We start from the raw sequence: 126,000 nt of genomic DNA on the forward strand, positions 1-126,000 counted from the left end.
GGGTGGGGAGACCCGGTGCCCATAAGGCGGGGATTGCGGCGCCAGCCTAACGGACTTGGGCCGCAGAGCAGGGGCTCCGCTCGGGGTGGGGGCATCGGTGCGGGGGTGCCCTTGCCCCTTGGGGCGCCGCTGTGCCAGGCCGGGAGCGACTGCCTCAAGGTGGCTCCGAGAACCCTGGGTGGGCGCGCTCGCGGGATGCGGGCAGGGTCCCTGGAGGCGCCCGGCGACCGCAGACCCTGGTCGGACCGCGCCTTCTCGGGGGTCAGAGGGAGCAGCGCGGGACCCTTTGCAGGAGTCCCAGCCCGGGGCCGGCGGGGCCCGGGCCCTCCCTGCGCCAGCGGAGGGGCCGGGGGACGGGAGGGGGCGCTGCGAGAAGACGGGAAACGGAAACCTGAGCCGAGCCGCGCCCGCACCTCGCGTCGCCGCCCCCTCCCCTCGCCGCGGCGGGCTCGGGACCACCCTCTGTGACACGGTGCCACCCGCCCCGATCGAAAAAGCCACCGCCCTTTACGCTGCGGGTTTGGATGGGGGATGGGCTGCCGCCGTTTCCGAGCCTTTCTAGGATGGGGGCGTCTGCCCCTCCCTCCCCCGCCGCTCCACCTCCCCAGCTGCAGACCCACCGCCCTCAAGGGCAACGACCCTCTCCTCCCGGGCCTGCAGCAGGCGCGGAGCTGCCGCGGAGGGGCGGGCACCGGGCGAGGCGGGAAACGCGGGACAGATACTGGACGCGGGAGGGCTGCCAGGCGACCCCCGGGGCAAGGACGCGGGGGTCGCTCTCCCCAGAAACGCTCTGCCCAGTCTGGCTTTCCCAGGACCGGCTTCACCTTTGCACTCGGTGCCCGAGATGGCTAGGCGGGCGGGCGGCCCCCGCCTCCACCCCGTCACCTCGCCCACCCTTCCTTCCGCCCTGGGGGCGGCTCTTTGCAATCCCCTCTCCCCAGCTAGTTCGACTCTCTGCGCAGCGCCCGCTTTGGCCTGAGGCGCCAGAGCTCCGCCCACCCACGTGTGCAACGCCCTGACCCCGCCCCTCAGGGCCGGCGGTTCTGGCCCCCAGTGACTTCCGCAGGAGCTCGGCAGGGGACCACGTGCGTCACTGACCACACACACCCCCAAATCCATCTGGGGGTCTTACCCATCTGGACTTCATACGCCCCCTGCCCTCTCTCTGACATCCCCAGAGATACTGGGACCAGCAGGTGAGGGTGGCCAGTGCTGCCCCAGTCCCACACTGGGGCAGGTCTGTGCGTCCTCATTCACCATCTGTGCCTGAGCTGGGGGACAGTGGGCAGCCACTCCCGGGAGCATTTATCAGCTTTTCACCCCGTTAGTAAAAACCCTGCACAACAGGCCTCCTTCTCATCCTTCTGACATGAGCAGACTGAGGTTAGGTGCTGGAGGGACGCAGACGAAGCCACACCATCGATGGCCATCAGGACTTGGGCCCAGACCCTCCAACCTTAGAGCTTCCTGGCACCAGACCCTCTTCTTGGCCAGACTTTGGGGCACTGCTGACCCATGCTTTTTCCCAGGATTGTTCTGGGTGTCCAAGTAGTTACCACTGGTGTCAAGAAGGAGACAATGGGACTTCCCTGGTGGCACAGCGGTTAAGAATCCACCTGCCAATGCAGGAGACACGGGTTCGATCCCTGGTCCGGGAAGATCCCACATGCCGCGGAGCAACTAAGCCCGTGCACCACAACTACTGAGCCCACGTGCCACAACTACTGAAGCCCACGTGCCTAGAGCCCGTGCTCTGCAACAAGACAAGCCACCGCGATGATGAGAAGCCTGCGCACCGCAACGAAGAGTAGCCCTCGCTCGCCGCAACTAGAGAAAAGCCCGCACACAGCAACAAGACCCAACGCAGCCAAAACAAAAAAAAAATTTTTTTAAAGAAAAAAGAAAGGAAGAGACCATGAGTGCAATTGGTCAGTTTTGTCCAGCATGGCCAGCAAAGACATACTGCAGTGCCAGCTGGAGAACTGCTCCTAGCTGACATCACATGGGGCTGGGCCTTTCATCTTCTGTCATCAGCACTGCCCTCTATAGAGTGCAGCCCATGTGTACACACACCTGTGCTCACCTGCAGCTTCTCCCGGCCATAACAGTTTGATAGGAGAGAGGTCTGGCCCAGAAGTGGCTACGTGACAGCGCTGGTAACTGTGGCCAAAATTGGTGTAAGTGAACCAGCTATGGCTTCTCTCTGAAAACACATCTTTGATTGGAGCAGACTTGCGTGCCTCAGTGGCCTTGAAGCGTCACCTCTGCTCTGGTCTGTGGCCGCGGCAGGATTGCTCTTGGCCTCGTCTTTGTGCACGGATTGCAAAGCTTTGCCCCTGCCTCTCCCTCGAGTGCCTCCTGATGGGCCGCGTTCTGAGGACACTGCGTCTCGGTGTCCTTCCCAGGTGCTCAGTTCTTCAGGTGCTTTTGTAGACTTGCTCACGTTCATCCCCTTATGCGCCTCTGGCGAGCTGCAAGGGCTTGCACCTGCTACCTAGCCTCTCAGGGGCTCAATCTCCCCATCTGGGTGGCATGATAGTGACAGCACCTCCCCTAGGCTTGTTCTGAGGGTTGAGTGAGCTATTTCAGGAAACAGTGCTTGGCCTGGGGCCTGGCAAGAGGCGAGTGCCCAGTCCATGCCAGGCAGCATGACTGTTGCAGCCACATTTCCCAGAGAAAGGTGAATTCTGCTGGCAACGCCTGCCATGTTGGGCTCCCGACACGGATGGAGGAGACTCTGACAAGTGAGAGAGGGGCAGCCTGGGTGGCAACAAGCTCCCTCTGTTAGGAGGCAGTTAGCAGCAGCCTCCAGGGCCCTTCTAGGGGTGAGCGGGAATCTGTGGGCCCCCTTCCCTCCTAGTTCTGGAAGACCTCCCCACCCACCATGAGGCTCCCAACAGGAAAGTGCAGAGGCCTGGGCTCGTGACAGGGCTGCCATCCTGGCATGCTGTGTGACTTTGGGGGTGCCACTTGCCCTCTCTGAACCTCCTTCTCTGTAGAAATGAGGCTGATGAGGGTGTCTGCCTGGGCTGGCTGGTCTTGAGAGTCAGTCTGGAGGAAGGGTGTGACGTGCCCACCCCATCCCCCTTGGGCACGATTATTGTTGTTACCAGGTGCTCTAGGCTGATCTGGTGCCTTCTAACTCTTGCTCTTCTGAGATGTAATCATCCAAAAGGCCAATATGCATTTTTGCATGTTTAACATTTACTATGAAGGGGGGATAAAAGCAATCCAGTTCATGGTAGGGATTTGTTTTTAATGACTTTCTGAAGTCAGTGATGGGGAAGGAAGAGAAGGTCCTGGTGAGGAGAGAAAAGGGAGGGCATGCCTCGAGGCCCCGCTTCCTGGCTGGAGCTATGTCTGTGGAGAGGTCCGGGCCTCCACCTCTTCCCTCTGCAATGAGAGGAACTTTAAGCCCCTCCGGCTCTGAAAATACAGGCATACCCTCCCATCTTGCATGTGGCTGGGCCCAGCTCTGGTCTCCAGCGCCCGTGCAGGCTGCCCCCTGCTCACTCTCTCCAAATCTGCCGGTTCCCCACCCGCCATGCAGTCCCCTCTAACCTGCAGCCAGACCACAGAGCAGGCCTCACTCCCAAGCCCCCTCCTGGGGAGTTGCCCCTTCCCACTGGGCTTCTTGAGGAAGGGTCTTCTGAGAAGGAAGGTCCTCATGGGCCACCAACCCAGGGGATCTCCACGACCACCAGACGCCAAGCTGCATCCCTGTTTGCAGCCGCAGGACATAGTCCCTCACTTCCCAGTTGGACACTTGTCCCCTGGGCACAGCCATGACCTCAGAGACTCTGACCTCAGTCTCCAGCCCCCAGCCCTCTCCCCTCTCTCCTGCCTACACTCACACCTGCCCAAGCTCCCCCTCCTGCCCCTGAATTGCCACCAGCACCCCTCCAGGCTGAGGTGACAGTTGCCTGGAAGGGACCCCCTGTCATTTGTCTGTAAAATTCCTCTGTTATTAATTTGCAACCCTTTTCCTGGAAAAATCTCAGGCTTGAGGCAGAGAGGGCCTTGAGCAGCTGTGAGGCCCCAGGTTCCTGGCCTGTAAGGTAAACTCTTTCGGAGGTTTTAACACAGGATGAGAAAGGACTCTCTGAAAGGTCAGGGTAGGGGGCTGGTGTCTGTTGCCAGAGTGGTGGGTGCTGGCAGGGTTAGACCGAGGCCCCTCCTCCCTGGCCTCTCCCAGGACCCAGGTAGGCCCTTGACCAGACTCCCTCTCACTCCCTGCCCCACCTTCCCTTCTGAGCACAGGTCTGGCTACCTCCCCAGCCTCTCCGAATGTCCAAGTATCTCCTGGTCTGCTGGTCCTGGAGAGCTGCTCTGCCTGGTCCTACCTCCTCCAACTCCCAAGCACACGTCCTGGGAGGTACCCCCAACCTCCTTTCTAAAGTTAACTTTTAATGACATAAGTAATACACGAGTAGATTCTGCTTGTGAAAAAGCAAAATCGACAAGTCAGGCCAAAATCCCCTTTGAGGCCCACCCCTACCTGGCCCTCCCTCCCACGCTCCTGAGCCAATGACCAAGTCATGTGTCTTTGCCCTGCTTCCCCTCCAAGACCCCAAAGGCTCTCCCTGCTGCTTGCTCAGGATTCCTCTGTGCTCCCTTCACAACTTTTTGGGCTCTCTCCGGAAGAGCCTGGGTCTTCAGGACATTTAGATCAAATATCATCATTCTCTGCACTGGTTGTTGGAGGACGCTGCTCACAGCAAGCTGTTCCCTCAGACAGGGCCGAGTCACTTCTGTCCTGTGTCCTGTTTCTACACCAGCACTTTCCCCAATTTTACGTTAAATCAATTTAAAAACATTATCTTGTGTGAAATTTCATCAGAAAGTTTCTTGTCCAGCCTGTCTGCCCCTTGGAAGAATGCTGTGGGTAACCGTGCATGCTCTTTCATGGAAGCCAGAGTCGCTCTCCGTGGAGTGTCCCTCTAGAGACCTATACTAGCTTCTCCAGCCAGGGAGGCAGGTGCATGGGTCTGAGCCCCCTAGTCTTTGGGACCTACTGCAGTGGTGGAAAGAACACAGAGGAACTGGGGTTGCCCTGGAGGAGCTTTGAACAAGTCACCCAGCTACCTGGGCCCAGTGCCCTCTTGGCTGAGTGGGGGTGACAGTATTGGGCATACAGGATTGTTGCGAGCCAGTGAGACATCAGACCCATGTGTCTACTTTGGGGCCTGGCTCGCTATGAACAAACCACAAAGAGCTCAATTATTTGCATTCTGAGAGCGAGCATCTCCCCTTCCCTGACAAGGCTCAGGGCCTCAGCAGGCTTACCTCCTTTTCTGGTTGGGTAGTGTGGACACTGGCTGTGGGCGCTCACCCTGCAAGGCCAGAGGGCGGGCTGTGGTGCTGAACGGACAGCTCCCGTCCCTTTGGCTTTTGATGAGCAGCCAGTGCGTGTCTGGTGAGAACCTGATTTCATCCCACGGTGGGCACACTACAGGGTAAACGGGGGGTGGGCTGGGGGCAGACAGGAGGGTCTGAGGGCTTCACTTAAGTGCACAGCCCAAGAAAGTGCTGCCTGCAGAAGCTCTACATTTGTGCTGGCCCAGTAACCTCTCGACTGACCGGGCAAGTGTCCATGAGAGGGAAAGGGGAGGACGGAGAAGTACGTGGAGGGGCAGAGGGAGGGGAGAGTCGGGAAGATACACAGTGACAAAGAATCACGGAGATGTAAAGATACAAAGAGTGGTAGTGACAGATGGAGAGCCAGAAAGACAGAAGGATGAACGGAGACACAGACAGAAATGCCAAGAGAGAGAAAAGGAGGGAGAGAGAGACAGAGGCAGACAGAGAGGGGGGCCAGGGACTCAGAGACAGGAACAGAAAGACCAATGCAGGACACCCACAGGGAGGCGTGCCCAGGGAAAGACAGCCAACATCTGGGAGGGAGGGAGGGACATGGAGAGTCAGAGATGTGGGACACAAAAGATCAAGGTAAACAGGCTCCCAGAGAGGCGCATCGGGGGCAGAGGCAGGGAGGCCTGGGCATCCGCGGAGGTGGGGCTGGAGGTGCGAGGGGACGGCGCCTGCTCAGGCTGGCCTCCCGCCCACAGCCTACAAGGAGAAGATGAAGGAGCTGTCGGTGCTGTCACTCATCTGCTCCTGCTTCTACTCACAGCCGCACCCCAACACCGTCTACCAGTACGGGGGTGAGTGTGCCCGGCCGCTGCCCTGCCAGGGCCTGCTGCCTCCTGACTTCGCTACCCCCTCCCGTGGCGTCGGTGAACCCCCGCTTGGCTGCCTCCTGGAGAGGGGTCCCTGCGGGGAGGGGCCGGTCCTGGGGGTCCCACGTGAACAGCCTCACCCCTCCACTCAACCCTGACTTGGGTGTGTGCTCGGCCCGCCCCCTCCTTGAGCAGCCCTCCTGAAGCCCCCATCTGCTTCTGCCCCGCAGACATGGAGGTGAAGCAGCTGGACAAGAGGGCCTCCGGCCAGAGCTTTGAGGTCATCCTCAAGTCCCCTTCCGACCTGTCCCCGGAGAGTCCCATGCTCTCCTCCCCCCCCAAGAGGAAGGACACCTCCCTGGAGGAGCTGCAGAAGCGGCTGGAGGCAGCTGAGGGGCGGAGGAAGGTAAGGGGCCACCCCTCTGGGTCCCGATGAAGACGGTCGGGGGCCTTGCTGGCCACAGACTGTGTCCCCAAGGTGCGGGGTGCTCCAAGCACTCGCTTGGCTGTGGGCCTGTAGCAGAGGGTCTCACGGTCCCGGGGCCACCTCCTGAGCCATCAGAATGACACAGGGGGGAGGAAGGATTCCTCAGTGGCAGCCAGCTAGAGGGAGACAGGAACCGGATACTACCGCGAGGGGCACCCTTGGCCATGCTGGCAGGGTGGGGGGGTCAGGTGGTAGCCCCAGGAGGGGCCCTGGGAGAGGAGGCTGGGCGACAGCCTCCTGAGCAGGGGAGCGTGAAGGAAGGGCTTTCCATGAGCTGGGAGCTCAGGGGGCCCCTGGGAGAAGCAGGCCCCTCCCCACCCTTTCTCACACCAGCCCCTCTGAAACTGAGACACGCGCAGAGAAGCACGTGCTCTCAGGAGTGCTGTCCTGGTGCCCAAGCCCACCGGGCAGGGGCAGCAGCTCTATCCCCCTTACCGCAGGACCGGTGAGCCCTGGGGACCCAGGCTTCTCAGGGTTAACTAGCAGTGACTGGCACGTAGCCCAGCAGCCTTCGGAAGGAGGCTGAGGGAGGCTGATTACCTCCGGGCGCCTCGGCTCAACTCCCGCGGCCACCAGCAGCCCCACCCTCCTCTTTCCAACTCGTCCCTTCCCTAGCGGCCCTGGGACCCCTCCACCGCCCCCGGCACCTTAAGGAGCTCAGAAGCCGGTGTGTATTAAGCACCTGCTTTGTGCTCAGCGGGCAGCCGTTTGAGCAAAGGACGGGGGAGGCTCCGCGACAGCCCACAGGAGCTTCCTCCGCACCTCCCACCTTCCCCGAGGGCAGCTCGGACTCGGGAGGGAGCGGGAGGGAACGGGGGCGCCGGGAGCCCAGCGGGGAGGGGGCAGCTCTGCGGCCGAGGGTGGACAGGGAGGGCTTGCCTGGGGATGAGGCGGTCACCACAGCTGACGCAGGACAGTGTAGGCCCGCATTCCCCGAGGACGAGCCCGGTGGGCGGGAGGCGGTGGGCTCGGGCTGGGCGGCGGGGCGGAGCGGGGCGCGGGGCACTGGGCGGGGCGCGGACAGCGGCGCAGGGGGGCGGGGCGCGGGACACTGGGCGGGGCGCGGACAGCGGCGCAGGGGGGCGGGGCGGCCGCCCCTCACGCTCGCCCGCCCCTCACGCTCGCCCGCCCGGCCGCCCGCGCAGACGCAGGAGGCGCAGGTGCTGAAGCAGCTGGCCGAGCGGCGCGAGCACGAGCGCGAGGTGCTGCACAAGGCGCTGGAGGAGAACAACAACTTCAGCCGCCTGGCGGAGGAGAAGCTCAACTATAAGATGGAACTCAGCAAGGAGATCCGCGAGGCGCACCTGGCCGCGCTGCGTGAGCGGCTGCGCGAGAAGGTGCGCGCCGGGGCGGGGCCGAGGCCGGGGCGGGGCCCGAAGCAGGGAGCCCCCAGGAGCCCCTTCTTTTGGCCTTTGGCCGGTCCCTGCTAATTACACCAGCAGCGCTCCCGCAGTCCGGCCTCCCCGTGACGCCCCGTCCTACTGGGGCCAGCCAGGGTGAGGCGAGCCCCTGCCCAGGCCGGAGCAGCCTCCCTGCGAGCGGGACCAGGTTGGTTCCGGGGAGCCCCGAGCCTGCACTCCCCGGGAAATTCCCTGAGTCACAATGCTCCGGTCTGGACAGCACCCCAGGCTCACCGAGGGCCAGCCCCCACCCTCGAGCCGCACTTTCAGTCCGTGACGCGGGCCTGCCCCTGCACTCTGTTGGTCCTGGTCACCTCATTGGTCGCATCTGCCGCACCTGGGACCGAGCCAGTCTAGGGAGGAAAAGACCCCAGGGTCCCCAAAGCCCGGGAGCCGGAGGGCAGGGCCCCCAGAGCCCAGGAGGGGTGGGGGAGGCAGGACCCCGCCATTCCCGGCTGCAGGGCCCCGCCCACCCCGCCTGTCCCGGCAGGAGCTGCACGCTGCCGAAGTGCGCAGGAACAAGGAGCAGCGTGAGGAGATGTCCGGCTAAGGGGCCTTTTGGACACCGCGGCGCCTGGATCCCGAGATGAGACAAGAACACGTCTGGGTTTTGGTTTTGTTTTGTTCGACTTTGTCTAGATGCAGCTTTTGCTCCCGCTCCTCCCTCCCCTCCTGTGCTCCCAGCTTCAGCTTCTCTTTCTGCGTTCCGAGCTGTCCAGTCCTCGTGGCAAGGCCTTGACCACAGGCTGTCCCTGTGGAGCCCCCAGGGCGTGGCACACAGTCCCTCAGTTCAGGCCCCAGGCTGGCGGTGGCTGGCTCCCCTCTTGGCAGCACTCTTAGTGGACGTGGTGGCGACCTCAGTAAATCCAGCGATGGTGGCAGGAACACGCAGGTCCTTGTGCTGGGTTGTGCTGTGAGCACCTTGTCACTTAGGGCATGTCTTCTGAGGCAGCTCCTGCCGGCGGGCAGAGCCACCTCCACCTGGATGTCCTCCCCTGGGAGAGGGGCTGGGCACGCAGGAGGGGGCGGAGGAAGACAGACTTGGACAGAGAAGGACCTCTGGGCAGTGGGGGCCAGGTACCCTGTCACCGGCCAGCCCTGGGAACCCCGTGTGCAGTGGTGCTTTTTGGAACTGGTGGGTAGGAGCTGCAGCACGCTTTAACGTGGTGGCACAGGGGCCCTCTGAGACCCGCTGGCCTGAGGTTGGCACCCTCGGCTGGCCTGGGAAGCTTCGGTCATTGTCCTTGTTTGGAGCGGTGGTGGGGTGTGGCTTGGCCTGAGTTTTCAGGGCAGTGGGCGTGTTCCACCAGGGACCTGTGAGCGAGCTGCCGTGCTCTAGACGGTTGTGGGCAGCGTGGACACGTGCTGGCCCCTCCTCCCAGAAGGGCCCTCTTCCTTCTGGCCCAGCACCTGTGCGGGGAAAGCCAGCCTCCCGCTGTCCCTCCTCTCCTTCTCCAGGCTTTGCAGATGCCCTCGGAGGACCCCTCCTTATATCCTTTTGGAGTCTCAGTCCCCTCCCGTGTGCCCTCTGCTCTGGTCAAAAGATGCTCCCACACTGCTCCTGGCCACAGGGCGTTCAGGCTCACCTCTGGACAGGTGGTGCAGTGTGCGTGGGTGGCAGCCACAAGTGCCCCTCTGGGAGCCCTGAGTAGATACTGGGGGGCGGGGGACCAGGGCCTGAAGATTCAGATGTCGGGGGGCAGGGGACAGGGTTCCCAAGCCACCTCCTCACCTGCTCCATCCTTCCATTCCTGGCTGGTGGCCCACTCTGGCCAGCCTGCAGGTTGGAGGCCTGGCTCTATCTCCTGCCAAGACCCTCCTTGGCTGGGCTCCTCCCCCCCCCCCTCAGCCTGGGGGGACCTCCAGACCCCCCAGCGCCAGCCTTTGAGGACGGCTACCCGCTTGGACACAGCAGCAGCTTCTTCTCCACGGCAGACCCGCCCCACGACTGGGTGCTTGGGGCCGAGTCCTCGCTGGCCAGCCTCTTGGTGGAAAGCATGAGGCGTTTCTTGCAGGCAGGACCCAGAGCCAGTGCCTCAGAAACCAGATGATTGCAGCCCTCAGTGCCCCTGGCTTTCGACCTACAGAAACCTACGGGGACACTGCTGGTGACCTCCCAGAGCCAAGCCAGGGAGCACGGGTGGGTACTGATCCATTGCAGTGGGCTTCGGGGGAAGTTGGGACCTGTGCCCCCCTCCCGTTCCCCACCGAGACAGCCCCCAAGGGAGTGACAAGCCAGGACTGGAACCCAGCAGTGCCCACCGGTGGCTTTTGTGGGACTCGGAAAGGGGACTGAGGGTTGGATTTCTCGGAGCGGTGGCAGCTCTCTCATAGCAGAAGCCCTAGTGTAATACACACCCATCTCATCCACGTAGTAAAAGTGAACTTAACAATTAAATGAACGATTAAAAAAAATGTGTGTGTTTAAGAAACGGTTGAACTGTCCCAGCGTGTGTCCTGCATCTGTGGGGTCAGATGAGCTGCGAGGCCACTGCCTGTGCAAGCGTCCCCCTGGAAAGCCCACCCCTGCGTGTCATCACAACTGCGAACAGTTCTCACAACAGTGGCGATTTTAAGAAAAGAGCATATAAACAGCACGCAAGCCCACTTTACCCTCCGGAGCCCCAGGAGACAGTGGGGGTGGGAGGGAGGAGGCTGGGACCTCTGCTGCAGGTGGGGCCACCCCAGCTCCCCCAGGGCTGCGCCCTCCTGTGGGCCGGGCTCTCAGCTTGCCGCTGCAGAGGAAGGTCAGGGTCTGAGGTCTGGGGCCTGCCCTTCTCACCATGGCTGTGGGTCTTGCTCGGATGGGGGGTGGTCCTAGAATCCCAGGGTGTGTCCCATGGCTCTGTGGACCCCGTTGGGCAGCTGACTGTTCACAGACACAGATCTGGCCCCAACATGGGGACCTGCAGTGGCAAAGAGACAAGAAGACATCGTGACTCACATTGGTGGACACGTCTGTCCTAGGGGACCCAAACTTGCCCTTGGGGTGCCCGGCAGGGAGGGACCCCTCTGCTGGGGAGGAGGCATGTTTGGTAATGTCCACGCTGAGCCATGCTCAGGTCCACACATGGACCTCAGGTACAGGCCCCAGAGAGATGCCTGCTCCCCAGGACCCAGAGACCCACTCACCTCTCCCCAAACCCACAGCCCTCTCCTGGGGCAGTCCTAGCTACTTCCCCAGGCTCCAGGGAACTCTCAACATCTCCCCACCTTCCCCTGTCCAGGGAGAGGTGGGAAAGTCAGACCCAGGACACACAGCCTCCAGTAAGGTGGAGACATCAGAAAGCTGCAGGAGTGGAAGGAAATACATGGAAAATATTTTTATGAGGCGTGAGTTCTGCATGCCTGTCATCTGGGTTCACAGACACATGCTCACCACATAGAGGCGCACAGCCCTGGAATTCCCAGAAGAGCAGCTGATCAAGGTCAGGGCCTCTTACCTCTTAGGCGGCCCTGGTAAGGCATTGAGGGGCAGTCACCATATGGAGCCTCTGAGGTTGGGAGATGATGGGGAATCCTTTGCAGAAAAGCAATCATGCTTCTCCTTAACAAAGAGCAGCAAACAAACGGGGGACTCCTGGGAAGCCAGTTGGAGCTGTATTCGTAACCTACTGCTGTGTAACAAGTGAGTCCAAGCAGTGGCTGAAAACAACAAACATCGTTTCTGTCGAGTCAGGACTTCGGGAGCTGGGTGGTTCTGGCACAGAGCCTCTCAGGAGGCTGCAGTCAGGACATCAGTGGAGGTTGTCTGGAGGCTGTGTGGGGTTGGAGTACCCACTTCCAAGTCGGCTGGCTCACATGGGCGTGAACTAGTCACGGAAGCACAAGTTGAGTCATTAAGAACAGCCTACCCTCAAGGTGGGGGGGTGGGTGAGGCTCCACCTTTGGAAAGGAGGAATGTCACAGACTCTGGGGACAGGTATTAAAACCACCTCAGACACTCTGCGTTGATGACCCTGTGAGTTCTGCACACAGTGGGTGCTGGCTCGGTGCCTGGGGGTGGCAGTGGGCCCACACCGTGAAACAGGGTGTCCGGCAAGGCAGGCAAGATGGAAGCACAGACAGACGCCTGTCCCAGCGGGGCCTCCCTCCAGCCCCTCACGCATCCTCGCCGGGCAAGCTCGGGTGTGGCTGTGTAGAAGGGAAGGTGGCAAGAGTCGGTACACACTGCAGCTGTTTCTCTTTCTGCTGAGGAAAAATAATTGTGCTATTTGTCAGTTGTATTAGTTTTCTCGACTGCTTGTAATGTGTGCAACAAACTAGGGGCCTTGAAACCACAGAGGTGTCTCCTTTCAGTTGCAAGTCAGGTGTTGCCAGGCCACCTCCCTCAGGACTGGAGGGGAGGGGAGGGCCAGGATCGGCCCTCCCAGCTTCAGCTGTCGGGAAAGGCAGTCTCTCCGTCCCCGAAGGGCCACTCAACGAACGAACGGCACCGTTTCTTTTCAACAGATGGGGGCCCACAGAGCCTGTGTGGGGGGCTCCCTCTGGCTGTGAGATGGAGGCACCCCCCAGCGCTCAGCATGTCGGACTCCTCAGGAGGGGTCAGGTCCTTCCCGCAGCACCAGATGGGTGCGTGCAGGCCAGCAGGGTGGGGAGGACCCGGCGTGGGGACGATGCCCACGTGGAAGCCTACCTGGTCTCGTCTCTCCTGAGTAAAGCTTGTCCTGTCCGCTCGGCTGCCTCGCGCTCTCCTTGGCGACCTGGATGTCAGGATGCCAGGAACGAAGTGTTTGGACTTCTATCCCCCGCAGGTGGCTGGCGCTGTGACGAGCAGTGCCAGCCTCCACGCAGTGGGGACCTCCCCAGGGACTGGGAACTTGAGCCTGGGCTCTGCTGGACACCGGCTATCCTTGGTTTGTGGACGCAGCACATGTGTCTCTGCCTCTCCCTCTGTGTGTCTGTCCCTATGGGACACCAGTCCCTGGATTAGGGATCCCCAATCCAACACGACCTCATTATTTAACTAATTATATCTGCAACAACCCTAGTTCCAAATAAGGACACATTCTGAGGTCCTGGGACTTGTGATGTCACCACATCTCTGGAGGACACAAGTCAATCCCAGGCAGCAGCTGTAGGTATATAATTCGTAATTTTAAAACATCCATGCAGTAATTTGTGTATTCAACATGAGTTTCGTGAGTGCTTATTACATCTGTGTGTCTCACTCCAGAGAACAGTGATGGATTTGACACCCAGGCCCTGCCCTGTGAGAAACTGCATGTTAGTCAATAAAACCTTATGTTACATATGGTAGTTTATGATTTTTTAAAGCACATTAAAATGTTTTTAACCTTCACAAAGTCCACTATGAGGAAAATAGTAGGCATTATCTTATGACATTAACATTTTTTCTGGTTACAAACATAATACATGTTCACTGCATACTACAAAATATAAACACAAAAATCTTGATCCACCAAACTCCTTCCCCTGGAGAGGACTTACCCCTCAAGAGGTGCTGAAGTGAGCCCGAGTTCAGACCTCTGAGACGCGCACAGTGATGTGTTCGCACTTCTCCTACGTCCTCACAAACGTCGCTTCAAACGTCGGACAATCATCTATTTCATGGATGTACTAGGATTTCTGAGAAAACTTCCCCAACTTTTTGGTTTCAGGGACCTCTTATAATCTTAAACTTTATGGAGGACCCCCAAAGAGCTCTGTTTATGTGGGCTATTCGGGTTGACAGGGACCACATTGGGAATTAAAACACAGAAATTAAAAAAACAGTAATTCAGGGAATTCCCTGGTGGCCCAGTGGTTAGGACTCTGCACTTTCACTGCTGAGGGCGCAGGTTTGATCCCTGGTCAGGGAACTAAGATCTCGCAAGCCGTGTGGTGCGGCCAAAAATTAAACAAAAAACCCACCAGTAATTCAGGGACTTCCCTGGTGGTCCAGGGGTTAAGACTCTGCACCCCCAATGCAGGGGGCCCGGGTCCGACCCCTGGTCAGGGAACTAGATCCTGCATGCTGCAACTAAAGATCCCGCACGGTGCAACTAAGACCCAGCACGGCCAAATACATATTTTAAAAAATCAGTAATTCAGGGGCTTCCCTGGCAGCACAGTGGTTAAGAATCCGCCTGCCAATGCAGGGGACACGGGTTTGAGCCCTGGTCCGGGAAGATCTCACATGCCGCGGAGCAACTAAGCCTGTGCGCCACAACTACTGAGCCTGCGCGCCTAGAGCCCGTGATCCACAACAAGAGAAGCCACGACAATGAGAAGCCCCCGCTCTCCGCAACTAGAGAAAAGCCTGTGCGTAGCAATGAAGACCCAACGCAGACAAAAATAAAATAAATAATTTTAAAAAACCAGTAATTCACTAAAAAATGATACACCCATTACATGTTAACATTTTAAAATGAAAAAGTGACGTTTTCCTAAAAAAAATAATTAATGAGAATGGTTGAAGCATATGAGAAAAAAATCTAGCCTCACACAGATATATGGTTGGAAAAAGAAACTGTTTCAATAGCTTGGTCTTTAATACTAAACCAAAGCTAGATGAGGGGTGGTTTCTTAAAGATTGGCTGCACTGTGAATCTGAAACCGTATCAATAAACCTTTCATACTCTTACACGGGTTGAATGGTCTGTCCTGAGCTTAAATACACCTTTTACCCGTGCACGGTTCCGTAATTCCCAGTGCGTGTGCCACCCTCCCCCAGGCAGGAGGTCCTGACCTTGGGGCCTGCAGAGTGGAGGAAGGGAGGGACAGGTTATTGCTGGGTAAGCCAGGCCTGCCTCGGTCCTGCTTCCAGTCTGGTCAGGGGCTGTGTGTGGTGGAGCCGAAGTAGAGGGTGGGGCATGACAACCCTACAGCATCCTTGGGCCCGTGATGCCACTCAGTCTCTCCTGGTTTACTCTCCTCTGTAGTAAACCAAGAGTGGAAGCTCCCCTCCCCTTGGGAGCACAGGGGAGAAATCACCACCCCAGACCCCAGGAGGAACTAATCCATCCTGTCAGCCAAGCAGAGCCCAATGCTTCGGAGACAGAAAGGGTGAGCGCGGGTTCAAACGCCAGGCCTGAGGTCCTGTGGCAGAAATACGTGGAGGCCACACAGCAGTGGAAACTCAGGCTGGGGAGTCTGGGGCGCCCACAGCCTCCAGGGCCAGCGGCCACAGCTCACCCCAACTGTGCAGCAGCAGGACCTGGCCGGGTCTGCCTCCTGCATCCTTCTGAGCTTTCTCCCTTTAACATTCTATTTTAATTAATTAATTTTTAAAATTTATTTTATTTTTGGCTGTGTTGGGTCTTCGTTGTTGCACGCGGGCTTTCTCTAGTTGCGGCGAGCGGGGCTACTCTTCCTGTGGTGCGTGGGCCTCTCATTGCAGTGGCTTCTCTTGTTGCGGAGCACGGGCTCTAGGCGCGCGGGCTTCAGTAGTTGTGGCTCGCAGGCTCTAGAGCGCAGGCTCCGAAGTTGTGGCGCACGGGCTTAGTTGTTCTGTGGCACGTGGGATCTTCCCGGACCAGGGCTCGAACCCACGTCCCCTGCATTGGCAGGTGGATTCTTAACCACTGCGCCACCAGGGAAGCCCTCTCCCTTTGACTTTATGGGCATTTACTTCCGGAACGTAAGGACAGGGAAACTCAAATAAATGACATGCACAGACCAGACACACCTGCTCTTCTATTTACCAGATGATAAAATAACTGCACTGACATAGGCTCAATAGTTTAATCTTTAAAAACAGTGACTTTTTCATCACTTGCTTGAGTACACTCTATATTATTGAAAACAGAATGAAAGCGTAACTCTCCCAATTATAACAGCACTGAAATGAAGTTTGCTTGAAACTTCCCAGTCTGGGAAATGGCCTTCCGTGGTCTTCCTACCTAAGCATGAACACAGGTCCACGGCTTGGTCCTAAAAGAAGGCATTTGTTTTCTGCCTTCTCTGTCTCCTGAGAGGGAGCACCCGCAGACCCCGCAGCCTTTCACTGGGCACCCGAGTCTCCCGCAGCTGACAGCAGCCAGAGCAGCGACACCACACACGAGGAGACTTCGCACGCGCCTTCCCTGGTCTGAGCACAGCCAGCCTCAGCCACCCTCTGGGTGCCCCTGACTGCCCGGTGCAGGTGTGGAGACAGAGCACAGGGAGATGTGGGGATGTGGCCGACCCCACCACGGCTGCAGCGCTTCCTCCAGGAGTCCTGGGGCAGGAACAGGATGCCTCACAAGTGCCCCGGCCTGGGCAGGGCAGGTGACCCCACTCACCACCCCCTGGGCCCCCACTGCACCTTTCAATCAAACAGCAAGGCCTTTTTGTACTCGCTCCCAAGTCAAAGGAAAGCTGAGTGATGCTAACCTTCTCACGTTCTGGAAAACCCAGGGACTTTGCACTCTAGCCACTAAAAAGGAGCGTTTTCAGGGCGTTCCTAACCCTGCATCAGGGTGTCTTTTAATGCCTCTGTGATAGCGCAGGAACTGAACTTTAACTTCATCGAACGTAAACTGAAATGAGCACACGTGGCCAGTGACTACAGCACAGGAGAGAGCGGCTGGGGGTCGACCCAGGAACACTGGGGGGAGCCGCGCGGATCGAGAAGTGAGAATGTTCAAAGCCGTTTTTAACACTTGCTACAAAAATAAACCATGATAATCGCAGGTTTCGGACTGTACGACTCCCGCGGCAGCCCTCCCGCCTGCCTCTGGGGAGACCCTTTGCACACGCGGGCAGGTCACTCACCTTTCTCGCCAACCCTAAGCGCGTCTCCCTAGGCACCCTTTCCCCGGGAAGTCCGCGCTGAGCGTGTGTGTCCGCCAGTTCCGGCAGGTGAGCCAGCGGGCGGGGCGGGGCCGCGGAGCAGCCGCCCAACTAAGGGGCCGAAGCACCCACCTCCGGACCCGCCCCCGCCCGCGCGCATGCGCGTCGGGCCCAGCCGGGCCTTATTTCTCGGCACCTCCCGCTTCCCGGCCGAGCGCCAAATAAATATCAGGGCTCGCCCTTGCCCGTGCGTGCGCGGCCCCGCCGCCTGCGTCACTAGGAAGCGCGCGCCCGGGCCGCCGCCGCCGCCGCCGCCGCCGAATCCCCAACAAGGAGCGGAGCCCGCGGCCGCCGCCGCCGCAGCCGCCGCCGCCGTCGCCGCCCGCCCGCTGGCGCCCGCGCAGGCCCGGCCGCGGCCCAGGTAAGCGCCCGCCGCCCCCCCCGCGGCGAGGCCTCTCGCTCCGCCGCGCGCCGCCGTCCAGTCAGGGGTCCCTGCGGAGCGTCAGGACGTTACGGCGGGGGGAGGGGAGCGGGGGAGGGGCGGCGGCGCGCGGCGGGCGTCACGGGCGTCAAGGGCCCGCGTCAGGCGCGTCGGCGGCGGCGCGGCCTCCATGTTGCCGGAAGGCGGCGGGCCGCGGGCGGCGGGCGCCGGGGAGGGCCCTGGGCGGGGCTGCGTGGAGAGGGCCGCGTGGGTACCCCCCCTTCCCGTGGGACCGCGTGAATTCTCTCCTCCCCTGGGGGCCGCGTGGCTAATCTCCCCTTTCCCGTGGGCGCCGCGCGGATGCCCCTCTCCCTTGGGGGCCTTGTGGATACACCCCCTCTCGTGGGGGCCTGGTGGATGGCCCCCCCTTTTCCGTGGGGGCCGCGTGCGTGCAACCCTTTGGTGAGACCCGTATTTGCTTGAACCCCGTTGTAGGAACCAATCAATATGGGTCCATTGCCTGTTACATATTTGGTTAACTTTATAATTCATGTAGTCGAGCGACTCTTCCAGTGAATCAACGTTTTCTTTCTTTGCTAACACTGCAAATACAGTTTCAGTTACATGAGTCTTTTTTAACTTACAAAAATCTGTGCATAACTGAAGTATATAACTTGATGAGTTAAGTATGCACCCATAAAACTACAGTCTATGCCATTAACCTGTCAATCACCTCCAGAAGTTTATTCCCGCTCTCATTAGTTTGTGATAAGAACGCTTAACTAGCAAAATTTTAAGTATACAGTACAATATTGTTAACCATAGGCTCTATGCTGTACCTTAGACCTCTAGGACTTAGTCATTTCGCATAACTGAAGCTTTGTACTTTTTGATGTGTCCCATTCCTCCTCCACCAGCTCCTGGCAACCACCATTCCACTGTCTGCTTCTCTGCGTTTGATTATTATAGATTCCTCATGTAAGTGGTAGCATGTAGTATTTTGTCCTGTGTCTGGCTTATTTCCCTTAGAATGATGTTCTCTACATTCATCCACGTTGTCACAAATGGCAGAATTTCCTTTTTTTTTTTTTTTTTTAAGGCTAAGTTATATTTCATTGTATGTGTATACCAAATTTTTATTCATTCATCTGACCGTGGACATTTAGGTTGCTTCCACATCTTGGCTATTGTAAATAACGCTGCAGTGAACATGGGGTGCAGGTGTCTCTTGGGTATCCTGATTTGTTTTCCTTCGGATATACACCCAGAAGTGGGGTTGCTGAACATATGGTAGTTCTATTTTTAGTCTTTTGAGGAGCCTGGGTACTGTTTTCATAGTGGCTGCACCAGTTTACATTCCCACCAACAGTGTACAACAGTGTGGGTCAGTCCGTTTAGGGTAAAACCAAATGGATTAAATAAATTCCAAATGTAACAAGATAAATTAAGCAGACTGTTCAAAAATTATTTCTTTGTAGGAAGTATAAAACTTTGGGAAGACATACTGGACGGGGGGGCGGGGATTTGTACATATACATCATACACTTAAGAGCCCAGTGCGTCCTGGCTAGGTGTGACGCAGGGTGTGGTAGAGACTGGGCAGCTAGTGCATTGCGCCCCCCTCGCCCCCCAGGAGGGCAGGGCCAGGAAGCCCAGATTCACAAGGAAATGCAGGACTAGAGGGACCACCTCCAGGGATGAATTCTTGTGACATTTTTCAAGAGAAGCCAGAAATCTGGATTTTTAGAATGTGAACCCTGTAAAATTTGAAAAAGCTGGCAACTAATTAAAAATTTTGAAACACAGTGAGAATCAAAGAAATTGTGCTGGGACTTCTCTGGTGGTCCAGTGGGTAAGACTCTGCGCTCCCAATGCAGGGGGCCTGGGTTCGATCCCTGGTCAGGGAACTAGATCCTGCATGAATGCTGCAACTAAGAGTTTGCATGCCGCAACTAAAGATCCCGCATGCCGCAATGAAGATCCGGCATGCTGCAACTAAGACCCTGCGCAGCCAAGGTAAATAAATAAATATTAAAAAAAAAAAGTTGTGTCTGTGGGCCACTGCTTTGTGACCTCTGCTATGTTTCTAGTGGTATTTTTATCAAAGGAAAATATTTGTGTTTATTTGGAAGACATGGAAAGTCAGATCTGAATCCAGTGTACTGACTGCACACTCACATTTTTGTCCTGTTTTTGTATATTTATGCCCAAGAATGCTACTTTAGAAATACTTCCTCCTATCTTCTTTACCTCAAGGTTAATTGGGAAAGAAGAATTTTGAAAACTTGATGTTGGAGAGGCAGGAATTCGGTTTGTGTGTTCCCACTGCTTAGCGGTTTTGAGATGTGGGGGTGAGCACAGCCGCCCATAGGGTGGGTCCCTGCCTTTCTGCAGCTTTGAGCTCAAGCGTGGCTTTCTGGCCCCCTTGGAGTCCACCCGGTGAAAGCAGCGGTACCTCGGTGAGAGCCAAGCACCACGGAGCAACGTTACTTTAAGGGCGATTTTAAAGTGGTCTTTTTTTTTGGCCGATGTGCGGCTTGCGGGATCTTAGTTCCCCAACCAGGGATTGAACCCGTGCCCCCTGCAGTGGAACCGCGGAGTCTTAACTGCTGGACCGCCAGGGAAGCCCCCCTACGTGTAGCTTTTTGAGGAACTGCCACACTGCTTTCCAGAGTGGCCTCACCGTTTTGCTTGTCTGCTAATGGTGCAGGGTGGTTCCAGTTTCTCCACATCCTGACCGCATGTACTTTCTGTTTGTTTGTTTACAATGACCATCCTGATGGGTGTGAAGTGGTGTCTCCTTGTGGTGGTTGTGTGCATTTCCCTAGTGATTAGGGATGCTGGACACCTTTTCAATGGCTTACAGGTTATTTGCATATTTCCTTTGGAGAAATGTCTACTCTGAGTCCTTTGCCCATGGTTTAAGTTGTTTTGTTCTTGTTGAGCTGTATCCTGGATGTGAATCCCTTGGCAGACACATGCTTTGCAGGCACTTTCTTCCAGTGTGTAGGTTGCCTTTTCAGTCTCCTGAGAGTGTCCTTTGATGCACAATAGTTTTTAATTTTAACGGAGTCTAATTTACCTGTTTTTTCTTTTGTTGCCTGTGCTTTTGGTGTCATATTCAAGAAATCATTGCCAGGGAACTCCCTGATGGCCCAGTGGTTAGGACTCTGCACTCTCCCTGCCGAGGGCCTGGGTTCCATCCCTGGGCAGGAAACTAAAATCCCACAAGCTGTGCCTGTGAGGCCAAAAAAAAAACAAAAGAAAGAAAAAGAAAAAGAAATCTTTGCCAAATCCAGTGTCAGGAAGATTTTCCCCTGTGTTTTCTTCTAAGCGTTTTACAGTATTTGCTCTTATGTTTGGGTCTTTGATCCGTTTTATGTAAATTTTTGTCTGTGGTCTGCAGATGTCCAGTTGTCCCATCTCCACATACGGATGAGACCGCCCCCATTCCCCATTGAATGGTCTTGGAACCCTTGTCAAAAATCAGTTCGCCATATATGCCAGGATACAGTAGCATTTTTTTTGGCCCATTTAATTTTTTTAAAAGATTCGCAAATGGTAAACTTTTATGGTTGTTTGGTGTACAGTTCTATGCGTTTAACACCTGTATAGATTCATCGTGTAGCTGCCCCCGTGACTGGAATACAGAGCAACCCCGTCACCCCCAGAATCCCCCTTGTGCTGTCCTTTCATGCCGCATCCCCCTCCCCCAGCCCCTGGCACCAGTGATTTGTTCTCTGTCACTAGAGCTTCGTCTTTCCCAAAATGTCACGTAAGTGGACTCATACAGTCTACAGGCCCACCTTGTTTTATTGGGCTTCACTTTTTGTGCTTCGCAGATACTGTATTTTTTACAAATTGAAGGCTCGTGACAACCTTGAATCGTGCAAGTCTATCAGCGCCATTTTTCCAACAGCATTTGTTCACTTTGGGTCTCTGTGTCACATTTTGGTAGTTCTCGGGATTTTCGAAACTCTTGCGTTATTAATATGTTTGTTACAGTGATTTGTGATCCGTGATCTTTGATGTTACTACTAAGACTGAGGGCTCAGATGGTGGTTAGTATTTTTTAGCAATAAATTATTTTTTCATTAAGATATGTATGTCATTTTTAGGCAAAATGCTATTGTACACATAATAGACTATAATATAGTGTAAATATAACTTTTATATGCACTGAGAAACGAAAAATGTCACGTGCCTCACTTTATTGTGACATTGACTCTATTGTGGTGGCTGATACCTCCAGGGTCTGCGTGTGTAACCCACTCAGCATGATTCTCTGGAGATCATCCAGGTTGTTGCACGTATCCAGTAGCTTATTTATTTATTTTTATTGCTGAGTAGTATTCTTTTGTATGGTTTGTTTCTCTTTTCATCTACTGAAGGTCATTTGAGTTGTTTCCAGTTTCTGACAGTTATAAATAAAGCTGTCATAAAATTGTGTGTACGGGTTTTTAAAGAAACCCCAGTCTTCGTTTCTGTGGGGCAGATACTTAGGAGTGGGGTTGCTGGGTCATGTGATAAGAGTACATGTAACCTTTGAGAAACGTCCAGACGCTTTTCAGAGTGGCTGCACCAAGCAGCTGGGTGTGAGCATTCCACTTCTCCACATCCTCACCGTCTTTGTATCGTCAGCTTTGTGTTGGTGCTTTTTAAGTTGTTCTAATAGGTGTGGTCGTATTGTTATGGTTTTAGTTTGCATTTTCCTGTGGGTTACTGATGTCAAGCATCTTTCTATGTGTTTACTGTTTTTTCTTTTAATATTTATTTATTTATTTATTTGGCTGCACTGGGTCTTAGTTGTGGCATGTGGGCTCCTTTAGTTGCGGCATGCGGGATCTAGTTCCCTGACCAGGGATCAAACCCAGGCCCCCTGCACTGGGAGTGCAGAGTCTTAACCACTGGACCACCAAGGAAGTCCCTCTGTGTGCTTATTTGGACTTCTGTTTTGGTGAAGTGTCTGTTCAAACCTTCCGCCTACTTTTATTTATTTATTTAAAAAAAAAATTTGTTTATTTGGCTGCATCGGGTCTTTGTTGCGTTGTGCAGGCTTAGTTGCTCTGCGGCATGTGGGATCCTAAGTTCCCTGACCAGGGCTCAAACCCGCGTCCCCTGAATTGGAAGGCGGATTCTTAACCACTGGACCAGCAGGGAAGGCTCCACTTCTGCCTGCTTTTAAATTGTGTTGCTGTTGCTGAGTTCTTTGTATGTTCTGCATGCAAGTTCTTTGCCAGACATGCGATTTGCAAGCATTTTCTTCCACCTGTAGCTTGTCTTTGCATTTTCCACTATATTCTCTATTCGTTGTATTGCAATGTACATACTTCATTTTGGGGCAGGTTTATGTTCACAGCACAGTTGAGCAGGAGCCCCCAGAGTTCCCATGTACCCCCCTTCCCAGCCTCCCTCAGCACTAACATGCTCACCAGAGTAGTATGTTTGTTACAGTCACAAACCCCAGTTGACCCGTCATCAACCAGAGTCTATAGTTTACATTGGGGTTCACTTTTGGTGTTGTACAATGTATGTTTTATTTTTATATTTTTTAATTAAGACTTAAGTTTTCAGAGCACTTTTAGGTTTCCAACAAAATTGAGAAAGAGTTCTAGAGACTTCCCATGTACTCCCTGCCCCCACACGTGCATGGCTTCCCCCATTAATGAAATCACTCAACAGAAGGGTACTTTTTTTACGAAGGATGAACCTGCATTGACACATCAGAACCATCCGAAGTCCATAGTTTACCTTGGGGTGCCCTCTTGGTGTTGTACATCCCGTGGGTTTTGACAAATGCGTGATGGTGCAGACCCACCATGACGGTATCACACAGAGTAGTTTCACTGCCCTAAACATCCTCTGTGCTTCACCTATTCATCCTCCTGCCCACCCCCCAACCCTCTGGCAACCACTGGTCTCTTCAGGCTGGCTTCTGTCACTTCACAGTGTGCATTTAAGGGTCTGCCATGTCTTTTTTTTTGTAATAAATAAATTTATTTATTTATGGCTGCGTTGGGTCTTTGTTGCTACGCGTGGGCTTTTCTCTAGTTATGGGGAGCAGGGGCTACTCTTCGTTGTGGTGCACGGGCTTCTCATTGCGGTGGCTTCTCTTGTTGCGGAGCACGGGCTCTAGGCATGCGGGCTTCAGTAGTTGTGGCACGTGGGCTCAGTAGTTGTGGCTCATGGGCTCTAGAGCGCAGGCTCCGTAGTTGTGGCGCATGGGCTTAGCTGCTCCATGGCATGTGGGATCTTCCCAGACCAGGGCCGAACCCGTGTCCCCTGCATTGGCAGGCGGATTCTTAACCACTGTGCCACCAGGGAAGTCCCCGCCGTGTCTTTTTGTGGCTTTGTACCTCACTTCTTTTGTCTCTGGATGACCTTCCAGAGGTCATTACATGGAATACCCAGCTTGCTCACGCATTCTCATTTTGAAAGACTTGATTTTTCTGTCTGCTTAGAACAGTGTTCTCCCCCTTCAGAGGGATATAGAAGCGGGACCACCATGTAGGCCCTGGCACCGTCCCCTTTGAAGCTGTAGGTGGTCTATGTTTGCGCACATTGAGTCCCACCAGCAGTGTTGAATGTTTGCTTTCAGCTGTCAGACATGCCTAAAGAACTGAAGGGAACAGTCATTTATTGTGTTTATCCAGATATTTACCATTTTGGTTGCCTTCCTTCATTCCTGAAGTTCCAGGCTTCCCTCTGCTGTAATTTCCTTCTGTCTGAAGTACTGCATTAGGTCTGATTGTGGCCAGTTCTCTTAATTTTCCTTTATCTGAAAATGTCTTTATTGTGCCTTCATTTCTAAAGGATCTTCTCACTGTTGTAGAATCCTGGGCTGAGGCTCTTTTCTTTCAGCATGTTAAGAATGTCCCTGCCTCGGGCTCTGTGGTTCTGAGGAGAGAGTCCCACAGGCCTTCAAATTGTTGTTCTCATGTGGAAATACATACCTTTTTATCTGCTGCTTTTGGAATGTTCTTACGTTGTCCTTAGTTAATTTTCGGCAGTTTGATTATGTTCTGGGCGTAGATTTCTTTGAGTTTATCCTGTTTGAGGTTTGTTGAGCTTCTTGAATATGTAAGTTTGTATTTTTCACTACATTTGGGAAGTGTTCAGCTATTATTTTTTCAGAGTTTTTTTAGCATCACACTTTTTTCTTCTTTCCTTCTGGGACTCTGGTGATACAGATGGCCAGCTTTTTATATTGTTCTGCATTCCCTGAAGCTCGGTTCATTTTGTTTTTCCATCTTCTTTCTGTTGTTCAGATTAGATCGTTTGTACTGACCTATCTTTATTTTCATTGCTGTATCTCTTTCCACTCTCGTCTCCATTCTGATATTGAGCCCACCTGGTGGATTTTTTTATTTGTTATTATATTCTTTAATTTTCAAATTTCCGCTTGGCTGTGACTTCACTTCCTGCGGCAGCCCTTTCAAGGACTCCACTTGTGAAGTGCTCCACTTGTGAAGCAGGAGCGCCCGCAGCTCTGAGGTCACTGTGGATTCCAGTGGTCGCCTTGGACTGGGCTTCTCTTGGGTAATTTTTCCCTTGAGAATTGGTCAGACTTTCCTGGTTCTTTGTGTGTTAGATAATTCTGGATCATATTCTGGATACTTTGAATATTGTGTTGTGAGATTCTGGCTCTTGTTTAAACCCCGTGGAGGATGGAGCGTTTTGTTGTAGCAGGAAATGGACCTGGGTTGCGGGTTCTGAGCCCCCTCTGTGGGCAGGCGTGGTCCTGAATCAGTTCAGCCTTCCAGCCTGTGCAGTGTTCTCTGGATCTGTCCCATAGGTGCCACCCAAGGCCACTCTGAGACCTGGGTGGGGGTCGACCCTGGAGGTCGGTCCTCGAAAGCTTTGGTTTGCCATTTAGGATCAGGTCCAAACACGGACAGGTGAGGAGTGACCCAGGCCTTTGCACACAGCTGGGGGCAAGCCCTTTCCGCCTCCCTCCTCTCCGCAGTCTCCTGCATACTCTCTGACCCCCAGAACCCCCTTCCTTGTGCTTTGGCTAAAAGCCAGGTCTCTTACGTGTCCTCCGTGCTGCGATGCATCAGTACCTGGTCTGCCCTGAGCCAAGCGCCAGAGGATGGAGAGCAGGAGAGCAGTGGGGTGCCTCTGGGTCCCCGGAGTTTTCGATGCCTGCCTGGCCGTGACCGTCATGGAGTTTAGAGGGCCTGGGCCTTGCTGGAGGGCAGAGCCAGCAAAGACAAAATAATGCCTGGGAGGGTCTCCAGACCAAAGACAGGATTCATCTCCGAGGGCTTTCTTTTGTTTATTTTTGGGTCGTGCTGCAGCATGCGGGATCTTAGTTCCCCCGACCAGGGATCGAACCCATGCCTTCTGCAGTAGAAGCGCAGCGTCTTAACCACTGGACCGCCAGGGAAGTCCCTCCGCGGGCTTTCTGTGCACAGCCCTGAGTTCAGGGCGTGGGACCCACCTCCAGAGGCGTCTGCCCACATTCTGGTTCCTTCCCCGTCCCCCGCAGGTGACCACTGGGCTTTCAGGCCTGTCATGGCTCCGAGGTTCTTCCAGGGCTTCCTCTCTCAGTGCTCACTCCATCCCTGCCAGAGCCCCAGGCCCTGGAAGAGCCCTTCTCTTGCATGGCTTCTGTCAGAAGGTAGCGAGGTCCCCGTGCAGACCCTGTGCCCCCCTGTTGCCCTGCAGGCCCGGTGCCCTGGCGCCTCCTGTCCGCTGAGCCATGGCCACCCCCGATGTGAGCGTCCACATGGAGGAGGTGGTGGTGGTGACGACGCCCGACACGGCGGCGGATGGCAGTGGCGTGGAGGAGGTGAAGACCGTGCTGGTCACCACCAACCTGACCCCGCACGGGTGAGGATGGGCACCCGGCCTGGGGGCAGGGGGCGCCAGGGGACGCAGAGCCGCCACCCGGCCAGGAGCGAGTAACGCTTCCCTGACTCTTCTCCCGCCACCAAGGTCACAGCTTCGTGTCCCTAAGCGCACGGTAACTTCTCCTCTGACAAGAGCACAGTAGGGCCAATTAGGAACTGGGTTTTCCAAGGGAAGCCGAGGAGCAACGCCTGTGGGGTCAGCAGCGCGGTGACGGACAGCGCATGGCCCTGAGCCCGCCGCGCCGTGACCTCGGGCTGGACTGGAAAGTCGGGCAGGGATGGCAGCAGAGCGCGAGGCTGGCTGTCGTTGGGGGTGTTAATGTCTCCTCTCTCCTCTCCTCTCTGTTCCCAGGAGTGACCTGACGGAGGGTAACATGGAGACGGAAAACGCCGCGGCAGCTGCTGCAGCCGCGTTCACAGCGTCCTCGCAGCTCAAGGAGGCCGTGTTAGGTAGGGAGCCTGCCTTCTCGCGGCAGCGCCCGCAGGCAGCTCTGGAGGTGGCTTTTCCGAGGGGACGGTCCTCCCATCAGTAGGGGGCCAGTCAGAGGTTGCCGAGGCTCTCCTGTGGGCTCTTCTTCAGAGGTGGCGCCACAGAGGCCCTGGCTCCAGGGTCTCCAGGTGTGGCCTTGGCCTGTGGCTGGCGGGGAGAGCTTGGTTTTGCGGTTCTACTTAGTGTAGCTGTCAGTGAGTGGCAGTGAAGATGATTTATCACCTTTGGTCTTTTCCTGTTGCCTAACACTGAAGGCCTCAGAGCCCTTCCGAATGTTAGGAATAGGTTTTCTCTGGAATTGTGCCGGGTAAAGTTTGTTTCCTTCAGTGGCCCTTTACTTCGGGCTGATGAGAAATGTCCCCGCCCACCTTGGTCCTGCCTCAGTCCCTCCTGGATTTCAGTTTCTGGTTTCTAGGTTGGTAGTTAATGTTGTGCTTTTGCAGGAAGTGCTTTGGAGAAGTTATAACTGATTTTCTATGTTGCCCCTTTCCCTGTCGACACACCTGGTGAGAAGTGAAGATGGCTGAAGAGGAGGAGAGCCTGGAGGCCGAGATCGTGTACCCCATCACCTGCGGGGACAGCAGAGCCAACCTGATCTGGAGGAAGTTTGTGTGCCCCGGCATCAATGTGAAGTGTGTTCAGGTGAGGGTTCTGATGCAACCAGAGCACAGGCCTGCGTGCCGGGCTGCAGGGAGGGGCCCCCAGTACCGCAGCTGTGAAGCAAACAAAAGAAGACCCCTACGGCAGGGGGTGTGACCTGTGGGGGGCAGTTCAGAAGGCAGAAATCCCGTGCTTGGGAGAGCAGAGGAGAAGGAAGGAGCCTTCAGGGACAGACAGGATTGTTGCTGGGGCACACGGAGAGCCTCAGGACAGAGATTCTCTGTTCCTGGAGCAAAGCTGTGGAGAGAGGCTGGGAAGGCAGCTCTGCTGACGTTGGGATTGGCAGTGACCCTGCTGGGCAGGTTGAACGAGAGGGATGCTTTGCAAAGACTCCTTAGCAGCCACGAGTAAGATGGAGGGGAGAGGTCTGCTCTTTCTGCAACACGGTAGTTTAGGTACCCAGACTCACCTTGTGCTGAAAACAGCCAAAAATGCCACTTAAGATATTTTCGTAACGCATCTTCTAGATGCCTCCTTAAGCTGGCAAAAGAGGAGGAAATAGTCATGCCCAGGGCCTGAATAAAGGTGGATTATAGAGGGAGGCCAAGCACCAACCCTGGTTTTTGTCTGAGAGCCTTTCCCTGACACTGGTTTTCTCAGCCTCATGGGGCTGGTGATGAGAAGGTGAAGCCCAGGGCTCCCAACTTGGGTGTGTTGTTGCGGGCAGAGATTGTCCCTGTGATGCTGCTACTTCCAGAGGTCTCTACCCTCAGTGTTGGGGGTTAGAGAGTATGCTAATCACATACTCCCCGTCCCCTCTATCCCCCAGGACATGGAAAACTCCTGTCTCATGTCTTAGCACCGGGTGGAAGAGAGAACCCTCTTGAGGATTCACATGTGGCCTGTATAGTGTGAACACCTTTAGCTAAGAGTTTAGTCGTAGGTTGTTCCTGGCTGGCAGCTCCCCCAGGAATCTGACAAAAGCAAATGAACAATCCTTTTTGGTAGAACTCATCTTTATCTCAGGTTTCAAGTAATTTTGGCAGACAAAGTTCCAAGAAAAGGAGCAGCTCACAGTAAAACAAAACAAAACAAAACACTGAGCACACAGGAAATAAAGCACCTGAATGAGTGCACACAGAAACCACAGACAGCAGAATCAGACCCACAAATGCTGCAGGTTGGAATTTTGAGACACAGAATATAAAATAATTATGTTTAATTTACTTCAAGAAATAAAAGAGGGCTTCCCTGGTGGCGCAGTGGTTAAGAATCTGCCTGCCAATGCAGGGGACATGGGTTCAAGCCCTGGTCCGGGAAGATCCCACATGCCGTGGAGCAACTAAGCCCATGTGCTACAACTACTGAGCCTGTGCTTTAGAGCCCGTGAGCCACAACTACTGAGCCTGCGTGTCACAACTACTGAAGCCCGTGTGCCTAGAGCCCATGCTCCGCAACAAGAGAAGCCACCACAATGAGAAGCCCATGCACCGCAACGAAGAGTGACCCCTGCTCGCCACAACTAGAGAAAGCCCATGCACAACAATGAAGACCCAACACAGCCAAAAAAAAAAAAATAATTAATTAATTAATTAAAAACAACAACAGCAAGAAGCTACAGGGACTTCCCTGGTGGCACAGTGGGTAAGACTCCCAATGCAGGGGGCCCTGGTTTGATCCCTGGTCAGGGAACTAGATCCCACATGCATGCTGCAACTAAGAGTTCACATGCCACAACTAAGGAGCCCGTGAGCTGCAACTAAGGAGCCCACCTCCCACAACTAAGACCCGGTGCAATCAAGTAAATAAATAAATAAATATTTTTTTTAAAAAAACAAACTAGAAGTGAAAAACAATTAAAATTGAACACTTAAGTGGATGGATTTTACAGCAGATTAGACACAGTTGAAGAGATAATTAGTGAAATGGAAGATAGAAGTGAAGAAGTTATCCAGACAATCATCCCCCAAAATGTCATGAGGGAAAATGGAAGCACAAGAAAGTCTAATGCATCTATCTGAATTCTGAGAGGAGAGAGCATCTGAGAACTTCCATAACCAAGGAAAGATAGCAGCCCACAGTTCAAGAGACTTAACAGATCCTAAACTGAATGAATAAGAGGAAACCAACCACATTTCAAAATCTACATAGGTGCCAGCACAAAGGACCTTCCACTGGCTCCTGGGACACTTTAGCATCAGAATAATGAATGATAGTCATGGATTATGATTCAAGTAAAAACAAGAATCTATGGGCCCATATTTATTGCAGTGTATTTCATGTTATTTATTTACATTGACACAAGGGAGAGGTTAAACTCTTACACCAACTAACAAATGTAGAAGGGGTGCTGGAGCCAGAGTGCCACAAGGGGGTGCTGAAACTAGTCAGGGGAAGCTGGATGAGGGACAGTTGGGTCTCCAGGTACCCCCATCATTGAGGTACCGCTTACAGAGGCAAAGCAGGAACGGCAGGGGGAAGCCTGCAGATCACTCCCTAAATGTGATGACATTTGGCCATCAGTATCGGGACCAGCCTTCATCCCGGCCTCCTGATCAAATGGGCAGGGATTCTGTGGCATTTCCGACAAAAACCCACAACCCAACTCTACTCGGGAAAACGTCAGACAAAAACTGAGGGACACAATTTTTGTCTACAAAAACACTGACCTGCATGCTTCACAGATGTTGAGGTCAGGAAGACACCATCGGGCTGAGGAGCTGCTCAGGGGCAAGGAGGCAAGACGCAGTGGTCAGTGCAGCGCGAAGTCAGGCCATGTCCTGCATCAGAGAAAAGTTGCCACAAAGGCCGTTATTGGGACAGTTTGTGAAATTGGAATACTGCCTGTGGATCAGATAATAATACATTAATGGTAGTTTCCTGATCTTGAGAGCTGTGTGTGGTTATGTAGGAACCTTGTTCTCAGGAAATAGGTGTGAAGGACTCAGGGCGGCTACCCCGCGAGTGTTTAGAGATGGGCCCTGTGTGGAGAGTGAGGCTGGGGAAGGGGCCGCTGGGGTTCTGTGTACTGTACCTGCAGTTATTTTGTAAGGTTGAAATCACAGCAAAATTAAAAGTTAGAAGCAAAAGAGATGGAATAACGAGAGCAGTGGAGCAAGACCCCCCCTGGCAGCTGAGCTCTAAAGGCTCCCCAGGAGCCGGGCGACCGGCGCAGGGCAGGTCTTGTGCCAGGAGAGGAAAGCTGCACACGGTGACGTCGTCTTCAGAAATTAGGGGAAACAAAGACATTTTCAGGCAAAACTGTGTTTGCCACCAGCAAGTCGTAACTATTCTAAGAAATGATTTCAGGCAGAGGGAAAGTGGTTCCAGAGAGGAGCTTTTAGGTGGCCGGAGGCGTGGAGAGCGGAGGAGGTGGGTGAGTCTACGGTGATGGGCTCTGCAGCGCTAGTGCGCGTCCCAGGAGGCTCCGCATGCTCTGTGGTGGGACGGTTGGAGGGCTGTGAGTGGGGTCAGCTGGCCCACCCTGACAGTGGGCACACCTGCCCAACCAGCAGAGGAGAGCCTGGTCCCCCAGAGGGAGGCGGGATGGGGGGGCACGCAAGATGCAAGGGAGAGACAGGCCGGCAGGTGGTGCTGCAGTGTCCGGGTGCGGGCAGGGCCAGAGGTGATGGCCAGAGAAGGTGTCACGTGGTGGGGGCAGAGGCCGGGCCCAGTGTGGACTTCCTGGGCTCGGCCAGCGGCCAGCGAGGTCCTCCGACTCTGACTCTGCCTGTCTGCCCGGGCTCAGGCCTGGCTCCCGACCAGCTGACTGAGGGGATGAAGTGGCTTCCTGACTCAGAGAGAAACAGTGCAGGGCTCAGGCAATTAGGACAGCTGCTCCCATCAAGAGGGGCTTCCCAGGCTGGTGGTGTTTGCCGCGACCAAGTGCGCTGGAGATACAGGCAGACCTCGGAGACGCTGCAGGTTCAGTTCCAGACCGCCTCAGTAAAGCCCATGTCGCAATAAGAAGAGTCACACACACTGTTTTCCTCACACATATAAAAATAACGTTTACACTAGACTGTACTCTGTTAATGGTGTCATAGCAGTGTGTTTAAAAACTATGTACGTACCTTAACTTGAAAGTACTTTATTGCTAAAAAATGCTAGCCATCATCTGAGCTTTTGGAGTGGCAGTAGTAACATCAAAGATCACTGCTCACACATCACTGTAACAACTATAGTAATAACGAAAAAGTTTGAAATATTGCGAGAATTACCAGAAAGTGTCACACAGACCTGAAGTGAGCAACTGCTGTTGAAAAGCGGCGCCGATAGCCTTGGTCAAAACAGGGTTGTCCCGAACCTCCAATTTGTGGAATATGAGTGTCTGTGGAGCACTACGAGGCACGTGCAGCTGAGTTGAGGTGCTTTTGCTCCAGTGGCATGGTAACCTGGGCCCAAGCTGGCACAGACTGCAGGGCGCCCGAGAGGCAGCCGCCCGGGAAGGGGACACCCTGGGAAGGGGACGCCTGGGACGGCCCGCACCCTGGCCGGGGCCCAGCTGTGCATCCAGGCCACAGTTGGAGCTTTCGTTTCTGCCTCTGCTGAGACCAGAGACTTATCCATCCCCAGCCTGCTTGTTTTTTCTTTTTTTTCTTTTTTTTAAATAAAGCTGTGTGCGGGCTTTCTGTAGTTGCAGAGAGCGGGAGCTACTCTTCATTGAGGTGCACAGGCTTCTCATTGTGGTGGCTTTTCTTGTTGCTGAGCACGGGCCCTAGAGGCATGGGCTTCAGTAGTTGTGGCACGTGGGCTCAGTAGTTGTGGCACGTGGGCTCAGCAGTTGTGGCACGTGGGCTCGGTAGTTGTGGCTCACAGGCTCTAGAGCGCAGGCTCAGTAGTTGCTGTGCACTGACTTAGTTGCTCCACGGCACTTGGGATCTTCCCGGACCAGGGCTCGAACCCGCGTCCCCTGCACTGGCAGGCGGATTCTTAACCTCTGCGCCACCAGGGAAGTCTTTTGTTTTCTAAGTAAATGCAGTTTTATGTTGGTTCTTTGGTTCCAGTAATTGCTTGTTTAATAAGACTGAATAGGATACTTTACCTTCTCAGGCCACTGTTGGGGGAAACTAGCAGACCTGTGAGGAGGGGGTCAGGTTCCCTGACATTGAAGTGGACATGTGCTCCTGGGCCGTGAAGGGTGCCGTTAGGGGTGGGCCAGGCCGGCTGAAGGGACATTCACAGCTGACCCTGTGCACTGTGTCTCCTGTTACTTGCTGTGATATATGTGTACGTTATTTGTGGAATAAGTTACGCGTAAGGAGGTTTGCCAGTTGCTGTCTGGAGGGAGGGAGAGAGCGCTGTGCCTTTCTGAGTGGTGTGGGGTCCTGGGGTCCCAGGCATTGGGTGTGTGGTTGGGGGGAAGCGCCGAGCACTTAGCTCCCTCCCCGCTGGGGGCCAGTGTCTGACTACCCGCTGGGGCAGGAGGAGGCCAGCTCCCCGCTCCAGGCCCTGTGCCCGAGGGTCCGGCTCTCACGTGGCGGTTCCTTCCTGAGTCCTGAGTGTCAGCTTGAGAGCCGGCCCGCGGCTCCACCACATCTGCCCTGCCGTCCACCCCCTTTCCCAGGCCAGCTCTGGGGGGCGGAGGTGTCAGGCGGGAGGGAAGGGCGGTGGGGAGGCTCTGTCCTGATTTTGCTCTGCTCTCCCCCCGCAGTACGATGAGCATGTCATCAGCCCCAAGGAGTTTGTGCACCTGGCCGGCAAGTCCACGCTGAAGGACTGGAAGCGAGCCATCCGCATGAACGGCATCATGCTCAGGTGGGCGGGGCGCGGGGCGGGGCCGGAGGCCGGATGGGGCGGGGCGCGGGGCCGGATGCCGGATGGGGCGGGGCCGGAGACAGGATGGGGCGGGGCCAGAGACAGGATGGGGCCGGGGACCGGCGGGAGGGACTGGGCAGGGGTGGGCCGGCGACTCTGTGTCGGGGGGCACTGTGGCCACTGCTTTCTCTTTGGGTTTTGCGTTTTGAAGATGAGGGGCATTTTCTGCATGAGGATTGTGGACAGCGTCCCCGGGGCTGGGCCGCCCACACCCCTGCCAGCACGTGACCCTGTCAGACTTGCAGGGGTTTCTGTCTTGTTTTTGTTTTGTTTTTTTAAAAATTAATTTATTTATTTTATTTATTGTTTTTGGCTGCGTTGGGTCTTTGTTGCTGCATGCGGGCTTTCTCTAGTTGCGGCGAGCGGGGGCTACTCTTCGTTGCGGTGCGCAGGCTTCTCATTGCGGTGGCTTCTCTTGTTGCGGAGCACGGGCTCTAGGAGTGGTGCGGGCTTCAGTAGTTGTGGAGCGTGGGCTCAGTAGTTGCGGCTTGCGGGCTCAATAGTTGTGGCTCGTAGGCTCTAGAGCGCAGGCTCAGTAGTTGTGGTGCACGGGCTTAGTTGCTCTGCGGCATGTGGGATCTTCCTGGACCAGGGCTCGAACCCGTGTCCCCTGCATTGGCAGGCGGATTCCCAACCACTGCACCCCCAGGGAAGCCCTTTCTGTCTTGGTTTGATCACCACCAGTCCCTTACCGAGGCACCTGTGACTGTGTCACCAGGAGGACACCGGCTGTGAAGCTGTCTGCGCGTCAGGACAGCGGCCAGGCCAGCCTTCTTCTTCCTGAGGCAGCACCTACCCCCGTGTGCCTCCCGCCATCACCCCAGACTCGGGTCCCTGTTGAGAGCCTGCGCTTCTTTAAGCTGCTGTGCGTTAGTCTGTCCAGCTGTGCAGACGTTGTCCTTTCTGGAGGCCAGTCTGCCGGCAGGGGTCCTGTCCGGACTGCTTGTGTTCACTGGCAGCGTTGGTCTCCTCCAAGCTGGACTGCTCCTGTGACCTGTGACAGTCGTGGCGTTGACGCTTTCAGGGGGTCTTGGCCTAGAGCCCCGACTTTCCTGTTTTTAGAGTCAGTCCTGCTGGCCTGTGCCCCATCGCTGCCCTTGTCGGTGGCGGGGTCTTGGTGAGGCGTCCACTCACCTTTCTCCCTGTACACTTCGTCTTCCCTTTGAAATTAAGTAGGAATTGGTGGGAAGCTTCAGGCCGGCTCTTCGCTACTTCACACCGACATCAGGTCCTAGAATGTCGAGGGTCTGGAGTGTCCTGCTCAGACTCTCCCGTAGGGCCCTCTGCGGTGCCTGTTCCACCAGCCGCCCTGGTGGCTGTGGCCTGTCACGGGTGGCTCTGAGCTCCTCCCTTCCACCTGTGAAACGGGAAGGGTGATACCCCTTCCAAGAAGGCTGAGGACAGACTAGGCTTTTGCGTTTATACCCCCAGGAACGTTAATGCCTAATTTCCACGTTTTAACATTTCCTGCTTTGGTGGTAATGGCTTGCCCCTCTGAAGTGGCCCCTGCTGCATGTCTGTCCAGAGACAGCCATGGTTTTTCATGGTGTCCAGAGTGGCGGGATCTGGTTGCTTTGCTGCTGAAGGGGCCCCTCTCCTTCCTGTGTTTATTCCCGGGAGAAGCGGCTTCTTGCTGTCCTTGGGCATGTCTGCTGCCCTGGGTGCCTGCAGCCCGTGGGAGCCCTGCCACTCTCCCTGGGGAGCCCCTTCCTTCCCCCGGAGCAGCTTTGCACCCTCCCATCAACCCAGCTCTTTCCTCTCTCAGCACCCCCTGCCGCCGGGCGTGAGTATCTTGGTGGTGCGGCTATGACCGTTTCATTGGAAGAGCACTGCCGGGAGGTGCCATCTGCTGCACTCCCCGGAGCCAGCGCGTTCACGCTGCCCCAAGGCCGAGGTGGGCGGCAGCCCCAGAGCCGTCCGATCCTTTCGCGGGTTGAGGCAGGCCAGTCGAGATGCAGCGAACTGAAGTCCAGGACCTCTGGGAGAGGCCAGAGAGGAGGGCCTGGGGGGTGTCCCAGCAGGCAGGGTACATGTGGTGCCTTCCTGGAAAACTGAGGCTGGGAGGTGACACAGCGAGAATCCGGAGGCGCTGGTGCTGTTGGTGCTTCTGGAGGGTCTCGCTTTTTGGGCCATGCACCAGGTGGGTGTGCCGCCGTCAGCACCTCTTTTGGCCCTGAGTCCCCCTGCGGGGCTGGTGGGAAGCAGAGCGTCTCGGAGAGGCCCAGCCCCTCAGAGCTGGCCGGCACCTCTGGACAGCCACCTCCCTGGGGGCACCAGCCACCTCCCTGGGGGCACCAGCCACCGTGGTCGCCCTTCCTGTGGACAGAGCCACACGCAGGCGTCCCCACGCCAGCTGAGAGAGCTATGCTGGGGTGTTGGAGAGGCCGGCCCAGGAGCCCCGGTGGAGCCCGCCTCCGCAGACACACCACTCTGGGCCCACCCCGGGGCAGGCCTTCTGCGGCTGACACCCCGCCCTCCTCTGTGCAGGAAGATCATGGACTCCGGGGAGCTGGACTTCTACCAGCATGACAGGGTCTGCTCCAACACCTGCCGCAGCACCAAGATCGACCTCTCGGGGGCCCGCGCGTCCCTGGGCAGCCCCACGCCTGCCGAGTACATCCCGCTCACGCCCGCCACGGCCGACGGTACGTGCTGGGCCACCTCTGCTGCCGGCCACAAGCGGGGCCCCCTGTCCGCTCAGCTGTCCCTTCCAGGCCCCAGGGGTCAGCAGCCACCGACTCCTCCCTCACCGAGGAAGTCTAGCTGAATTGCTCTTCCATCCACAGGGAAGACTGAAGTACTTCCTCTTTTTAAGCCATTTTTATTATAAAATACAATGATTCGTATGAACAATAACAGAGCAAACGTCCAGTGCCCACCCCCCACCCCCAGCTTTGACCAGATCAGGGAGCGCCCCACACGCCTGGTCTGCCATCTGTCCTTGCCCTGGGGCCGCTCCCCGTGGCACTTGGTTCCGGCTCGTGCACTTCCCTGCAACTTGAGATTTGTTGGTGTGTTTATGATGTTCTGTGTTGGCATCTGTTGCTCTAACTGGTAAAAGGACTAAACATTTCCTGGAATTATTTCCAGATTTTTGAATACAGAGATTCTTTTTAAAACAAGTTAGCATGAAATCTGGTCCCAAGTTCCCTGTTCATGGTGCCCATTGGTAACTTGGTGGCGCTACCTTCCCTGTGACGGGAATTGCATTGTCCCTAAGTGGTTGCTCCACAGGTCAGTCTGGGCCTGCTGCCGTGGGGCCAGGGACTGTCCTCATGGCTGACCAGACGGTGGTTGGTCGAGGGGCCTTGCCCTGTACTTGGGAGGATGGAGAGGGAGGCTTGGGGGCAAAGTGAGGTCCTGGGGTTCACCCCAAATGAGTCCCTGCACCCTACCTGCACAGGCTGGCAGCCGGCCCAGTTGGGAGTCCCTCCCAGGAGCTCTAGGAACGCGCAGGCTGCCGGCAGTCAGGGCTGGCCCTGGGACTGCACTACACGGCGTGGGAGGGGCTGGGTCACGGCAAGGCCCCCGCCCCCAGGAGACACAGGGAGACAGCACTCCTGGTGGGCCGGTGGCTTCCGTGGGAACAGGGCCTCCTCCGGGTCACTGGGTCCAGACTCTCTGTTCTGCCTTGTAAAAGGCGGCCGCAGTGACAGATCTCCAGGAAGGCTCCGGGCGCTGACGCTCCAGTCAGAGCGCCGTGTCCGGTAAAGGCCACGTGGGGTTTGGGATTTAGCTCTTAGAAGTCTGTTGTCCCTGGGTGGCTTGGATGGTCTGTCGCTTTGCTTAAACTCACCTCCGTGGTGGTCTCTTCAGCCAGAGTCCTCAGAACACCTGAGTTGCCTCTCGTGGAGTTAAAAGCTCTGTATCAGCCCAGACTAAGAAAGAGCTATTTCAGGCATCTAACATCCCCAGCACGACGTCTTTGTCAGATGTGGAAGAGGCCGGCATGAGGTCGGAAAGCTTACCCAGAGGTTAGGTTTCCAGGCTTGTTTCTAAGCCCCAAATGGCCAAATCCAAACTGGGTCCAGGATTCTGCAGACACTAGAGTCAGAGGTGAACCAGCTTGGGTGGCTTGCATCTCTCAAAGTCCTGCTTCTGATTTACAAAAATGGAAACATGGTAGCTGCTGAGATGGATGCTTGGTGTCAGTGAGACAGAGACCCCAAGAGCAGGCCAGGCAGGAAGGCTGGCCTGTGGCCCCTGGCCAGCAGGCTGTAGAAGCTCGTGACCGCGACAAGGACAGCAGAATGTTGAGGACACGTGGACAGGTTCGAGGAGGCATGTTCCAGCTCCTTCTTTGTACATGTTTAACAGTGAATTTAGAACGCAAGGCACGTGTGTGCTCTGTTGTGCTCGTGCACCTCAGTCAATTGTGTGAAAATGCGGGTGGGGGCGGTGAGTCAGAGCTGGGGTGGGTGGTGGGTGGGATGCTGGCCTGCCGCAGGCGAGGCTCACTGGGCTCCTCTTGGTTGCAGTGAACGGGGCTCCTGCCACCATCACCATCGAGACTTGTGAGGACCCTGGGGACTGGACCACAGCCGTCGGAGGTGCGGCCCTTCCTGGGCTTCTCACGGCGGGGGCGGGGCCTTGGGCTTGTCAAAGTGGGGGGGCGGGGCCTTCCCATGGCTTGTCAAGGTGGGGAGGCGGGGCCTTCCTGGGCTTCTCAGGGTGGGGGCGGGGCCTTCCCTCGGCTTTTCACCGAGGGGGTGCGTTTGGGCGGGGCTGCGATCTGCGGCTGGCTTCGCCTTTGCGGACCGCTGGGCGTCCTCTTGCAGGAAGTGCAGGGCCGACCCACTGGACTTACGCATATGGTTGTGGGGGACACTGCTGACCCTCAGAGCCGTGTCCTCCTGGCAGTTCTTTGCTCCTCCGTGTGGGTGGAACCAGCGGTGGGGCTGCCTGTGCAGGACTCCCCATCTCTGAGCCTCTCCTTCCCTCACAGATGACACGTTTGCCTTCTGGAGAGGGCTGAAGGACGCAGGCCTGCTGGACGAGGTCATACAGGAGTTCCACCAGGAGCTGGTGGAGACCATGAAGGGTCTGCAGCAGCGGGTCCAGGACCCTCCCCTGCAGCTCCGAGGTGAGCGGTCTTTCCCTACCCTGGTCTGTGGGCCCGGAGGCCTCTTCCTGCTCGTGGTGGTGGCGGTGGTGGGCGGCTTCAGGACGCCCGTGGGTGCAGCCTGCCCCTTCCGGTTCCGAGCTGAGCCCAGCAGCATTGGCGGGGGTGGGCAGTTAGCCTGCTCCCACCAGGTCCCTCCTTGCCACGGGGACGAAGTTGAGCCCGGGAACCAGGAACCTGCTGGGCCCAGTCCCTCATCTCACCGGGTGGCGTGGAGTGCCCCAGACCCTGCTGTGGGCCGGCCCGTTCTCACCGTGTGCTCGCCCTGCCCTTGTAGACGCCGTCCTCCTCAACAACATCGTGCAGAACTTCGGCATGCTGGACCTCGTGAAGAAGGTGCTGGCCAGCCACAAGTGCCAGATGGACCGCTCTCGGGAGCAGTACGCCCGCGACCTGGCAGGTACGCTGGCCTTGCGCTGTGACCCCCACAGCTGCGCAGGAGCTGCGGAGGCACGGGGTCAGTGACACTGCCGTGACCCCAGCCAGACTTCCCGTAAATTCACCCTCAGCCCCACGGTTCGCCTGTGAGGTGGCGCCTTCCTGGGGAGGTGCCTGTGGCCACGCGTGAGACAGGCTGCTTACGCGCTGTGCCCTCCTTATCTTTTTTTTTTTTTTTTTTTAAATTTACTTTATTTATGGCTGTGTTGGGTCTTCGTTTCTGTGCGAGGGCTTTCTCCAGTTGTGGCAAGCGGGGGCCACTCTTCATCGCGGTGCGCGGGCCTCTCGCTATCGCGGCCTCTCTTGTTGCGGAGCACAGGCTCCAGACGCGCAGGCTCAGCAACTGTGGCTCACGGGCCCAGCCGCTCCGCGGCATGTGGGATCTTCCCAGACCAGGGCTTGAACCCGTGTCCCCTGCATTGGCAGGCGGATTCTCAACCACTGCGCCACCAGGGAAGCCCCTGCCCTCCTTATCTTAATACGTCACCAAGGCAACTTTCCTGCGAGCGCTAGGATGATTGGAACACAGTACAGAGAACAGGGAAGGCCTGTCCCCACGTCGGGCAGCGCAAGGCAGCTGCTCAGGATGACTCTTTTTCTTCCTCGGAGTGGTGGGTCCCCATCAGAGCAGGCCCCACAGAGAGTGTCACTGCAAGGGCCGTGGGGGGACAGGACAGAGCGTCGCCGTGAGGACACGAGGGTCAGGCCCCAAGTCAGCGCAGGCCCTGCTCCGGGCAGGTCGTGGGTGCCGCTGTGCCCCGCGGTCACGCCCTGTCCCCGTCCCCACAGCGCTGGAGCAGCAGTGTGACGAGCACCGCCGTCGGGCCAAGGAGCTCAAGCACAAGTCGCAGCACCTCAGCAACGTGCTCATGACGCTGACGCCGGTCTCCCTGCCACCCCCCGTGAAGCGGCCCCGGCTCGCCAGGGCCACGTCCGGGCCGGCCGCCATCGCCTCGCAGGTGCTCGCCCAGTCCACCCAGATCGCCCTGACCCCCGGCGTACCTGTCTCCCAGCTTACCGGCGTGCCGCTGGGCAAAGTGGTGTCCACCCTGCCCTCCCCCATGCTGGGCAAGGCCATGCCCCAGGCTGCTCCGGCAAGCTCCCCCGCTTCACCGCTGCTTGGGGGCTACACGGTGCTGGCCTCCTCGGGCACCACCTTCCCCAGCACGGTGGAGATCCACCCGGACGCGTCCAGCCTCACGGTCCTGAGCACAGCCGCCATGCAGGACGGCAGCACTGTGGTCAAGGTGGTGAGCCCGCTGCAGCTGCTGGCCCTGCCCGGCCTGGGCCCCACCCTGCAGAACGTGGCCCAGGTGTCGCCCGGGGGCAGCACCATCGTGACGGTGCCCACGGGGGCCGTTGAGAGCGCCGTGGCCGCCCCGGGACCCGAGGAGCACACGGCCACCATCGAGGTGGCCGCCATGGCGGAGGGCCACGAGCACAAGTAGCCGTCGGCGGGGGGCGAGGCCCCTCGTGGGCACAGGGCTGGCCGCCTCTCCTCAGGCCGTGGCTGGCCGGGAGCACAGCGCTGGCACCCGGCGGGCCCCGCGGGGCTGCTGAACCAAAGAGAGGAAACGCCAAAACAGACGGAGCGGAGCGGAGAGGAGCGGAGCGGAGAGGGCGCAGCAGCAGCCTGAGACTCGGGTCCCTGGCTTCTGAGCCTCCTCCCCTGTCTTCTCGGGAAATATATATTTCCATCTGTTGCTTATTAATACTGTTTACATGTGGGGCCTTGGTCAGGAGCCAGGTTGGGGAGGCCGAGGGGGCCCAGGTGCAGCTGGCAGCAGAAGCAGGGCAGGGAGCAGGGCCTCGGCCCGCCGGCTGGGGTAGGCCGTTACTAACACATGTCTTGGGAACTGTCCCCAAGTGTGGAAACCCATGGATCCTATGGATTTGGTTTCTTCCCACAGTTTTCTGTAGGTTTAGTGTGGCCAGCACCCTGTTCTCCCAGCTCTGGAACAGGCATCAGTGGTGCTGCAGGTCTGCAGGTGGCTCAGGTGGGGCTGCAGGGCACCCAGGGGTCGGGCTGAAGACCCCGGGGCACCTGCCTGGCCAGAGGGGCCGAGGGGCCTGAGCAGCACAGGCCGGGGCGGGGGGGGGGAGCACCCTGCCCCCACTCGTGCCTGGCAGGTGCTCAGGGGCTCAGGGGCCATTGCACATGCTCTGGGGGTATTTTTAAGTGAACTCCTTAGTAGGCTTCTAGGAAGAGTCAGGTTTATAGTGTTTTCAACCTAAACAACGCTGAGTGCCTAGCTTCCCGATCTGTTCTGGGTTCCAGAGTGTTTTGTACACAGGGACTGTTGGGAAGGCCCCCAGGGGAGCGAGATGGTGGGCGTCCCCTGCGGCTTTGGCCTGAGGAGGGTGCGTGGAAAGAACAAGCAGGGGCTCTGGAGGGTTCACTCCCAGTTGGGACGTGCCTCAGATCAGGGCTCGTGATCCCCTGTGTTCAGCGTGCTGGTGGGGCCCCCTCCTGGAGGCGGGCTGCACCCCACCGGCCGACACTGGTGCCCCAGGGTGTTCGGGGCCAGTGCTGGGTGAGGTGGGGGCACCCAAATGCTCGCGGGAAGGATGTCCGTGGGCCAGCCGGCCCTCTGCCCTTCTGGTTGTGGACTCAGGAGGAAGACCAGGGAGGAGCCTTCCTGCAGGCCTTGAGCCACTGCAGCAGAGGGTCCCCACGGGCACCCTGGGCCTCTTGTCTGTCACCTGTGGAGACCCAGAGAGAAACCACTGCCCGCCTCGCACTTTGAAGGGAACTGGGCTCCGTCCATCCATCCATCCGTCCTTCCGTCTGTCCGGTGGCCCGGACCCCGCCTCAGCGCCCTTGCCCCGCATCAAGCACCGAGGCTGTTTTGTTTCTGGCGTGTCTGGTTGGCCGCCGTCTCGGGCCTGCTGGTCTCAGCGCGATGTCACTTCCTTGTTCGCTACACGCTCCTCTTCCAGGCGCGTCTCTGATGCGCGTGCGGTGTGAGCCCGTGGACCAGGCGCCCCGGCCCGTCCCGAGTCCGGCTCAGACCGCATCAGCACGTGTCGCTCATGAAACTGGGTGTCTTGTGCTTGGAGCCTCTCCGGTCAGACCTGCCGCCTCTCGGAAGCCGCCCCGCCCGCGGGCCACGTGGCACCGGGAGGAAAGTTGGTTTCAGAGCCACACGGACGGAAGCCACCGACAGCTGCTCCTGCAGACACCGGCGCCTGGCGGGCCCTGAGCCCGGGGTGTGGGGAGGGGCCCACTGTCCTCCAGGAAACCTCAGCCCGCTGTGGGGTTGGGCCATCTCGCTGTGGCCACCCGCCGCTTCCCCCTTCCACCCGCCGGGCGCGTGGAGGCTGTCCCGGCCGGGCGTCTGGGAAGGCAGGACCGCATCTGTGGGGCTTGGAGGCAGCCTGGGGAAGGGAGGCGTCTGAGTTCTACTTTGTATGTTGTTTTGCAAGTATCTGCTTGGTACTTTGATTTAAAATAAAAACGTTTTTCATAACTTGTGTGTGTGTCTGGTGATGAAAGGCTGTGAGTGGGTGGGTGACGTGGAGCGTGCCCCCTGGGGGCAGTGCCTGCCCGCTCCCCAGCCTGCTCTGGAGAGGGTGGTCCGGGGGCCCACGGCCCTTCTGCTGCCCTGAGGTCGAGCGGCTGGCCTTCTTCGATCTCCCCCGTGTGCAGTGGACTTGCTTGGAGTCACCGTGACCAGCAGACCACGGCCAGTGGGCTGTGCTCTGCGTTCTCTCACTCGTGAGGGTGGTGGGGCTTAGCTGATCACGGGCAGCGGTGAGGCCTCTGGGTCCTGGAATCAAGCGTGGGCTACCGCACTGATGGGCCACGGCCTGATGACCCGTCCACGTGGTAGAGGTCGAGCCGCTCGTCAGGAGCGGGTGCGCGGCCGGTGTGGGAACGGGGCTCCCTGGACGTCCGGGTCGGAGGCTCCTGCCGGCGCCCAGGGCTGGGGTCTTCCCGCCCGTCGTCCCCAGCACCCGTTCTCTGCCCCAGGGTCATCACCCTCAAGCCCCGACAGAGAATGGGCAGAGGGCTCGCCTCGGGGCGGTGCTGACGCCGGGGAGGCTGTGGGGGGAGGGAAGCCGGTGTTGTTTGCTGGAGGGGTGGCAGGGGGCATCCTTCCCCACCGGTTTGGGGGACACGTTGGCTTTCTCTGGTCGGTCCTGATCGGAAGCTGCAGTGGCTGACCGAGCTGACCGCCTAGGCTGGTCCTTGAAGAGGCTGTGGGTCCCTCTGTGTCTTCGGTCTCTTGCATCTCCACACAGCCCTTTCTAGGGGTCACGTGACCACCATCCCCCATCCCCACTCCTCAGGAGGAAAGCCGCTGGCCACGCCGCAGGGTCCTCCTCGACCGTGGCCGTGGCCAAGGCGTTTGGGGAGACTCTGCAGCCCAGGTGGGCGGCTGCCCACCTCCGCCCACTCCCACTGGCTGCTCCTGTGTCCTCAGCTGTGGGACCTGCCCAGGACCCCACTGACTCCTCTGAGCCTGGCTCCTGTGGCCTGAGAACCACCCAAGGGGGCATGTCGGGAGTGGAAGGTGTCCAGGGCCGTGAACAGGGCATGGCCACTCCAGGGGCAGAGCGCACTGAGGGGCCCTGGGCAGTGTCAGCGCCTAGGCAGGCAGGAGAGACCACGTGTGGAGAGTGGGCAGTGGGAGGGAGGGAGCAGGCCCGAGGCCGGAGCGGAGCAGTCACCGTGGCTCAGTGATGGAGGGGCTGTGTCTTGGAGGTGAGGTCTCAGGAGGCTGGCCTGAGCAGCTGGGTGGATGGCGGTGCCCCCAGAACTATGTCCTGGGCCATCAGATCTGGGGTGCCCACAGATGCCCCAGGGACGGTGGGCCCCGGTGAGCCTGCATGGGCGGGGGCGGGGCGGGAATGCAGCTGAGAGCTTGTTAACGCCTGGTTCTTGCAAGAGAGGGCGTACACGGAAGCACCCCTAAACTCAGAAGGGTGGATTTCCAGCAGGGACCGTTGCAGCCAGCGCCCGGACCCTGACTCGCGGCACCTGCTGCTTCCTTCTCTAAGTTCCAAACTGATAGTGGACCTGGCGTCTCACTCATCCTCGGCCTGTGTGCGCTGGTTCCTGCAGCCTTGGGCTGGATGGTACCCCGGCAGGGAGAGCAGCGCCGGTGGAAAGCAGGGTCCAGAAAGGGTGGGGGTCTTGAAGGCAGGGCAGCCTCCTGGTGGGGGCACCTCGGGTCACCTTTTCTCCTCCAGCGATTTGCATAACACCCTCAAAAACCAGTTCTTTGATCATTGAAAGCATACTGAAGAGAGTCACGGGTGCAGGTGTAGCCTCTTGGCACAGCCGGGGGCGGACAGAAGGACCCGTCCCCTCCCAGGGGCTGGGGCACGAGGGCACCGTCCACCTCAAGCGAATTCCTGCCCAGTGTGGCTGAGCACTCCTGTGGGCAGAGTGGCACAGGAGCCCCAGGGGGCAGGCGCCATCTGTTCGCAGCAGGGCTCACCAGACGGGCCCGGGGGGTGGGGCCAGATGCCTGATGTCCTCAAGAGGGACCCCGCCCTCTCCCACGTGGTCTCCATCTCCCAGTGTCCCTCCAGCCCCCACACAGCCCTGCCTGAGGTCCTCCGTCTCGGGGGCACCAGCACCCCTACGTGATGACATGTATCCGCCAGCAGGTGCCCATACAACATCGATTCTTGTAAATGGCCACGTGTGCTTGAAAACAAAACGTGTATTTTCTCTTGGCTGGGTGAGTTTCGCATCTATTGGATCAAGTTCTTAACTGTGCTGTTTGGCATTTCATTATTTGTGTTTGTTTTTTGTTCAGCTTGATCCATTGGTTTCTGAGCGAGATGACTTACAATCTCCCTCTTGGTTGGTGCGTTGGTTTGACATCCCTTAAATAAAATACTTTAAAATTTATTATGGGGCTTCCCTGGTGGCGCAGTGGTTGAGAATCTGCCTGCCAATGCAGGGGACATGGGTTCGAGCCCTGGTCTGGGAAGATCCCACATGCCGCGGAGCAACTAAGTCCGTGAGCCACAACTACTGAGCCTGCGCGTCTGGAGCCTGTGCTCCGCAACAAGAGAGGCCGTGATAGTGAGAGGCCCGCGCACCGCGATGAAGAGTGGCCCCCGCTTGCCGCAACTAGAGAAAGCCCTCGCACAGAAACGAAGACCCAACACAGCCAAAAATTAAAAAATAAATTAATTTTAAAAAATTTATTATGTATTTATTTATTATTCTTATTTATTTATTTATCTATTTTAGGTTCCCAGCAAAGTTGGGTGGAAAATACAGAGACTTCCCATCCCACATCCCCCATCCCCCATCCCCCTCCAGCTGGCGCAGCGTCCTCAACAACCCACAACAGTGGGATATTTGTTAAAGCCAATGAGCCTACGTGGATACGTCGTCACCACCCAGAGTCCGAAATTACATCAGGGCCCACTCTTGGTGGTGTACGTTCTACGGGTTTGGACAAATGTATGATGACGTGTATCCACCTTTACAGTATCATACAGAGTAGTTTCACTGCCCTAAACATCCTGCTCTGCCCCCAACCCCTCCCCCCAACCCCTGGCAACCCCTGATCTTTCTACTGTCTCCATAGTTTTGTCTTTTCTAGAATGTCATAGAGTTGGAATCATATAGTCTGTAGCTTTTTCAGATTGGCTTCTTTCACTTAAATGCATTTAAGGTTCCTCCACATCTTTTCACAGCTTGATACCTCATTTCAATTAATGCTGAATAATGTTCCACTGTCCGGATGGACCACAGTTTATTTATCCGTCACCTGCTGAAGGGCATCTTGGTTGCTTCTGAGTTTGGGCAACTATGAATACAGCTGCTATAAACATCTGTGTGCAGGTTTTTGTGTGGACATGAGTTTTCAACTTCTTTGGGTAAATAACATGGAGCATGATTGCTGAATCCTATGGTAAGAGTATATTTAGTTTTGTGAGAAACCACTAAGAAACCACCTAAGTGACTGCAACGTTTTGCGTTCCCACCAGCAACGAATGAGAGTTCCTGTTGTTCCACATCCTCACCAGCGTTTGGTGTTGTCAGTGCTCTGGATTTTGGCCATTCTAATAGGTGTGTTCATGGTATCTCATTGCTTAAATTTGCATTTCCCTGATGACATATGATGGGGACATCTTTTCGTGTGCTTATTTGCCATCTGTATATCTTCTTTGGCGAGGAGGTCTGTTAAGGTCTTTTGCCCGTTTTTTAAACCATGATTTTCCTTTTCTCATTGTTGAGCTTTAGGAGTTCTTTTGATTCATCTTTTGCTTGTGGATGGATGTCCAGTTGTTCCAACACTATTTGTTGAAGAGACTGTCTCTTCTCCATTGTATTGCATTTGCTTCCTTTGACAAAGATCGCTTGACTATATTTATGGAGATCTACTTCTGGCCTCTCTGCTCTGTTCCGTTGATCTGTTTGTCTGTTCTTTCACCAGTACCCACTGTCTTGATTCCTGTAGCTTTACAGTGAGTCTTGAAGTCGGGTAGTCAGTGCTACAACTTTGTTCTTCTCCTTCAATGTTTTGTTGGCTGTTCTGGGCCTTTTGAGCCCTCTCCACATAAACCTTATATTCAGTTTTTCAACATCCACAAAATGGCTTGCTGGGATTTTGATTGGGATTTCACTAAACCTATAAATCAAATTGAGTCCTTTATATACTTTAAGGTTAGGTTACTAGGTTAATAGTTGATATAGCTTCTTGGTTATTGTTTTTCAAACAGGTGGTAACACACTTAGTGTTTGTGAAATCACTTTAGAAGATCGTGTTTTCTTAAACATGAATACGATAGATAGACTACAGTAGAACAGAATGGAACATAGTAGGACAGAATAGAATAGAAAGTTCAGAGTGCATCACATGTTGTAAAAGCAGTACTTTCAGAAGGTATTGCCAATCTTTCTAAGGGTTCTAAGTGGTATCTCGTTGGGTTTTTATGTTCATTTCCCTGGTGACCAATGACTCGAGCACCTTTCTAATGTGCTTTTTGGTCATTTGTATTTTTCTATATGAAGTGGCTGTCCAAATATTTTGTTCATTTTAAGAAAACTGGGCTTTTTTTGGTGGGTGGGGGGGTGCCACACCACGCGGCATGTGGGATCTTCGTTCCCCGACCAGGGATTGAACCTGCGCCCCCTGCAGTGGAAGCGCGGAGTCTTAACCATTGGACCGCCAGGGAAGTCCAAAAATTACTGAGTTTTAAGATTAAAAGAATACAGTTCTTCATCAGATATGTGTATTTTGAATATTTTCTTTCAGTCAGTGGCTTGCCTTTTCTTTTTTCTCACTGGCATCTTTTGAAGAGAAGAAATTTTTGATATTTATGAAATCCAGTTTATCAACTTTTTTGTGCTTTTCATGTATTTTAAAGAAATATTTGCCTACCCCAAGGCTGTGAAGATTTCTTCTGTTTTCTTCTAAAACCTTTGTGGTTTAGCTTTGACATTCAGATGATCCCTTTTGAGTTAATTTTTGTGCAGGGTGAGACGGGGCTAGAGGCTCATTTTCCCTACATTTTTCCCTCCGTTTATCCATTTGTTTGAGCACCATCAGCTGGGAAGGCTGCCCTTTGCCTGGTTCGGTGCCCTTTTTAAGACCAGTTGACCGCAGGTACAGGGGTGGGTCATCCCAGACCCTCCCGTCCCTCCGTCCAATGCTCTCCTGACACCGGCAGTGGCTCTGTCTGGCGCTCCACATGTTCTGGATCCCAGCAACCCAGCATCTGCCACAAAGACCAATCCCCTCCTACAGCTGCAGGTCCTGGAGGCACCAGATGGGCCGCGCAGCCAGGAGCGGACCTCCCCTGGGCGGTGGCAGGCGGGCTGCACGCTGAGGTTCGAGACCCAGAGGCCAGGAGTGTGGACGCTAACCTCTGGCCTCAGGAGCCTGTGTTTCCAGAGAGGATGCGGGCTCTGGCCTCGAGGCCCTGACTGGAAGCCCGATCTCAGTGGACGGTGTGTGCTGGCCTTGGTCTGGAGTCCCCGTGGTTGGGGACGGGGCGGGGGAGGGCCAGGTCAGCCGGGGCTGCAGCCCCACCAGATCAGCCGACCCCGGACAGGAGAGCCCCCGCTTTGCTGCCCGTGCAGACTGTCCTCCGGGCTTGGGAAGCGCCCCGCCCACCCCGCCTTCCTCAGTCCTGATGAGGCCCCTCCCTCGGGTCATCCGCAAGAGGGGGGGAGTGGGCCACCAAGGGACAGGCGAGGAGCTGACCAGCTCACTAGGTGCTTCCTCAGAGGAGCGGTCAGGCCTCAGGTGAGGGAGGGGTCTGATCTGGGCAGCGGCAGCGTGGGGGGCCCCCCACGGCGCCTCCCCCGGGGACAGCATCTTCCCCAGGGTCACCCTCTGCCCGGGGGCTGGTCTGGGGCTCCAGGCAAGGTTCAGGGTGGAGGTGAGAACCCGCGGCGAAGAGGCGTCGTGGAGTCAGGACAGAGAGCACACGGCTGGGGTGAGCCGCGGTGCCGACACTTCCTGGGGTGAGACCTCGTGGTCAGATCCCCCACCCCATCCCCATCTGCAGTGGGATGCGGCCCCCATGACCCTCTCCCCATGACCCCACAGGGAAGGACGATTCTAAGAGGTCCTCCCCACAGGCTAAGCTGGGACCCTCCCGGGATGCTGAAGAGATCTGAGACCCTCCCACCCACAGACACAACAACCTGCTTGCCCAGGGCCAGGTGTGACCTTCCCACCAGCTGGGAGGGTCCCTGGGTGTGACCTTGGGAGGGTCCTTGATGGCCCTTAAAAGCTCTGCTGGGGTGGGTGTAACCAGAGGCTGCTGGGACCACCAGCTGAGGACCAGACCCCCCCTGTCACAGGTAAACAGGCCTGGGCTCCAGGCTGGGCCTCCCCACCCGCGGTGACACTGGGGGCTATCGGGGGCTTTTCCAGGGGTTTCAGGCTACGGCGAGGGCGGCTGAGGAAGAGCTTTACCCACTTGGAAATATGCTGGGTGCAGAAGTCCGGCTTTACCGGAGTGTTAGCAGATGTTTGTTTACTTTTTAATTTAATGTAATTTCAAATGTACACAGAAGTTGCAAAAATTGTGCAAAGAACTATATGCTCTATCTAGATTCACCAGTTGCTTCCATTTTGTCCCATGTGATTTGTCACATGCATAAACTTTTATTTCTGAACCGTTTGAGAGTAAGTTGCAGGTGCCCTGCCCTTGACCCCGCACATTTCATTATTAAACCAGGGAGTTCAGCACTGTTGCCGTGATTATACCTTTGCCCAGCCCACACTCAGATGGTAACTGTCTAATAATTTCACAGATGGGTACACGTGTCTTCCTGACCGACATCCCCTCTGGAGCCCGAGGTACAGTCAGGTCTGTACCTCCTCATCTCTCCACGCTGGGCCGACTCCTCAGTCTTTGTCATTCACGACCTGGACATCCTGAGAGGCGTTTGCAGAGTCTGTGTGATGCTTCCTCCTGATTGGTTGAGGTCTGCATTTTTGAGGCTGTGTCCCCGGCGGTGCGTCATGCCTGGGGCTCATGAAGTCAGGCTGTCCTGTCTCTGGGGACACTGATGGCTTCTGTACCTCTGATGGCTTTCCCTTTGTAATTAGTAGGTAGCTTGGGGAGATAATTTGAGACCACACGGACGTCCTGCTTCACTTACCACTATGATGGCTGCATACACTGTCCTTTCCTAGACCTCTGCATTTATTCCTGAGCAGAGTTTTGAAAGGACGGCTGTGTTCCTAGCAGAGAGGGATGTGGACGAAGGGACCCAGCTGGGAGGCTGCTTAGGATTCTAGACTTGGACGCGGCATCTGGTTCTGGATCAACTTGCTGATGGGTGTAGGGAGGGAGGAGGGATCCAGGATGCCGTGTGTGATGCCTGCTTGATGAGGAGGGGAAGGGTCTGAAGGGGCCGAGGACTTGGTGCCCCAGTACTCTGTTGAATAGAAACGGCGAGTGTGGGCTTCCCTGATGGTGCAGTGGTTAAGAATCCGCCTGCCAACGCAGGGGACACGGGTTCGAGCCCTGGTCCGGGAAGATCCCACATGCCGCGGAGCACCTAAGCCCGTGTGCCACAACTACTGAGCCTGTGCTGTAGAGCCCACAAGCCACGACTACTGAGCGCACGTGCCACAACTACTGAGCCTGTGTGCTGCATCTACCGAAGCCCACGTGCCTAGAGCCCGTGCTCTGCAACAAGAGATGCCACTGCAATGAGAAGCCCGTGCACCGCAACGAGGAGTAGCCCCTGCTCGCCACAACTAGAGAAAGCCTGCACCCAGCAACGAAGACCCGACACAGCCAAAAACAAACAAATAAATAAATAAGTAAATAAATAAGTAAATAAGTAAATAAATAAATAAAAGAAACGGCAAGTGTGGGCATCCCTCTCTTGTTCCTGATCTTAAAAGGAAAGGCTTTTCACTTTTCACCATCAAGTTAAGTGTGGGTTTGTCACATATGGCCTTTGTTATGCTGTGGTATAGCCCTTCTATAAGCCCAGCATTTTAAATGTGCTGTTGAATTCAGTTTACTAGTATTTTGTTGAGAATTTTTGCATCTATATTCATCAGGGGTATTATTGGTCTGTAATTTTCTTTTCCTGTGGTGTCCTTATCTGGCTTTGGTATCAGGATAATGCTGAATCTGGGAGTGTTCTCTCTCCTTCAGTTTCCTAGTTCTCGTCTTTGTAATAATTTTCCTGCCTATTCTTGCTTGTTTATGTTGTGCTTTTCCAAATGAACTTTAAAATCAGCTTATCAGCGACTTCCCTGTGGTGGTCCTGTGGGTAAGACTCTGAGCTCCCAATGCAGGGGGCCCGGGTTTGATCCCTGGTCAGGGAACTGGATCCCGCATGCATGCCACAACTAAGACCCAGAGCAGCCAGAATACATAAATAAATACTAAAAAAATAAAAAAATAAATAAAATAAAATCAGCTTATCTGCCCTCTAATTCGTCTCAGCATTTTTATCGGAATTGCATTAAACTCTTAGATCCATTTAGGAAGGATGGACATCAGATGTATTACATCTCTTTATCCATCCCACTGTCAGAGGTGTTCTACTGTGGCTCTCGGGAACTTTTCGGTTCTCTTGCATATTTATTGTTAGGCTCATCCGCAGGTCTTCTGTTTCTGCTGTTATTTTTGGAACGTTTTCCTCTAGCTGGATGTTTGTATACGTTGAGGCTCCTGACGTGACAATTCATGGCACTCAGCCAACTTCCTGACCTAATGGGAATCTTCCATTGCCGCCCCTCCCAACAGGACGCCCACATGGGTGGACGTGGATGGGCTTTCTGTGGGAGGGTGGGTGTTGGTATATCAGTCATCTGTTGCTGTGCAAGACATCACCCCGAAAGGTGGTGGCTTAAAACAGTCATAACCACTTCGTCTCACTGCCTATTACCGCACGGTGGGAGTGGTTAACTGGCGGCACAGTCTGGGGGTCTCTGTGGTGGAGCTGGGAGATGCGTCTGACTCCGGTGTCTCCCAGGAGAGCCAGGAGGAGCACGGGGTCCCTGACACGTCCCCGTATCCGCTGGTTACACGGCCGGCCCTCCCCTTGTCCAGGCAGCTCTACAATCTAGGAGGTGAGGCTGGATGAGGTCACGGCAAGTAATGGTGGGTGATGCCTGGCACAGGCCAGACATCTTTGGTGCATTTTAGGGGGGTAGATATAACCTCAGAGTCTCCCTGGGTTAGAGGGCAGGTCTCCTCCCACCCAGGCTGGCTGGTGCCATTGAGGAAAGGGCCCCTTCCTGGGCGGGGGCCGCCCACCTGCTCTGCTGGGAGCACTTTTCCACATGCTCTGTTTTTCTGGGTTTCTCTCCCCGCAAACCTGCAGCCCTTTTAGCAAACTGCCCAGGGTCACACTCTCCCTGCCCTCCGGGGACCCCGGCGGGGCCTGACTGGAATTCTGCTGAGACCCAGGGGCTCTCCCACCGTGGACCAGCGGAGGGATCGCGGGGCGACCCCAGGGGCGGAGAGACCACTGTGGTCTGGGGCGGCCCTGGGACCGGGAGAGGGGGCGGTGGAGTGGGGGGCATGAGGTAATTTCCACACTCAGAGGTTTGAGTCACCCAGGGGCACAATCGCTCATGGGAGAGTCAGCGACCTCCGGACTCTGGTCCTGACCCGGCTCCCGCCGCCCCCGTTTATGGACATCAACCCGGGCTGGGGTCGCACCGCTGGCCCCCTCCTGGAGGTGGACTCAAGTTTTCCTTTGGAGCGGCGGGTTCTCGGACCCAGGGCTGGCGCCCCATTTCCTTTTACAACGTCATCTTTGTGTCGCCGTCAGTTCCCTTGCCCGGGGGAGGGGCGGAGTGCGTCCGAGCCCCGGCCCGGTGTGCACGGCCCCGCTGACCTGGCTCTTCCGTCCTCTTGTCCCGGATTTCTCATCGCAGGTGAACAGCCCAGAGGACCAGCTGAGCCTCAGATTCCGCCCCACAGAGCCAGGCCAGCATCAGAGACGGCACTGCCAGGGTCACAAAGCCACCGAGGAGCTACCTCTGGCCGGCCTGCGCGCCCAGGTGGACCTGCGTCCGGTGCTGCTTCCGCTGCACCCAGCGGCTTGATGGAAAAGACCTACTTCCTGAGCAGGGTGGAGCGCAGCTGCCCCAAGAGATCCCGCTGGCCCGCCTGAAGCCAGCCGCCAGGAGCAGGGTGCGGTGTGAGGCAGACCGCCCGCCCACGATCCCGCGGCTCACGCGGCCAGGTCTGCCGCTCCTACAGCCGGGGCTCGGCTGCCGGGGCCACCCCAACCAGCGCCCCTTTGCCAGGAGCCCCGAGGAGGCGCCGGTCTGGACCTTTGAGCGTGAGCACTGCGGCAGCCGTCTGGGGCTGAAGACCCGGGTGCGGGGCAGCGGGGCCCGGGGTGAGCTGCGCGCCTGGCCGAGGCCATCCGCGCGGAGTGGGGGGCCGCTTCCTGCAGCTCTGCTCTCCCTGCTTCCGGCGCCGCCCGCCGCGCCTCAGCCCCGTGGGCTCCCCGGGGCTGCTGCCCCAGGCACGGAGCCTGCCGCTCTCTCCTTTCCCACGTGAGCACCAGGGCCGCCGGAAGCCGCACGGCGTGGAGGTGTGGCCACGTCTCCCGCACGGCCAGCCGCTGGCCTTCCGCAAGTCGGTGGGGCGCGGGTGGCTGTGCGGGCAGGGGGCGTCCTGATGCCAGGGCGACCACAGCGCCGTGGAGGTGGCCGTGTGGGAGGCTGAGGGGCTGAGTCTCCATCACAGGGAGCTGCTCACGCCGCGCGCCCTCACTGGGGATGGGCACACGCACCCCCACGGCCAGCCCCCCGCGTCCAGCTGTACTGCCCCACCTGCCGGGCCACCTGCGGCTCCGGGAAGGCCTTCGAGAACCGCCGCTGCCCCCTGGAGCATACACAGATGCTGGCCTTAGACATGGCTGTGCCCTGGGAGCACCGCAGCCTGCCTGCCGGACTTTCCATGCTGGAGCTCTGCCCGAGGTGAGGATGGGGCGGCGGGATGCGCCACCTTCAGCTTGAACCAGGGTCCCCTGTCCCCTCTGTGTGGCCAGCACCTCCCCAGCCTCTGAGGGGTGGGGAAGGGAGGTCTAGGGAAGCCGCTTGTGCCAGGCGCCGTCTTGCGGAATTTATTCTTGCCCCCCTCCCCCGCCCCCCAGGCCCAACCTCTGTGAGTTTGGGGACGTGTGCATCAAGGCGCATTCAGAGCAGGAGCTGCAAGAGTGGACCCAGCGCGCCGGGACCGTGGCGCTGAGGGAGCACACAGCCTGGCGGGAGGGGCTGCTGCCTTACCAGGCCCGGCCGCTGGCCGAATAGCAGCAGAGCCGCAGTGAGGTCCTGCTGGTAAGTGGAGGCCGAGAGAGTGCGTGGGGGCAGGGCTGGGGCCAGGCTTCCCTGTGCGCCTGGCTGAGGCCGCTGAAGGCGTATCTATGCACTTCAACCAGCCCCTGGCGCATCAGGCCCAGGAGAAGCAAACTCAGCACACCTGGACCTTCACTGAGGTGAGGGGTCAGCACAGCCGGGGGTGGGTCAGCTGGGGTCTGGGCTCTGCAGTAGCCTCTCCTGAGGCTGTGATTAGGCTGCCCTGCGCGGTGATTCTGGGGGGGTATCTGGTGCAGAGAAGGAGGGGCCAGGCTGGTCACCCTGAGGGCCCCACGCAGCACCACCACCTCGCTCAGCATCCACAGGGGCTCAGTGACCCCGTTTTGCAGAGGGAGCCCCGAGGTTCAGAGGTTCAAAGAGGCCAAGGACCCTGCTGGTGTCACAGCCTGGAAGCAGGAGGGGAGGGAGTGGTCTGTGCACCAGCCTGGACCCTGATCGCTGGGACAGGGTCCAGGGGTCACCTCACCATCGTCTTCTCCCCCAGGCACCCCTGCTACACGTGGCCCTGCTCAAGCAGGCGCCGGGAGCACACTTCTCACTGGCAGCCCCCAGCCTCTCTCCAGGCCGGGTCTGCATGCTGGGGAAGCACTTCTGCACGCCCGGCTCCCCAGCCCAGCTCCGGGTTGGGGTGCGTGTGCAGAGCTCTTGCTTCGGCACCGTCCAGCAATGGGTGGTCTTCCACTTCTGCCCCTGGCCAGTGCTGCTGAGGTAGCTGGAGCTGCAGCTGGGCCAGGCGCACCCCTGGGGGCTCTGGGGGACGCCAGCGCCTGGGCTTCTGGAGGAGCTGGAGCGCTGGCACGCTGGCAACTGCCACGTGGGGCCTGGTGTGGAGAGGACGGCCAAGTACAAGGTGCCTGCTCTGGGCCTGGAGCTCTGTCCCGGCGGCCCCGACCCGGGCCCATCTGAGCCGTCAGCTATCTGCAGAGGCTGCACCAGCGTCTCCACGAGGAGGAGGCGGCTCTGCAGCAACTGGTGGCCGAGTGGGTGGGGCCGGCGAGCGGTCGGGGGCCGTGGAGGGCCAGCCAGGCCCCGGCTCTGGTCACTGACCCGTGACCTCCCCACCAGGCTGAACCTTCGGGCCGGTATCCCTGCAGACGGCGCTGGAGACGCCAGCCCTGGACATCCTCTTCCCGCCACCGGGAGCACTGTACGCGCAGGGGCCCATCCCCTCCCGGGTGCCAGATACAGACGAGGGCTTTCCGCTGGGCTGAGCGGTCAGCACAGCCCTCGTGGCCCCCGTGCCTGCGCCTGACCTCAGGGTGCTTGAGGCCCCCGTGGAGACCCGGGCCGGCTCGGAGCAGGCGCCGTGGCTGCTGCCGCCCACCCACTACTGCGCATCCCTGGGGCTGCAGCCCGAGACCAGGCGGATCTTAGAAGTCCAGTTCCAGGTGGACCTGCTGGCCTTCCCCCCCTGGCACCAGGCCATGGACGCACTGCCCGAGGAGCAGCTGGTGCTGCCCAACCCGCTGGCCTGTGCCCTGCCCTCCGCCCGTTCTACCCGCCCTGCCAGGCAACAGCAGGCAGAAGCTGCCAGTGGCGGTCACCACGGGGACCAGCCCAGGGGGCACGCAGCCCATCGCCCCGCTGCCAGCTGCTGAGTCCCTCATGCCCTTCCTTCTCCCTGCCCCCCGCAGGGCAGCAGACATCTATATCGCCTAGCATTTCCACAGCCACGCCAGCAGCGGTCACCCCAAGGCCACTCCGCTCTGGGTGATGGACACGGGCTGCCCACTGAGCCAGACAGACGCGGCCACGCTGCGCTACTGTTGCCTGACCAAGGACTGCCGGGCCTTCCGCGTGCCGATGTGGGCCGAGCTGGAGCGACACCGCGTCGTGGTCGCCACCGCGTCCCAGGCCCGCAAGCTCAGGGTGCCCGCCAGCTTCTTCTCCCACATCCTCATCGACGAGGCCACCCAGATGCTGGAGTGAGAGACGCTCGCCCCGCTACGCTGCGCCACGCCCGGCATCTGCCTGGTCCTGGCGGGGGACCCCATGCAGGCCGCGCCCAGGCTCTCCTGCGCCACGGGGGCCCCGCGGCAGGACCCACGCTGTTGCACCGCCTGGTCCAGCACTACCAGGAGGGGACGCACACGGCTGCCGAGAGGAGCCAGGTCACTGCGCCCGGGAACCACCGCTGCACCGAGGCCATCGTCAGCTTTGTCTCCCGCCACTTCTACGTGGCCGGGGGCAGCCCCATCCATGCCAGCGGCAAGATCCTGCACCACCCCCAGCACTAGCCTCTCACCTTCTGCCACGTGGCGGGCAGTCCGGAGCACGACATGTCTACGACAACTTGGCTGGACACGGCCGAGGTCGTGCAGGTCGTTGAGAAGGTACAGGAGGTCTATGACACCTGGCTCCACTGCTGGGGCCCCCAGGAGCAGAGGGCCATCTGCGCGGTGTCCCACGGTGCTCAGGTAGGCAGTGCCCAGCTAGCCCCAGCTGCCCGGGAGAGCCTCCCTCCCCCACTCCCAGCGGGGAAGCTTGGCAGAGGACAGGGTACCGCCTCCCTGCCCCGTGGCCTGGTGGACCTGTGTGCCCCCAGGCTGGGCCTCCTCGGTCTCAGTTTCCCCTTCTGTACAAGGGGCTGAGGTATTCACCTCCCAGGGCATGGGGGCCAGGGTCCCGTTTTTGTCGGGGTTGCTGTCCTTTTGGGGCCCCTCACTGCACACTGAGAGCTCACCTGGGCCTGCTGACCTGGCCGTGTGTCCCCAGGTGAGCATTGCTGAGGCAGGAGCTGAGGAGGAGGGACCTGGGCCAGGTCTCTGTGTGCAGCTTGGAGATCCTGCCAGGTGGGTGCTTGGTGCTGGGGAAGTGGGCCCCCTCCCCCTCCCCCTCCCAGCCCAGCCTGACCATGTGACCATCCCCCTCCCAGGGCACCCACCCTTGTGAGTGGGGGTGCTGACCATGGTACACACCCACCGGAGCCTGCTGAACCCGGGGGCACTTGCCCTGGAGTTCTTCACGGACGCTCGCATGCTCAACACCGTCGTGAGCATGCCGGTCCGGGGGGTCCTGGACCAGCATGAGACCTGGTGTCCCTGGGAAGGTTTGGGGTCAGGAAGGGAGTCCTGTTAGGGCTGCTCCTTGGTCTTTGGCCATCCCTGACCACACTGGGTGCCATCTGTGGGGCTCACTTCATTTTTTAAAAAAAATTTATTTATTTGTTTATTTTTGACTGTGTTGGGTCTTCATTGCAGTGCGCAGGCTTCTCATTGTGGTGGCTTCTCTTGTTGCGGAGCACGGGCTCTAGGCACGTGGGCTTCAGTAGTTGTGACATGCAGGCTCAGTAGCTGTGGCTCACGGGCTCTAGAGTGCAGGCTCAGTAGCTATGGCACACGGGCTTAGTTGCTCCGCGGCATGTGGGATCTTCCCAGACCAGAGCTCGAACCCGTGTCGCCTGCATTAGCAGGTGGATTCTTAACCACTGCGCCACCAGGGAAGCCCCTTTTTTAAAAAAATACACCAAAAGCCAGTGTCTTTTACTGGAACAGGGTCCTCAGCCCACACTCAAGGAGGCCTCCCTGGAAAAGGCGGCCTTTTCTCTGCCACCACTGCCCCGTCTAACTCAGACCCCCAGCCCTGTGTCCTTCAGGGGCTGGCGCCCTGGGAGGGGAACCAGACGACAAGACCCCTGCGGGGGTGCAGGGCTGTGATGGCGGTGCCCCAGGCGGCTGTCGTGTGCTCCACCCAGATTTCTGCAGCCCCCTCACACCCTCAGGCCTGCTCCCAGGTCAGGGCCTTTGGGACAACCTGCCCGGGTGTGCATTTCTTTGCAGGACTGAGGAACTTCACCTGCCCCTCAGGGTGCATTTTTGTCCTGCCTTCTGTGGAAACCTCTGCCCCCGACCCCAGCCCTTCCCGAGGCAGCTCTGACCTTGGAAACCGCTCTCAGTGCAATTCCACTTCCCCATGGCCTCTGTGCAGTGGCGATAGCCTGGTGAGCCCTGCTCCAAAGAGCACTTCTCTTCTAGGGCAGCCACAGAGGCATGGGGAATTCTAGTGTCTCTCGAAAAAGCGCTAGAACAGAGGAGGAGCAGCTGCCCCGAGGCAGGGAGCCAGTCCCTCATCAACCTGGAGTCAGAGAGGGCTTCCGGGAGGAAGAGGCGTTGAAGCCCCGAGGGCGCGGCGCAGGAAGCGGGGCTGGACCGCGGTCAGACAGCTGCGAGGTGGGGCCGCGGGCGGAGGGCGGGGCCTCGTCGCAGTGAGGGCCAAGCTTTTAAGTCTCGGGCGCGATTTGAAGCCTGCGGCCGTGTGTACCAGGCAGCGAACGAGTCCAGCTGAGAGAGAGGCCCGCGAGGCGCAAAGCTGCGGGCACGATGGGGCGGGGCGGACGCGCACCTGTGCCCCGGCCTCCATGGCCACACCGGGAGGGCGCTTCGGAGCCGCCCACAGCCGGGTACCTGCGGCTGGCACCGCCTTACCCGGTGAGGGCGCGAGGCGGGGCCAGGGGAGGGAAGCGCTGACCCCGAAGTCCCCCGGACGGCGTGCCAGGCCCCGGGACGCACGGGCAGCTCCCTTGGCGAGCCCTCACCCCAGCGTGCGGGTCTCTGGACCAGTGTGACCCTGCACAAACCCACATCTCTGGTCCCCTGGCCAGCTCCTGCCCTTCTCCCCTCCCCAGACTTCTGTCTGCCATGCCCCACCCTCTGCTGCTCCGGACATTTCCGTGGAGCAAGCACGATGACTCTGCCCTGGACCCCTGGGAGCCTTGGGACAACTCCATCTGCAGGACATCCAGGAGGGAGCCCCTCAGCCATGCGCACACAGGCGGCTGGAGAGGCCTGGGAGGGGAGCCACAGGCTGAGACCATACCAACCCTGCAGAGGACACTGGCCATAGCTGGGGTGGGTGGTGCTGGGCCTTTCTGACCCAGTTAAGGTCCCCCCCTCACCAAACCGCTTCTCAGTGGGGAACGGGCCCTGTTCCTGACCCCTTGCCCTGGCCACACCTTATCTTCTCAGGGGCCTGCTGTCCTAGTGACCATCACGGTGTGCGTGGTGGTGGACGGAAAGCTGGTTAGCAGTGTACTGAGGGTGGCTCTGGGCCTCTTCCCGTGGACAGCCCTCCTCGGCCGTAGCCAGGGTACACGGTGCTGTCCCTCCTGGACCTGAAGGGCCAAGTTGCTGGAGCAGGTAGACGCCGAGGACTGCATCACCTTCAGGAAGTGAGCGAGCTGCTGGCCGAGCTGCGGGTCACGTGACCACACTGGCGGGCAAGGACAGACTCTCTAGGTCGCCCGCCTGGGGCTGGACACCAGGAGCTGGTGGGGAGGGGCGATGGGCTGTAGGGAGGCCCCCCCCCAAACAGAAGGTATGCATTTGTGTGGATCTGGGGGAGGTTACCCTACCAGGCTCCCTTGCTAGGACCCTCACCCACCTCACAAAGGGGGTGCTTCAGCTTCTTTTGGGGAGAAGATAGTACTTTTATTTTCATTAAAAAAAATAAAATAAAATGTCCTCTTGGCCTTGGGTTCCCTGGCCTCAATGAAGCTGGGGCTGATAGTACTGGGGCCTATCTGTGACTGCCCCCAGCGGGGTCTCGGCAGGACTTGGGGGTACTGCCCTCCCTTGAGGAATCCCAGCGTAAGAGGCAGGAAAGATGGCCAGAGCCTGTGCCCAGGTGTCACAGCTGGTTACTGTGATGGGGATGGGGGAGATGGACGTGGGAGGGGCAGGGGCTGCCACCTGGCAGGCCTTGGAGCAGCTCTCCTCATTGGTAGTGGCAGCTACGTGCCAGGGCTGAGGCTTCTTGCTCCAGGGGTCAGTGTCCTGGAAAGGCCAGCCTGGGACTCCCCCTAGAAAAGGAAGCAGGAGCTGGGGGGGCCAGGGACTTGTGGGTGGGCTGGGCTGAGTCAGGAAAAACACTCATGTGGCTGCCGCCTCCTTTAAAAAGTAAGTAGGTTTGTTTCTTCAATTGTCTATGTGTGTTTATACTCCTCTTTATTAGTGGATAAGTACTAGAAAATCATTTCTAGGAAGGTGTGGTCAGGGCCGGGCCTAGCTTGCCCAGCCTACGGGGGGGCGGGCCCTTCAGGGGGCCTAGGCCTGGTCTGCAGGGTGAGGCTGTCCAGCCAGGGCTCGTACACCAGCGTGTAGCCCTCCACCCTCTTGATAGTGAACTTGTAGGAGCGGTTGGGCAGCAGGTTTCGGACGTCAAAGGTGCAGGCGGCCACGGGGAAGATGCCGCACTGCAGGCACTCCTGCTGTGTCTGTGGGTCCAGCAGCTCGTAGCACAGCTCAAACTGCTCTGGCACGGCCGGCTGCAGGGTGACAAACCAGCGCAGGCTGACCCAGTCCTGGTGGGCCACCGACTCCTTGCGGTCGAACGTGACGGGCATCTTGGTGCTCAGCGTGAGCTGGATGTGGGGGATCTTGGTGGCGTTGACGTCAGACACCAGGCGGTGTTTGGCGTGCAGGCGCCCTGGCACCATCGTGGCCAGGAAGCTGTCCGTGGTGGCCGCCAGGTCTGCCAGCCGCTGCTCCACGAGCCGCCAGCCCGCCAGGAAGGGCTGAGGGTCCGGTGACTCGAGCAGGGCGTCCAGCTCAGAGCGGCCGTGGTCTAGCTGCTGCAGCAGCTCCCCGAGCAGCTGGAGTTGGATCTTGGTCTGGGCCGCGCCCACCTTCTTCATGCGCTGGAACTTCTGCGGGTCGATGAACTGGAACGTGGTGGGCAGCACCCGCGGGTTCTGGTCGCCCAGGGCCAGGTGCTTGGGGAGGAGCTCGAGGTGGTAGGAGCACTTCTTGAGGAGCTCCACGTGGGCGTGGTGGCGCTTGAGCAGCTGGGGGCTCAGGGCCGAGGTCAGGAACTTGCGCAGAGCGTTGCGGCGCTCCGCGTAGGCCCGCCACGTCTCGGGCTCCAGCAGCTGCCGACCCTCGGCCTCCTCCGCCTCCTCCGCCTCCTCCTGGTCCAGGAAGCACTGAGGGCCGTCCAGCTTCATTCCGTCCGGGTCCAGGCCTGTCACCTGCAAGTTCATGGTCTGGGAGCAGCGGGTGGAGGGCAGGGTATGAGCGGGACGGTCAGACTGGCCTCTGCCGCCCACCCAGGGGCTCACTCGGGGCAGTGTTTGTGTGGGGGTGACTCCAGGCCCACTGGCCCCCATGCTGGGCCCTCTAGCCTGCTGGGGGGGCCGGGGAGGACTTTGTGGGGAGGGCTCGTCTCTCTGGAAAGAGGCTGCTTGGAGGGCCGGGTGAGCAGTCTGCAGATCTAGATAAAAGCGGACACCGCGGGGCCGACACGACACTCTACTGATGGTCGTTTGTGATGACGCAGGGCGGGGCTGAGACGGGGGCTCTGGGCCAGGATGGCCCGTGCGAGAAAGCCCAGCCACTGCCGAGCTGTGCAGCCGTGTCTGAAATGGTGTCACGCCGCTCCCTGGAGCTGTTGACAGGATTCAGTGTGATCCTGTCTGAGCAGCACCAGACCCCAGCTGGGGACACCCCTGTCCTGCACACCCTCCACGCCCCACTACAGGCGCAGAGCAGACGACAGGGGCCAAGCCCAGGAGGCAGGGCGGCTGCCGGCCTCAGCTCTGAGAAGTAAACATGCCAGTTCCTGGTTACCGAGCCCTGCTGTGTCCTGGGGCCTCAGGACCTCCATGAGCCCACTGAGCCCATGAGAAAAGCCCCTGAACGGTTACCCTGCCTCACAGATGGGGCGCCTGAAGCTAGAACAGTTCGTAGCTTGCTCTCCATCCAGGCTTCTAGCCCAGCCGTAGACCCCAGAGCCTGAGTGTCCTTCTGCACCCCTCCCCAGCCTGGGTTCCCAGCTCTGAGTGTCTGTGGGAGGGGCCGGTGCACCCCACAGCTGGGCATAGCTGTGCTCCCAGGCTGGCAGGCCCTGCCCACAAGGCTGGGGCTCCTTGGAGAAGGGACCAGCATCCCCGGCTGCTGTCCCAGGTCCCAGCCACCCCCAAGGGCAGTGAGACAGACTCAGTGGCTTCAGGGGTTGGATGAATTCCAAACGGGAGCTGAGAGGCTGAGTGACTCGCCCAAGGCTGCTCTGCTAAGGGGCAGAGTGAGGTTGGGACCCAAGTTGATCTCCCTCCCCAAATGCCAGGCCTTGACCTTCCTGGGCAGAAGCGGCACACCCTGGTCCTGGACACTGCAGACAGGGTATCTGGGCTGAGGTGCAACAGAGACCAGGACCCAGGACTCCTGCCCTAAGTCCTGCGGTGGCCGGAGCCTGGGGCAGATTCAAGCTGCCTCTGGAGGGAACTCTAGCTCCAGACCTGGCTACAGGTCAGAGGTGTTTCCAGATGCCCACCGTCTCTCAGGTGGAAAAGGCAGAGGGGCTGCTGGTGAACTCCTCCAAAGAAGCCTCCTGTCCTGGCCCTCCTACCCAGACCTACACCCTCCTCGCCTCCGAGACCCCCTACACTCCCCCGGCCCCAGTCCCACTTGCCCCCAACCGACCCCCACCCGCGCCCGCCTGCCCACCTCTGCCACACTGCCCTAGCCCTCCGTCCCCCCAGCCCGCCTCCCCGCGCCCACTTGCCCTTCGTCCTGGAGCGGGCAGAGCAGTGCTGCCGACTGTGCGCAGGGCGGGGGTGCCCAGCCTTGCGCCGCGGCGTTCCGCGGGTTGCCATGGGGACCGCGGGCCTTTGTGACGTCCCGCCCCCCGGGGGTGGGGGGCGGGGTGGGCGGAGAGCCCAGGGCGTGGGGGTCGAATGCCCTCGACCTGAGGGGCTGCGGGCAGATCGCGCGGGGCTCGCTCCCCCGCCCCAGGACCCGACTGAAGGAACCGAGTCTCAGCCCCGGGCCCGCCCCCAGGTTTCAGCTCAGACAGACCGTCCAGAGGCTTCGCTCCCTTCCCTGGGAACCTGGGGTGTCACGCACGGCCCGAGCCCCGGCCGGGATGCCTCCTCAAGCCAAGGGACGCCACTTGCCTCCACCCCCTTGCAGGTCAGTGGTGGGGACCCTTCCAGACTAGGGTGTCTGTCCCTGAGCTCCCCTCCCATTTTATTCCGTGGCAAGGCCTGCCCCCCAGGGCACGCCCACCACTCCCGGTAACCTCACTCTTGGGAGGAGGCTTTGCCGGGCTAAGCGCCCAACAGCCTGTCCTCTGGGTCCAGGCCTGGGAGGGAGTGCGTGGGTGCCCTGGGCGCTAACTCTGTAAGTTGTAGCTGTTGTTATGTTGTTATTTAGGGGTCTGAAACGCAAGAGTTGGATTTGGAAAGGGGGTACTATCTGAAGGTTGAAGGGGAGGCTGGCACCTGGAAAGTGGTGAGAGGAAGCCGCCCGCAGCCCTGCGGCCCACCCACAGAGAGGCGGTGGGCGGCAGAGCAGTCTCCCCTCCTGCTCTGGGTCAGGCATGTCCTGGACCTCTGCCATCTCTGGCCCCATCTTTTTTTTTTTTTTTTCTATTTCTTGCTCCTCAGCCAAATTTTTAAAATGCAACTTTCAGTTTTGAGATAATTGTGGGTTCACCTGCAGTTATAAGAAATAACACAGAGATCCCAAGCACCCTTTGCCCATTTTCCCCAAGGGGAACACCTAGCGGAGCTGTCCTACAAGATCACACCACGAGAGTGACCTTGACAGTCAAGACGCAGACGTCTCCTTCCCCACAGGAACCTCCCCGCGTCGCCTTCTACAGCCCACGAGACTCCACCCACAACGGCCCCACCCACCTAGACCCCGCCCATAGCCCCGCCCCGACGCCGGTTTTGGGAAACCCTCTTCCAGGCCCCGCCCCGACGCTGTCCTGGGACAGATCCCGCCCCAGACGCACGCGGCTCGGAGCGGTTGGGGACCAGTCCTGCCCGCGAGACACGCTAGAGGTTGAGGAGAGCAGCGGCCGTCGTGTGGCCGGGGCTGGAGGGCCACCCTGCGCTGGTGTGAGCACCGCAGGGAGCGTGCGGGGGCCTCTGGAGCGACTCTCACCCGCCCACCCTGCGCCAGCAGGGGCGCCGCGCCGCCCCTTCAGTTTCTCCCCGTCGGGGTCCCCGAGCCCCGCTGCTGCACCCTCTCCGTCCCCTGCAGGGCCTGGCGCGCCGCCGGGCATGGAGCCCTTCCTCAGGAAGCAGCTGACCTTCCTGTCCTTCTTCTGGGACAAGATCTGGCCGGCGGGCGCGCCGCGGTTGCCGGACCCGGACTCCGACGCCGACGTGGAGCCGGAACCCGCGGCAGCGGAGCCCTCCCATCGCGGAGCCCTGCAACCCCCCGGCCCCCGCGCAGCTCTTCAGGGCGCTGACTTCACGGTGCGGAGCGCGGAGGAGCTGAGTGTCAGCCGCGGGGAGAGGCTGCACGCCCTCAGGGAGGAGGGCGGCTACATCCTCGCCCGCAGGCTCGCGGGCTGGCCCAGCACGGGGCTGGTGCCCATCACCTACGTGGCCAAGGCCGCCCCTGAGACGCTCTGGAACCAACCGTGAGTACCACCCGCTCTGGGGAGACAGGAGTAAGCCAGGATAGAGTCTGGGGACTGCACGTCCAGCGTCACTCCTCCAGGCCCCGCCTCACAGTGGTGAGCAAGCAGAAAGGTGTGGTGCAGGGACGGTGTGCCTGGGCACCTGATTCCGCTAGGAGGGCACCTGATTCCGCTAGGAGGGCACCTGATTCCGCTAGGAGGGAACCTGATTGCGCTAGGAGGGCACCTGATTCCACTAGGAGGGCACCTGATTCCACTAGGAGGACAGCGGCAGTGCCTCTGGCAGGAGTGGTTAAGCAGAGCCGCGAGCTGGCTGGCTGGTGTGTGTGCGTGCCGCACTCGCCAGGCCCTCCTGCTCGCACCCAGGGATTCAGCCCCGGCATCCAGCAATCTTTGCGGACGGGTCGTTCCTTGGAGGGCAGGGGACTGGGGGCTGGGATGCAGTTCTGAGTGAGCCGGGGAGGACATGAGTGCGCAGCGAGGCCATCCTTGTGCGGTGAGGGGGCGACCCGGGGGTGGAAGGGGTGATAAGCCGGGTCAGAGAGAGGTCCACACTCACCTGGCCCCCTCCCTCCTGCTCTGGGCCAGGTATGGGGCAGACATGGCCCTGGTGTTTGGGATTGCTCCCAAAGAGGCTCGTTTAGGGGGTGGATACAGGTGGGGGAGCCCACCCATTCCCCTGAGTGCCCTCGGCCCCTAGGGCCAGGGCAGTCTACAGGTGGGGAGAGGCTGGCACAGGCACTTGTCTATTTGCATGCCAGTCTGTGATCATGGAGGGAAGCAGAGGCTGGGCACTCTTCCAGAGGAGGTGACCTCTCGGCGCAGGCTCAGGGTCCGCAGGAGAGGGTAGCCTCCCGGCACAGCTGTGTGCCCGCGCTGAGCAGGGCCCTGCCATGTGGCTGTGGACACAGTACATGGGCCTCAAACGTTTGATCCACACCCTGGGCGTGGTCCTTACCTGTCTTTCTCCGGAATGTCTTGGCCACTGTAATCCCTGGCTTCTATTTATTTATTTTTGGCTGTGCTGGGTCTTTGTTGCTGTGCGAGGGCTTTCTCTAGTTGCAGCGAGCAGGGGCTACTCTTTGTTGCAGTGCACGGGCTTCTCATTGTGGTGCCTTCTTTTGTTGCGGAGCACGGGCTCTAGGCGCGCGGGCTTCAGTAGTTGTGGCTCACGGGCTTCAGTTGTTGCGGCTCGTGGGCTCAGTAGTTGTGGCTTGTGGGCTCTAGAGCACAGGCTCAGTAGTTGTGGCGCACGGGCTTAGCTGCTCCGCGGCATGTGGGATCTTCCCAGACCAGGGCTCGAACCCGTGTCCGCCACATTGGCAGGCGGATTCTTTTTTTTTTTTTTTTTAACATCTTTATTGGAGTATAATTGCTTTACAATGGTGTGTTAGTTTTTGCTTTATAACAAAGTGAATCAGTTATACATATACATATGTTCCCATATCTCTTCCCTCTTGCGTCTCCCTCCCTCCCACCCTCCCTTTCCCACCCCTCTAGGTGGTCACAAAACACCGAGCTGATCTCCCTGTGCTATGCGGCTGCTTCCCACTAGCTATCTATTTTACATTTGGTAGTGTATATATGTCCATGCCACTCTCTCACTTTGTCACAGCTTACCCTTCCCCCTCCCCATATCCTCAAGTCCATTCTCTAGTAGGTCTGTGTCTTTATTCCCATCTTGCCACTAGGTTCTTCATGACCTTTTTTTTTTTCCCTTAGATTCCATATATATGTGTTATATTTGCTGTATTTGCTTTTCTCTTTCTGACTTACTTCACTCTGTATGACAGACTCTAACTCCATCCACCTCACTATATATACCTCCATTTCGTTTCTTTTTATGGCTGAGTAATATTCCATTGTATATATGTGCCACATCTTCTTTATCCATTCATCCGATGATGGACACTTAGGTTGCTTCCATGTCCTGGCTATTGTAAATAGAGCTGCAATGAACATTTTGGTACATGACTCTTTTTGAATTATGGTTTTATCAGGGTATATGCCCAGTACTGGGATTGCTGGGTCGTATGGTAGTTCTATTTTTAGTTTTTTAAGGAACCTCCATACTGTTCTCCATAGTGGCTGTATCAATTTATATTCCCACCAACAGGGCAAGAGGGTTCCCTCTTCTCCACACCCTCTCCAGCATTTATTGTTTCTAGATTTTTTGATAATGGCCATTCTGACTGGTGTGAGATGATATCTTGTAGTTTTGATTTGCATTTCTCTAATGATTGATGATGTTGAGCCTTCTTTCATGTGTTTGTTGGCAATCTGTATATCTTCTTTGGAGAAATGTCTATTTAGGTCTTCTGCCCATTTTTGGATTGGGTTGTTTGTTTTTTTGTTATTGAGCTGCATGAGCTGCTTGTAAACCTTGGAGATTAATCCTTTGTCAGTTGCTTCATTTGCAAATATTTTCTCCCATTCTGAGGGTTGTCTTTTGGTCTTGTTTATGGTTTCCTTTGCTGGCAGGCAGATTCTTAACCACTGCGCCACCAGAGAAATCCCATCCCTGACTTCTAGATGGAGGGGGTGCCAGCTGGGGAACCCTCGGGGCAGAGATGCCTCTTCCCAGCCCCAGCACCAAGAGGTGATATGCTGGCTGAGAACAGGCCAGAAGCTGGTTGGTGAACAGGGCTAGCAAAGCTAGGCTCAGCTGCCCAGACCTCGCCCTGACACGGGCCCCTGGTATTGCACCAAGCTCGGTCTCTGCCGACCAGCAGCAGGTCTCAGCTTCACTCAGGCCACCTACAGCATCTTGGGGGCCCCTCAGCGTTCCCACAGTCTCCTGGGGGATTTGCATCTGGGGGAAAAGCTTGATTCACAGGAAGGTGCCTCCTCAGAGGACTCCAGGCCTCCGCCCCACAGCCAGCCCTTCTGATGGGTAGGGGCCTACAGTCCCTCCAGGTAGAGGACGGACCCCGAGAGCAGCTCCTGGAGGCGGCTGGCAGGGTCCTGGGGGAGGGGAGGGGCTGCTGGGAGGAAGAGCTAATGACAGCGTGTCTGGGCTGAGATGCGAGGGCTGCCACACTCGTGGTGTCCTCAGCCCCAGATACCTGGCTCCTGTCCACAGGCCGGCGGGCCGGGGAGACCCCTCAACCCCCACTGAGAGGCCCACTGCTCTCCAGCTGCAGGGCCCCCGGTCTTGTCGCCCACTGCTGCACACCCCAGGGACAGGCTCCAAGAACGTCGCGGAAGGCGAGGTGTGCGCGGGGGCTGGGCCCTGCCCCCCAGGCCCTGAAGTGGGTCCAGGGGAGGGGTGGGGTGGGAAGCACTGCTGTCCTGGGAAGGTCCCCTGTAGCCCCTTCCCATGGGAGAGGCTCTCCTGGCTAGAGGGTCCCAGACAGCAGGCCTGGCTGCAGGAGGAGCCCGGCAGCCGCACGGGGCTGTGCCTCCTGCCCCCAAATCAGTGTGTTCCCAGCCTGCCAGCCAGCCAGGGCTCCTCTTGGGGGACCCACGTCCACAGGTCCTTGACACTTCCCCGTGTATCTGCTGATTTCCCCCCCAACATACCCCAGGCCTGTGCCACTCTGCCCCCCATCACCCCACCCCTTCCTGCCTCCAGCCTCAACCCAGCCCCCTAAGTGACTCTGGCCTCTTCCCCGTAGCCCCCCAGGGTGGGCACAGGCCTCTGTGCCAAGGCAGGCCTGTCTCTGCCCCTGATCTGCCAGGCCCCACCCTCGCCCCAGGCTGCAGCAGTACCCGCCCGCCAGCTTTGCCTACCTGGTCCCCTCTTTGGGGGGTGCCCCCACCTTGTGTCCAGTCCCCGATGACTCCAGAGGCTGGGCCCTGTGGGCCGGGGCAGGTGTCGATCCCGGACTGGGTCCCCAGTACCGGGAGCCAGGTGTTGCTTCTCCCTGTCACCTGCGCGGAGTGGGCCTCTGGGGCCTGGCCCATGGTGGGCAGGGCTTGCTCGGGGCTGGGCCGGTGTGGGGACCGCTGTGCCTGCCCTTTGCAGCTGGTACTTCAGTGGCATCAGCCGAACCCAGGCCCAGCAGCTGCTCCTGTCCCCCACCCAACGTGCTGGGGGCCTTCCCCGTCCGGCCCAGCGAGAGCAGCCACGGGGACTACTCACTGTCAGGTACCGGGTGCCCTTGACCTTGGGGTGGTTGCTTCCCAGTCAGTGCCAGCCCCCAACCCACCTCGGGCCCGACCGTATGGATCACCTGGTTGGGGTGGCGGGAGGGTCTGGGCAGGCTGCAGCCAAGATGTGGCCTCCATCTCTGTGCCCTCCCAGTCTGGGCCCGGACCAAAGTCCACCACTACCGTATCTCCAAAGCAGCCAATGGCAGCCTCTACCTGCAGAAGGACCAGCTCGTCCCCAGCCTGGAGGAGCTGCTGGCCTATTACAAGGCCCACTGGAAGCTGATCCAGAACCCACGGCTACAGCCCTGTGTGCCCCAGGTGGGCCCATGCCCACCCCCCTGCCAGGTTGCCCCTCCTGAGAGACAGTCCAGCACGCGTCCAGCTGGCCCGCTCCGACCCTGGGTGCTGCCCGGGGGGGACCTGATGAAGCCTGCAAGCACCAGGTGCCCCGTGACTCCTCCGCGCTCTGGTCGGTCCCTGTGGGTTATGTTTCTTGTTTTAAATTAATTAATTAATTAATTTTTGGCTGCGTTGGGTCTTCATTGCTGCACGCGGGCTTTCTCTAGTTGTGGCGAGCGGGGGCTACTCTTCGTTGCGGTGCGTGGGCTTCTCATTGCGGTGGCTTCTCTTGCTGCAGAGCATGGGCTCTAGGCGCGCGGGCTTCAGTAGTTGTGGCGCACAGGCTTAGTAGTTGTGGCTCGCGGGCTTAGTTGCTTCGCGGCATGTGGGATCTTCCCAGACCAGGGCTTGAACCCGTGTCCCCTGCATTGGCAGGTGGATTCTTAACCACTGTGCTGCCAGGGAAGTCCAGGTGTTATATTTCTATGGGATTCTCTGGGGTGGGGGGAAGATGAGGCCTGTAGGATGCCCTCCCACCCCGCCCAGCCCTGTAGAGCGGCCAGGAGGGGAGGGCAGGTTGGGGAAGGCATCTGGGGAAGGTGCCCACGGCAGCCCCAGACCAGTGCGGAGGCTGTGGGAGGAGATGCTGGTGGGGATGGCGCCACACCTGCGCTGGAGCCGTGGTGCCTGCGCCTGTCCCAGGTGAGCAGTCCTGCCGGGGGGCCGGGCAGCCATCTGGTTCCTGTGGTCTCTTGGTGACAGTCCGGACGGGGATAGTAATGAGTGTTTGTGGATGGATGCCTGCCGCCAGCAAAGATGCCATTAGGTCTGGAAGCAATGAGGGCCAAGCCTCCAGAGGTCAGCACCTGGGCCATCTGCCCCGGCCAGCACCAGGGTTGAGTGTGTGCTGGGGCGCAGGGGCAGGGAGCCAGAGGCCTGGGACCCCAGGAGCAGCTGCCCACTCTGCCTAGGGAGCCACAGGCAAAGGCCCTGAGTGCCCCCCACACCCGCAGATACCCCCTGAGCAGGACAAGTGGGAGCAGCCCCACTCTGAGTTCACCCTGCGGAGGAAGCTGGGTGAAGGCTACTTCAGGGAGGTGTGGGAAGGCCTGTGGCTAGACTCCATGCTCGTGGCGGTCAAGGTCATCAGACCAGGTGGGTGGGGCCCCCTGGAGCCTGGGGCAGTGGCGGGGGGCAGCAGGTGGAGGGGCGGGTTCCAGAGCGCTGTCCTGTCCCACAACTGACGGACGTGAAGGTTGCCGACCTGGCCCAGGAGATCCAGATGCTCGTGAGCCTGGGGCACGAGTGCCTCATCTGGCTGCACGCGGTGTGCTCCGCGGCCGAGCCTGTGTACATCGTCACCGAGCTCATGCGCAAGGGCAGCCTGCAGGCCTTCCTGGGCAGTGTCGCGGTGGCCACACCTCCTGGCCGGGGGGGACGGGGACACTGCCCCTTCTCATGCGGGCCTTTGACGGTGCTCCAGGCCTTTTTACTGAACCCCGATCCTCCGAGGCCGAGATGGCTGTGGTGGGCTCTGGCCACAAGTGAGGTCAGGCCGGGTCCAGGAGCTGAAGCCTCTGGATCACCAGCCCTGTACTAGGTCATCGTGGACCCAGCCCGGCTCTGGGCACCCCCTCTCGACCTTGGCCCATTTCTGTCCCTGGTTGGGGACCCGGCCCGGCTGCCATGAAGCAGCCTGCATGGGGGGGGACAGCACAGTGCCCACTGCAGCCCTGGTGAAAGGTGCCATCCTTGCCCATCTTAGAGCTGAGGACACTGGGGTGTGGAGGGCAGAGACGGGCAGATGCCTGTCCCCTGACTGTCAGCCCCAGCTGCAGGCCCCGAAGGCCAGGCCCTGAGCCCGCCCCTCCTGCTGACCTTTGCCTGCCAGGTGGCCGAGGGCCGGAGCTACCTGGAGGAGCGGCGCATTGTGCACTGGCCGCCAAGCACCTGCTCATGGGTGACGACCTGGCCTGCAAGGTGGCTGACTTTGGCCTGGCCTGGCTGCTCAAGGTCAGTGTGGGCTCTGGCCACGGGCCGCTGGGTGGCCAAGGGGCATGGGGGGATGGCACCCCTCTGCCCACCATGCCTCTGGTCTCCCCTCGCCCAGGACGACGTCTACTCCCCACGCAGCAGCTCGAAGAGCCCCGTCAAGTGGACGGCGCCCGAGGCGGCCAACTACCGCGTGTACTCACACGTCTGGTCCTTTGGGGTCCTGCTCTACGAGGGCTTCACCTACGGCCGGCGTCCCTACCAAGGTAGGCCTAGAGGCAGCACGGGGTCGGAGGCAAGGCATAGTCCAAGGGAGGAAGTGTGGGAGCCCGAAGGAGGAAGCAGCCCCTGCCCCGGGGGTCGCCGAGCCTGGAAGGGGCACCGGGCCTGGAGGCTGAGTGCTTGGCAGGGTCACCCTGGAGGGCTCCAGGGTGACCCCCAGGCAGAGAGGGGCAGCCCCTGCCCAGCCCCTCTCCTCGCTCCTCCCCAGGAATGAGCAACCACGAGACCCTGCAGCAGATCTCGAGAGGGTACTGGCTGCCGCGCCCGGCCGCCTGCCCGGCCAAGGTCTACGCGCTCATGGTGGGGTGCTGGAGGGGCCGCCCCGACGAGCGGCCGGACTTCGCCACGCTGTGGGGTAAGCTGGGCGCCCCGCCCTCACGTCCCCTCTGCCCAGGCGCCCCCCTCGCGGGACAGTGTTTGCCGTCGACACGCCCTGGGATGCCTGATGCCCGGAACTGATGCCAGCCTGCGGCGCCTCTGGCCATGGGCCTCACGCCCTGACGCACGCTGACACGCACAGCTTGTGTGCACGAGGCAAACACACGCAGACTCCCGCTCAGACAGGCGAGGGACTGGCATCTTCTGCCTGGATATCCCTGGAGAGGGAGGATCTCAGCAGAGAAGTCCAGGTGGAGCCCGAGTTTGCTCTGGCCTCGGGGAGACGCTGGACGGAGAGGCCTTCTGCCCGTGCCTGCCGCCCTGAGCCCCAGTTTTCTCTGAAGTCCCGCTGTGGCCTTGTTGAAGCGGCCGGTGCTGGGGCTCAGGCAGGCCCGGGGCGCCAGCCTCATGCGGCACAGGCTGGGCACGGACGCTACCTCCCATGGGCCTCAGCCCCCGAACCAGAACAGGAGCTGGAGTTGACAGCTCGGCCCACCAGCTGGTGGATCATGGCCGAGGAAGAGCTGGCCCCCATGTGGCCCAGGCCCCCACCCCAGGGCATCTTGGCACCCAGATCTGGGGACCCCGAGGAACACGACCCCTGGGCTATTGGCAGGAAGCAGCGGAGGCTGCAGAAGCCACGTGGACAGCCTTTCCCATCCCCCTGGGGCTGGAGCGGTGGGGCGGGAGTGAGCAGGGTCAGGCCACAGGAAGGTCAGACTGGTGGCTGGGTGACACTCCAGGGCCCAGGGCGCTTCTCTGCAGGTGGACAAAGGTCGGGGAGGCAGAGTGCCTCAGACGCGGGGTCCCGGGCGCTGGCCTGGCTGTGCAGGGTCGGCATGGGGGTGGGCGTGGGTGCCGTGGCATGCGGGCACCCGGGCGACAACCGGCTCTCCTGGGAAAGGAAGCAGCCAGTTTCTGGGGTGTGACTGCTCCCACGGGGCTGATTTCAAGCCACGTCACGGCGTCACCAGATGTGGAGCTGGCGGGACGTGCACTCTTGGCTCCACTGCCCCCTGCCGGCTCCGGTCCCATGAGATGGACCGTGGAGGGCGGGGACTGGGCAGGTGGGGTCTGCCTTCAGGGTTCCCTACCCCTGTCCTGGGAGCCGCAGGCTGGCAGCTGTGCCCCAGAGGCCTGTGCATGGCCGCCCAGCTCCTCAGTCCCTGGAGGGTCAGCTCTGCCCTGCAGCGGCCAGTTAGTCCTCACCATGACCACAGGTCCCACCCGGGGGCTGGCACCGGGCAGGGAAGCTGGGAGCCTCAGGTGCAGATAAGTGACCCCCCCGCCGGGGCTGCTCAGATGCTCAGAGAACAGAATCTGTGTAGGGTTGGAGAAACTGGCGGCGGGGGGGTGACACCTCGGGCAGAGGCAGCCCAGAGGGAGGAGGTGAGGACAGGCCACTTCAGGAAGGCCCCCAATCACCCTGGTTGTAGGTCAGAGCCTTGGACACCGTCCCCCTGACCCAGGCAGATGGGGGGAGGGGGCAGGAGGGTTTGGCCTGAACCTTCTGGGACTCCGGGCAGCCAGGCCTCAGCTCTGACTTGGGCTACAGCCCCTGAACCCCTCTATCCTGTCTTGGGAGAGCTGAGGGGCCGGAGGGTGAGGGCTGGAGCTGGGCTCCCGCGGCGCTGGGCGGTTCCCAGACCAAGCAACAGGGTGGAGCTCGGGGATCGAACACATTGAAGGGCTCACTCTGTTTCCCGGGGACTGGGGTGCGTGGGGAGCAGAGCTGGCAGGCATCCTGCGAGGGGAGGAACGTGCTGGGCGGGGTGACAGGAGAGCCAGGTGTGCGTGGGGGTCACTGGCACATCCCTGGGGCGTGTCATCAGCACAAGCTGAACAGGTTTGGTGCTGGTGCCCTGGGAGGGATCAGCCTCGGATCCCTCCCGCTTCCCCGTGTGGTTCAGGCAGGACCTGGCACGTCTCGCCGAGGCCCCCGCGGACACGGCTCACAGGTGGGACCCAAGGCCCGAGGGGGCCGGAGTGTTCTGGCCGTTCTGGCCGGCGGTGAGGGGTGCGCGTGTGGGGGTGAGGGAGCCCGACGGATGCCGAGCCCCTCCCCGCCCAGCTCCACCCCTCCCCTCCGGGCCCTGCCCCTCCTTGGTCAGCGGGTTGCCCGTATGTTCACGAACTTGTTAAGTACCTGTTGCTGATCTCAAAGTGAGGCAGGTGGTGCCGTAGTCTCTTCTCCCTGAAAGGGAAAGCGCCAACAAGAAGGGTTAGTACACGATTTCCCCTGGCCATCCTCCTCACAGCCCTTCTGTCGGGGGCAGAGTCCCTGGCACCCCAGCTTCCCGCTGGGGAGGAGGCGCCTGGGCCTTGGGGGAGCTCCTTTGGGGGCGGGCAGAGAGGCAGCCCCCCCGGCCGTCCCTGAGTCCCGGGTCAGTCCCGGCAGCCCTGGGAGGTTGGGGAGGGTGTGCCTTGCCCTTCACCCTCCAGCTCTGAGTCCCACGCCCCCTGGCTGAGTGCCCCCGTCTGAGTGGTGACCCCACCCTCCTGGCACTTAGGTCTGACCATGTGGGCAGGGGCACCTGAGTGGCCGCTTGGGCAGGTTTCCCCCAGCGGGTGGGTAACAGCAGCGCCCAGACTGACCTGGCCCAGGGGGTGGGAAGACAGGTGGCCCTTGGTGTAGAGCCTAGGGTGCTTGGGGAGGTCTGGGAGGGGCGTCTCTGGTGGCACAGGTGTGGCTGGCACGGCTGCCTTGTCACAGGGAACTGAGCGGCGGCTCGTTGGGGCGGGGACGGCCTGTCGGGGTCAGCCCTGCCCACGTGCTGCTCCCAGCTGGACCAGAGAGGCGGTGAGGCCAGGTGGCCCAGTTCTGCCACTGCCCTGGCCATGGGGTCCCCGGGCCAGGCTCCCCTGGGCCCCAAGTATGTGGGCCTCTGGGACTTCGAGGCCCGCACAGCCGAGGAGCTGAGCTTCCGGGCAGGGGACCTCTTCCACGTGGCCAGAAAGGAGGAGGAGTGGTGGGGGACCGTGCTGCTGGACGGGGTGGGCAGGGCCCTGGCCGAGAAGGAGACGGGGGGGCTGGAGCCGTGAGTGTCCCCGCGGCCCTCGTGGGTCACTCCAAGTCTCCCGTCCCTGGGCCCTGCAGGGCGTCTATCGGGACAGAGCTCTGTGTCGCTGTGGCTGGGCTCCGGGCACGGGCAGGGACCCTGGGCTGCCAAGGAGGGGTGGCCCGTGGCTCCATCTCCCTGCTCCCCCAGTGGGGCTGGGCCTACCATCCTGGCCTTGGGATCCCTGGCTGGGGACATCTGGGGATGCGGGCTGCAGAGGCTCCGGCCCCTCCTCCGTGCCGGGACCCGGAGAAGGGCAGCCAGCTGACAGTGAGTCCGAGGCAGAGCCTGGGCCTTTTGGGGAGTGAGGCTTCGCCCACCTTCCAAACACCCGAAACCAGCCTGCTGGCCTGGTCAGAGGGAGCGGGAAGGCCATTGCGACAGGCCCGCCCGGGTGTGGGCCACAGACCTGCTGCCCGTCCCAGCACGGCTGCCCGTCGCTGGCAAGGTGGCTCCCAGAGACAACTGTGGGCCTGAGGGCTGCCCCGCAGGCTTGGGCCACAGGCGCAGCCCGGCGTGCGTGTGTCCACGCGGCCCCGGTGGTTCCCTGAGCGCTGGACGGGAGGGTCCGCCGGAGGGCCCATGGCCCCCCGTGTGCCTGTGCACCCCACTGATGGAGCGCCTACTGTGTGCCGGAGCCGACACGGGCAGGGTCCCCCCTCCTGGGGGGAGACACGTGAGCACGGCGCAGACAGGACCATCTCAGGCAGGGCCCCCGACAGTGATAAGGCAGGGGCCGGCACTGCCAGTGCAAAGGCCCCGGGCCCTGGGAACCCAGCACATTCGAGAAGTGGAAGGAGGTGGGGTGGTTGGCGGGGGATGGAGCAAATGGGAGAGATTCCAGAGGTGCTGGATTGGTGGGGGTGGCCCGCGGGCCCCACGGGGCTCAGTGCTGGGCAGTGGTCTTCCGTGCAGGGACCCACGTTCCAACGGGGCCTGAGGGAGCCGAGGGTGCAAAGGGTGGGGTGGCTGACAGCAGAGGTCCCCTGGGAAACTCCGCAGGCCCAGCCCTGCCCTGGCGCTGGGAGCTGGGGTGTGAGAATGCCTGTGGACATGTGTGGGTGCATGTGCGTCCCCAGGTCCCACGGTGCTAGAGCATGGCGTGCCTGTGGCCCGGGTGCAGAAGGTGGCCACAGAGTCACAGAACGATGTGGTCCAAGAGCATGGCCACAGAGCCACATCCGAGGTTGGGGAGGGTTGCTGTACCCACAGGATGGGGGGCTCTATTCCCACAGTCGGGGGACAGTCCGGGAAGGGTAGTGGGAGGGGCCTTCTCCACTTCTGGGTCACCAGGGTCTTTCCTGGGGTCCAGAACTGGCCACTTGGGACATTAGGGGTTGGTGATGGGCAAAGAAGGGCCTTTGGGTCAGTGAGTGTCGGCGGGCAGCTGTGGGCCGGGGTTGGGGGCACGAGGAGGCAGAGTATCAGGTGCGGGCCGGGACTCCGTGGGGGGCACAGGGGGGGTCTGTGCCGCTCAGGGTCCGCCTGCCCCGCAGGTGGTTCTTTGGCCGGATCTCTCACTTGGAAGCCCTGCACCGACTGCAGGCCGCGGGCACCGAGCTGGGGGCCTTCCTGATCCAGGTCAGCGAGAAGCCGGGCGCCAACTGCGTCCTCTCGGGTACCCGCTTCCCGCCCCTGCCTGCTCCGCAGCCCCACCTGGGCCTGACTTTGGGGCTCCTGGTCCCTAAACCCTTCGTGCATGCAGAGCCCGGCCCCTCCGGCCTGTCCCCTCTGCTGCGCTGTGACGTCCAGGCCCTGCTCTGGGAGCTCTGACCCTCAGTGGGTGCAGGCCCCGTGGCCTGGGCGCCTTCCCCGGGGTCTGGCCGGTTCTCTCCTCTCTGCATCGGGGGCACCCCTGCCAGTGGGCCCCTCTCAGCGCCTGTTCACAAGTGTCCCCTCCGTCCAGTGCGGGACCAGCAGACCGTTCGCCACTACAAGATCTGGTGGCAGGACAGCCAGTTGCACCTCAATGAGACTGTGTCCTTCCCCAGCCTGCCCGAGCTCGTGGACCACCACGAGGCCCAGAGCCTGTCCCACGGCCTGTGGCAGACCTCGCCCCGCCGAAAGGTAGGCCCCCTGCCCCCGGCCAGACCCTGTCCTTGCCCCTGCCCCCTACAGGGACGCAAACCCTCCGGTGGAGGTGGGTGTGGGTCCTGACCCCCTGACTGGCTGGGGGACCCCTGGGGACACTCAGCCCAGGGACTCTGGCTACGTGGGAACCGTGGTTGTGCAGAGCCGGGCGCGGGGGGACGGTGGGCAGGGGACGTGCCCTCCTTTGCCCACTCTCACCCTTGGGCCAGCTAGAGGTCAGCTGTGCTCCCGCTACGTCCTGAATCTCTCTGGGCTGGTGGGAGCTTGGGCTACGTGCCCCGGCGAGCAGCCAGACAGGAGTTTTGTCTGAGTGGCACTCAGGCCAGTGTCACTGGCCCAGAGCAGGTGCGGGGGAGGCGGGGGGTGGCGTTTGTCTGCAGGACACAGCAGGGGTCAGCCAGGCTCGGGGCAGCCCCTGGGAGAGCCTGGCCACGTGCCGGACGCTGGGACCCTCCCAACCAGGACGTGGCCCTGCATTTGAGGCTAGAGCAGGGGCTGACTTGCGGAGGACGGGTGCCCCCGCCCCGTGTCCCTGCAGCGTGAGCCGGAGCCCCTGCCCCACCGTGACGACTGGGAGAGGCCGCGGGAAGAGTTCACGCTCTGCGGGAAGCTGGGCTTCCGGCTACTTTGGGGAGGTCTTCGAAGGGCTCTGGAAGGACAAGGTCCGAGTGGCCATCAAGGTGATCGTCCGAGGTGAGCGGGCTCCAGGCCAGGGACTTCTGGCTTTACTCACGGGGGTGGGGCAGCCCACCAGCCCTGCGCCCTGACGCCCCGCCAACCACTCGCCGCCCTAACTTGGATCACCTGTGGCACCTACCGCAGTGTCCGGGTGGCATTCTCCTTTCATGCTGTTACCTAAATGCATTTATCTTAAAAGGGAATTTTAAATTCTTAATATAAATGGAAGGAAATCCATTAAAATAAGGAGGTCACTAGAAATCTGAAAAGGTTCATCTAAAATCTTCTTGGGACCCAGCAGAGGTTGGGATCGCCCACTTCAGGAACCAGGGGCCCAGGGGTGCAGGGGAACACACTTGGGAGGGGGTGCTCCAGCTCCACGTCTGGCTTGGGCAGGCGTAAACCACGTGGGGGTGTCTGTGGTCCCCGGGGGGTGGGGGGAGCAGCTGGTGGGCACAGCGGGCCCTTGGTGTGAACAGCGGGGACCAGGCTGTGTCTGCCCTGGCATCCTGGCTTGGGAGCTGGGGCGTCGGGGAGGGCGCCCACATTTCCTGAGCCGCTGCTGCGTGCGTGCGGGGGGGTGGGTGGGCCTCAGCTCCTTCAAGGGCCGCACCCAGCGAGGCCGCCCGCCTGCCCCGACAGCTGACCTGCGTCAGCGCACGTTCCAGTCGGAGAGCCAGGCCATGAAGAACCTGCGGCACAAGCACATCCTGGCACCGTATGCTGTGGCGTCCGTGGGGGCCCCCGTGTACATCATCACAGAGCTCCTGCCCAAGGGGAGCCTGCTGGAGCTGCTGCGGGGTGAGCGGGGTGGGGGGACCAGAATGACTCGTGCCGCTGGAGGGAACAACGGGAAACAGGCACAGAAAGAGAAAGAAAACCCGACCCCCACCCCACCCCGCATACCATTCACCAGGCAGCCTGGGATCGCGCATCTGCCTTTTCTGTTTTAAGAAAGGATTTAAAACAAATACAGTATGCTAACACATATATACGGAATCTAAGGAAAAAAAAAAAAAAGGCCATGAAGAACCTAGTGGCAAGACGGGAATAAAGACACAGACCTACTAGAGAATGGACTTGAGGATATGGGGAGGGGGTGGGGTGAGATGTGACAGGGTGAGAGAGTGTCACGGACATATATACACTACCAAATGTAAAACAGATAGCTAGTGGGAAGCAGCCGCATAGCACAGGGAGATCAGCTCGGTGCTTTGTGACCACCTAGAGGGGTGGGATAGGGAGGGTGGGAGGGAGGGAGATGCAAGAGGGAAGAGATATGGGAACATATTGTATGTGTATAACTGATTCACTTTGTTATAAAGCAGAAGCTAACACACCATTGTAAGGCAATTATACTTCAATAAAGATGTTTAAAAAAAAAAAAGGGGCTTCCCTGGTGGCGCAGTGGTTGAGAATCTGCCTGCCAATGCAGGGGACACGGGTTTGAGCCCTGGTCTGGGAAGATCCCACATGCCGCGGACCAACTAGGCCCGTGAGCCACAGCTACTGAGCCTGCGCGTCTGGAGCCTGTGCTCCGCAACAAGAGAGGCCACGATAGTGAGAGGCCCGCGCACCGCGATGAAGAGTGGCCCCCGCTTGCCACAATTAGAGGAAGCCCCCGCACAGAAACGAAGACCCATCACAGCCAAATAAATAAATAAATAATAATTAAAAAAAAAAAAAAAAAAAAAAGGATTTAAAATATCTTGTGATAAATGTACCATCCGTTCATTGCAGGAATTTGACAAAATACAGATAAGAACAAAGACAAGAAGAGCCACTCATCATTCCTACACCTACGGTGAACTGAGGCCATTTTAATCAAATGCTTGGCGTGGCCTGCCCACCCCTCCCACTTCTGGAACACACAGGCCTGGTTCTCACTGCTGTTCTCTCTTCCTAGAAGGCGCTGTCCCTCCTTCTGGTGTTTGTCTGCTTACGCACCCACACTCGCACACACACGCTCGCACACCACGTATCTCGTTGATGCACAGACCTCATCGTCTATGACAAGTCCCGTTTAACACCCAAACTGGACAATCGCAGCCAATTCGTGGAGGCGCCATTGTATGCAGATGCAGCCCAATTTCAGAGACGCTGAAATGGGAAGAAATGTGCACCGTAGGATAAATGACATCCAGTATGCATATGTGTCTATCTGGGGGTATGTTTTATTTATTTTTAACATCTTTATTGGAGTATAATTGCTTTACAGTGCTGTTAGTTTCTGCTGTATAACAAAGTGAATCAGCCATATGCATACACATATCCCCATATCTCCTCCCTCTTGCGTCTCCCGCCCACCCTCCCTATCCCACCCCGGGGGGTGTATTTTAATACGGCAACATTTGCAGTGTTTTTCACTTGATCACTGCAAGCAGTTTCCTGTATCACTAATTGTTCATCAGAAATGAAATCCTGACGGTCTGTGCACCACCACGTGGGTGTGCCACGTCCACTCAGGCGCCTGTTGTTGTTGAAACCTTTTGAGGTTTTTAACCGTGTAAATAATGCTGTGATGAACATCTTTGTACATACGTCTTTAAGTTCCTATTGCTTCAGTGTGGATTCCCAGAAGGAAATTCCAAAGGGTATGTATGGACTGTGGTAGCTCTGATACCTAACAGCCCTCCACAAGGGCTGCAGTGGGTCCACAGTTCCAATTTTAAATCAGGCCATCTGCCCTTTGTCCCAGCCCCACCCCTGAGCGCAGGAGTCTGCAGAGAGGACTTGGCCCTGGCTGGCCCCACTCACCCTGGCCTCCCCTGGCCTCTGCAGACTCCGATGAGAAACCCCTGCCCATCTCGGAGCTGGTGGGCATTGCAGCACAGGTGGCCGAGGGCATGTGCCACCTGGAATAGCAGAATTACATCCACGGGAACCTGGCCGCCAGGAACATCCTCGTGGGGGAAAACATCTGCAAAATCGGGGACTTCGGGCTGGCCAGGCTCATCAAGGTAGGGCCAGGGGAGGGCGGAGAGCAGAGGGTGCAGGGAGCTGGAGGTTCCCGTGGGCCTCCCACCCTCAGGTGACATGTGGGCTGTGGAGCCCGAGCTGGGTCTTTTTTTTTTTAATAATTTATTTCATCTTTGGCTGCATTGTGTCTTCGTTGCTGCACGCGAGCTTCCCCTAGTTGGGACGAGTGGGGGCTACTCTTCGTTGCGGTGCGCGGGCTTCTCATTGCAGTGGCTTCTCGTTGCAGAGCACAGGCTCTAGGCACGCAGGCTTCAGTAGTTGTGACACGTGGGCTCAGCAGTTGTGGCTCGTGGGCTCTAGAGCACAGGCTCAGTAGTTGTGGCACACAGGCTTAGTTGCTCCATGGCATGTGGGATCTTCCCGGACCAGGGATTGAACCCGTGTCCCCTGCATTGGCAGATGGATTCTTTTTTTTTTTTTTTAATGTTTTTTTTTTAGAGATAACTTTTTAAAAAAAATTAATTAATTTTTTATTTTTGGCTGTGTTGGGTCTTCGTTTCTGTGCGAGGGCTTTCTCCAGTTGCGGCGAGCGGGGGCCACTCTTCATCGCGGTGCGCAGGCCTCTCACTATCGCGGCCTCTCTTGTTGTGGAGCACAGGCTCCAGACGCGCAGGCTCAGTAGTTGTGGCTCACGGGCCCAGTTGCTCCGCGGCATGTGGGATCTTCCCAGACCAGGGCATGAACCCGTGTCCCCTGCATTGGCAGGCGGATTCTCAACCACTGCGCCACCAGGGAAGCCCCGGAGCTGGGTCTTAATGGGACCAGGAGGCTCCCAGGAGGACAGCTCAGGCGCCCAGAGGCTGGGGGCAGGGAAATCCCTGCTGAGCGGTTGGGCAGCACAGCAGGGCAGGGCGCACAGGCGGCAGGGCCTGGGTGGGAGCGGGCCCAACCCTCACTCGCCCTTGGCCAGTGTCCTGCTTCCGTGCTCAGCCTGGCCCAGCAGGCAGGTGATACCAGCACCTCTGGGACTCCCAGTCACACACTGAGAAATAGAGGGTTTCCTTTAATCGTGATGCCCCAGAGCAAAGTGTCAGCCATTCCCGTGTGCCCAGCGTCACGCCAGCTTAGCTGCTAGCCCACCGCCCCTCCCGGTGTCTCCTCGCAGCTCACTTCTGGAGAAACTCTGCCCCTTGTCCTGGGAAGCTCTCTGCTGGGTTTTGCGACTATGGTCCTTTGGGGCGGGTTCTGCCTGCTCAGCTAAGGCAGCACAGGTCCCAGGAAGCCCTGACGCAGTGTGGCTCCCGACCGCACACTTGCCCACCAAGCCCCGGGCTCCCTGAGCCTGTCCACGCCGCGGGGAGGGAGGGTGCAGGCGGCCCCCAGGCCCGCCCCCAGCGTGTCTGATCGCAGAAGAGCGTCTACCTCTCCCACGACCACAGCATCCCTTACAAGTGGACCGCCACCGAGGCACCCTCCCGAGGGCATTACTCCAAATCTGACATTGGTCCTTCGGGGTTCTCCTCCATGAGATTTTCAGCAGGGGTCACACGCCCTATCCAGGTACTGGGCGCCCAGTGTTGCCGACGGCGGGCAGGGCGGGAGGGGGCCATCACCTGGACACGGCCCCTGCACCATTCACTGGGTGCCTGATGCCTTCCAGGCGTCACCGTCCAGAGGGAGGGCGTTAGAAGTGAGTGCCAGGGATGCAGAGGGCGAGGGCACAGCCCAAGGCTTCCTGGGCGGGCGGGCGGGGGGGGGAACGGCACTGGCCTCCCTGCCTCCACAGCCCCTCTTGTCCTGCCCGCCACAGGCATGTCCAAACCTTCCTGAGGGTAGAGGCGGGCTACCGCATGCCCTGCCCCCTGGAGTGCCCGCCCACCACACACAAGCTGATGCTCTCGTGCTGGCACAGGGACCCCGAGCAGAGGCCCTGCTTCAAAGGGCTGCGGGAAAAGCTCTCCAGCCTCAGAAGCTGCTCTGAGTCGGCCGCCTCCTTGCCACTGCCTGAAGGCCGGGCTGGCCTGAGCGACCTCGGATCATGGGAGTGGGCTGACCCAGATTTACTGAGGATTTGCTGAAGGTACGGACAGCTCCCAGAACCAGCCGGACACTCCCGGGAAGGGGCTCAGGCAGCCCTGGGCCCGCCTGTTGCCCGGTGCAGCCAGAAGCTGGAACTGCCCCTTCGCCTGACACCAGCTCCTGGAAAGTGCTGGGACCTCCGCAGCCAACACCTGCCCTAGGGCTCCAGGAGCCAGGTCGCCCCTCTTTCCTAAGGGAGTGGACCTGTCCCTGGTCCTGACCCAAAGCCCACCAGCTGTCAGGACCAGGGCTGAGCCTCCCTGGCCGTGCGTGGTGGGGACCTAGGCTTTGGCTGCACTCCCTTTGCCCTCTGGCCTTGCCTGAGACCTGGATATAAGGGGGCGTGGACCCCCCAGTCCTCTGTGGAGACAGGGGCACTGACGCCTACTCCCTGGGGCCAGCCGCTGTTCCTATCCAGCTGCCTCGGCAAACAGCAGCTGCCACCGGGGGGTCTGGGGGCCACGTCTGGACACTGTGACCCAAAGGACTGGGTGGGGGTCAGGCTAACCGTGCCTGGACACACTGAGGGCAGGCAGGACAGAAGGTGCAGCCTTTGGGGGCCACTAGCCACCCAAATGCCTTGCGATGGACTCCTGTGACTTAGAGCGGAGCTGGGGTGGGGTGGCCAGCTGAGCCCAGCCCGCTAACCAGTGGAGACCACCCCTCTAGGCCCCCGCCCTCACACCAAGCCTCTGTCCACTCCCTCACTGAACTGCCCTCTCCTGACCCCCAGGCCCCAGTCAGTCTCCGCCGGCCACTGAGGCATGTGGACGCCACCAGCCTACCCTCCACGCCTGCCCCCAGGAGGCCAGCAGAGGATGAGACCACTCCCCAGCCATACACAGAGCTCCCGAGTAGGACTCTGCCCCAAGTTGGGCTGCCCTGGGGCGGGGGGCCCGCTAGGGCCTCCCACACCCCATTCCCTTCACCCTTAAAGATTTGGCTGCCCGGGGCCACGGACCCCCGGGGTTGGGGGGCCCTGCCCAGAGTGTGCCTTACAAGAGGCTACAGGAGACGACGCCCTTACTGGAAGGCACGTGGGAGAGAGCAGGGCGTGTGAGCTGCTCCACACCAGGTTGAGGACGGCCTTCTCGAGGTCTTTCGAGGGTGCCGGGCCCTGCGTCTGAGGGCTCCGGACCCACGCCAGAGACCCTGTCTCCTGCCGTGGCAGCAGGGGCCAGGCGGGCTCCCTCAGAGGACCCTGACCTCAGTGGCTGCCCCGGGAGCTTCTGGGCCCGCTCCTGGACTGCCCGCTCTCCCCGGCTCCCCGGAATAGCACGGCGCCACCCCTTCTCAGACACAAGGCCCCACGCGCACCGGTGCTGTCTGCCCACGTGAGCCTGAGCCAGACCTCAGAGGTTCATGCCATGAGCGCCATGCCACCCCTAGGGAGGGACCCCAGGAAGGCCCAGGGAGCAGGGCCAGCTCCCCATCGCCCAGGAAGTGAGAAGGTTGAGGGGCTGGTGACTTCTCCCACGGGGGTGGGGGTGGCCTGGAGCTCACACACACACATCATGTGGCTGCTGGCTGCTTGGAGTTTATTTTCTACTTGGCGCGAGGCACAGGTTAGGGGGTGCCGGGAAGGCTCTCCTGTGGCTTGGATAGTAAAGAGTGGAGTTCTCTCAACTTCCTTTTTGGTGTTTTGCTGTTTTGATATTAAAAACCCAACTGCTTCTGTTGGCTGCAGCCTGCTCACTCTCAGGGAGGGGAAGGAGGGGGGGCTCTGACAAGCCTAGCGCCTCGGGAGGAAGCCCGGCAGCTGGTGGTGGCCACTCAGGACGGGGGCCTGGAGTTGGTTTGGCCAGGCTGGCCGCCAGGCTGCTGCTTCCCCACGGCTTCCCGAGCCAGGTCACAGGTGATCGTGCCGGTGGAGGCCTGGGCTGGCTCTGAGCTGGGGGAGAGCACGTGGTCAGAGGCTGCTACCACCTGCCCCTTCCCCACCCCCCCCCCGCTGGCCCCCAGGAAGGCGGACTCACTGCTCTGGGGACTCCAACACTGTGGTCATGAATGGGAGCGTGGACTTCCCAAAAAAGAAGCTAGCCCACCAGTGTCCCGGGTCGGCTCTGGGGAGACCTGAGAGAAGCAAAGTGAGGCCAGGGTGCTGCTGCCCGCCCCCCCTCCAGTCAGTCCCTGGGGACAGCCAGCGGTGGATCTGCGCTCACCGGGGTGGCGGGGGATGCCTTCCCCAGGGTACTCGGCACTTCCGCAGGAGCTGTTACTGGAAGTGGAGCCCAGGCGGCCTGGAGAGAAGAGGCCAGGTCAGCTCCACAGGGCACTGAGCCCCCAGCCCACCGGACCAAGAGCTGGCTTTGCCTGCAGCACAGGGCCGGTGCCAGGGGTCCTTAGCCGCTCATTCCCCACTCGGATACGGATTCTCAAGGAACTGGAGCTGACACCACAAGCTCGGTGGGGGAGCCCGGGTCAGACTTGGGGAGGTGGGGAGGGCAAGGGGCTTACTTACGCCGGTAGTAGTCGTGGGTGGCCACGAGCGAGCCGCTGGAGGGGATGGCTGCCATGCTCTTGCTTGTGGGCTGGTGGAAACCTGCGCACGCGGGGGTCGGGGAGCCCCTTCGGTCACCGCTGCCTCTCGAGAAGGGCACTCCCCACCCGGACCCCAGGGTCAGCCGCGTGGGCTCTCGGGAGGGGCGGAGGCCGGGTTTGTTTACCGAGCCGAGGCGGGGCTCCGGAACTCCGGGACCGCCCTCTCCGCGCGGGCGGCTCTAACCAGCCCGAACAGGCCGCGCGGGACAACAAAGGCGCTTTGTGCGCGGGGCCGCCGGCCTGGGGCTCCGGGAAGCGGCCCTGCCTGCAGCCGGCGCGCTCCCAGCTCCGCGCCCCGGGCCCTGCCCGCCGCCCCCTCCCCACCCTCGCCCTTCGGTCCTCCCGGACGCCGGGCGCTCCGCCCCGCCAGCCGTCGCTCCCATTCGGGCCGCTAGACCCCACCCACGCGCCGCTCGGGCCCTCACCTCGGCGGCGACCCCTCGCGGGCCTCGGCGCTCGATCACGGACGGCGGGGACCGGGTCGCTAGGCCACTGAGCCCATCTGCGAAGGAGACCACGACCGACAGCTCCACGACCCAGACGCGCGGGGCGCGCACGCGCGGACGCGCCCCCTTATATAGTGGCACCGCCCCGCGCCCTGCGAGCCCCGCCCCGATCCCGGCCCCGCCCCAGCCCCAGCGAGGCCCCGCCCCTGCTAGGCTCCAGTCCCGCCCAGGACCCCTGCGAGGCCTATTAGGCCCCGCCCCAAGCTCAGCCTGGCCCCGCCCCGCCCTGCCCCGCCCACGTGGCCTGGCCCTAGCTGGCCGCCCCTGGAGGAAGTCCAGCCCTGCAGCGTCCATCTGACTTGGGCTGCCTGGGCAGCGCATCCCAGCCTGGCCTGGGCTTGGGGTGGTTAAATAACCACTGCCCCAGTCCTAGAGCAGGACCTGTCTCCCTCCCACCTCTCGTCCCACCTTCCCGGGCCCTGGCCACCGTTTTGGACCCAGGCCCGCTGCTGGTCCAGCCTGTCTCCACCTTTCCAGGTCCGTGGAGGCGGCGGGGGTGCCGGACGGTGGCCCCTGCACTTCCGGTCTGTTTCTGCCGCTGCCCACAGTCCTGGGCTGAGCCCCGCAGGCCCAGCGCCTGCAGTGCCCTTCTGCTCAGGCCTTCTCTGCCCAGGATGGGGCACTCCCCACTCTCACCCATATTGGGGGGGCATCTGCTTGCGTGTGCCCAGCCCTCAACCAGACGTGGGCCCCCGCCAGCGGGTGCCCTCCCCCAGCTGTCGGCCTGGGTGGTACCCAGAACGAGCTGTGTGCCTCTAGCTTTCCAGCCGTTCAGGGACTTCATTGCAGGCGGGAAGCTGGGGAGCCCACCCATGTCTCCCTCACAGCTCTGGGGGTTCTGGAACCCACTCCCCGTTCTCAGCTACAGCTTGCATCCAGCTGCTTGCAAGGCGTGGGTGGGGGAGGAGGGAGAGAGGAAAGGAGGGCAGGCAGAGGGGGAAGCTTATGTCGGTGAGTGGGGTAAAGACCTCTGTTTGGGGATGTCTCCAGCAGCTGGAGGCGAGGCCCCCAGTTTTGGGCAGCCCCAGAATGTTCCCTGCAGTGCCTGGGCCCTGCCACACCCTGGCTCTTCAACCAGGAGGAGGACTTCCTTTCCAATGTGGAAATCAGCCTTCCCCTCCAACCCCCAGCCTCCCTCTGTAGGGAGGGGAAGTCCCCCTGTCCTCTCCCTGGCTCTTTGGCACTAGGCCCTGGCTGGGCAGTCTCGCCCCTGGTGGCTGGGAGGGTCTCAGGAGATCTGTGGCGGCTTCGGTGGGGGGCCATCAGGAAGATCCCCTAACCCCCTGGGTTGGGCCCTCCATGTCCTCACACCCCCTCAAGGACCCCTCCAGGATTCCTGAACCTCAGTCCAACTTCTCATTCAGGAGACGGAGAAACCGAGGCCCCAGGAGGGGAGCGGCCTTGCTGCCCCTGGATGTGACCCTTTATTGGGCTGGGTGGGGGGTCAAGGCTGCTGACCTCCTAACTGCGACCTGGCTTGGGTCGCGGTGTGGCCAGGGGACTCTGGAGGAGGTGCAGCTACCTGGCCCAGGTGACCCTCATTCCTTCTCGACCTCCTCTGTCTCTTCCTGGGGTCCCCATGGACTGGGCCCCTGCCGGTCACTGGGAAAAGGACAGTTCCAGCGTCTCTCCCTGCCACCCATCCAGCCGCATCTTTCATGGGCTTCCAAGATAACCGTGGTTCACAGCGAGGGTCAGCTGGATTGCTCATACCTGTGAGACAAGACCCTGAAGGAGAGGCGCGTGGCCCCCCAAGCCCTCACCCCAAGCTCCCTTCACAGCCAGAGACCTTTGCTTCCCAGGGTCACCACAGGCACGGCCTGGCCGTCTTCCTGCCCTCCTCCAGGGCATTAATTCTGGATGGTGACTTTACTGCAAATCAAATTTAATTCTTAAGGGCCATTTGCCATCCCCCACTCTTCTCGTGCTCACCAAACCCTGAACCTGGTCGTGGATCAAATGTACCAGGGCCCTGTTGCGGGGTTATTGGCCATTTGGGTCCATGTGGGCTCTGGCCATCAGCTCTGCTCAGGGCCTCAGGGGCCGCCCACGGTGCGGGGCAGCCTCTCCCCTCTGGTCTCAGCTCTGCTGCCAGCCCCTGACCACATGCTCGCCTGGGATGGGCAACAGAGCGCCCTCACCCCAGCCCACCGACTTGCCCGGTTGCACGTGTCTACCCTTCCTGCCCTCCCCTGAGACACACCACCAGTTGGAAGCTGGCAGCATCGGGGTCGTCCCCAAGTGGGGGGCAGCCCCCAGTGAGCTTGAAGCATGATTGGGTTGGGTGTTGTGTGGCTTGAGAAGGTGGTGGGTTGCCAGCTCTGGCCGCGTGCTGGGGAAACTGAGGACAAGGGCACCGCCTTCGTGGGTTTGTAGGGACACAGGAGCCAGGCAGAGGCGCTGAAAGGGGTCTCTGAGTGAGACGGGGGCCCTGACTGGACCGTGCGCTGTTCTGTTCACCCAGTGCTCGGGCTGGCTGAGCACCTACTGTGTGCAAACGGCTTGGCCAGGCACGGGGAGTGGTGGTGAGTCAGATAGGTGCCCCTTCCAGCAGAGGGGCCAGCCCAGAAGGAGGGTCCCCTCTCAGTGAGGGGGGACAGGAGAGGGGTTGTAAGGCTTCAGCTGAGAAGGAGCTGGGGAGGGGCCCAGCGCTCAGAGCTGCCGGGCAAGAGCAGGGGGGCTGCTGGCCTTGGACGGGGTGGGCGGCCAGTGGCAGGACCTGCGACGGGAGAGGCAGCCAGGCCTGAGGGGTCACTGACAGGGCAGATTGGTCAGTGCGGTTGACACCAGGAGGATGGAACGTTCCAGCAAGACCCAGGCTTGTCTTGCTCTGAGGGACCCTCAGCCACAGGGCTCTCTGCCCCTTCCGTGAACTCCCGTGTCCCTGTGGTCGGCGGCTGAGTGTGTGGGCATCTTGTGGGGTGCCCCTCATGCATGCCTCCAACAGGACTGGGGTGCCAGGGCCCGAAGCTGGGGAGACCAGCATGAGGGGCCTGCCCAGGGCCATGGACCGCTCATATGGTCAGGAGTGGGGTAGGGTTTGGCGAGGTGCCCTGTCCAAATTCTGGGCCTGGTGGTCACTCAGGAGGGGACACAGCTTGGGGAATGAGGGTTGGTGCCATTCCGGGGGCCCAGGAGGCGTGCCGAGTACTCCCGGGGGAGGGGGAAGCAGCAGTGTGAGAAGTGGGAGGCCAGATGCGTTGGGACCCCTGGGGTAGAGCCATCCCATGGCGGGGTCTGAGCAGAGAGCGCTGAGACTTGGGGACTGCTCTGGAGAACAGGGTCAGCTTAGGCGCAGGAGGGCCACCAGGGCTTCTGCTGGGAGGGGCTCGGGGAGGGAGGCTGGTGCTGGCCTTGCTGCTGTGGCTTCCAGCCACCCAGAGCCGTGGGTAACCCGCCGTGAGGCAGGCAGTGCAAGGCCAGGTGTGCCGCGGGCGGTGAGCAGGGAGCCCCTGCCCTCTCCGGGCTCAGTCCCCAGGGGCTGAGAACGTGCTATCTCAGCGCTAGTGCAGGGAGGTGCAAAGGCCCTGGGGCTGGAGGGAGCCCTGGTGCCCTGGGCTGCGGGTATGGGGAGGTTGAAGTCAGGTTCTACCTCCTGGAGGGGAGCAGAAGATGAGATGTCCCAGGGGCTCCCCAGGGGGTGGGGGGTGGGGGAGAACATGTGGCACCTGTGTCACTCTGTGCCGGCCTCACAGCCTGGGCCATCCCGCCCCCGGGGCCTCCGCAGCCTCTCCTCCGCACGGCTCACAAACAGTGCCGGGCCCTTGGGACGGCCCCGACACAACCACACCCCCATCTGTTCCCCGTGGGGCCCAGACTGCTGCCTCCCTGGGGCTCCCTGGGCCTGGCTCAGGCCTGGGCAGCTGCGGAGGAGGGTGGAGTACCGGGAGGTAGGGTCAAGAAGCCACGGGCCCCTCCACCCCAGGCAGAGCTCAGCTCCCGGGTGGCCTAGAAGCTTTGGACCCTGGCGGGAGAGACCTGGAGGAGTTCTCTGGCTGCCCCCTGCCCAGCTCGGAGCTGAGACTTCCTGGGGGCTGTAGCTCCCTCGTCCACGTTCAGAGCTTGGTGGCCCTCAACTCCGTTCCATTCTCTCCACCCCAGTTCCCTGGCTTCGGCCAGCAGGGCCCTCCTTAGCCTGATCAGGCCACGTGACACCCCTCGCTGGGCAGAGCCCGTGAAGCCTGTGCCTCCGGAGCTGAGGGCGAGGCCAGCCGTGCCCTGGGGTCACCCTTGGCCGCCAGGGTTTGGGACCCTGGGCGGGCAGGGCACGCGGCTGTGACCCGCTGTGGTCACTTCCTGTCTGGGATTCTCTCCTGTAGAAGTGTCTTGGGAGCAGCTGCTGCGGCAGAGGTTGGGGTGCAGGATGTGTGTTGGTGACCTGCACCTGTGGGGGGAGCCGGGAGGACGCAGGACTGGGTGAGGGGTGGTGTCAGCTCAGGCAGCTGGCCCAGCGGGGCTGCGGCGGGCCCATGGGGAGCCCCGGAGCGAGGAGAGACGTCAGGGTGACCTGCGTCAGGCCCCAGGCAGCCAGCGGGGGAAGTGAGCCTTGGGGTGTGGCGGCCCAGGCTGACCCTGAAGGAGGGGCGGTGGGGGCCGTGTGCTGACCACTCCTGGCCAGGCGGGGAGGCCTTCCCTGAAGGAGCCCTGGTGGCGGCGTCTCCCACCTGCCCGGGCCACCGTCCAGCAGCCTGCCCCTGTCCGCCTCACCCTCAACCTCGCCAATGACTTAAAGAGCAGATAATCCAAAAAAAGGGTTTGTTTTGTTTGTTTGTTTTTAAAATTTATTTATTTATTTATTTATTTATTTATGGCTGTGTTGGGTCTTCGTCTCTGTGCGAGGGCTTTCTCTAGTTGCGGCAAGTGGGGGCCACTCTTCATCGCGGTGCGCGGGCCTCTCACTATCGCGGCCTCTCTTGTTGCGGAGCACAGGCTACAGAGGCGCAGGCTCAGTAGTTGTGGCTCACGGGCCCAGTTGCTCCGTGGCACGTGGGATCTTCCCAGACCAGGGCTCGAACCCGTGTCCCCTGCATTGGCAGGCAGATTCTCAACCACTGCGCCACCAGGGAAGCCCCTGTTTGTTTTTTTTAAAGCGAATGTGTAAAGGCTGCATTTACTAAGCCAGGAAGGTGGGGCTCTGCCAGTCACTCTCCACAGCTGGCGTCGGGGACCTGGAGCAGATGGGTGCACGTCCTGGTTGGAACAGGGAGAGGGGTGAGGGGTCTCGGCCTCCATCTGGTCCACCCCAGCCCATGCGCAGACGGCATGCGATGACCCCCAGAGGGGCTGCACCCCGGTCTGGTGTCCTCGGAGGCTCTGGGTTGACCTCAGGGCCCTTGTCTTGCTGGCCACCCCCAGGTGTGGCTCCAGCCTTGGGGAAACACAGGCTCGTGCCCTGCCGGCCCAGGTTCCCAAACCCCGGCGGCCAATGGTGACCCGCGAGGCCTGGGCAGGGGCTGCTCCATCTTTAGGGTGGGTGGTGACAGGGTCTGGGACAGGGGCCAAGCTCAGGAGAGGTCAGCCCTTCCCTTCCACTTGCCCCAGGGGGTGATGGCCCGTGTGCTTGGAGGCTCGTGCAGGGCTCAGGGTGGGCAGGCTGGGCGCGGGGTCAGGACGCAGCACGTGAGCCTCCAGCCACCTGGGAAGTGGTGACAGGAAAACCGTCGGGAGGGCTGGAGATGGCCACACGCAGGACGTCTGCACTGTGGAAGGGGCAGGATGGCTGATGGCCATGGGCTCCCAAGGCTGCGGGGGCAAGGCTTGGGCCTGGGGTTCGGGTCGCGGCTGTGCAGCAGGGCCTCCTGCTGTTCCCGAGCCCCATCCCCTCCCGCCAGGATTGGGGTGGTGACGGCACCTTCCTGACAGGTGTTCTGTGAAGACCGGACGGGAGGGGCCAGGTGCTGCTCAAACCCAGGGGCTGCTGCTGTCACGGTGCCCGTGTGGTTGCTCTGGCCGCAGGCGTTTGGGGGTGAGGTGAGGGCTCTGGAAAGTCCGAGCAGGGCTGGGGCCCTCGGGGCTCCTCCACCTGCTCCTGGAGAATGGGGCTCCCCCCCAGGACCACGGCCCGGACCGCCCCTTACCTTCCGGTCAGAAGACCTCTTCCCTGGGGGCAGTGACCGCCGGGCTCTCTAGCAGGAGCTGGGCCTCTGTAGGTGAGGTCACCATTTGCAGAAGAAATAAAACTACTGACTAATGTTTAATGAACGCCTACTATGTGGGGGCACTTTGTGCGGCCAGACGATTCCTCAGGGAGCAGCGGCCAGCATCCGCCGTTTCCCAGTGTCCTTGTCGGTAAAACGGGAAGTGCCAGGACCTGGCGCATAGCAGGTGCTTAGTGAAAGTCACTATTTATAGCACTTTTCACTACTGGAAATAACCTAATTGGTTTTTTTGCTGGTTAAGTAAAATCTAGGAGGGCTGAGCTTGCACCTGTTCAGTCCCCAGTGGCTAAGAAAGAAGCAGCGCTGTTGTGGGTGTTCAAGAAATACAGTTGATGAAAGGGTGAATTGTGTAGTAAAAGACATTACAGATTTCCAGCATGAAGGAGTGAGGCGGTCAGAAAGACTCTCTCCCCAAAAAGCAAATACAAACCTGGGAACAACTGTCAGAAGCAAGCATTTCAGTGCCCTGGAATTCCACCCAAGGCATACAACAAATCAGGGTTTATTCATCAAGAATACCGAACTTCAGGATAAGATCTAAAATTACTCGGCGAGGGAATTCCCTGGTGGTCCAGTGGTTAGGACTCCAAGCTTTCATTGCTGAGGGCCTGGGTTCGATCCCTGGTACTAAGATCCTGCAAGCCTCGCGGTGCAGCCAAAAAAATTAAAAATAAGTAAAATAAAATTACCCGGGGCAAAGCACCAGGAGAACCTCAGCTGGCCTGAGAAACAGCACCCAGCCAACAAACACTGACTCTGGGGTGGCAGATGCTGTAATGACTGACAAAGGCTTTAAAGAGGCTGCTGTAAAAATGCACCAACACACAAGTGTGAGCACTCGTGTCAAATGACGGAGAATGAGCTTTGACAAACACATTCATGATCAAAACCATGCAAACGAGGAATAGAAAAGGACGTCTTCAATCTTGTAAAGAGCATTGCTTACACCAGCGAACTCCCAGCAGGTACGGCCAACACCGTGCTTGATGGAGAAAGACAGGGTCCTCCCACCAGGACTGGGTAGGGAGCGAGGATGTCCACTTCGGCGATGAATATTCAGCGTCTACTGGAAGTCATGGCCCGTACAATGAGGCAAGAAAAAGAAACAAAAGGCATACTGATTGCAAGTGAGAAATAAAACTGTCCCTCTTCACAGACAACGTGGTGGTCTGTCATCAAGGAATCTATAAAAAACCTAATTGAGTGACTGAGATTAGCAAGATAACAAAGTCAATGGGCAAAAATCAATCATAGCCCTACATACTAGGGATTTACAACCAGAAGCAGAGATTTTTTAAAATACCATTTATAATAGTGACACTCTGACATGAAACACTTAGCTATAAACCTAATAAAACACGTATAGGATTTGTAGACCAAAAATTAAAGCTAATGAAAGAAATCAAAGAAGGCCTAAGTAAATGAAGACCCAACACAGTAAAGACATTGGTTCCCTCCAAACTGACGTATAGATTTAGTGCAATTCCAATAAAAATCTCAGCAAAATTTTTAAAAAGATGTAGATCCTAAAATTAACACAGAAAGACAAATGAACTATGATAACTAAAACATTTTTGAAAAATAAGAATATAGAGAAATTGCAATACCCAAATCTTTTTATTGAGGTAAAATTCCTATAAACTAAAACTAACTATTTTAAAGTGGGCAATTTAGTGGCAACCATTTAATACATTGACAATGCTGTGTAACCACCACCTCTATCTAGTTCCAAAACATTTCATCCCCAGCCCAAAAGGAAACCCTGTATCCCTTAAGCAACACCCCTCCCTCAGCCCCATTAATCTACTTTCTGTCTCTATGATTTTACCTCTTCTAGACATTTCATATAAATGGAATCATACAGCATGTGGTCTGGTCTTTTGTGTCTGGCTTCTTTCACTCAGCCTACTGTTTTCAAAGTTCATCCATATTGTAGCATGCAACAGTACTTCCTTTTTTTTAACCAAAATTTTTTTTTTTTTGCAGTAAAATACACATAACAGTTTAACCATTTTTGTTTTCCTTTGGCCGTGCCGCCGGCTTGCAGGATCTTAGTTGCCTGACCAGGGATCGAACCTGGGCCCTGGCTGTGAAAGCAGAGTCCTAACCACTGGACTGCCAGGGAATTCCCGTCTTAACCATTCTGAAGGGTGCAGTTCAGTGGTAATAAATACATTCATAATGTTGTGCAGCCATCAGCACCAACTGTCTCCAAAGCTTTCATCTTGTAAAACTGAAACTCTGTCCCCATTAAGCGATCATTCCCCATTTCCCCTCCTCCCAGAAACATCATTTTGACTTTCTCTTCGTATGATTTTGACTAATCTAAGTATCTCGTGTAGGTGGGATCACACAGTATTTGTCTTTCTGTGACTGGCTACCTGGCCTAATGTCCTCGAGGTTTACCCATGGTGTAGCTTGTTTCAGAATTGCCTTCCTTTTCCAGGCTGAATAATATTCCGTTGCATGCATAGGCCACATTTTGCTTATCCATTCATCTGCTTATGGACACTTGGATCCACTTCCACATTTTAACTATTTTGAATAATTCTGCTGTGAACATGGGTGTACAAATATCTCTTTGAGACCCTGCTTTCAGTTCTCTAGGGTATATACCCAGGAGTAGAGTTGCTGGATCATATGGTAATTCTATTTTTAATATTTTTGGGAACTACCATAGTGTTTTGCATAGTGGCTGTACCATTTTACATTCTTACCAACAGTGCACAAGTGTTCATATTTCTCTACATTCTCTCCAACGTGGTATCTCATTGTAGTTTTGATTTGAATTTCCCTAATGATCAGTGATGTTGAGCCGCATTTCATGTGCTTATTGGCCATTTGTATATCTTCTTTGGAGAAATGTCTGTTCAAGTATTTTTCTCATTTTTGAATTAGGCTGTTTGTTTTCTTGTTGAATTTTAGGAGTTTTAAATATATTCTGGATATCAATTCCTCATCAGATATCTGCTTTGCAACTATTTCCCTCTATTCTGTGGGCTACGTTTTTACTCTGTTTACAGTTTCTTTTGAGGTGCAAATTTAAAAATTTTTTCACGAAGTCCAATTTGTCTATTTTTTTTTCTTTTGTTACCTGTGCTCTTGGTGTTATATTCAAGAAATAATTGCCAAATGCAATGTCATGAAGATTTTTTTCCTGTTTTCTGCTAAGAGTTTTATAGTTTTAGGTCTTACCTTTAGGTCCTTGATCCATTTTGAGTTAATTTTTGCATATAGTGTAGGTAAGGGTCCAGCTTCATTCTTTCGCAGGTGGGTAGCCAGTTTTCCAGCACCATTGGTTGAAAAGACTCTTTTTTCCCTGTAGTCTTGGCACTCTAGTCAAAAATCATTTGACCATACATACGAGGACTTAGTTCTGATTGTAATAATTTGAATCTTCTCTCTTTTTTTCTTAGCCTATCTAGCTAAAGGAAATTTTGTTGATGTTTTCAAAGAACCAACTTTTGGTTTCATTGATTTTCTCTACTGTTTTTATATTCTATATTACATTGATCTCTTCTCTAATCTTACTATTTCCTTCCTTCTGCCAGCTTTGGGTTTAGTTTGTCCTTCTTCTCGTTCCTTAAGGTGTAAAGTTAGGTTGATGATGTGAGATCTTTCTTGTTTATTTTGTTTAAACTTAAAAAAGATTTTTATTTATTTATTTATATTTTAAAATTCTTGGCTGCGTTGTGTCTTCATTGCTGCGCGTGGGCTTTTCTCTAGTTGCGGCGAGTGGGGGCTACTTTTCGTTGTGGTGCGCGGGGTTCTCATTGCGGTGGCTTCTCTTGTTGCAGAGCACGGGCTCTAGGGACAAGGGCTTCAGTAATTGTGGCTCGTGGGCTCTAGAGCTCAGGCTCAGTAGTTGTGGCGCATGGGCTTAGTTGCTCCACAGCATGTGGGATCTTCCCAGACCAGGGCTCGAACCCGTGTCCCCTGCATTAGCAGGCGGGTTCTTAACCACTGCGCCACCAGGGAAGTCTGAGATCTTTCTTGTTTTTTAATGTAAGTGTGTATGGCTATAAATTTAACCCTTAGCATTATTATTTGCTATGTCTCATAAGTTTTGATATGTTGTATTTTCATTATCAGTCATCTCTAAGCATTTTCTAATTTTCTTTGTGATTTCTTCTTTGATCCATTGGTTGTTTGAGTGTGTTGTTTAATTTCTACAAATTTGTGAATTTTACTTCTGTTATTGATTTCTAACTTTATCCCACGGTGGTTGAAGAAGACACTTTGTATGATACCTATCTTAAAAAATCTACTGAGATTTAATTTGTGGCCTTAACACATGGTCTATTGTAGAAATTGTCCCATGTGCACTTGAGAAGAATGTGTGTTCTGTTGTTGGGTGGGGTGTTCTGCATGTATCTGTTACATCTAGTTGGTTTAGCACGTTATTTCAGTCCCCTATTTCCTTATCTTCTCTCTGGTTGCTCTGTCCATTATTGAGACGGGAATATTGAAGTCTCCATTAGTGTAGAACTCTCTATTTCTTCCTTCAATTCAGACAGTTTTGCTTCATATATTTTGATGGTCTGTTATTAGGTACGTAATGACTAATGATGTTGAGCATTTTTTCATGTGCCTATTGACAATTTGTGTATCTTCTTTGGATAAATGTTTATTCATATCCTTTGCTCATTTAAAAATTGAGTTATTTGTCTTTTTATTATGGAGTTGTAAGTGTTCCTTATATATTCTGAACACTAGACCCTTATTCATTATGATTTGAAAATATTTTCTCCCATTCTGTAGGTTGTGTTTTCACTTTCTTGATAGTATCCTGTGTTACATGAAAGTTTGAAATTTTGATGAAGTCCAATTTACCTATTTCTTCTTTTTTGCTTGTGTTTTTGGTGTCATATCTAAAAATCTATTGCCAAATCCAAGGTCATGAAGATTTACACCTTTGTTTTCTTCTAACAGTTTTATAGATTTATTGGGCCTTCGGTCCATTTCGTATTAATTTTTGTATATGGTGTGAGGTAGGGGTCCAACTTCATTCTTTTGCAAGTGGATGTAGAATTATCACAGCACCATTTGTTAAAGAGATTATTCTTTTCACACACTTCCTGATTTTAGCAATTGCTATAAAACTGCAATAATCGATTCAGTGTGGTCTTGGTGTGGAGATAGACACAAAAATCAGTGTAACAGAACAGAGTCCAGAAATAGCTCCAGAAATAGCACACATAGGTCCAATGGTGCTTTGACAAAGGTGCAAAAGCAATTCAATGGAGAAAGTATAATCTCTAGACAAATGATGCTGGAAGAACTGGACATCCATATGCAAGAAAAATGAATCTTGACCTAAATCTCACACCTTATATGAAAATTAACTCAAGATGGATATTGTATGTAAATGTGAAATGTAAAACTATAAAACTTTTAGAAGAAAATATGGGAGAAAATCTTTGTGGTATGGGGTTTGCCAATGTCAATGGTCATTCCACACCAGAAAAAATTGGGTGCATTGGACTTCATCAAAATGAAAAACTTTTGTGCTACGAATGACTGTTAAGTGAATAAAAAGACAAGCCACAGACAGGAAGAAAATATTTGCAAGTCAAATATCTGATGAAGGCCTTGTATTCAGAACACATAAAGAGCTCTCAAAACTCCACACTAAGAAAATAAACAACCCACTGAAAAATTGGGCTAAGGCTCTGAATAGACATTTTTCCAAAGAAGATATACATATGGCTGATAATCACATGAAAAGATGCTCAACATCATTAGTCTTTAGGGAACTGCAGGTCAAAACTGCAATGAGACACCACTTCAGACCCACAGAATAACTGTAATCAAAAAGACAGACCCATAACAAATGTTGGTGAGGATGTGGAGATGTTGGAACCCTCCTACATTGCTGTTGGGAATGTAAAATGGTGCAGCTGCTGTGGAAAACAGTTTGGCAGTTTCTTGAAAGGTTAAATATAGTCACCATATGACCCAACAATTCTATTCCTAGATATCTACTCAGGATAAGTGAAAACATATATCCACACAGAGAGCTTAGACAGGAATGTTCATGGCAGCATCATTCCTATTAGGTAAAAAGTGGGAACAACCCAAATGTCCATCAACTGACGAATGATGACCAAATGTGGTATAACTAAGGAATGAAGTATTATTTGGCAAAAAAAAATTGAATGAGGCACTGACACATGCTACAATGTGGATGAGCCTTGAAAACACTCTAAGTGAAAGTATCCAGTCACAAATGACCACATCCTGTATGATTCCATTTATATGAAATGTCCAGAATAGGCAAGCCCACAGATACAGGAAGTAGATTAGTGGTTGCCAGGGTCTTGCTTTGGGGTAGGGGAGTGACTACCTAATGGCTTGGGGTTTCTTTCTGGGGTGATAAAAATGTTCAGAAATTAGATTATGGTGATGGTTGCACAACTCTAAATACACTAAAAGCCATTGCATTATACTTTATATATATGTACTTTACATGGATGAACTTTATGGTATGTAAATGACATCTCAATAAAGCTGTTGGTTTTTAAAAGGATAAAAGACCTGAATGGAACTTCACTAAAGAGAATGCACCATTCAGCACAGGGAAAGTTCTTCAACATCATCAGTTATAAGAGAAATGCAATTAAAACCAGGATGGGATAGCATTGCACACCCATTAGAAGAGCTAAAACAAAATTTCCAACAAGAGACTGACAAGAACAAGTGCTATTGAGGGCGTGGAGCAACTGGAACTCTCACAAAGTGCTGTGGCATGCAAAATGGTACCAGTGCTCTGGAGATCAGTGTGGCAGCTTCTTAAAAAGTGAGTCACACGCCCGACAAATGATCAAGCAATCCCACTTCTGGGCATTTGTCCAAGAGAAATTCAAACTTATGTTCGCAAAAACCTGTACACAAATGTCTATGGTGGCTTTATTCATAACTGCCAAGACTGGAAACAACCCAAACATCATCTAGTGGGTGAAGGATAAGCAAATTGCGGTCCATCCACACGTGGAATACCATTCATTGTTAAAAAGGAATGAACCACTGAAACACGTAACCACCTGGATGACTCTCAAAACATTATGCTGAATGAAAGAAACCGGACCTGGGACCTCCCTGGTGGCGCAGTGGTTAAGAATCCGCCTGCCGCAAGAGGGAGGAGATATGGGGATATATGTATATGTATATAGCTGATTCACTTTGTTATACAGCAGCAACTAACACATCATTGTAAGGCAATTATACTCCAATAAATATGTTAAAAAAAAAAAAGAATCTGCCTGCCAGTGCAGGGGACATGGGTTTGAGCCCTGGTCCGAGAAGATCCCACATGCCACGGAGCAACTAAGCCCCGTGCACCACAACTACTGAACCTGCGCTCTAGAACCTGTGAGCCACAACTACTGAGCCCGTGTGCCACAACTACTGAAGCCTGCGTGCCTAGAGCCCGTGCTCTGCAACAAAGAGAAGCCACTGCAATGAGAAGCCCGTGCACCACAACGAAGAGTAGCCCCCGCTTGCTGCAACTAGAGAAAGCCCGTGTGCAGCAATCAAGACCCAACGCAGCCAAAAATAAATAAATAAATAAATTAATGAAAAAAAAAACCACTTTAAAAAAAGAAAAGCTAGACCCAGAAGATAACACACTGTAGGCTTCCATTTACATGACATTCTCAAGAAGACAAAGCTATGGTGATGGGGAGGAGATCCGTGACTCTGAGTAGGAGGAAGGGGTGAGTATAAGGGGTGAGCACGGGGGAGGTTTTGAGGGTCATGGGGGATTCTGTGTCCCAACTGATGTGGCTACGGGAGTCTGTACCTGTGCTAACCTTCACAGAACTGTACATCTTTCAAAAAGTCCATTTTCTGTATAACTCAAAAATAAAAATATATAAATAGCTTAAGAAGCACAACCATCACAGTAAAATTGATTCAGTTAAGAATTCTCCATGAGTGCTAAGTTGAGAGGGATTTTAATGAGGAAAAGGATATTTATAGAATCCAAAGTACATCCTCATTAAGTATTTAATCATTACAAAGGGAAAAAGAGTAACTTCACGGTAGGGAAAGCTGGTGGACACCACCTCCACCAGGTGATTGAGGATAACGCCACCACTGATGGGTAAGCTGACGTCAGGCACCTGCCTGTCTGACATGCATTGCTCCTGTGGAATTCCTGCCGGAAAAATAAAATGTGAATCTATTCATGCAGAAACATGAGAAAAACCCCCAGCAGAGGGACATCCTGCAAAACAGCTTGTCTCCACTCTTTAAAAACGTCTGTGTCATGAAAGACGCAAATGGCCAAGAATCTGTTTCAGATTAAGGAAACTAAGAGCCTTGACCACCAAAACCAACATGTGATCCTGGATTGGGAAAAGTACAGCTACGAAAAATATCACTGGGACAAGTGACACAATTAGAAGCTGGACCGCACATTGAGGGATTGTATCCACTGGAAACGTACACTGAAGTATTAAGGGGTCGAGGCAATGATTTATGCAACCTTTTCTCAAGTGTTTCAGAGACAATAATATAAGCAGACACAGAGAGAGACAGAGAACAGTACAGCAGACAGTGCAGGTATGCAGAACTAGTGATGTGGACGCAGGGCATAAGGCAGCGTTCTTGGCCCTCTTCTTGCAACTCTTCTGTAAGTTTGAAATTGTTTCAGAAAAGAAGTTGACATGTGTGGACTCAACTCCTGCTTCCAACCACAGAGAAGTGGCAGGAAGGCCAGCCCGCCTCCAGAAATGAGTGTGAAGCTGGACGGAGCCCGGCAGCAGCTGCTCCAGTCAGTGGACACTGGACCCTCAGGGCCGTGAGCTCTCAAGGGCCCACCCTCCTGGCTCCCCGGGGGCGGTCTTCTGACCACAGCCCTGAAGCAGGGCTCCAAGCAGAGCACGGTGGTCCCCGCAAGCTCGGAGGCCGAAGCTGGGGTGCAAGGCAGCCGAAGGTAGAGAGCAGCCGGTGCCTAGAAACTCATGTGGGGTCCCTTCGAGCATGTGGCTGAGGGCTGGAGGGGGTGCTGCTGGAGGCTTCCCCGAGAGCAGACACTATGGGTTGTGTACTAGCTATTTATTCCTGCATAGCAAATTTAGTGGCTTTAAAAAACACGCCTTTACAAATCAGAACTACAATGAGGTACCACCTCACACCAGTCAGAATGGCCATCATTAAAAAGTCTGGAAATAACAAATGCTGGAGAGGATGTGGAGAAAAGGGAACCCTCTTATGCTGTTGGCGGGAATGTAAGTTGGTGCAGCCACTATGAACAACAGTATGGAGGGTCCTCAAAAAACTAAAAATAGCGCTACAATGTGATCCTGCAATCCCACTCCTGGGCATATATCTGGAGAAAACCATAATTCAAAAAGATACATGCACCCCTATGTTCATAGCAGCACTATTCACAATAGCCAAGACATGGAAACAACCTAAGTGTCCATCGACAGATGAAGGGATAAAGAAGATGTGGTCCGTACAGTATATACAATGGAATATTACTCAGCCATAAAAAAGAACGAAATAATGTCATTTGCAACAACATGGATGCAACTAGAGATTATCATGCTAAGTGAAATAAATTAGAAAGAGAAAGATAAATACCATATGATATCACTTATACGTGGAATCTAAAATATGACACAAATGAACATATCTACACAATGGAAACAGACATAGAGAACAGACTGGTGGTTACCAAGGGGGAGGAGGGGTGGGGGAGGGATGGATTGGAAGACTGGGGTTAGCAGATGCAAACTATTGTATATAAGATGGATAAACAGCAAGGTCCTACTGTATAGTACAAAAAACTATATTCAATATCCTGTGATAAATCATAATAGAAAAGAATATAAAAAAGAATGTATATATATGTATAACTGAATCACTTTGCTGTACAGCAGAAATTAACACAACATTGTAAATCAACTATACTTCAATTAAAAACCCCCCAAAACCCCCAAACTTCCCCCCCACCCCCCCCACACACATTTACTATATATACCCAGCTTCCATGGGTCAGGAGTCCAGGCACGCCTTTTTTTTTTTGGTGGTGCCATGCAGCATGTGGGATCTTAGTTCCCCGACCAGGGATCGAACTTGTGCCCCCTGCAGTGGAAGCGCAAAGTCTTAACCACTGGACCACTAGGGAAGTCCCCAAGGCCATGTGGAAAGGGTGGGCAAACCTTAACTGGGTCTTCTGCTCAGGGTTTCAAAAGGGTACAATCAAGGTGCCAGTGTTTCCTTCAGAGGCTTGGGGTCCTCTTCGAAGGTCATGTGGCTGTAGGACTGAGGTTCCTGCTTTCTTGTTGGTGGACAGCAGGAGCCTCTAAGAGGTTGCCCACTGTTCCTGACACATGGCCCCTCCCAGGCCTCTCACAACCTGGTAGCTCACTTCTTCAAGGCCAGGAGGAGAATCTCTTACTCTGGTCTGCAAAGACAGAGTCTTAAATACTGCAGACCAATCAAGAGAGTGACAGCTCATCACCTTCGTCATGTGCTATTGGCTAGATGCCAGCCACAGGTTCCTTCTGCACTCAAGGGGAAAGATACTCCAGGGCGTGACTCCTTGGAGGACCCCTTAGATCATGTCCACCAGGAGCCGAGATCGAAACAAAAACACTGGAAGACCAGCTGTGCTGGGCAGAACTGGCACTTGGGCCCAGCCAGAATGGAGACACCTGCTTACTTATTTTTTGGGAGAACAGACTACAACCTACAGCAATGCCTACTCTAGGCTCATCTAAGAAAATTTAAAACTGAGCCCCATAAAGAGCTTTGGGGGGACTGAAACCGGAAGCTGAGTCTTGCCAAGTCGAGGGTCTTGTGAGGCACTTTGGGGTTCCCAGATCGAAACCAACAAAGCATGAAAACAAGCCCACAAAGGTCCAGTAATTGAATAGCTGCTAAAATGAGAAACAACAGTCTTCCTAGGAAGATAACAGAATCCAGAGTCTTTACAGAATGTTCAGTATTCAGCCCAAAATCACTAGACGTGTGAAGAAATAGTAAAATTTCCTCCTTGTCAAGGAGAAACACCAGCTGTCAATTAATTTCCTCCTAGATGTAAATTCACCCTTCATTGCCTGCTCTGCAAAAGTGGATCAGCTCACTATAAAGGAGAAATGCTTAATGTAATTTTGTCCACTGTCACAGAGCAGGTGGCAAAGGAATTTACAGCCAACAGGCAGTAAAAGCATGACTGGCATAATGTACACACACTACAGCTCAAAACTCCACCTCTGTGGTGTACAGCAAACAGAAATGCTCACACAAGTGGCACACAAGGGAGGTTCATAGCAGCTTAATGTTCAGTAGCTCAAAACTGGAAATGGAATACTACACTGCAGTGAAAAAAACCCAAACACCTCCCAAATGCAGCAGCAAGGGTGCATGTCACAAACATGACGGCAGGTGAAAGAAGCCGGAAAAAAGAACACAAACTGCACATACCATTCACGCAAAGCTTAAGAGCAGGCAAAGTGATGTATAGCGGGAGAAGCCAAGGTAGTTGTTGGCTTTGAGGGCATGATGCAGAGTTCTGTTTCTTGGTCTGGTGGTCAAGCACGTAATTTGTGCACGTTTCTCTAAGTTGTTCAAGGACAGGCTGGAGCCCTGTCTCCCTTGGTGCCCGGTCCTTTCCCGGCCCAAAGCCTCCTGCATCAGTTCATCCTAAGAGCCCCTGAGGTCCCCAGCTCCTGAGGCAGGTTATTCCCAACTGCCCAGCTGAGGGGAGCTCTGTTCAAAGAGCAGAAAAGGCAGGCTGCAGAGTTGCTAAGGCTCTTCCTGTTCCCCAGGGAGATTTCTGAACCTGGGGGTGGGGAGGCTGGTTTAGCACTGAGGCCTCTCCCTCCCCCACTCCAGGGCAGGGGCCCAGGGGAACCGAGCAGGGTGCAGGAGGAGCTAGGTGATGCAGCAAATGCCCACCTGCTCCCTTCTTTCTCCTGGGCCCAGAGAAGGCTGACCGTGGCGGGGGTCGGTGAGCCTGTAGCCCTCCCCTGGTTCTCCCCTGTGTCCCCAGCCCCATTGCAGGGCTGCGCCTTCTTGGCCCGAGAGGCTGCTCCCTCCCGTCTCTGGTTGGCCTCCCAGCCTGCAATGGGCCAAATGGGGGGCTTGGCCACTCCCTCTTCCTGGCTCCAGGCTGGAGCCCCTGACCCTGCACACCGGCCCAGAGCCAGGGCCCAGCCCACCAGACCCCCTCTCTGCTCGCCGGAAGCGGGTGGAGCTGGGCTAGCGCAGGCAGGGCTGCCGCTGGCCCTCGAAGCATGGGTGCCCGCCCCCTGCCCCGGGTTCCTGGGGAGTGAGGGCCTGTGGGGAGGCGCCTGCGAGCCCGCAGCTCCTTCACCATGGTGACGGCTCCCTGCTGCATGGCAGGTACCGGTGGCCCCAGCACGGGTGGGGGCAGGGCAGGCCAGCTGCCCTCCTCCTCTCTGAGGGGCTGTGCCCCCCTCTCTAGGCTTCCCTGGCTGACACAGGTCAGCCTCACAAACCCTCCCAGACACGCTGGGTTTGGCAGGAGGTGTGTTTGGGGGCCTGGATTGTCCAGTAAGTCGCCCCGGCTTACTTTCACTCGGCCCAGAAACCGAGCGCAGGGCGGGCAGGCTGGTGGGGCCTTGGCTGGCCTTGGGATCTTGCTGGTGTGCACGTGGCCTGGCTCCGCCCGGCCCCGCTCCCTTCTCTGATTAGGGGCCGTGACCTTGCTCTTCTGAGGGGAGCTGGTAGCCAAGAGCTCCTCTTCACCATGGAGACCACTTAATTTGCGGCCTCAAGGGCAGCTCAGTGCCCTGGGTGCCCAGCCTGGAGAGCTGGGGGCAGGGGAATGTGTCCCTGAGGCCGTCCAGGGTCCTGCTGCCCAGGTAGGCTGGGAGACAGGTGCGACTGACCCCACATGTAAGGATGCACACCGACGCCCAAGGAACAGAGGGCAGCCCGTGGCCCAAGGCCAGGGGGTGATGTCATTCTGAGACACCCCGCAGCCCTCCCCTCCCCCCGGCCCCCCCCCCTCAGGCCGCTGTCTGGGCCGCTGCGACCATCACCCGGGTTGCTGGCCCCTACCTGCTGTGGCCGTGGCCCCCCAGGAAGGCACACGCACAGGTGGAAAGCTCTGCATTCGCAGGTTATTATTAACCCGGCAGTGACGTCACCCGCAGCCAATGGGAGGCGGGTTTATTTCCAGGGCTGACAGCTTGATAACGGTTAATTTTAGCTGGATCTTCTTTCCCCAGGCTCGTGAAAATCCCTGCCCGCCAAAGAGGGGGCTGTCTGTGTCGCCCCCCCCAAACAGCTTGTGGCTGGGCCCGGGAGCTACTGGAGGGGCTGAGAAGGCGGGACCTGTAACCCCCCCTCTGCCCGCTCCCCAGAAGGTGCCCTGGGAGGCTGCACCAGCCTCCTTAGCAGGAGTCCCTTCTTTGCTTGTCCCCCCACCCATACCCTGGGCTGCTACGGGGGCCACTGTGACCAGTGGCTCAGGTGTGGGAAAAGGGCTACAGGGGCGGAGCCTGACCTGGGAGAGGGGAGGAGCACAGCTGGGACCTGGGCGGGCTTGTCCAGAAGTAACGCTGCCCCGGCGCAGGCCTTCCAAGCCTTCCGCAAGCTCTGCCCTCCTTGTGCGTGACCTTGGGCACTGTGCCCAGTTGGCTCTTGGTCCACGGGTCCTCAGGCTGCCTGGGAGCCCGACCACGCAAGGCTTGGTGACTGTGGCTGTTTAGTGCATCACAGAGTGTTTAGTATTGCTTAGTATTTCATAGTTATTCAGTACTAGTCAGTGATTAGTAGTTATTTAGTACTATTCAGTGGTTATTAAGTACGAATCAGTAGTTAGTAGTCATTAAACACTATTCAGTGGTTAGCAGCTGTTCACCAGTCAGCTGGACCACGCGGTAGTGCAGCTGTTCACCAGTCAGCTGGACCACGCGGTGGTGCAGCCCTGCGCTGCTGGTCCGGGTCATGCAGCACCATACCTCCCTCCGTGTCTCCACCGTGTGAGCCCAGTGTCTCCAGACGCCATGTTGCCCGGGCTCCCAGGGCCCTGCAGGTGGTCCGGCTGAGGACGGATGGGCATGTCCTGGGGACACGGAGGCCTCTTGGGGGAACCACTGGAGACCCCTGCCCCGGGTCAGCGAGCAGGTCCTTGGGGGGGACGCTGCCTTCCACTAGCAGCGGCCACTGCTCTGGGGAGCGTGGCCTCCCAGCCCCTGGTGCAGGCAGCCCACTGTGCTTTGGTTCCTGCCAGGCGACAGCAATGGGTGAGCCCAGAGCAGAGAGGCGAGCCTCAGGCCTGTGCGGGCGTCTGATGAACACCCTCTGAGGCTTCAGGCAGCTGGAGATCCCTGGGGGAAGTTGGGGTGGCGACCACAGGGACCCGGGCCTCCTGCCCCCTTGGTCCGTCCCATCCCAGCCTCGGTCAGTCACGGCATCTCCCAGATCCTGCCTAACCTTCGGCAGAAGGGGACGCATTAAACACAGAGGCCAGCTGGGCCGGGCGGGGTGGGTCGTGCTTTCCGCACAGGCGTGTATTTTTAATTCCTGGCTCCTGTTTGATGGTATCAGCTGCACAAGGAAGTGCCGGGTCACTTGCCAGCCCCTCTCGCCCGGTCTGTGGGGCGGACACAGGGACAGCCCAGCAGGAGGGCCCCTTCCCTCCCGGAGAGACCCTCCCCACGGGGCAGGGAGACCTGCTTGGCACCCAACCACTGCCCCGGCCCATCTTTACTTCCTTACCTGCTGGGGGTCCCACCTCTGGGGGCTCCCCGTGGGCACTGCCCCATCAGGAAGTGCTGACCCCTGGGCCTCTGCTCTCCCCGCACATTTTTTGAGACCCTGCCTAACCTTCTCCGAGACCCTGACCCTAACCTGAGTGTCCTCGGGCTCTGAGGCAGATGGAGACATGGCCACGGGGAGATGCGGTAATGGGTGAGCTGGCAAGGTTGGAGGTCCCGGAAGAGGCCATGACCCTGGTCTTCGCTAACCCATCCCCCTCCTCGAAACCCATTTTGGTCATTGCCCTGGTCTGCCCAGGGTCCTCAGGGACATCCACTTGCTACAGATTGAGGGGAGGCCTCAGGGCCACAGCCTGGAACTCTCTCTGGGAGCTGATTTCTTTCCTTGGCAAACTCTGCGTCCCTGGGAACCCGGCCCATGTGTGCAGACCAGGGCAGCCCTCAAAGATTTCAGTGGGCTCTGGGGGTGGACTTCAAGTGTTCCCTGTACCAAAAGGGGCCCAGGGTGGAAAACAGTTCTTTCCAGGGCCTCGGAGGGAGGGTGAGCTGACTGGATCTGCTGATGGAGCCTCAGGCCACTTGGCCGAGCTGAGGGGACCCTGGAGGCCACAGTTTCCATGCCACACCACGGGGCCGGGTTGCAGAAGCCTGGCTTTGGGATCCTGCTGGGGCAAGCCTGTGTGGCAGGCACATGGGGGGCAGGGGGCTTGGAAACAAGCAGATTCTGGGGTCCCACCAGGGGGTCTGCACCCCCTGGGCCACCCTGGAGACATGCCTCAGAACACAGCACCATTGTAAATCAGGTGCCGGCAGGACAGCCGCCCAGACGCCGACCTCAGCCACCCCCCAGGCCTGACCTGCTCCTCCCCTGCCCCCACCTGCCCCACCCTTGCGGACTGGCCCGTCCCTGGGACCTCCTTTTATGATCCAAATGTCTTTTTGTGCTCGGCGCAGCGCTGCTCTCCGCTCGCGTGCCTGAGCCTGGCGTTTCAGTCTTGCTGCATCTGCCCTCTGCCTCTAGCTGTTTCTCTCCGGGCCTCTCTCCATCTCTGCCCCTCCCTCCTTTCTGTTCCCTCTCCCCACCCCGGCTCTCGCCGCCTCCGCCTGTTTTTCTCTCCCCGCCCGCGCTCCCTCCGGGTGCGTCTCGTCTCCGCCTTTGTAGCTCGCTCCCTCGCCACATCCCCCTCTCGCGTCCCTGTCGCGCTCGCGTGCGTCCGCGGGCCCGCTGTCCCTATACCCCTGCATCCCTGCCTCCCTCGCATCCCCGCCCCCGGCCCCGCCCGCGCCGGTACCGCATTGCCGTACTGCAGGGGTGCAGTGCACTGCGCCTGCTCCGTCAATAGGTGGACCCCCTCCTGGAGAGATAAAACCGCCGGCGCCGGCGCCGCCAGTCCCTCTGGCTGAGACCTCGGCTCCGGGTAAGGACGCTGGGCCTCCGGGTCCCCACCCCCGCCCCCAGCTTTCCGCAGAGGGTCCCTTCCCCGGGGACCAGTCCTAGGGGCAGAGACTGGTCGGCCCGGCGCCTGGCGAGGCTGCGCTGCTCCACGAGGAGATCGGCTGCCCGCCCAGGGACTCCGGACCCAGCACCGGGGTCAGTCCCCCGGGCGGCCCTGGGTGGGGTGGGGGCACCGCGGTAGCGCTTGTTTACGGGGCTGCCGCGGCGGGGGCGAGTCTCCTGGGCGGCGGCGATCAACCTGCAGCCGTGACCTTGGGATCGCCCCGGGGGCCCTTCGGGGTTCGGGAAGGGTCGTCAGCGCTGGGGGCTGGTGAGGGTGGGCGCTGGGGGTGCCCCCCCGGACGTAGAGGGGGAGGGGGAGGCTGTGAGACCTGAGGGGTCCTTGCCACCCCACCTCCACCCGGGCAGGTGGTGTCCACCTGGTGTCCGCACCCTAGGGTGCACCGTTTTCTCCCGCTTCCCCTTCCCCAGCCACCTGCTCCCCTCCCCGGGCTGCCCAGGTTTCTCCATTGACCTCCAGGATGAGGCAGGGGCTGTGACCCTGTGACCAGAGGGAAGGGGGAGGGTATGGCCCTCTGCCCCCACCAGGCTGAGGGCATCTCTGTCTGGCATCTGCTGAGCTTGGCTGCTGGGGCCAGATTCTCCCTCCTCTGGACAGAGCAGGGACCCCCACCTCCCTGCCCTACTGTCTGCCCCTATCCAGACCCCGGGGAGGGCCCGAGCTATTCTGGGCCCCTGATCTGGGCACCGCATCGCCCTGCTTGAGCTCTGGGCCAGCCTGTCTCCCCGGTGCCAGCCTGCCGGGCAGGGATGAGGGGAAGATGGCGCCGTCCCCGCTCGAGGAGGGGAGTGGGAAGCACTGACCACCTCTCCACCGTGGCAGCTCTGCGGGGCGGGGGGTGGGGGCTGGGATCGGGTGCGGTGTCCCAGCCCAAGACCGTGGGAGGGGAGCAAGCGCCGGGCACAGGGCACTGGAGAGCTGGGCGGGGTGACTCATCACCAGGCCCCTGACTGGTCATGGGGCTCACCCAGGCTGGTGTTTCTCGGTCTCTCCAGATGGGGGTTAACTTCTTTCATGGTGGGGGGTGGGGCTCTGTAGGCACAGCACTCAGACATTTACAGCTACTGGACTGTTTGGGCTTGCCCCCGGGCTCTGCTCAGCTAAACACGGAGACCTGGCTCTGGCCTTGGGGGCTCGGACTGTGGTCAGGGTGTGCTCCCGACCTGTGCAGGGCAGTGTCTTTGCTGGGCTTCTCTCTGAGGCCCTCCGTCACCTTTGCTCCCCACCTCGACCCACAGAGTCACTGCTCAGCGTCCCCCTCGCCCTGAGCCAGAGCACCCCAGGTCGTGCCAGCCCCTCCCCACACCCCGGGCAGAATGGGCAAGGAAAAGACCCACATCAACATCGTGGTCATCGGCCACGTGGACTCAGGCAAGTCCACCACGACTGGCCACCTCATCTACAAATGCGGGGGCATCGACAAGAGGACCATCGAGAAGTTTGAAAAGGAGGCGGCCGAGGTGAGCCCTGGGGGGGCTCCCACCTTTGCCTCCACCATGAGGTTGCGTTCCCACATGGCAGCTGGGCTGATGCTTCCCTGACCCTGGGGCACGTAGCTCAGATTAACTCCTCTGGGGCAAGAGGGGCGTGAGCCCTAAGGACCCCAGGTGGGAGGTGTGTACGTCACAGCATCCAGATGGGAAAGGCATGGGGGCAGCAGGGGGAGCCTGTCTCTGAGGAGGTGCCTGGTGGGGGGGAGGTGGGATGACCTGCTGGACCAGCCCCAGGTGGGGGAGGGGCTGGAGGTGCATTTCTCCCAGTGTAGGTCACTGTCTCTGAGCCCCCAGGGTTGGGTTCCCATGTCCCCAGGGCTGAGGTCTGGGGCTGGAGGTGGCGCTGTCCTTGCTTGTCCCAGGGCTGGGCCAGGACTCAGAGCGGCTATTAATAGCTGATTGATGGGCACCCAGCCCATCAGCTCCATTTTCTCCTGCCAGGCTGGGGCAGGCTGCTTGTCCAGGGTGGCACCCTTTTTTTTTGGGGGGGGGTCTTTGTCACCTGGTGAGGCTGAGAGGGGCCTTGATGGCTGACCCCCCATTTCCTGAAGCTGATCCTCTCAAGCGTCCGAGACCCATGGGTGGGACGTGTCCATGGAGTGGGGGTCTGCTCTCTGTGCCTCCTACCTCCACCCCTGAGCTCCGGGAGAAGCTCCTGTTGGGGAGCTGTGAGGGGTCTCACCTGGATGGCCGGTGCCAGGGCTCAGGAGGGGGCAGCTGCTGGCCTGGGCTGAACCCTGCTCATGGGGCCGGGGAGGTGCTTCTGGGCCCCAAAGCTGTGTCTCTTCTTCCCTGCGGGGCTGGTGTTGAGGGGGGCTGAGGGTGTCTGCAGGGTGTCTGGTTCGGGTCTAGCTGGACCCTGGCTGGGCAGCCTCCCTGGAGGGCAGAGCCCTGTCCGTGCATGGCCGTGGCAGGGAGCTTAGGCCAGCTGGGCAGTGACCACAGCTGCCACCCTGACCGCAGCCCTGACCCTGGGGGTCTCGCTGGGCACTTGGCACAGGCGTTGGGAGAGGGTAGCCCGGCCTTGCTTTCCCTGGTCAGGCGGGGCGGGGAGTGGAGGAGGGGCCTCAGAGCCGCTGGGAAGCTTTAGCGGCTGTAGAAAGAACTGGAAAGCCAGGCCCTTCCTTGCGACCTCATCTGATTTCTTTCTTTCTTTTTCCCTTAAAAAAAAAAAAAAAATCACAGAGGGGCTTTTTGGTTGGACAGCCTGAAACCCAGTGGGGTCATCGGCTGACACAGGGATCTGGGGGGTGGGGTGGGGTGGGGACCCTGGCTTCAGATAAAGGGGATCCCTCAGCCAGGGGAGGGCTTGAAACCAGGGCGGCTCTCAGGCTGCTCCCAGACCCTTGCGCCCCCTGCTGGTGGCGCCCGTTTAGGTGGCCGGAGGCCGGTCTGGGCAGGGCAGGGATGAGGTCCGGGTGTCCCCAGTTCCAGAGGTGGGTCCAGAGTCCCAGGGTTCCAGCAGGAGGGAGGGGTCTCTCTGCTGTGACATGCTGCTCCTGCGCCCCAGGGGGACCCGTGGCTAGGCCAGCTGAGTCCCGGTCCTGTCCTGAGCCACGCCCCTGCCCCTCCAGATGGGGAAGGGCTCCTTCAAGTACGCCTGGGTGCTGGACAAGCTGAAAGCTGAGCGGGAGCGCGGCATCACCATCGACATCTCCCTCTGGAAGTTTGAGACCACCAAGTACTACATCACCATCATCGACGCCCCGGGCCACCGCGACTTCATCAAGAACATGATCACAGGCACCTCCCAGGTGGGCGGGGCCTCGGGGGCCCGGGGGAGCGGGAGGCGGGGCGAGGGCACCATTCAGGAGACCCTGGGGGCCCTGGAATCAGTGAGCGGTAGTTGGGTCTCCTCTGCTTCCTCGCCAGGGCACGAGACCCCTCACCTTTGTCACCACTCGCCCCCCAAAGAACTAAGTGCCCCGACATCTCAGCCAGGCAAGGGTGCCTGTAAGGACAGCCAGCCACCGTCAGGGCCACCTTCACAGACAGAAGACACAGAGGCCAGGATGGGGACACTGAAATGTGGGCAGAAATGCCCCCGGGCCATCCGCCATTGCCAGGGCATTCACACAGACAGACAGACAGACACTGCCCCTAAGGTTGGGACCCCCAGGTTCCATCCCCAGGAGATGGCCCAGGCCCCTGTCTGCTGCCCAGAGGGCCTGGGCTTGGGTGCTGGGTGAGGTCTGGGCTCACCTTGCCCGACCTGCCGGGCAGGCGGACTGCGCCGTGTTGATCGTAGCGGCGGGAGTGGGCGAGTTTGAGGCGGGCATCTCCAAGAACGGGCAGACCCGGGAGCACGCACTGCTGGCCTACACGCTGGGCGTGAAGCAGCTTATCGTGGGGGTCAACAAGATGGACTCCACGGAGCCCGCCTACAGCGAGAAGCGCTACGACGAGATCGTCAAGGAGGTCAGCGCCTATATCAAGAAGATCGGCTACAACCCAGCCACCGTGCCCTTCGTGCCCATCTCGGGCTGGCACGGCGACAACATGCTGGAGCCCTCGCCCAACGTGAGTGCCCAGCAGCGGTGGGGCTGCTCGGACCCCTCCCTGAGGGCCCTGGGTCAGGGCGGGCACAGCCAGCCAGCAGGAGGTCAGAGGGCTGCGCTACAAGTGCGGTGCCAGCCCCCTGTGGGTGTCCGCGCTGGTGGGAGCCCCAGACTCCTTGGGGGCCAGACGCTCTGCCCTCAGCTCAACCTCCCCGTGAGGCTGGCAGAAGCCGCTGCAGCTCCTTCTCTGGCCAGGGACACGCCCCACCCCCAGGTTGACACTGCGGGGGCAGCGGCTGCCGGGGCCCAGGCCCACTTGCCCCGTCTCTGTCTCCAGAGACCTGCGTGGCAGGGTTGCATCTCCCCCCAGGAGCCGAGGCCACGGCGGCCTCCCAGGCACCTCCCCGAGGCCCCCCAGGCACCTCCCCGAGGTCCAGAGCAGGCTGGGACAGCAAAGGGCCGAGGGCTGGCTCTCTGGGGTCAGCTGGGAAGCTGGTGGCTCAGGCAGCCCATGTCCTGGGGACTCTGTCTCGGTAGGAGGTGATGAGTGGGACTGGTTGTTTTGAATTTGTGGAGCCCGAGACCACGTGCCTCACCGGGTCAAGCCAGAGGCCACCCCTGGCCCAGCAGGGGTCGCTAGTCCTGGCCAGGCTGCAACTGCCCACACTGAGGGAGGTGGGCACGGGGGGTATCTCAGGAGAGCCAGGGGAAACTCAGCCCTGCACCCGTGGTTGGGGGCCGCCCCTTCTGGCTGGGCTGCGTGCTTGTATCTCGTGGATTGAGCTCCCCTCGTGGGATCTCACGTAGGGAGGAATGAGCCAACCGTGGGCCCGGAGGCCATGGCTGTGGGGTGGGTGGCGCGGGGGCACATGGGCTCTAGGATGGTGCCTTCTTCCTCCTGCGCAGATGCCGTGGTTCAAGGGCTGGAAAGTGGAGCGGAAGGAAGGGAACGCCAGTGGCGTGTCCCTGCTGGAAGCCCTGGACACCATCCTGCCCCCCACGCGCCCCACAGACAAGCCCCTGCGCCTGCCGCTGCAGGATGTGTACAAGATCGGCGGTGAGTGAGGGCTCCATGGCCACCGCCCGCTGCAGCACCCACCCTGCACGCCTGGCCAGCTCTGCCCTCAGACCCCCTCCTGAGAATGGGCCCCTGACCAGGAGCATCCGGACCGGGTTATTTCAGCCTCTTCCTCCATGCTGCACGCTTTCCGGGGGGCCACCCATCCACCCATCTCCATCCATCCATCCATCTATCTGTCCATATATCCACCCCCACCCCCGACCCATCTATTATCCATTTCTTCATCAGTCCATTCATCCATCCATCTATCGGTCCATTTATCCACCCACCTCCCCCCGCCCGTCCATCAGTCTGTCCCGAGTTTGCCAGGGTCTTCCTCCCTCCAGATAAGTGCCCAGCCCTATACCAGAAGCTGGTGGCACAGGGAGAGTCACATATTACTCTCCACCTGGAGATCCCTGTCTTGGGGGAGACACGATCCACTCCAGGAATGAGAAAAGCTGGTCATGAAATGATATAGAACCATAAACAAATATGAGGCCCACGAGGGGGCAGCGGTGGGGGACTCCCAGCCAGGAGGCTGTGGCAGAGGTGCAGGGGCTGCGTGCAGGATGGGGGTGTCACGCTCGCCCTGCACAGAGCGGCCACCAGCCTCAGTCTCCGCAGCGCCACACGAGCCTCTGTCACAGCCAGCGAGACCGGCTGGAACCCCCCCGCCCCCCGCCCCCCACTCTGGGGAGCACCAGACCCCCACCGGGCAGCCACACAGTGTAAGCAGGTCCTGAGAAGTGCAGGGGCACCCACGCCCCTTTGGGAATGACCCCCAAGACAGCAGCACCAGCGCCGGGCAGGCCACCCTGGGTGGGCTTCTGCCTCACAGGGTGGGGCCTCGGGGAGAGGAGGGTCCCCCAGTGCCTCCTCCGGGGGAAGCTGCCACCCGGGGGCAGGGGTGGGACCCCTCCTTGCCCATGCTCCCTGTGTTCTGGGAGCTCTCTTCCTCAGTCCCTCCTTCCGCTGGCGGGGCGCGCAAGCCTCCGCTTCTGTCTGAACGTCTCAGCGTCCGCTTCGCCCAGGGTCTCCCTGTCCCCTCCCTCCCGCCACGTGGCCACCCCCCACCTGCCAGGGAGGACAGGGCACCCCTGGCCCCAGCCTGCCCTCACGGCCCCCTTCCTCTCTGCGCAGGCATTGGCACCGTGCCCGTGGGCCGAGTGGAGACGGGCATCCTCCGGCCGGGCATGGTGGTGACCTTTGCGCCTGTGAACATCACCACGGAGGTGAAGTCAGTGGAGATGCACCACGAGGCGCTGAGCGAGGCCCTGCCCGGAGACAACGTAGGCTTTAACGTGAAGAACGTGTCGGTCAAGGACATCCGCAGGGGCAACGTGTGCGGGGACAGCAAGTCCGACCCTCCCCAGGAGGCCGCCCAGTTCACGTCCCAGGTGGGCAGTCCGGTGGCCGGCAGGGCCCCCCAACCGGTACCAGGGCTGTCCTCAGGCGAGGGGGCTGCCTGGCACCAGGGAGGACTGAGCCCCCCGCTTCACAGAGTGGGCAACTGAGGCCGGGCAGGGCTGAAGCCGGCCGAGGGCGCAGGCAGGAAGAGCAGGCGGGGTGTGCCCCGGCCTTGGTGCTCCCAGCCTCACTGAGGTCCCACTTTGGTCCTGAAAACACTTTTATCAGTTTATTGCCCGGGACAGGCCTGTGATACTTTATCCTCTACATTTTCACTGTGCCCTCTTTGGTCACCTCTTCACGTGACTAGGATTTTTTAAATTGGCTTTACTGAGATATAATTGAAATATGATAATCGAAGTCCGGTTTTGTCATCCCCCGTCTTTGCTCTGGCCGCTGGGCCTTTCAAACCGTGCCCTCGTCGTTGCTTATCTCTTGTGGCTTTTTAGATGCTTGAAGAGGACCTTGGGGTCCAGGTCCGGGGGCCTGGGTTCCCCCTAGACTGACCTTCCTCCATGGTCAGCACTCTGGGCCCCAGGGACCTGGGGGTGGGCGGAGCCTCCTTCTGGACTTGGGTGCCGGGCGATGCTGGGCGAGGCCTGATGGCCTCATGCACCTCTGTCCACAGGTCATCATTCTGAACCACCCTGGGCAGATCAGCGCTGGCTACTCGCCGGTCATTGACTGCCACACAGCCCACATCGCCTGCAAGTTTGCTGAGCTGAAGGAGAAGATTGACCGGCGCTCTGGAAAGAAGTTGGAGGACAACCCCAAGTCCCTGAAGTCCGGCGATGCGGCCATCGTGGAGATGGTCCCGGGGAAGCCCATGTGTGTGGAGAGCTTCTCCCAGTACCCACCTCTCGGTGAGCCGGGTGGTGAGGGAGGGGCAGCCCCGGGGTGGTGGCCAGTCCAGGCCAAGGGCAGAGGACCACTGTGGGGGTGGGGTGGACGGAGGGTCCTGCACTTTTCCGCTGCAGCTTAGAGCTTAGCAGGAGACCCCCGGCCTTGGTCTTTGTCTCATGGAGCACAGGTGGCCCCACTGGGTGGGCCTGGGATGGTATCCTGCTCTGCAGAGTCACCCAAGGCCCACAGCTAGTCTGGTGGCAGAGTTAGGACTGGCCACCTGCCTCCAGCTGGCCCGCTCCACAGATACCCCAAGGATGACCCACAGACCTATATCAGAGAGCTGCCTTATGCAAGGTTGCTGGCCATCTTCAAGATAGCTAAAAGGGTGTACTGTACTCCGCGCCAGGCTGCCCTAAGTACTGTTCACATACCATTTAATTCCCACAACGACGCCTTGGCGGAATCCTATGTGTGTTATTTCTGCCACCTAAGGAGACAGGAGCCTCGTACTCCACTGTCCCGTCCCCCTCCCCCCTCCCGCGAAACAGGCGCAGAGAGCTCGGTGCCCAGCGCTAGGGCCCCGCCCCCGGGCCAGGGGCTGGGGAGGATGCTGCGGGCGCGAGTGCGCCTGCGCGCTGCATCCCGGCCCGCGCCTCACGCCCCCTCCCTGCAGGCCGCTTCGCCGTGCGCGACATGCGGCAGACGGTGGCCGTGGGCGTCATCAAGAATGTGGAGAAGAAGAGCGGCGGCGCCGGTAAGGTCACCAAATCGGCGCAGAAGGCGCAGAAGGCGGGCAAGTGAAGCGCGGGCGCCCGCGGCGCGACCCTCCCCGGCGGCGCCGCGCCCCGCCCCCGCCCCCGGCCCCGCTCCCGGCGCGGTCCCGGCGCCCCGCCCCCCCGCCAGGCGCATGTCTGCACCTCCGCTTGTAAGAGGCTCTCCGTCAGCGACTGGATGCTCGCCATCAAGGTCCAGTGGAAGTTCTTTAAGAGGAAAAGCGCCCCCGCCGCCGCCCCGGCTTCCGCGTCCAGCCTTTGCCACGCTCAGTGCCCGTTTTACCAATAAACTGAGCCACCCCGGAGCCGTGTGCGCCTGGTGCTGGGGGGTGGGCGGCTCGCCCTGCGGGAGGGCGCTCGTTAGGACCCCTCCTGGCCCCCCACCAAGTTGCCAGCCCCGTCCCACCTGGCGTCCCGCCCGGCACCCACCGCCCCTGTGGGCGACCTGGCCAGGTGTCCACCTGTGCTACCCAGGGGGGCGGTGGGGCACTGGATCCAGAGTCCAGCTGGTGAGGGGGCTTTGGCGTCCCCCCAGTGGCGGCATCCAGGACAAAGAATGAGTCACTTTGGAGCCGCAGAAGCGGGGTTGAATGTGTTGGGGGTCTCTCTGAGAATGGGGTGAACTGAGGGCTCCTCCCCCACGAGTGACTATCACACACACATTGTTGTTCACCCGGGTTTTCAAGCTCCCACGCTCTTGGAAGCCCACTCTTAACGCCCCCAACTCCCACCCCTAGGCCGGTCACTTGTGGCTGGACGCAGCGCCACTGCCATCCTGCTCCTCAGTGGGGCCCCCGGCACAGCCAGGACCTCCAGCCCCCGGGACCCCAGAACAAGCCCTGACCTTGGTCAGCAAGCACGGTGGAGGTGGGGGGGGGGGGATGGCTCCCTGCCCAGCTCTCCCTGCTTCCAGAAAGCAGCCCCAGCCCGAGCTGGGTGTTGGTGCTGCAGATGGAGCTCAGGGTGGGGCTGAGCAGATCCCTGACTGCGGGCACAGTGCAGACTTGCCCGCCTGCAGCGGGAACTGGGCTGTGGGGCGTCGCCTCCGGGACGAGCAGCAGGCCACGCACAGGGTCCCCTAGTGTGTGAGTCCCCTGGGGCTGCAGCAACAAATGGGCCTCAAGCTGGCAGCTTAACACGACAGAAATGGACTCTCCCACAGTCTGGTACCACTGGGACAAGATCCAGTGTGGTCAGGGCCTGCTCCCTCCAGAGGCTCTGGGGGAGGGTCCGGTCCGTGCCTCTTGCAGCTCCTGGCGGCTGCCGAAGTCCCTTGGCTTGTGGCCACATGCCCCCAGTCTCTGCCTCCGTGGTCACATGGCCTCCTCTTCTCTGGGTCAAATCTCCTCTGCCAACCGCTTATAAGGGAGGTCACTGAAGACACCCCCTGGATAATCCAGGGTCATCTCCACTCAAGATCCTTAATTTAGTCGCCTCTGCAAAACACTGTCTTGACACTTGTCACATCACAGGTTCCAGGGCCTGAGGCCTGAACTCTTTGGGAGCATATCCAGCCCACCACCCTGGGTAGTGATGGGAATTATGCCACCGAGTGAGGGGCCAGCCAGGACAGATGGGTGCTGGGGTTCAGGGGTGTCCACGGAGGGACTGCTGTCTCCCCGCCCAGTCCCAAAGTGGGGATGGGCCCCCGGAGGGCACATGAAGGGAGAGTAGGACCAGAAGAAGGGCGACCAGACCAGCCAAGCCGAGTGTGGGTTGGGACCCACTTCCCCGGTGCTGGCGGCCTGCAGACCCCCATGCGAAGGGTCTGGGCTGACCCTCAGAGGCCTCCAAGGAAGGCAGCTTGAGGAGGCAAACAGAGACACAGAACCCCAGGCAAATCTGGATTGCAGATAAACAGTGGGTAATTTTTTAACATAAATATGTCCCATACACTATGTACACTGAAAAAGTATTTAGTGCTTACCTGAGATTCACACTTGATGGTGTGTTTTATCTGGTGGCCCTACCCAAGGAAGCTGGGTGCCCCCTGCCGCTCTCCTGAGCCGCGGCCCGTCCTGGGCCCCCCGGGCCAGCCTGCTGTGACCCTGCAAGCTGTCTGTCCCAGGAAGCTGTCCTTTTACACGTGGCCCAGTTAGAATTGGGGTCAAGCCAGAGAAACCTGTCAGCTTGAGAGAGGGTAAGAATGAATCCAGCCCCCGGCTGGGGTCAAAGGAAACCCCCCAGCATGGTCCCTGAGGGGACCCTCGCCCTCTGGCCCCAGTGGCTGTTGTGGTCCGGATGCCAAGGGTGGGGGAATTTCAGACATACTGCCCCCCGACCCCGCAGGTGGGCGTGTTCCTGGGGTGGGGGACACAGATCATGCCAGGCTCATGGACTCTCAGGACAGTGTGAGGACAGAGGTGGGAGCACGTCTCCACTCCCACCGGAGTCTGAGGAAGATGGGGGTCCCTGCCACGGTGGAGGGTGGGGCTTCTCGGAGGGTCTCGGAGGGGGCCTTGGGCCCCCTTCGGGGATGGAGTGATTAAGGCAGCCCGAGGAAGGTGCAGGCTCCTAGTCTGTTGCCTGGCAGGGCACTGGACCTCTCTGCATCCCTGTGCCTTGCTCAGGGTGGGGCTCACCAGGGCAGAGGAGGAGAAATCCGGACCTCGCTCGCGGGGACTGCAGTACCCGCAGGTGTCCACGTGGGGGCAGCACATGCAGCACCTCTCCCAGGATTTTTCTGCTGCCCTCGGAGGGGGGGCTCCCCAACCAGCAGCACCCTGCAGAGCTGGGGTGGGCAGGGGCCTGCGTCTCTGGGCTGTTCCGGGAGCCAAACACACTCAGCGGGAGGGGCTTCAGGGGGAGGGTGGGCACTGGCCACACCTCGGGACTGGCAGTGGGAGGGAGGGCTGGGTGGGATGGCAGGGGCCCTGCATCACACTCTGGGTGTCGGTTCTCAAACCCTCGCGGGGTCAGACACCACTGAGGTGGTAGCCATAGACTTGGTGCACCGGAAAGGAAAGCAGAAATATTTAAAACTCAAGGGCACACGCGCAGTCGTCACACATCACACGGCTCTGAAAACCCCCCTGTACGAGGGGGGACGGGCGGGACAAAGACAAGGCCTTGGTGTTACTGGGAGAACAGTTTGATCGTGAGGGCCTTCTGGAGGGTTCTCGGTCCCCGGGGTGCCTGGACCTAACTTGGAGAACCTCTGATCTGGGCAGTAGTGCAGGCGGTGAGGGTGCTGGTTCCTGCCCCGCTCCACCCACCGCCAGCGGGGACACAGCCGATGGTGGGCGGAGGAGCCGCCTGCAGTCAGGCGCTCGCAGGGGTTGCGCAGCGGCCTCCCGGCCTGCCTCCGCTGCTGTCCAGCTCCTGGCACGGCCATCGGAGTCCGGGCTGAGGCTGCGCGGTGAGTGGAGGGCGTGGGGGGCCCTCCCTTTGGTCTGGTGGTGGGTGGGGCAGGGGAGCAGGGTAGGGGGCGGAGTCCACTGGGCCTTGGGGTCGGGGCGTCAGCTTCAGAGGCGGAGGGTGGGTGGCACCACAGCCCGGACAGGGCACCCTGGGGTGCAGGCGGGGCGACAGCCTCAGGGCCAGGACCCGAGCGGGGGGCGCGGACCAGCGCTCACACTGGGCTTGGATGCCGGGGCTGCCGCGCGGGACGTGGGGGCCACAGGGCTGGCGCCGGAGCCCAGGCTGGGCGAGTGGCCCCTGAAGCTGAGGCCCGGGGCCGGGTCTTCCACCCTTGGCTGGGCTGGGGGATAATTGAAAGCAAGACCTGCCAGGACCCAACTGGCAGCTTCAATCTGCACTTTGGGTACCTCCGAAAAATTCATGAGTCCTTGGGGCTGCAGGGTCCTGCTGAGCTGGTCAAATCTGATCTGTCTCCTGCCCTTGTCTCCCCAGGGCTCCCGGTGCCCTCCCCTCAGGACAGGAAGCACCTTCCCTCCCTCCCCCAGGGACCTGGGTGACCCTGGTGGTGACAGTCCTGTGTCTGGACGGCGGCCTCAGATCCCAGGGCTTCTCGCCAGGGAGTGACCGCCCTTTTGGGGGTCTGTGGGTGTGTCTCCTCCTGGGTGCCCTGGTGCATCTCGGAGTGGGACCGCGGGTGTGCCAGATTACACGAGTGCCCCTGATGTGTGTATCCAGCCGTGCACACCTGTGTGAGTGTGACCTGGGTGTGGAGCTGTGCACGTCTGCGTGTGGCTGTGTGGAGTGTGGGGAGAACGTGGTGGGGGTCCTGGAGCCCACGAGAGCCAGGCAGCGAATGTGTGCAGGCGTGTGCGCATGTGTGCATCTCGTGCATGCTTGAGGGAGCACGCATGTGCATGCACACGTGTGCACGAGTGTGAGCGTGTGTGCGCCCGCAGAAGCTGCGTCCCGGCTGTAGCTGCACTGCTGGCTGGCTGGCTGGAGTCAGGATTGAGCCCAGGGCGCCGTGGGTGGCTGGACCCAGGCAGCGCGGGGAGCCTTCCTGGTCCTGCGCCCGTGCGGGGAGAAGGCGGCGGTGGGGGCTGCGCTGGCTGCTCATGACTTCACTGGGGTGGGTCTGGGTGGGTTGGGGAGGAACGGAGCTTGGTGTCCGGAGGAGCTGCTTCCTTTCCTGGTGTCTCTCTTTGGGGGTCGGCTGGGGAGGGCGGGGGCCGCTCAGACGTGGGCTCGTGGCTGGGAGCCCGGCCGAGTCAGCTGCCAGCACAGAGGTCCAATCAGCCGCACACCAGGGGCTGGGCCTGGGCTGTGGGCCGAGTGGGGCCGGAAGCAGGGGTGGGGGAGGCGAGAGCTTCCAGGCCCTGCCTGTCCCGTGTCCGCCCCCCGGGCGGAGTGGGTGGACCTGGAAGGGTGAGTGGGGCAGGGACCAGATCATTCTCTTTGGACCGTCTCTGTGAAGATGCTCGGTGAAGTGGCCCCAGGCTCCGAAGCCACCTTGTCAGGGATGCTGGCAGCTCTGGGGGGCATAGGGCTTGTGCCAGCCCCGAGTGACTGATGGGCCCAGCTCCCTGGCCCAGAGAGCCCACCCTGGGCTCTGGTGACAAGGACCGTGCCAGCTGCTGTTTGAAGCTGGGTCTGTCAAGCTGGCTGGGGTCCTGGTGTCTGGGGTTCAGCTGCCCAGAAAGTGGGGGGGGGGCGGCAAAGCTGAGCCAAACGGGGAGCTGGAGGACAGAACAAAGGAGGGAAGGGGGACGGAAGGGGGGTGGGGCTCATGCTTCTGAACCCCACGGTGGGAGTTTGTGAAATGCCCCCTTCCATCTCTGGCCTCTGAGCAAACCTCTTGCCCCTCAGAGTGGGCAGGACCTGGATGGGTGGTCTGCGCAACTTTAGGGCTGGGGTCTGTATTAGATGGCTCTCCCCTGAGCCCCAGCTCTCTTGGAAGCCTGCAGCTGCCTCCGCTGGCGTGGGGGTGAGGCCCCTGGGAGGCTAGGTGCCTCTGGTGTCCTCTCATCCCTTTCTTTACTGTGTGTCTCTGGACACCCAGGGTCCTCGTCCTCAGTGTTGAGGAAGGTGGTACATGTTGGAAATGTGAGATTGCAGAGCCAGCCCTGGAATCGATTCATTTATTTTTACTTTAAAGCTTATATAATGCTTACTCATGCCAGACATTGTTCTAAGTGCTTTGCAAACCTTAACTCCGTGAATGGTGGTAACAATCCTGTGGCGTCATTTACGAGGGCCAGAGAGGTCCAGCACCTTGCCCAGTTACACACAGACATGAGCCGTGAAACAGAAGCAAAGACTGCACTATTCTGTGATGGTGTAAAGGTAGATTCTGTCAGCAGGCTAGAAAATAGCAACATGGAAAACCCAGGGTTACTTTGTCGAACTTTGATGATGAGCCATCCTGTTGTCTCTTGGCAAGTGTGCCCCTCACACAGATGCTTGCCCTGCCCAAAGCCCTTCCTGGGGTCGGGGGGAGTTGCTCTCCTCCCCAACATTGTGGACTCCTGCCATGAAAATTCTCATCCCTTGGCTTGGGTATTATTAGGAGCTTTAGGGAGAAAATCCATTTGTTGGCACTATTTTATACTAAGGGGTGAATGGCTAACTCCCCAGAAATATTTGCAACTTGAGAGAAGACCTTGTTAACCTAAATCATCGTGTCTTAACCTCATCACTACGGACACCCAGGGACAGATAATCCTCTGTCGTGGGGGTGTGGCGCCTGTTCTCTGCCTCCACCCATTAGACGCCAGTGGCACCCGTGCCCATCGTGACAACCAAAAACGTCTCCAGACGTTACAGATGTCCCCTGGGGAACAAAGCTGCCCTGGGTAAGAATGACTGGCCTAAATGGATCTCACCTCTGTGGGTGGATGCCAAGAAGGGAGGGGGTCCCCATGTCTGAGCTGGGGGACTCTCCCATGGGGGAGGGTCTGTAAGAAGCCAAGGAAGAGGGTGCTTCTAAGCCAGGACTGGGGTCACCACGCATCCCCCTGCTGTTTCCTGGATGCTGCTCTGTGCTGGGTGGTGTTTTCAGGGTCGCCTCCTTTCAGGACCCCCCCGGCAGCCCCATGAGGTGGGAGCCGTTTCTCTTCACTCGACCAGCGAGGACCCCTGGGCTCTGCAAAGGTCACTTGACCAGCTCAGATGAGCCCGCGGGGCCGCCCCAGGGCTACGCTCTGCAGCCGGCACCACCCTGCCTCTGGCAACACTGTGGGGTGGAGCCGCGTTTGCTGGTGGAGTGATTCATCAGGGGCCACCCTGCCTGAGCCCGTGGTGCTGGCTGAGGGCTCCAGCTCTGTCTAGGCTGATGTGTCCTGGTTTGCTGGTCCAAGAGTCCAGCCTTTCTGTCCCATCTCCCTGGCTTAGTGTGTGGTGACCTTGTCCTGGGTGAGGGGGCCGGGGATGGGGGGGGACTCTGACAGCCCACGGGCCCTGCCCCAGGCTGGGCAGCTCTGTCCAAGGCCTACTGGACATCTGGCCGAGCAAGCCGGGCACTCAAGCGAGCCGGGGCTGGCAGCCAGGACCCAGATGCCCACGCCCGTGTGTGGGCAGGGTGGCTGACCGCTCTGCTGGTGGGCAGCCTGTCTCCATGGCATCGCGCTCCAGCTCACACCCGCCCGTGGTCCACCTGGGCAGACCCTAAGCCGCACAAGCCCCAGGCCGGTCCTCGGGGCGCATCCTGGCTAGAGGCTCCAAGCAACATCCAGCTCTAGGAAAGTGACTGTTCACTCATTCAGGGAATGTTGACGAGCAGCTTCTGTGGGCTGGGCCAGGGGCCGTGAGAGTGTGCACGGGGCTGTGTGCGTGTGCATGAGACTATATGCGTGTGCACGGGCCCACGAGCATACACGGGGCTGTGAGTGTGCACGGGGCTGTGTGCGTGTGCATGAGGCTATATGCGTGTGCACAGGCCCACGAGCATACACGGGGCTGTGAGTGTGCACGGGGCCGCGAGTGTGTGCACAGGGCTGTGAGTGTGGCACCACTCTCCTCTTGCACTCCCTGTCCAGTGGGGTTGGGGGATGAACAGGAGGTGAGCCAATAAGTAACACAGTTTCAGACTGTGATGTGGAACCTGAGAGCTGGGGCTGGAGTCGCACCTCAGGGGAGATCCACAAGCAGGGCCTCCCTGACAAGAACCACAGGGACCTTCGGGTGTTAATGGAGGGAACAGCATTCCTGGCAGAGGGAACAGTATATTCAAAGCCCCCTTCACCTGCTTGAGGGTTCTTGAAGCTGTCGTGTGCCCAGGGTGGGGAGCTGGGAGGTGGGGACGTGGGGTGGAGAGGTGGGGGTCTGCGAGCCACCGGGCCAGGTCACACAGGTAAAGAGGCCATGGCGAGGAAAGTGGGTCATGGGAGCATTGACTCGGAGAGAACGCTGGTGGGGCCTGGATCACACCTCAGAGATGACAAAAGGCAGAGCCTCCAAAACAACCCCCCGCCCACCTTGCTCCTGGAAACGGGCCCGCGGAGAGTGGGGGTGGGTCCTGAGGGCAGATGGCCAAGAGGGGGCCCCCTTGAGAGCCCAGAGTCTACATGATGATTCCCACCCATCTGGACGCCTCCAGGGCCACCTCTGCTGCCCAGCCTGCCTCCGCTGTCACAGGCGACCATGGACTCCTGGCGTCATGGTGTTATTGGCGGCTGAGAAGTACAAGTCAGCTCCCGCGCGCAATTAGCTGGGGCTAGGAAGCTTGTTGAGAGTTCTGATCCTTTAAAAAAAACCCTATAAATTAAATTTATATTGACTTTAGTGCAAGATGTTTAAAAAAAAATCAATGCTTTCATATCTTGAATTTTTCCTCACTTCTTTTTTCCCTCCATGAGCTGGGTAAATAATACAGCCCTTCCTCCTAATAACGGAAAATTCCTTGGAGGGGGGTGGGACTTTCTGTCTGGGTAGGCGCTTCCTGTTGCCCAAATCACAGCACTAAGACGACAACAGCCCTGACCCAGGTTATGTGACTGAGAACCTGTCTCTTCTCATTTCCCCAAATTAAGTCTTGTTTCTCGGCCTGGTGGAGTTTTCCCTCTGGGCCTCTGTGGGACCATCTGTTTTTCTGAAGGCGCTGTGGCTGGGGAAGGAGCTTGCTTCTTTTCTACGGGGAGGAAATGGGGTGGTGGTGAAACAGGAAACTCTGCTTTTCAGGGTCTGCCCCCCATGTCCGCGTGGTCACTGGCCATGAACTTGAGCGTGGCTGAACACCGGGGTGTAAGTATCTTTTTGGTGACCGCAGGTGTCAACAAAGCATCAGACGGGGCTGAACAAAAAGGGATCCCACAGCAGGGTGCCGGAGCCACCTCCCCCGGGGACGGCCTGCAGGACCTTGCTGCTGATGGCCCTCGGACGGAGGGGACGGCCGGCCAGGGGAAGCCTGCGTCCTCTCCACTCGCTCCCCTGTGCTCTGAAGTCTTCTGGCTCCACCGTCTGTCTGTTGTGAAGCTAGAGTCACAACCCCCGGGCTTGTGGAGAAGCGGGTTCCCGGGAAATGCTGAGCCCATGGTCTGAGCCCTGAGAAGGGTCACCATGAAGGTTCCCAAAGAGGGGATGATCCAGATGCGCTTCCATGTGGCCTCCGACACCAGCCGCTGTGACATCCCCTGACCTCGCAGCGTGGGCCTCATCTGGGCCAGGCTCTGGGGGACACGACGGTGAGTGAGATGCACCCAAAGGCAGGGGAGCCGGGCTGGGAAGCAAGGTCACAGCCCTGCGTGGTGAGCTCCCCCACAGGAAGGGAACACACTGGAGTACTGGGGGGCAGGGGGTGAGACTCTGAGCTGGCCTCTGATATGACAGCTCAGTGTAGCTGGTGATGTGGGGGACAGGAGGAGGAGGCCAGGGGAGAGGGCAAAAGAAGACCGTGCTGGGCTCAGGAGGTTCTGGGGTGGTGCTGAAAGGACAGCGCCCGGCGTGGGCAGCGGCCGCCCCAGAGTCCCGGTGAAAGCTTTCTCCCCAAACTGGGGCTGGGCATTGAGTGCATCCGAATTTTTCCACTCCCCTTCTCTGGATCCCGTCAGAGCAGTCTTGGCAAAGATGAAAAAGCTTTTCCCATCTATTTTTAAATAAATGGAATTCCTGTCCCCTGCATGTGCTTCACTCTGATTGACTGTTGCCTAGGTGGCAGGGGTGGGGGCACTGGTGACCAGACTGTCGACGACAGTGCACAGCCCATGGTGTGCAAGACACAAAACTGAAAACACAAATGATCACAGAAAGGACACCCTAAACAGAGGAAGCAGAGGTTTTCCAACCTTGATGCGGTGTTCGCCTTCCACAACCTCCAAGAGATGCGGTGAAGCTCTTGGTGCCAACGCCACTGTAGACAAGCGAGCAGGGGCTCGGGGAGGTGGGGGATGCCTGCAACCGAGCCCAGTCCCCTTCCAGCCCGGTGGGGGCTCCCTCTCAGCACCGCCTCCCCCAGGAGATCACGAAGGCAGCCAGGGGCCCCTCGGACCTCAGGGACGTACCCTCCTTTCTTCCCGCTCAGTGTCCTGGAACGCCGAGCCCAAACCTCGCTGCTGTCTCAATGCCCCTGCAAAGGTGACACCTTCATCCTCGGTGGACCACACTAACAATGGGCTCACGTTGCTCTCCCATACAACTCTGGGGAGGGGCTCTCCCAGGGAGGGACCATGCCCAGCCCAGGTGGCACCCCGGGGTCTGGGAGGCCTCCCTCAGCAGGAGGGGGTGGCCCAGCCCTCGTGGAGTCTGCACGTCTGAGTCACAGGTGTTTCGCCCAGTTTCTGAGGACTGAGCATGAGTGTCCCCCAGACGCCACCCCCGTGCAGACCCAGTGCGCGCGGGACGCAGTGGTCCCTTCTTCCCTTTCGTAATCCAGGCCCTCCTTCTCCTCCCTCAGCCTGGGCTCAGCGGGGGAGAACCCACCTAACGCTGGTGATTGTAGCTAGTGGCCAGGCGTGGAGGCAGGGAGGTGGGGGTCAGGGATGTGGCCCCTGGGATGCACCTGCGAGCGCAGGTGTGGGTGTGGCATGTGCTGCACTCTCCCCAACATTCTAGATGACTTAGCCCTGTGCCTGCGTTGTCCATTATGTTTTCTGCCCAACTGAAAAAAAACAAAACCAGGCCAGCGCCTTTGGAACCCAAAGGGCAAACAACACAGCTGACCTGGCGCCAGGGGTCCTGCGTCAGCAGCCGAGTTACCGGTGAGGGCAGCACCAGCTACTAAACAGGGCCTTTCGCTTGGTAGATCCCACGATGCCGGGTGAACGTGGGAGGGGTCTGGGTGTAGTCAGGAGGGGCCCCTGAAGCCAACACCATCCTAGGTGTGCAGATGGGGGGTCCGGAGGGGGCATGGTGAGGAGCTGACAGCATCGAGTGTGCAGGGGCCCCTCAGGGGCGGAGGAATGAGCCCTTTGGTCTTCCAGCAGCAGGTTCCAGAGTGACCCCCCAGGACACCCATGGCTAGGGGAGGCCAATTCTGCCCACTCCCCGCCAAGGGGACATCCTGCCATCTGTGTCCAGAGCCTGCCCTCCTTTGTCCTGG

General features: G+C 58.7%; 7 protein-coding genes and 3 long non-coding RNA genes across 19 annotated transcripts; 5 read left to right on the top strand and 5 right to left on the bottom strand.

Moving 5' to 3' along the window:
* Positions 1-1,863: 1,863 nt before the first annotated feature.
* LOC132348511 (uncharacterized) lies at positions 1,864-7,081 on the bottom strand. Its single transcript, XR_009497489.1, has 2 exons — positions 5,287-7,081; positions 1,864-3,393 (listed from the first exon to the last, which is right to left on the bottom strand). It is a non-coding gene; the product is annotated as an uncharacterized LOC132348511 (long non-coding RNA).
* Positions 6,083-10,511, top strand: STMN3 (stathmin 3). The gene is made up of 4 exons (XM_059896065.1): positions 6,083-6,164; positions 6,410-6,585; positions 7,812-8,003; positions 8,557-10,511. Exons 1-4 carry the CDS (start codon positions 6,083-6,085, stop codon positions 8,614-8,616), a joined length of 510 nt encoding a protein of 169 aa, XP_059752048.1. The 3' UTR covers positions 8,617-10,511.
* Positions 8,675-17,098, bottom strand: LOC132348510 (uncharacterized). Of its 5 annotated transcripts, none has more exons than XR_009497485.1 (5): positions 16,764-17,098; positions 13,518-13,630; positions 12,703-12,973; positions 11,510-12,254; positions 8,675-10,972 (listed from the first exon to the last, which is right to left on the bottom strand). It is a non-coding gene; the product is annotated as an uncharacterized LOC132348510 (long non-coding RNA). The 5 variants fall into 5 exon arrangements; XR_009497484.1 differs by having other exon boundaries at positions 11,510-12,257; XR_009497488.1 differs by having other exon boundaries at positions 11,510-12,257; positions 12,703-12,769; positions 16,764-17,097.
* A 66-nt stretch (positions 17,099-17,164) lies between these two features.
* GMEB2 (glucocorticoid modulatory element binding protein 2) lies at positions 17,165-41,994 on the top strand. Of its 3 annotated transcripts, XM_059896375.1 has the most exons (11): positions 17,650-17,664; positions 18,120-18,180; positions 25,873-26,037; positions 26,410-26,507; positions 27,062-27,189; positions 32,801-32,904; positions 35,452-35,609; positions 37,443-37,514; positions 37,910-38,047; positions 38,364-38,486; positions 39,314-41,994. In XM_059896375.1, the coding sequence occupies exons 3-11, from the start codon at positions 25,907-25,909 to the stop codon at positions 39,970-39,972; spliced, it is 1,611 nt and encodes a 536-aa protein (XP_059752358.1). In that variant the 5' UTR covers positions 17,650-17,664; positions 18,120-18,180; positions 25,873-25,906; the 3' UTR covers positions 39,973-41,994. The 3 variants fall into 3 exon arrangements, with proteins under 3 accessions (XP_059752357.1, XP_059752358.1, XP_059752359.1); XM_059896374.1 differs by lacking the exons at positions 17,650-17,664; positions 18,120-18,180 and adding an exon at positions 17,165-17,202; XM_059896376.1 differs by lacking the exons at positions 17,650-17,664; positions 18,120-18,180; positions 25,873-26,037 and having other exon boundaries at positions 26,431-26,507; positions 27,067-27,189.
* A 5,641-nt stretch (positions 41,995-47,635) lies between these two features.
* HELZ2 (helicase with zinc finger 2) lies at positions 47,636-56,493 on the top strand. The gene is given in 13 exon segments (XM_059897773.1): positions 47,636-47,748; positions 51,994-52,315; positions 52,395-52,703; positions 52,706-52,923; positions 53,100-53,283; positions 53,385-53,441; positions 53,645-54,212; positions 54,215-54,322; positions 54,388-54,827; positions 54,829-55,345; positions 55,348-55,739; positions 56,038-56,114; positions 56,198-56,493. Coding segments are annotated over 13 exon segments (3,459 nt in total). The 3' UTR covers positions 56,352-56,493.
* Positions 56,494-59,279: 2,786 nt separating this feature from the next.
* Positions 59,280-72,971, bottom strand: FNDC11 (fibronectin type III domain containing 11). The gene is made up of 2 exons (XM_059896543.1): positions 72,923-72,971; positions 59,280-60,301 (listed from the first exon to the last, which is right to left on the bottom strand). The coding sequence occupies exon 2, from the start codon at positions 60,296-60,298 to the stop codon at positions 59,336-59,338; it is 963 nt and encodes a 320-aa protein (XP_059752526.1). The 5' UTR covers positions 60,299-60,301; positions 72,923-72,971; the 3' UTR covers positions 59,280-59,335.
* On the top strand, positions 63,326-76,792 carry LOC132348720 (tyrosine-protein kinase Srms-like). Its single transcript, XM_059896546.1, is given in 15 exon segments — positions 63,326-63,463; positions 63,465-63,510; positions 63,513-63,690; positions 67,658-67,709; positions 67,711-67,780; positions 67,937-68,103; positions 69,138-69,280; positions 69,370-69,527; positions 69,963-70,058; positions 70,061-70,137; positions 70,235-70,382; positions 70,607-70,753; positions 75,332-75,416; positions 75,827-75,902; positions 76,465-76,792. Coding segments are annotated over 13 exon segments (1,500 nt in total). The 3' UTR covers positions 75,412-75,416; positions 75,827-75,902; positions 76,465-76,792.
* Positions 76,793-83,292: 6,500 nt separating this feature from the next.
* Positions 83,293-84,706, bottom strand: PPDPF (pancreatic progenitor cell differentiation and proliferation factor). Its single transcript, XM_059896545.1, has 5 exons — positions 84,569-84,706; positions 84,064-84,144; positions 83,765-83,842; positions 83,579-83,675; positions 83,293-83,493 (listed from the first exon to the last, which is right to left on the bottom strand). The coding sequence occupies exons 2-5, from the start codon at positions 84,116-84,118 to the stop codon at positions 83,376-83,378; spliced, it is 348 nt and encodes a 115-aa protein (XP_059752528.1). The 5' UTR covers positions 84,119-84,144; positions 84,569-84,706; the 3' UTR covers positions 83,293-83,375.
* Positions 84,707-89,463: 4,757 nt separating this feature from the next.
* LOC132348753 (uncharacterized) lies at positions 89,464-105,265 on the bottom strand. Of its 3 annotated transcripts, XR_009497543.1 has the most exons (4): positions 104,754-105,265; positions 91,754-91,870; positions 90,501-90,792; positions 89,464-89,839 (listed from the first exon to the last, which is right to left on the bottom strand). It is a non-coding gene; the product is annotated as an uncharacterized LOC132348753 (long non-coding RNA). The 3 variants fall into 3 exon arrangements; XR_009497541.1 differs by lacking the exons at positions 89,464-89,839; positions 90,501-90,792 and having other exon boundaries at positions 91,261-91,870; XR_009497542.1 differs by lacking the exons at positions 89,464-89,839; positions 90,501-90,792 and having other exon boundaries at positions 91,261-91,873.
* Positions 105,266-106,826: 1,561 nt separating this feature from the next.
* EEF1A2 (eukaryotic translation elongation factor 1 alpha 2) lies at positions 106,827-115,414 on the top strand. Of its 2 annotated transcripts, none has more exons than XM_059897514.1 (8): positions 106,827-106,930; positions 108,268-108,489; positions 110,097-110,276; positions 110,746-111,042; positions 111,927-112,077; positions 113,224-113,480; positions 114,119-114,353; positions 115,010-115,414. In XM_059897514.1, exons 2-8 carry the CDS (start codon positions 108,346-108,348, stop codon positions 115,135-115,137), a joined length of 1,392 nt encoding a protein of 463 aa, XP_059753497.1. In that variant the 5' UTR covers positions 106,827-106,930; positions 108,268-108,345; the 3' UTR covers positions 115,138-115,414. The 2 variants fall into 2 exon arrangements, with proteins under 2 accessions (XP_059753497.1, XP_059753498.1); XM_059897515.1 differs by lacking the exon at positions 106,827-106,930 and adding an exon at positions 106,946-107,103.
* Positions 115,415-126,000: the final 10,586 nt, after the last annotated feature.

The sequence above is a fragment of the Balaenoptera ricei genome, chromosome 15, assembly GCF_028023285.1.
Source record: "Balaenoptera ricei isolate mBalRic1 chromosome 15, mBalRic1.hap2, whole genome shotgun sequence".
NCBI classification, from domain to species: domain Eukaryota; kingdom Metazoa; phylum Chordata; class Mammalia; order Artiodactyla; family Balaenopteridae; genus Balaenoptera; species Balaenoptera ricei.

Bases quoted from the DNA above. Each gene is read 5' to 3' on its own strand.
- EEF1A2 (XM_059897514.1), top strand. From the start codon at position 108,346: ATGGGCAAGGAAAAGACCCACATCAACATCGTGGTCATCGGCCACGTG. The intron at 111,043-111,926 runs GTGAGTGCCCAG...CCTCCTGCGCAG, and splicing joins TGCTGGAGCCCTCGCCCAAC to ATGCCGTGGTTCAAGGGCTG. The intron at 114,354-115,009 runs GTGAGCCGGGTG...CCCTCCCTGCAG, and splicing joins CTCCCAGTACCCACCTCTCG to GCCGCTTCGCCGTGCGCGAC.
- GMEB2 (XM_059896374.1), top strand. From the start codon at position 25,907: ATGGCCACCCCCGATGTGAGCGTCCACATGGAGGAGGTGGTGGTGGTG. The intron at 37,515-37,909 runs GTGCGGCCCTTC...CTTCCCTCACAG, and splicing joins CTGGACCACAGCCGTCGGAG to ATGACACGTTTGCCTTCTGG. The intron at 38,487-39,313 runs GTACGCTGGCCT...CCGTCCCCACAG, and splicing joins GTACGCCCGCGACCTGGCAG to CGCTGGAGCAGCAGTGTGAC.
- STMN3 (XM_059896065.1), top strand. From the start codon at position 6,083: ATGAAGGAGCTGTCGGTGCTGTCACTCATCTGCTCCTGCTTCTACTCA. The intron at 6,165-6,409 runs GTGAGTGTGCCC...TCTGCCCCGCAG, and splicing joins CACCGTCTACCAGTACGGGG to ACATGGAGGTGAAGCAGCTG. The intron at 8,004-8,556 runs GTGCGCGCCGGG...CTGTCCCGGCAG, and splicing joins GTGAGCGGCTGCGCGAGAAG to GAGCTGCACGCTGCCGAAGT.
- PPDPF (XM_059896545.1), bottom strand. From the start codon at position 84,118: ATGGCAGCCATCCCCTCCAGCGGCTCGCTCGTGGCCACCCACGACTAC. The intron at 83,843-84,063 runs GTAAGTAAGCCC...TCTTCTCTCCAG, and splicing joins CACCCACGACTACTACCGGC to GCCGCCTGGGCTCCACTTCC. The intron at 83,676-83,764 runs GTGAGCGCAGAT...TGCTTCTCTCAG, and splicing joins AGGCATCCCCCGCCACCCCG to GTCTCCCCAGAGCCGACCCG.
- FNDC11 (XM_059896543.1), bottom strand. From the start codon at position 60,298: ATGAACTTGCAGGTGACAGGCCTGGACCCGGACGGAATGAAGCTGGAC.